The sequence below is a fragment of the Micromys minutus genome (assembly GCF_963924665.1).
Source record: "Micromys minutus genome assembly, chromosome: 2".
Lineage (NCBI taxonomy): Eukaryota > Metazoa > Chordata > Mammalia > Rodentia > Muridae > Micromys > Micromys minutus.
Genome location: NC_137971.1, coordinates 55875215 through 56018298, shown reverse-complemented (window position 1 = coordinate 56018298; position 143084 = coordinate 55875215). Strand labels below are relative to the sequence as shown.

The 143084-nt window shown below is 48.4% G+C and overlaps 3 protein-coding genes across 5 annotated transcripts; all 3 read right to left on the bottom strand.

Annotated features, from left to right (window-relative positions):
- Positions 1-40450: 40450 nt before the first annotated feature.
- Positions 40451-57320, bottom strand: LOC308418240 (tumor necrosis factor receptor superfamily member 23-like). 2 transcript variants are annotated; one of them, XM_080913625.1, is made up of 7 exons: positions 57090-57320; positions 53868-54114; positions 50861-50966; positions 46963-47091; positions 44661-44772; positions 43799-43872; positions 40451-42856 (listed from the first exon to the last, which is right to left on the bottom strand). In XM_080913625.1, the coding sequence occupies exons 2-7, from the start codon at positions 53946-53948 to the stop codon at positions 42768-42770; spliced, it is 591 nt and encodes a 196-aa protein (XP_080769751.1). In that variant the 5' UTR covers positions 53949-54114; positions 57090-57320; the 3' UTR covers positions 40451-42767. The 2 variants fall into 2 exon arrangements, with proteins under 2 accessions (XP_080769751.1, XP_080769752.1); XM_080913626.1 differs by having other exon boundaries at positions 57118-57320.
- Positions 57321-58663: 1343 nt separating this feature from the next.
- Positions 58664-110678, bottom strand: OSBPL5 (oxysterol binding protein like 5). 2 transcript variants are annotated; one of them, XM_080912037.1, is made up of 22 exons: positions 110612-110678; positions 85483-85639; positions 83537-83619; positions 79459-79539; positions 79225-79326; positions 78684-78887; positions 77155-77239; positions 74898-75069; positions 74493-74685; positions 72962-73146; positions 72530-72611; positions 71144-71242; positions 70669-70765; positions 68833-68931; positions 65349-65446; positions 64885-64974; positions 64653-64789; positions 64043-64228; positions 63601-63727; positions 62701-62827; positions 61718-61820; positions 58664-59867 (listed from the first exon to the last, which is right to left on the bottom strand). In XM_080912037.1, exons 2-22 carry the CDS (start codon positions 85616-85618, stop codon positions 59729-59731), a joined length of 2625 nt encoding a protein of 874 aa, XP_080768163.1. In that variant the 5' UTR covers positions 85619-85639; positions 110612-110678; the 3' UTR covers positions 58664-59728. The 2 variants fall into 2 exon arrangements, with proteins under 2 accessions (XP_080768163.1, XP_080768164.1); XM_080912038.1 differs by lacking the exon at positions 79459-79539.
- A 22271-nt stretch (positions 110679-132949) lies between these two features.
- On the bottom strand, positions 132950-135311 carry MRGPRG (MAS related GPR family member G). Its single transcript, XM_080911290.1, has 2 exons — positions 135281-135311; positions 132950-133864 (listed from the first exon to the last, which is right to left on the bottom strand). Exon 2 carries the CDS (start codon positions 133828-133830, stop codon positions 132961-132963), a length of 870 nt encoding a protein of 289 aa, XP_080767416.1. The 5' UTR covers positions 133831-133864; positions 135281-135311; the 3' UTR covers positions 132950-132960.
- Positions 135312-143084: the final 7773 nt, after the last annotated feature.

The window sequence follows — 143084 nt, the reverse complement described above, 5'->3', positions numbered from 1 at the left end:
CTTTAATCCCAGCACTCTGGAGGCAGAGGCAGGCAGTCCCCACGTTTGAGGTCAGCCTGGTCTACAGAAGGAGTTTCAGGACAGCCAGGGCTACACAGAGAAACCCTGTCTCAAAACAAAATCAAACAAACAAAAGACCTGTTGGATATGATGGTGTACATTTTTACTCCCAGCATTCAGGAAGCAGAGGAAAGCAGCTCTCTGTGAGTTCTAGGCCTCCTGTATCTACAGAGTAAGATCCAGTCTCAGGGCAGGGGGAGGAGGGAGACACCTGACAAAAGCAGGGAAGGTGTGTTTTGACTCACAGTTCATCACACCTTAATTAACTGGATCTAGAAATTTCCTGAGAGGTATGCCTGTAGCCACCTCCTGGGTGACTACCTCATGTCGTTCTGAAAACCAGAATTAACCATTATGGGGCTAGAGAGATGACTCATTGGAACCTGGGTTCAATTACTGGTATCCATATAGCTTATAATCAGATATAACTCCAGTTCCAGCATTTCCAAGGCCCTCTTATGGCTTCCATAGGCCCCAGACATAGATGGGGTACACAGACATATGCAGAGAAAAACCCCTTGTCTTGGTTAGATTTGTTTTGTTTTGTTTTGTTTGGTTTGGTTTTGCTTTGTCAACTTGTGAAAAGCTCGAGTTATCTGAATATTTCAGCCATAGTTGAAAACTTGCCTCCATAAGACTGGGCTATAGTCAAGCCTGTGGGGCCTTTTATTTTTTGAGACAGGGTCTCAAATGTCAGCTTGGTTGTCCTGGAGCTTATATGTAGACCAGAATGGCCTGGAGTTCATACAGATCTGCCTGCTTTCCATGTGGGGAATAAAGGTATGTGTCACCATACCTGGCTATATTTTGTTGAAAAACTAACTAATGTGGGAGGGGCCCAGCCCACTGTGAGCAGTGTCACCCCCTGGCAGGTGGTTCTGGGGTATGTAAGAAAGAAGGCTGAAAAAGCCATAAGGAGCAGGCCGGTAGGTAGCCTTCCTCCATGGCCTCTGTTTCAGTTCCAGACTCTAGGTTCCTTCTTGAGTTCCTGCCCTGACTTTACTTCATGGTGGCCTACACGGTGTAAGATGAAACAAACTCGTTTCCCCAAGCTGCTTTTGGTCTTGTCACAGCAATGGAAACCTAACTAAAACACACCCATACATAACAAGCAAAATTTGTTTGTAAAAAAGATTTATTTATTATATACAAGTACACTGTAGCTCTTTTCCCATACACCAGAAGAAGGAATCAGCTCCCATTAAAGATGGTTGTGAGCCACCATGTTGTTGCTGGGAATTGAACTCAGGACCTCTGAAAGAGCAGTCACATTATGTAAAGAAAAAGGAAATGATCAAAGCACATACTTTGATATTGTACAATTTTGGAAGCACCACCTTGGTAGCATTAATATTTCAAAAAACTCTGGAAATTCCTCAGAAAATTGAATATAGTACTACCTGAAGACCCAGTTATTCCACTTCTGTGTATATACCCCAGAAAAGCTCCAACATATAATAAAGACACATGCACACAATGTTCATAGCAGCTCTATTTATAATAGCCAGAAGCTGGAAAAAACCCAGATGTCCTTCAGTATATGAATGGATACAAAAATTGTGGTACATTTACACAATGGAGTACTACTCAGCTATCAGAAACAATAACTTCATGAAATTCTTAAGAAAATGGATGCATCTAGAGAATATCATCCTGAGTGAGATAACCCAGTCACAAAAGAACAGACATAATATGCAGTCACTGATAATTGGATTCTAACCCCAGAAAGCTCTGAACACCGCAGAAACAACTCACAGGCTATATGAAGTTCAAGAAAAGAAAAGAAAAAACCATTATGTTTAATCCTTACACACCAAGAAAACTTTTACTAATTCCAGGTTACATCCTGTTTTACATGTACTTTATGCTCATTGTAACTAGTAAGATCTTAATGCACACTATCAGACCTTAAAAAAAAAAAAAAAAACCCAAGCACTGACAAAAATGTATTCATATACTTTTATGCAAAAATGCTTAAAATTTGTACATTTATCTTTGTTTTTTAAAATAAAGTTGTTCAATAAAAAATATTTCAAAAAGCTCAAAGCATATACCTGGGGCTTGGGAACTGTAACTATTCCTAATCCTGAAGTAGAGGTAAAAACAGCTTTCAAAGAGAATTAGAAATACTGTATTCCAGACCCAAATTTGAGTAACTATGGCCCTAGAAGCATAGACTTAGGTACTCCAATTTCATGGCTCCATGGAGTTATGTAGATCAGAACTAAAAGTTATAAAGTAAGGTGTCTTGCGCCTAATGTCTCGCCAGCAAGAACGACATGCGGCAACAGGATTCTTCTGCGAACAACCTTTATTGTACAGTACTCTTGAGCAGGAAACCATGTGGAAGAAAAGTGCACTGCTTATATATGCCCAGGAGACTCGTGTCACTACCTGATTGGTGCGCCCTCCAGTATCTCATTAGCATGCCTCGAGAGCCGGCTGTGACGTTCGTGGTACATGCGCACTATGTCCCTCGGGCTGGACAACAGCTCTGTTTGCTGAATCATTGGCAGGAAGCTGGTGCCATCTTTGGGTGCAGCACAAACGGCTACCAACATCTCCCCCTTTTTTTCTTAAATAAAACATGGCCGATCAATCATCAGGCTCTTGTTGGACCTTTAGGGTTCGAGACCATGATCAGCAATAATTTTGAGTAAGGCACCTTCCTGCGTACAATGGGAACGAGCCCTGCAGGGTGGAAAGGCTACCTATAGGACACCCGTTCCTGGTGCAATGCCTCAAAGGCTCAGGGTGCAAGGGCTATCCAGACAAAGACCCATTACTTTTCCTTAAGTATACTAAGCCAAACAGAGGGAGAGGTGCCCATTTCGAGTGCAGCAAGAGCTTGCACTATGACCACTTTGTCACGTTGTTGTTGGGTACGGAGTTTGCACACTATCCAGAGCAGAAACACAGTCCCTCTGCACAAAAGCATGCCAAAAACTACCTGATAAGGCAAAAGTTCTATTTTCCCCTAACCCTGCTATCTCAGTGTCTGAGGGCAAGTACAGTACATCAAAGGTTTTATTGGTGCCAAACAAACGAGGAAATAGTTTTGCATTATGGTGAATGGGCATCGGTTTTGGAAACACCAACAGAATCTCCCATCGCGGTTCCGCTTGAATTGTCATGCAGGACAGGCTCATCAGAAGCAGGTGGAATAGCATCTTGTTCTGGTAGCACTCGACGTGTTAGACATTCTGGGATCCAAATTGGGCTTTCTTCTCCCTGTGGAAACACACAAATAGCTCCCCTGGATCGTATTAAAATAGGATCCGGGCCTTTCCAATCAACAGTGAGGACATCTTTCCATTTTACTAACTCTTTAGGTGGAACGGGCCATTGTCCATGGTGCTCGGCAGCTGAATGGCCATGAACATCCAAATTAAAAAAAATTTAAGGTAAGAAGTATAGTAGAAATGGCCATTTTGGGTGTAGGGGGCACCTCTTCAATCCCCCCTTTTTGTTTGTTTAAATAAACCTTTAGGGTGCACTGAGCACGTTCAATAATGCCTTGATCCTGAGGATTATAAGGCAATCCTGTCAAATGTTAAACTCCCATGTGATGGCAAAATTGCTTGAATTTTGCCGAAGTATAGGCAGGACCATTATCTGTTTTTAACACTTTAGGTATGCCCCATGCGTTCCATGCTTTAAGACAATGAGTAATAACATGAGAAGCCTTTTCTCCTGATAAAGGAGAAGCAAAAATGACTCCTGAACAGGTATCAATGGACACATGTAAAAGATACTGAGATAATTGTTTAGAATAATTTGCAGCTTTAGTCAAATTTTCATACTGAATACTGGTCACACATAATCCTGAGAACTTCCATTGGCAGCCCAGCTGGGCAACCTGCCACAATATATCTATCTGTTCTTGAACCAGATGAATTCTCTAAGGTATTATTATAAACAGTTCATATATTAGGAGAAAAGGTAAAGAGGCCCTTAACTGCCCAACGTACTCCCCGAGATTGACAGCTAGTCCAAGGAGGCAGGGCTGAATCTCTTCTTCCTGTACAGAAGGGTGACCACTTAGGTTGGGCTGGAATAGACAAATTACCCTTTGGCTGGGAAATAGGCCAGCGACCGGCAATCCAAGTGGCATTAGCCTCCCCAGGTTTTTCGTATAATTAGCAGTGACTCCATAAGTTCAGACTGACTTTGCCAACTCTTTAACTTACTTGTGCTTGAGGGGGTGATGACCACGGGCACCATTATCATCCTCGAACACGGAAAACATTTGCCCGATGGCATTGCGTGTCTCTAGTAAACAGAAGGAGAACTCGCACTTCCTCTCTGGATAAGGCGGAGGAGCAGAGGCTACTGCGGCGGCTGCTTTAAGAGCTTTCAGTTTCGCCACAGGAGCCCTCCAACCTGGATGATATCGCTCCGCCTCATATTCCACTGCCTCTTCCTCTAGATCTTCCTCTTCAGACTCAAACAACTCATCCTCTAACTCGTTGTTTGCCAGCTCTAAAGCTTTTAGCTCTTTTAGCGAATACAGAGTACCCTCTCCGGGGGACTTATACTTTGTTTCCCGGGGCTTAATTGTTTCCTCTCCCGGCAATCTTTCCGGAGCTCAACTATTTTTATTCTCAGCGGTTCTTCTGCCTTTCGGTTTTCTTTCACTTTTATTTTGTTGCCCTTTTTTTCCTTGCGCACTCCCAAATTTTTACTCCGCTTCGTTTCTGACATGCTCTGGACATGCCTCTTGGAGCTTACCTGTTTTAATTTATTTTGTTGCCTTTTTTTCCCCCTTGCATTCTCCCAACTTTTCACTCTGCTCCGTTTCTGACATGCTCTCTTGGAACTCCGTCTGCTGCCAGAGAGAATCCAAAAAAGGGACATGCCTCTCGGAGCTTACCTGTTTAATTTACCTTTTCGCAGTTCTGAATCCACTTCAGCGGACTGAAGGTTCCCCTCGGCACCAGCAATGTTAAGGCTTCCCGGGTTTCGGCACCACTTGTCCCGCGCCTAACGTCTCGCCAGCAAGAACTATGCGCGGCAACAGGATTCTTCTGCGAACAACCTTTATTGTACAATACTCTTGAGCAGGGGACCACGTGGAAGAAAAGTGCACTGCTTATATATGCCCAGGAGACTCGTGTCACTACCTGTTGCAACTTTCAGCGTGGTGCACAGAAGTTCAAGCAGCGAAGTGTGGGAACAAATCCCAGTAGGGGCGCTGGGGTGTATGGGTGTCCAGTTGGGCCTGTGAGTTCTAGCAGGTCTAGCAGGGTGCTGAGATTGAAGCCTGGCCATGGGGTGTGTTAACCCCGGCCTGGCTCTAAGAAGTGATAGGGCTCCTGAATAGAGAGTTCACTGAGGACAAAAGAAGCCAAGACCGAGGAAGAGATTTCAACGTGTGTGCCTTATTTTCTTGCACTTCTCTCCTTTGTTCTGTCCTTTTTAAACAGAGAGAGAGAGAGAGAGAGAGAGAGAGAGAGAGAGAGAGAGAGACAGACAGACAGAGACAGACAGAGAGAGAGAGAATGTGTGTGTGTGTGTGTGTGTGTGTGTGTGTGTGTGTGCGTGCGTGCAGTGGAGGGACTTAGGGAGTGGCTGATCTGGCTAGAGCCTATGTCACTTTCTCCTATGCAGGCAGGACCTGTGGTGTGGCTAGAGCTTTATACAGCTGCCCCATTGTGATTTGTTAAGGCAGAGTGGGTTCACAATCCAGGAGTTCAGAAAGCACCTACTGTTTCATGATTACTCTCATAATTATTCTTGGGGGCTTTAACTGATCTCAACTGATTTATGTCCCAGCACTGCCCGTCTGCCCTACACTAGCTCAAACTTCTTGAGTCTGACTGAAGCAGTTTACTTTAGCACAGCACAATTTTGGGGAAAAGTTTTTTGATGATAATTAACTCAAATACTTGTGCACAATAAAGCTTAAGACATGTTCACATTGACACACTTTACAAAGTACTTATGGCCTCTTCTGCAAAAACAGGTTCAGTTAGCTGAGTGGTGGTGATGCACACCTTCCGTGCCAGCACTCAGGAGGCAGAGACAGACAGATTCCGCGTGTGATACCTGGTCTACAGAATGAGTTCCAGGACATCCAAGGCTACACCAAGAAAACAAAACACAAGCAAACAAAAGAAGATGGGTTAGACAAAGACAAAGTTCTCACTGACTCAAAAACAGTGCTGAAGACAAAGGTCTAAGGAGAAAGAGCCTGGGATAAACAAACATAAATATCTGTGACAGTCAGTACTGGCTTGGCCTTGCAGATAGCACAGAGGTCCCCTAGGCTATGGTAATGCACCAATGACATCTCCCATAAGAATGGAATTTACTGAGTATCAAGGATCAAGAAAAAGGTCTATGGAGGAAGAGTCTGGGATAAACAAAGCCAATAGTCTGATAGATCCAAATGTGGCCTGGGTCTACAGATAACACAGATCACCAGGATGTTAACTGTATCTATCCCCAGACTTCTGGGTGGAAAACAGGTCTAGAGCTTCCCTGTTGAGGAAACAACCCTGTGCGCTTAACATTTCTGGTTTCTAAAGTGCTTCTCTGTGAGCACACAGACCTTGTACCTTCTACAGGATCTTAGTTCTAACCCAGAGGGAGGCAAGAGATTGCTATGTACTAGGTTGGAACAGCTGAAGGTATACATCATTAATTTTTTTAATTGAACAACTTTATTTTAAAAAACAAAGATAAATGTACAGATTTTAAGCATTTTTGCATAAAAGTATATGAATACATTTTTGTCAGTACTTAATTTTTTTAAAGGTTTGATAGTGTGCACTAAAATCTTACTAATTACATATCATTAAAATTTTAAGCTGGAGGTATACATCATTACCATTTTAAGCTGGGTGGTGATGGCACACCTTTAGTTCCAGCACTCCAGAGGTAGAGACAGGTAGTTTGAGAACAGCTTGGTCAACGAAGGGAGATCCAGTCTCAAAAAAACAAAACAAAACAAAACAAACCCAAAACCAAAATTAACAAAATAATACACTAATCAATTAATTAATAGCTTCTTCTGAGAAATTTTCCTTCACATCAGCACCTGCTCACTGTAGTTTGAGAGGAATAAAGACTAAGGCTAGTACTTAGATGTCTGGAGAATGGAGAACCTAAAAACACAGACACTATTCTCAGTGCCTGGTGTGGCAAAGTCGCCTGCCAGGGGCAAAGCACCTTGTCTGGGCCACACCCTGATGTGGGTTCAAAACAAAATTTTTGGATCCTCACATCCTTGGCTTCTAGGAAGACATTCTGAGCACCATAAGCTCAACTGGCTCTCATATTTTTGAGGCCGGCCATGGCAGACTTCAAGGAGGGAAGCCCTCTGGCTGTACACAGGACTGTGGAGCTTCACAGGAGAGAAAGGCACATCACATATCTGGGGTCCACAGGGTGTGCAGTGGGATGGGTATCAGCTGGGTTATTTGGAATGTCTCAGTCCTGTACCAAAAGGTATTTGATTCTAGCTTGAGGGTGAAGCAAACACAATTTTTAGCAGCTAAATTAGCAAGGTCTGTCTCAAGTTGAGGAATAATGGTGTTGAGCTTGCCATTCATTGCTTCCTCAATGTCCATGCTCCTCAGGCATTTTAATGTTCTTAAATCCGGTGAGCTTCAGAAATGCTATCATAGCCTAGTGGAGGTTGGGAAAAACAACAACAATAACAACTACAACAACAACACCAACAAAACTTGTGCATGCATTTGTTTGTGTGCTCGTGCATGCTCACATACAATCAAGAGTCTATTTACATCTCTCAAATGTTCTGGAGGAAAGCTGCCTTGTTTCTGTGATTTGGCTTCTCAGGATATGAGAGACTCCTTGTGTTCCCAAGTAATCCTCAATGGTCAGGAGACCCAGGTTGGGATAGGACCAATCAGGACTGTCACTATCCATCTATTACTCAGGTGGCAGAAAGCAGCCAAGCCTGACATGGCTTAGGTCTTTCTTCTGAAAAAAACTGATCTCTTCCAGGAAGGCCAGAGGCTCTGCGTGAATAGCTTATGGAGGTTGCCCCTGCCATTCCTTACCAGTATTCAGGGTAGTGCCTGGCAAAATGGTTAGCTCCACCCATGTCACATTGAGATGAGGAGATGCCAAGCATTTGGAGGGCCAGTCAGGGAGACCTACACCATGTGACATCGGGGCCCGACCAGATAGATCCTAGGACAAGCCTACCCTGGGATGATCTATGGCTTCAAAAAGATAAACCCATGTTCTGACCTGTTGCCTATAACTAGGATCTTAGTTGGACAGATTTTTATAGGTGAGGACATACTCCAAGGACTTGGCAGGCAGGGAGACGGCCATCTGAAGATGATGGCACATGAGTTTAAGCAGCCTTCAAGCTGAGGACTGACAGTTCCCAGAAGCTGGAAAGGCAGAAGGGATCCTCATCCACTGAGAGACCTCGGTCTAATCACATTTTAGGTTTAGATGTTGTCTTAGGGTTTTATTGCTGTGAACAGATACCATGACCAAGGCAAATCTTATATATAACAACATTTAATGAGGCTGGCTTACAGGTTCAGAGATGCAGTCCAGTACCATCAAGACAAGAGCATGGCAGCATCCAGGCAGGCATGGTGTAGGAGGAGCTGAGAGTTCTACATCTTCATCCAAAGGAAGCCAGGAACAAACTAAACATTCTCAGAGAGCTAGAAGGAGTGTCCCCAAGCCCAGCCTCAGAGTGACACGCTTCTTCTAACATGGCCACACCTTCTAATGATACCACTTCCTGGGCCCAAATATATGCAAATCATCACATTCCACTCCCTGGCCCCCATAGACTTGTTCAAACACATGAGTCTATGGAGGTCATACCTAAACATAGCAGAATGAAAAAGTACATTTAGTTCATCTTCCAGAGTCCCCATAGTCTATAGTAGTATCAACAGTGTTAGAAGTTCAAAGTTCAAAGTCTCTTCTGAAATCCATCCAATCACTTAACTGTAGTCCTTGAATTAAGTCAGGCAACCAGCTGGGCAAACTCCAAATTCTGCCATCTTCATGCCTGATGTCAAAGTAGTCATTAGATTTTCAACTCCTTTTTCATCTTTGTTGACTGCAACAAATGTTTTTTTCTCCTGGGCTGGTTCCACTCCCTGTTAGTAGCTTTCCTTAGTAGGTATCCTGCTGCTCTGACATCTTTAACATCTTTGGGTCTTCAAGGAAATTTCAATATTACAGCTTCTCGTTTCCAATGTCTGGGATCCACACATGATCTTCTGGGCTCCTCCAAGAGCTGGCTTCTCCAGCTCTGCCCTCTGTAGTACTTCAAGTTCCACTACACCTTTGCTGCTGTTCTTGGTGATCATCTCATGGTACTGGCATCTTTAATATACTGGGGTCTTCCTTTGCAACTAGGCTTCACCAATAGCTTCTCATAGGCTCCCTTCATGGTGCCAACCCTCAAATCCTTTGTATTACCCCTTCAATCCTAGATTGCCAACTACAACTGAGGCTGCACTTTCACCAATGACCTTCCATGGCCTCTCACAGTCCCATGCCTTAGCTGTTCTTCATGATGCCTTCATACCTTCAAAACCAGTACCACCTGATTCTTACATATTACCAAGTACAGCTGCAGCATGAGGTACATCCTTGGCTATCTCTGGAACACAGTTTTTGTCCTTTCAGAAAACACTTCCCAGAAGATTTCACCTCAGTGATGCTGGTCTCTTCTTAATCATCACCAATTTCTTAGCTCCAGTGCCAATAGTCCCAGTAGTCTCCTTTTTCTCTTGAGTAGAAGTCCAGAGCCACATGACCAAAGCTGCCAAGTTCTGCTGCTTGCAGGAGCTAGAATATGCCCCCTTGTTCTATTACATTATCACTAGATTCCTCTTTTCTAACTCCTTCACTACCCAAGCTTGGCTGTCCTGGATCTTTCTCTGTTGACCTTGAATTTCGAGATCAGTGTGTCAATCTCCTGGGATTAGAGGTGTGTACCTCAATACCTGGATTTCTTTGACTCCTGGGATTAAAGGTTTGTACTAAGTTGTCCAGAGCTAATTTAGCTGGGTGGGTTCTTGCCTCAAGGTCCTTACTTCCTTAATTCAATTTAAAATTCTTGAACACAGGATTTAGCTCCATTTCATTTCCTGGTGTCCTTTTAATACTCAAACCATATATTTTGTAGCTTTCCTTTCTCAACTTGCTCCTTTTCATTAAAATGTTCTTTATAAAGATGAGCTTTAGTAACCACACAAAAGAATTTACATCAGGCTATTTTGAGACTTCCTTTTTCAAAGCAATTAATCTAAATCTCTTCATCTTAAACTCAGGCAGACTCTTCGGACAAGGGCAAAAAGCAGCCATGTTCTTCACCAAAATACTACAAAAACAGTCTCTTGGCCACATACTGAAATTCTCCACTGAAACTGCTTGATCCGAGTCAGCACATTTCAAATCACTCTCAGTAACAAAGTCTTCCATATTCTTACTAGGATAGCTCATTAAGCCCCATTTAAAGCCTTTCACAGCTTTCCAAATGCAAAGTCCCAAAATCCACATTCTTCCAAACAAAAGCATGGTCAGGCCTATCACAGCAATACCCCAGTCCCTGGTACCAACTTCTGTCTTAGTTAGGGTTTTATTGCTGTGAACAGACACCATGACCAAGGCAAGTCTTATAAATAATAACATTTAATTGAAGCTAGCTTATGGGTTCAGAGGTTCAGTCCAGTACCATCAAGGTGGGAACATGGCAGCAACCAGGCAGTCATGATGTAGAAGCTGAGAGTTCTATACCTATATTTAAAGGAAGCCAGGAACAGACTAAGTATCCTCAGGCAGCTAGAAGGAATGTCTCCAAGCCCACCCCCACAGTGACACACTTCCTCCAACAAGGCCATACCTTCTAATAGTGCCACTCTCTGGGCCAAGCATGTGCAAACCATCACAGGAGAGAAACCTCATGCTTATACTTAAAAAAAAAAAAAAAACTTTAAATACATTTAAGATCACTAGCTTTATAATATGTCTGAGGCTAGCCTGGACTATATGAGATTCTGACACCCCCTCAAATATACCATATACTATTTAGAGAGCTGAATCTTCCTTCCTAAAATCAGAAAAGAATACACACAGTGACTTTAGACTCACGGGTGTAGTGGCTTTCTCGAGGGAGAGGAAATGTGTTGAATGCATAGCACACTCATACTTGTATTTCCAGGACCTGGTAACATATAGCTGAACCTCTGGTAGGGGTGGGATGCTGGAGCCCCATTAACCCATCCCTCCATCCCCTGCTCCAGGCTGGAGCACCCGAAAGGTGCTCACTGCCATCATGACCTGCTCACCTGAGATGGTGTTGTTGACACTAGTTGGGAGTTCTTCTGTCTGCAAGAGAAAAGCCAGAGCGTTGGCAAACTCTGCCTCTTTTAAGACTGAAGAGATGACTCAACAGTTAAGAGTGAATGGTGCTTTTGCAGATAACCCTAGTTTGGTTCCCAGAACCTCATGTCAGGCAGCTCAAGCCCGTTGCATGTAGTTCTAGCTCCAGGGTATCTGATGCTTTGATTTCTGGGCACCTGTATACATGTGGCATATGTATGCTCGAGTGCACACACACAGGCACATGCAATGTACCACACATGTATGTACAAAAGCATGCACATCTACATGAACACACATGGTTACACATGCATTTTTCTTGTGGATACAGAGTGCTCTAGCCTCCACTCAACCTTTGTTTGTTTGTTGGCTGTTTGTTTGTTTCTTGAGACAGGGTCTCTCTGTGTAGCCCTGGCTGTCTTGGGAACTCATTCTATAGATCAGCCTGGCCTTGAACACAGAAATCTGCCTGCTTCTATCTCCTAGTGCTGTGATTAAAGACATGTGACACCACTGCCAGGCATTCACTCACCTTTTATTACGACAGTAGCAAATGAGTTTTGGAATGATGATGATGACAGTGGCAGTGATGATGATGGTAGCCACAATAGTTATAGGAATAACTATAGTTAAGTGGAGACATTGGTTGCCTGACAGTCCTGGAATGAGATAGAGGACAGCTGAGTCAGAGCAGTATTCACTGAGTAACAACCGCAGAAGCTCCTGCTTCATTTCTAGGCTCAGAGCCCATGGGCTCCTGGTAAGGTCCTTGGAAGGAGCAAAGGGTGTGCCTCACCAGAACAGCAGCAGGTGGCTCCACTCCCCACAGTCTGCTGAGACCATTCAGGAGTCTCCTTGTGAAATCCCAGCCCAAGGAGAGCCCAGGATATAGATACGTGGGGGAGGGAACAGGCTAGAGGGAACTGTGGACCCCATGCTCTGTCAGCTGCTGCATGAGTGGCTGTGGCTCAGTGAAGCCCGTCTCTACCACACAACACTCAACCTAACGGCTTTCTTAGTCTCAGATAAGACCTTACTGTATTTTGTGTGTTTGATTATTGGTTTTGGTATTAACTATCCTTCTAAAACTGTTGCCTTTTTTTTTTTTTTTTTTGCTTTATTTTTAGTGTTTAATATTTCTTTTTGTGTGTATAGGTGTTTTGTCTACAGGTATGTCTGTCCCCTGTGTGCATGCAGTCCCTGTGGAGGCCAGAAGAGGGCTCCAGATCCTTTAGATCAGGAGTTACTTTTGGTTGTGAGCTGCCACGTGGGGGCTAGATTTCCTCTGCAATAGCAGCGAATACCCTTAAACAATGAGTCATCTCTCCAGCTCCTACTTACTTTTGTTTTTTTTTTTTTTTTGTTTTTTTTTTTGTTTTGTTTTTTTTGATACAGGATCTTGCTATGTAGCCCTGACTGCTCTAGAGCGAGGTATACAGCCCAGACGGGCCTTCAGTTCACAGGTCCTCCTGCCTCAATAGCCTACGCAACAGAGCTACAGACTAATGCTGTTACATCTGGGTGTTTATTTTTACTTTATTTTTTATTAAATATCATTTTTGATTACTATTACATGCACTGTGTGCATATGTGCATGTGTGCTCTGGCACACATGTGAGTGCAGAGGTCAGAGGAGGATGTTGGTGGCCCTCCCCTATCACTCTCTGCCTTATTCTCTTGAGACTTGGTGTCTCCCTGAACCTGCAGGCTGACAGCCAGTGAGCCCCAGAGATGGAAGCATACCACACAAAGCTCTGATATTTGAACTCAGGTCCTCATGCTTGGGCAGCAAGTATTCCTATCCATTGAGCTTCCCAGCCCCAGTTTTAAAACAAACATCTTTGTTCAGTTTGTTCTCTCCATTTAACTTTGGTTTCAGGTTTCTCAGGATTGAAATCCACATGGCAAATGCTTTTATCTGTTCCCTGTTTGTGCACCTAGTATACAAAGAGGTCAGAAGACGTTGTTCAAAGTCACAAAACAGGACTAACGGTTGTGAGCCATTATGTTGGCACTGGGATTGAACCCTGATCCCTTGCAAGAGCAAGGGCTCTAGACCCTAGAACCATCACTCCAGCCCCTTTCTGTTTGTAGTTTTTAATAAAAACTTTCTCTGAGTTGGGAGATGGCTCAGTTGGTAAACTAGTCACACACATGAGCATTTGGGTTTGTATCCTGAGCACACACACAGTCTACATCTGTAACCGCAACACTGGGATGGCAGGCCAGAGACAGGCAGATCCATGCAGCTCATTGCCTAAATGACTCTGGCCGAATTGGTGAGCTCCAGGCTCAGTCAGAGACCCTGTCTTAAAAAAATAGTGGAGGGGCTGGAGAGATAGTTATCTCAGTGGTTGACAGCACACGCTATTCTTCCAGAGGACCCAGGATTGGTCAGGTGGCTTACAGCCACTTCTAATTCTAGCCCCAGAGGATCCAAATCCTCTTTTGGCTTTGGTGAGCACCTGCTCACATAGCATACATTTATATACATGCATATTATATATAATATATTATATATGCATATTTATATGTGTAAGCATACATAAAAATGTTTTTTTAAAAAAGGAAGAGCAATGGAGGACTACACCCAATGTTGCCCTCTAGTCTCCTCACACAGATGCACACATGTGCACACACACTCAGACTTACACAAGCACATTCACTACACACCAGCATATATACACAAAAAACTTCTGTGGAAGTGGACAAGCCTCTTTTGAAGGGTAAATGAGCATGTCCCAGGTCTCAGGGGTGTTCATGCTACACTGTAAACAAAGGACAAAGAGATATCAAGACCCTCCCTGAAAACAGAACCAGTGACAGACACACAGACAGAGAAGTTCCAAACTCACAAACACCTTTGTTTGAGGCTGAAGATTGAGGAGGAGAAGCTCTAACTAGACTCTGGGACTCTGTTTGCTGACTAAGATAAGATTTCTGTATTTTGGGTTGTGAGCCTAGCCATTAACCGCTGAGACATCTCTCCAGCCCAGAGATGAGACTCTCGACCTCTAGCCTCAAAGCAAAATCCAGCCCACTGCTTGCTTTTGTAAAGTTTTATTGGCACATGACCAGTTATTTGTTCATAGTCCCTGAGTATTTTTCCTACTGTGGTAGAGTTTAATAGTGACTACAGACATCAGTGTTGCTTCTCAGCTATCTTACTTAAGGTGTCTATTGTTGGGATAAATCACCATGGCCAAAAGCATGAGGAAAAGGTTTATTTCAACTTACAGCTTGAGACTATCATCAGGGAAGTTAGGGTGGGGACACAAACAGGGCAGGAATGTGGAGGCAGGAGCTGGTGCAGAGGCCATAGAGGGGTGCTACTTACTGGCTTGCTCAGCTTGCTTTCCTATAGAACCCAGGAGCACCAACCCAGGGGGTGTACTGCCCACAATTGACTGCATCTTCCTACATCAATCACTAATTAAGAAAATGTCTCATAGGAGTGCCTACAAGTCAGTCTGATGGGTGCTATTTTCTCAGTTGAGGTTCTTTTTTCCTAAATAGCTCTGGTCTGTGTTGAGTTGACATAAAAACTATCCAGTGCAGCAGCAGATATGTTTATTGTGAATTTAGGAGACAGGCCTTTACCTGGCTCTGAACCAGACGTGTTGCACACAGTGTCCATTGTGGCATTGCATTTCCTGATGATTCTGTCGTCAGGACAGCTGGAAGGGAAACAGGGTGTGTTACCTCCTCTCACACAGGCAGCCCAGAAACCATTCTTCACTATCCACAGGGTTAGGAAGGACCAACCCCACTCTGAAGAGATCAGTGTTTAGGGATGTCTGTGATACTTAGGGGAAGGACTCTCCCTCCTCCTGGATAGAGCACCTGGCTATGAAGACCACATAGAGGAAAGTCTGCCTAGAGAACAAAGATGGTGTGAATGAAGAAGAGGCAAACAGGTGCAAACAAGCAAGAGCCTCCATTGCACTAGAGTTTTAGGCAGTCTTTACTCACATCAGGTTCCTGATCTCACAGTTCTGTGATTTCTGAATTATGTTTATGCATGTATAACCTGTCTCACAGGTGTAAGTTATTACCGGGTGTGGCAGTGAACACCTTTCATCAAGACATGTGGAAAAGCAAATACCGGCAGAATATTGTGAGTTCAAAACAGTCTAGTCTACACCGTGACTTTCAGGCTTACCAGTGATGCACACAGTAAGACCCTGTCTTAAATAAAAGAAGGGTGTATGTGTGTAGAGTGTATGTGTGTAGAGAGATAGCTTAGTGGTTAAGAGCATTTTCTGCTCTTCTAGAGACCATAGATTTTATTCTCAGCATCTACATGATGATGACCCGCAAGCAGCTATAACTATAGTTTCAGGGAATACAACATCCTTTTTGGGCCTCCATAGGCATCAGACATGCAGGCAAACCCCTATGCCCATAAAATTTTTTTATTTATTTTATGTTTTTTAACATTATGATTCATAACAGCAGCAAAATTAAAGTTATAAAGTAACAACAAAAGTAACTTTTTGAGCTGGGTAGTGGTGGGGCACCCCTTTAATCTCATAACTCAGAAAGCAAAAGCAGGCACATCTCTGTGAGTTCAAGGCCAGCCTGGTCTACAAAGCAAGTTCTAGGACATCCGGGGCTATACCTAACTCAAAAGAGAAACCCTAACTCAAAAAACCAAAATAGATAGATAGACAGACAGATAGACAGACAGATTGATAGATAGATAGACAGATAGATAGATTGATATATAAATAGACAGATGGATATTTTATGGATGGGGGTCACCACACTGTTTTAAAAAGGACTGCAGCATTAGAAAAGTTGAAAACCACTGCTGCAGAGCCCGCAGAGGGCATGAGGACCAGCGAGTACCTTTGATGTTGGACTTTGGGCTCCAGAACCATACAAGAATAATTTCCTGTTTCTAATTTTGTTACGTGGCCACCAGATTTTTCTTTTATTTTATTTTCTGTTCTTTCTTTCTTTCTTTCTTTCTTTCTTTCTTTCTTTCTTTTTTTTTTTTTTTTTTTTTTTTTTTTTTTTTTTTTTTTTTTTTTTTTTTTGGCAGAATCTTAGGTAGCCCAGGCTTCCCTCAAACTCATTATGCAACCAAAGATACCAAACTTCTGTTCATCCTGCCTCCAGGAATTCTGGGATTAAGGCACACTACCACACTTGGAATATGTGGTGCTAAGAGTTGAATCCAGGTCCACTAAAGCACTCAACCAACTGAGCTATATCCTTGACCCCACAGAATTTCTCTTTTAAAGATTTAAGTTTATGTGTGTGTGTGTGTGTGTGTGTGTGTGTGAGAGAGAGAGAGAGAGAGAGAGAGAGAGAAGAGAGAGAGAGAGAGAGAGAGAGAGAGAGAGAGAGAGAGAGAGAGAAAGAGAGAGAGAGAATGTGAGTGAAGGTGCCCACAGAGGCCAGAAGAGCACATTGGAGTCCTGGGGCTGTATCTATAGGCAATTGTGAGTTTCTTGACGTCAGTGTAGTGAACTCAGTTCAGGTCCTTAAGAAAGCAGAATCCCTGGGCCATCTCCCTATCTCTTTTTCCCCACTCCTATCACTTTTGTTACAATCTCTGCCTAGAGTTCTGTCCCTCTAGAACTTTCTATGGTCCCATCTCTCCCAGATTCATTGAGTCTCTCTACTCAATGGTAATTTTGTCAGAGTGATTCCTCCAACAGAGTGTGTTGTGGCCCCCATGGTCATGAACTCACTCACCAGTATTGTTTTTGAGACACTATCTCTACCCCAAACTGACCTCAAACTTGCTATGTAGTTAACCTTGAACTCCCAATCCTCCTTCCTCTACTTCGCCAGGGCCAGGATCACTACACCTGGTAGGTACAGTTCTGGAGACGGAACCCAGGGCCTTGTACACACTGTGCATGTAAACACTACCGATTTAGCCTCAGCCCCAATCCACCACTAATGGTGGTGGAGAGACACACATAGCATTATGTTTTCTGTTTCTCACTGTTGGGGCTCAATAGCTGTTTGTTGAGTGAGTGAATTAGTGAATGAAAGAGCACGGACTCCAGGCAGCTTCCAGGAGGACACATTCTTTGATTTTTGTATGTGTGGCACTTGCTCCCCTAAGGAGCCCCTCTACAGACAGGGACCCAGAGGCTATGGGGCTATCGGGCAGGAGCAGGGATCTACGCTCATCATCCCTCCCCCAGCTGTACCTGCTGCACGAATGGCACTTCTCCGCACAGTTTCCGGAGTTACAGTAAGTGCCCTCCTTACAGTGGCACTTACGATCAGAGGTACTGGAGCACGTCGCTACTTCCTCTTGGTCTGTGGAAACAGGTCAGTCATCAGGGTGGCAGTTTGTCCTAACATACACCACTCTATGACAAGAAAAGTCACCTTAACAGGCTCTTCACCCTAGACACATAACCCAAGCAGCCTCCCAGGAGAGGAGCGAGGCCCACCTAAGGAGTATTCAGCCCCCAACTTTTTCTTCCAAGTAGGAGGACTGGTGGGGTAGAAGTGAGAAAAAGTCCATTAGGCCTTTGTCTTAGGTAAGGAGTATGAAGAAACCAGAGTTGGCCTTCTTTCTTATCTACTGTGGCCCCTCTCCTTATCAGTCCGCATGCTTTAACCATGGCCAGAGCTGACCACTTACCGTCCCGGCACATAGAGCAGGGAATGCATTCAGGTAGACTGTTATTGTGGGCTAAGAAGTATTTAGGCTCACACGAAGCACATTCACTCTGACCACCATTCTCCTTGCATGGATTAATGAGGTAAGTGCCTATGTGAGAGGAAAAAGAAGTGTTTAGGGGCCTAGAAAAAGCCTATTTCCTGATGCCCTCAGGGGTCAGACCTTTCAGTACCCACTCCTGGGCTCCTAGCCTCATTGGAACTTTCTAGTTGGATACTCAGCTATACTCTTCATACTTTACATGTGGAGGCCTTGCATCACCCCTTGGCTGAGACAGACATCCTTCAGGGTGTCTGTGTGAAAGGTTCTTCCTCTCTACTCCACTGTCCCAGAGAGAGGGCCTACAATCAGCCTATATGTCCATCTCCCCCTCCCATGCCAGGTTCCTCACTGCCCAGGATGGTTTTTCAGAGCTCCAAATTCTAAAGCTGAGGTCCTTGGTCAAGGTCCCCAGCACATTAGCTGCATAGTGGCCGTCTTCTCAGCCTATGGCAGAAGCACAGGAGAGAAACACACTCCTAACTATGAGCTCTGCGCATATGCCAGCTTCTGCACTGTTCAGCCAAATCAGTTCCATCTTGTTTCTGCAACGTGCTTGTGCCCACACATGGCTATGTGTGTGCAGGCGTGTGTACAGACCCAAACAGTGTCCACTGACTCATCTGCATATAAGTGTACATGTAAGTGTGTTTGCAGGTAGGTATGCATACTGATGTGTGTTGATAGTTGTGTGGGATGGGGGCAGGATCCAGGTGTAGACACTCATGTGCTTTTTTTCCAGTAGCCCCTAGTTGCTTCTGCAGAACACACCACACCCACCTCTCTGGATTCTGCCCTCCAAAGACAGGGGCAGTGCTTGGCTAGGGGAAGGGTGGATAGGAGAACAAGTAGCAGCTGGTTGCCAAGGTGACACCCATTTCCCTTCTTTAGTCAGATTCCACCTCTCTCAGCTCAGGCCTAGCTAAAGGCCTGTAGCACCTTTTCCCAGTCAGAAGGCCAGACCTCTGCAAAGCATCCTAGGACTCACCAGCAGAACAACGTTGGCAACAGAGGTCCTCATATTTGAACTCATCCGACTTACACTGGGTTGTACTGTTTACACTGCAGACTGTCACCTAGAATCAAAAAAGGAAAATCTACACTCAAAAACCAACCATGTGACCCTCAGCACAGGGGAGGTGAGTGGCTCCCAGCCTGACCCTGGTTCCCATCTGGAACCTTCCTGCAGAGCATATCCTACAATTTTGTTCATGTCTCCCGGGTCTGGCTGGTAGTAGTGCGTACCATCCTGCAGATATGTTCCTCAGTTTCCAGATTCTGGCAGTTTTGTCTTTGCCATTGGTGTATGACCTGTATGGATGTGAGCCTTTGATGTCAGTAAAATGTTTGTGTTTATTTCCATGACCACACCTATACCTTAAAAATTTTGTGATCCACCATGTAGGTGCTAGGAACCCAATCCAGGTCCTTTGCAAAAGCAGCCATGATTCTACCCACGGAGTCATCTCTCCAGCTAGAACCTATATTTTAAGAACTTATGTGACAGCTGGAGAGATGGCTCAGAGGTTAAGAGCACTGACTGCTCTTCCAGAGGACCTCAGTTCAATTTCCAGAAACCACATGGCAGTTCACAACCATTTGTAATGGGATCTGATGCCCTCTTCTGGTGTGTCTGTTTCATAATATATATATGAAACAAATAAATATCTAAAAAAGAAAACATATGTTAAATCCAGGACTACACAAAGAAACGCTGTCTCAAAAAATAAAACAAAAAAAAAAAGAATGTTTGTAAAGTTGTGTATATCTGTGCACAAATGTTGTACATGTAGGTACATTTGTATACATCAAAGTGTGCTCCTTATGTAGCCTTGGTTTTTTATAACCTTACTGGTTTGTTTGCTTGTTTTGTGAGATGTAGCCCCAGCTGGACTGGAAATTAATATGTGGCTCAAGCTGCTCTCACTCTCAGAGATCTGCCTGCCTCTGCCCCATCAGTGTTAGGATTAAAGGTGTGTGCCACCGACGCTTGGCCTTCTTTTATCTATTATCATAGCACGTGCCTGTGCCATGGTGTGCATTTGGAAATGAGAGGACAGTGTGTGCATTTTCCCCTTCTACTACACATGGTTCTGAGGATTGGACTGAAGCTGGAAGGCTTGCATGACCAGCATGTTTACCCACTGGGCCACCCCTCTGACCCCATGATCTTACTAAGACAAGGATTATCACTGAGCTCAGAGTTCAGTTTTAATTAGAATGGCTACTAGTGAGTTCCCAGAATCCACTCCCCTATCTCCTCCTGTGCTGGAGTTATAGACACACGCTGACATACCTGGTTTTTACAGGAGTCTGGAGGTTGTCTCTCCAGCCTTTTTTTTTTTCTCTTTTGGACACAGTTTCATGTTTACTTATTTAACCAGTATATGCTAACCCCATTATTCACAAATTGCGTGTTTGTCAATACAACTATTCCCTAATATTTATTTCTATACCAAAATCAGTGGTATTTTTCAGTTATTCACTAATATGCACAAAGTGTCAAAAATTGAGCTCCCTAGAACCAGAGAAATGGCTCAGCAGTAAGGAGCAGTTTCTGTTCTTTCAGAAGACTCAGTAAATTAAATTAGTAAATTAAATACACACACACAGCCTTGTATGCATGACTGCACACACTGAGACAGCATCTCACTATGTAGTCTGCATAGGCTGGAACCTGTTGGCCTCCAATTCACAGAGATCCACCTGCTCCCGGCACCTGAGCGTGACGATTAAATGTGACCACAATGGGCTGTTAAGATTTTCTGAGTCATCTGACACACCCTCCCAGCTGAAGGTAAGCAGGACATACCGTGTCTTCTTGCTAGACTTCTCACTGCACAAGTGTGTCTATTTTATCAGTCACCCTTGTTTCTGAACCTTTCGTGGTGTATTGCATGGGTAATCTTGCTGTTTAAAATGGTTCTAGGCATCAAGGTGAGAAACTGTATCCTATTCTAAGTACTAGAATGTCCTAATACCCTTATAGATAAAACTCATGTGTTGGAGAAGCTGCTGGAGGTGTGAATTTCAGGCTGTAGAGCAGGGATTGAATATTAACCCACGTAGATTACATAAAATGCCTTTAAGCAAACACACAAGATAGCCTACTGAGCAGTCTTTGAAGATGGGCAGACACTTGCAAGAACCTTCCTCTGGGGTTTGAGGGCCTGAATTTTTAACAGTTCCATTTGCATAACCTGGACATGGTGAAAACCTTAAACACTAGCCCTGAGGATGGGGACAGGCAGATCCCTGAAGGCCTCTCGTCTGGGCCTACATGTATACATGTGCATTCATCTACACATGGAGAGGGAAGGGGGGGAGCATCTAATCCTGCCTGAGTGGTGGCTAAATACTGGCAAGATTGACAGTTGGGGTTGGTCGGTGGGTCGGAGCTTCTGACTTGCTCCCGAACCCCCTCATCCCCCACCTCTACTTTCCCCATGGAAGGCTTGAATTTGCAATCATCCTGCCCTGTTCCGAGTAGCTAGGATTACAAGACTGGACACAAGGCCCATATTTCGTTTTTGGGGGAGTGGGGGGTGGTTTAAGACAGAATTTCTCTAGGTAGCCCTAGCTGTCCAGGCTGGCCTTGAGCGCACACAAATCCTCTCTTTCCTATAAAACCCTGCCATTATTCCTGACTTAGAAAAACAAAACAAAACGAACCCACCAAACGAACAAACAACAACAAACAAAAATTCTGACATTTCAGCCATTAGGTCTCTTGGCCACTTGGTCCTTGGCTCTGCTCTTGTCCTCTTGCCCTCTCCTCCTCCTCCTTTTCCTCCCTCCTCCTCCCTCCCTCCCTCTCCCTCTCTCTCTCTCTCTTTCTTCTTCCCTTCTTGCTTTCCCCTTCTTTCTTTCCTCTCATGGTCTTATTCAGTTTGCTGACCATGTCCAGTCTACTACTTTCTCTCCCTGTTGTGAACTCTTGCAGATGCCTATGTTTGTTCTCTCTGTCTCTGTCTGTCTGTCTGTCTGTCTCTGTCTGTCTGTCTGTCTCATTTATAATAAAAACTTTTTCCTCAACCATACCCAAGAGTGGTCATGTCCACATTTTCATTCAGTGTTCTTCCTTACTTATTTATGTGTCTATGTGTATGATACATGTACAAGGGTAGGCACATGTGTGTGGATCCTGTGCATTTGTATGCATGTGTATGTAGAGGCCAGAGTTTAATTTTGGGTGTTTCCCTTGATTTCTTTCCACTCTGTTTACTGTGGCTCAGTCTCTCACTGAGTCTAGGGTTTGCCTGAAGAAAGCCCTTCCACTTTTGACTTTCTGAGGGTTAGGGTTATGGATGGGCTACCATACCCAACTGCTTTTGTATAGGTTATAGAGGTTGGAACATCAGTCCTAAAGCTTGTGTAGCAAGAGACTTATCCACTGAACCCTCTCCTGGCTCTCTCTCTCTCTCTCTCTTTAATATATATGTTGACACTATTGTTAGACATGGTCTTTTATAGCCTAGGCTGAGCTCTCACTGTGTGGCTGAGGATGGCCTTGAAGTACCGATCTTCCAGCCTCTGCTTCCTCAAATGCTGAGATTACAGTCTGTGCCATCATATCCAGTCTAAAGCACCAAATAAGGAAGTAAGTAAGTTAATTAAGTGAATTAATTAATGATAAATGAGGGTATGGCTCAGTTGGTAAAACACAAGTTTCACAAGCATCTGGACTCGAGTTTAGATCCTAAGAAGTCAGGTAGAAAGCTGAACATACTGGCACTTTCTAGTAAATCTGACAGAGGTGGCTCAGTGAATATCCTGAGCAGGTTGGGGGGGGGCAGAGTGGTGGTAGGGGTAGGTGGGTGTTGGAGGTGGAGAAATGGAAACTTGAAAAAGAACAGTATCTTCTTTTCCCTGGGCTTCATAAACACTATAGAGTTAGCTGCAGGGACTCACTAAAGCTTACAGTTCTGATGAAAAGGAACCCAAGAAGAGGAAGCTTCAGTATTGGTTTTTCAAATTCCCATGTGATGGAGCAAAAGAAAAGACAAGAAAAAGAAACAACCAAAAAAACCCACCTCTAATTTATACTAGGCATCCATTTCTATACTCACTACTGTTTATCTCTGAATTCAATCCCTGCAGGATAAGTTCCTAGTGACCCTGTGCTCTAGAGTCAGTGGGACCCAGGAGAGTGGAGCTGATACGTGAGGCTGACTAAAGTCTCACGCAGTAGCCAACTTTATTCAGAGCATCAGATAATTTACACTCTGAGGGTTAATAAGAGACACACGAATAAAGTGTACAATTGCAAGGGCAAAATGGCTTGTGGCAAAAACTTATTTACCCACAGAGGTATATAAATAAATAACAATTGTCATCGCAATGAAAAATCTGAAGTAAACTCACTCACTCCTATCTGCTGCACTGGGAGGGCTGTGAAAACACATCCCAAAACCAATTTCCTGTTTTTTTGAAGAAACCGAAACATTTGTCTTATTTTTGGGGGTTTTCTCATAATCACTGAGAGTCTACCACTATTCTTGGATCACATTCCAACAAACCTGACTCAGTGACCACCTCCACAGACATCTACAGTGGCCATGTACTCGGTATGTTCCTACTAACTCCTTTTTGGCCTCTATAACCTGCTCATGCAGACATTAAGATCACCTTGACTACCTAATCTTAGCGCAAAACAGCTCTGGGCTTGCACGAGCAGACACTCCTCTTCTGAGGATTTGCCTTAAAAACCCTTCTTTCCAGGGCTGGAGAAATGGATCAGCAGTTAAGACCACTGGCTGCTTTTCCAGAGGACCCGGGTTCAGTTCACATGGTTCCAGAGGACCACATGGCAGCTCACACCTGTCTGGAACTCCAGTTCCAGTGGCTGTTAATACCCTCACACAGACATACATGCAGACAAAAAAAATTTTAAATAAATAAATATATATATATATATATAATTTCTTCACCACCCAGTTTGCATGGCAATCTCAAGTTTGGCTCAGAGATTATTTTCCTGTTAACATTAATCAATAAATATCTTAATTATGACCAGATTGAGTCTATGCTTTTTCCCCAGAGGTCAGGATACTGAGAAAGTGCCCAGAATCACATGCCCATCCTCGTTAAGTCCCTTAGGTAGAAATCTGAGCACATTCCTTGGCCTGTGGACACTTGACACTTTGGAGGTTCTCAAAAACCCAGAGGTGGTTGAGGTCCGCTGACTGAAGTAGAAAAAAGTCACTATTTTCTACGAGAGATAATTTCACCAGACAGTAGGGAAGAGGGTGTCATTGTTGAGAGCTGACTACTTTCACTCTTGTTTGGTGTTAGGTTAAAGGAGAGTTAGCCTGCTTGTTTCTATCACAAACCAACTGTGTAGCAACACAAAACAATAGCAATTTTGAGGCAGCATTTTATAGTCTGGGCTCCCTATGCAGCTGAAGATGACTTTGAACTACTGGTCCTCCTGAGTACTGGGATTACAGGCCTATGCGATCCATGCCAGATGACAGCACAATTTGGGGGGGGGGGATCACACTTGAAAAATGCCTATGGGTAGTCAAGGCTTGGTGGCTCAGGCTTGGGATTGCAGTAATCAAGAAGCTGAGGTAGGAATACCCGGCTTGGAGCTCGACCTGGGCTATAGAATGTCTGTCTCAAAAGAGGGATGAGGAACAGACTGGCAAGATGGGTTAGAGGGAAAGTTTCTAGCTAGCAAGCCTGACAACATAACATTAATTCCTGGGGACCACAGGGTCGGAGAGAACCAAGTCTTGACAATTGTCCGTAGATCACCACAGGTGAGCCCCCACACAATAAATAAGTAAAGTAATAAAAAATATATTAAAAATAAAACCTAGGGGCTGGAGGGATGACTTGGCAGTCAAGAGCACTTGTTCTTGTAAAGGATAGCCTTCCAGTAATCAGTAACTCTAGCTCTAGGAGAACCTACACCCTCTAGCTTCCACAGACACTCCACATAGGTATACAGACCGATCTCTCTCTCTCTCTCTCTCTCTCTCTCTCTCTCTCTCTCTCTCTCTCTCTCTCTCTTCCACACACACACCATACACATAAGTAAAATAAAAAACAAATGTTTATAAGGTAAGAAGGGACAAGGGACCCTCGGAAAATGATGAAACCATTTTTGTAGAAAAGCTAGCTAGGCATTTTGGCTCATGCATTCAGCACTCAGGAGGCAGAGGTGGATAGGTATTTGTGACTTTGCAGTCAGGCTAGTCTACACAGTGAGTTCTAGGACAGCCAGAACTACTAATGAGACCCTGTCTCCAAAAAAAAAAAACAAAGAAAAACAAAAGAAGGAAGAAAGGAAGGAAAAGAAAAAGGAGAAGAAGTTCAATAGTGGGGGAGGGGAGGTCCCACTGCTTTGTAGCAAGAAAAGATAAAGATATAAAACCAACTCCTTCTCCATTAGATCATCTTACCCCAACCTCCACCATACAGGCCAGGAGCTGGGAAAGGAGACCCAATGTTATCACTGGACAAGGTCCCGTGTGCCGCTGTGACCATGATAGACTGCCGGGAGTCCACTTTGGTCCCCACACAGTTGTGTCTCTACTCACCAACAGAACTGGCACCAGCAGTGGCATCAGCCTGGCCATCACAAAAAGGCAGAACAAGGCAGAGCTGAGAGACGTTAAGTGTGAGGACTAGCCTGTTGCAGCCCAGATTCAGCCCTTGCCAGCTAGGAGGCATTTAAAACCACTCCCTTCCCTTCTTCCGGTCCACACAGACTTGACTTCCTTGCTCACTTGAGCTGTTAGTGTTTTGAAAGTTTCCAGAGAAGTCCTTCAAAATCTCGCAGGGCTCCACTGGCTCCAAGAGACAGCAAAAGGCACTTCAGGGCTAAGATGCTTAAGCCGAGGCAACTTGAGGGACGCACACATGCAACGGCCCACAGTGAGTCCAGCCAGACCTGAAACTGCGGGTCAGCCTTAAAGAGGAAGGAGAGCCTCATGTACGTTAGAAGCCCCTCCAGAGCCCTGGACTACAAGGAGCTGGATGGTCTTAAAAGGACAAACGGCATATACATCTACTTCTGAGGATCCTAGAGTCTCAGGCACACTGAGGCAGAAAGTAGGATGAAACACCTAGACTGGAGAGGGACTGACAGTGAGTAAGTAGCTTATGGGGTTAGAATTTCAGTTCAGTAAAATGGAAAGTTCTGAAGGTGGGTGGGCGGAGTTGGCTTGATTGCACAACACTATGTGTATGTGTTCCTTGAAGCTGGTGGTTAGAGATGCGACTCAGTTGGTAGAATGATTGCCTGGCATACACAAAGCCCTGGGTTCCATCCCTAATGTGGCTACTCAGTCAGAGAGCACACAGCTGGAATCCCAGCACTCAGGAGGTATCAGTAGGAGAATCTAAACCTCAAGGTCATCCTCAGCTACATATTGAGTTTCAGGCCAGCCTGGGCTATGTAAAACCCTGATCAAACAACAAAAACAAAACAACCCCCCCAAATCCTAGCCTACTCAGCAAGCTCCAGACCAGTGAGAGATCATATCTCAAGAAAACAAGATGGAGGAACTCGGTGTTTAAAAATGCTTACTGTTAGGGCTGGAGAGAGATGGTTCAGTAGTTATTTTTACAGAGTGAGTGAAAAAAAAAAAGGAGAAAGAAATGGAAAGGAACTCCTAGGTGTGGTGGAGGAGAAAGTTTATGGCAGATAGGGGGAGCATAGGTAGAGTCAGAGACATCTGTGAGAGTCCAGAGTGGTCAAGACCAGATTGAGCTGGGTCATGTGGGGAGGAGAGGGGGAAGGGAGATAAGAGAGAAGAAAGGGGAGAGGAGAGAGGAGGGAGAAAGGGGAGAGGAGAAGGGGGAAAGGAGGGGGAGTGGGGAGAGGGGAGGAGAAAAGGGAGAGGAGGGAGAGAGAGGAGAGAGGGGAGGAGAGGGGAGAGAGAAGGAGGGGAACCAGACATTACAGACAAGAAGCCAAAAGGGTACAAAAAGAATAGGTACAAAAAGAGAGCTAAGAGCTTCTGGGAGAAGGGCAGGATTTCCTGTAGGCTCTGCCCAACAGTTACCTAGCAACAGCCACATACTGTTTGAGCTTCTCTTCCTCTCCCTCCCTCCTTCTTTCCCCATCTTCCTCCTCTCTCTGGAGGTGTTCCCAGCCAGCCTTTTCTCTTCTTTTTCTCTCCTCTCTCACGTTCTGTCCTTCTCTGCCTCTACTCCCTTTCCCAGGTCCCAAATAAACTTTCTTTTATAATACACCCATTGTATGGCTGATACCTGGAGGGGGGAGGGGGCAGTGTGCCTCAGCATGATTCTGCTATGGCATACCCTCCCATCACATCAAGCCACTGCTTTATAAAGCATATCACACAGCCCATCCCCTGGGCTGCAGAGTTTAGGGTAGAGGGTGATGTATGCCAGCCATATTCAGTAACAGGTAGGGACTGAGGAATGCTGAGAGATTCTGAAGTCCAGGTCTGCTTTGATATGTTAAAGCCATTTGTCAGCCATTTGTCCCAAGTTTGAAACTTAACTCAGAGGACCTGAGTTTGCTATTCAACACTCACTAATCAATACTGCAGTTAGCAGAGGCTCCCACCAATCAATCAATACTTTAGGCATTAGAGACCCCCCCCCATAACCAATCAATACTTCAGGCAGCAGAGTCGACTGCTTTCTGCACACACAGACCTAGAGCTGACCTAGAGTTCTGCACATCCAGACTTTAGGCCCAGCCTTGCAACATCTTCAGACAAACCTGTGAGTGGGTCACACATGTGGTCCTTCCATCAGAGCCTGTGTGTGTGTGTGTGTGTGTGTGTGTGTGTGTGTGTAGAGGGGTAGAGGGTAGAGGGGGAGAGAGAGAGAGAGAGAGAGAGAGAGAGAGAGAGAGAGAAAGAGAGAGAGCAAGAGCGCTGTGTGTGGTGGCCCATACCTTGAATTCAAACACTCAGAGGCAGGAGCATATTCATGAATTCAAAGCCAGCTCAGTCTACATAGTGAGCTCCAAGACAGAACTATCTAGAGAGAACCTGTCATTTAAAAAGAAAAAGAAAGAAAGAAACGAAAAAAGAAAAAAAAAAAAAAAAACGGTTCATTAGAAGCTCAATGAATGAGCAGACTGGCCTAAACAGCAATCATGGGTGCTGGGTGGAGGGGCTACCAGGAAGTCATGAATCACCAAAGTTACTGGAATTGATATTAGCTAGGTTTCAGAAAGCCACATAGATGCATAAAGTGTTTGGAGACAAAAGCTGGTTAGTTCTCAGCCATCCCAGATAAGCTGCTTTTTATTCAGGTTGTGTGAGTACCAGAGTTATGCTTTACGTTTTTACTACTGTGCCTAAGAGATCCAGGAAACAAAAATGCCTCTAACCCGTAAGCCCCATACTGCCCAAGGACAGATAACTCCTAAATTGTTGGAAGATAATATTTATTTTTCTTATTTTTTATTAGATACTCTGTCTTTACATTTGAGATGTTATCCCTTTCCCCCTGCCCTGCTCCATCCCCCCTCAGTGTTTTGACTATTATATGTCAGGAGGAGTTTCTTTTCTGGTCCAATCTATTTGGAGTTCTGTAGGCTTCTTGTATGTTCATGGTCCTCTCGTTCTTAAGGGTAGGGGAGTTTTCTTCTATGATTTTGTTTAAGATATTTATGAAGACTTTTAGTTGGGAGTCTTCGCCCTCTTCTCACCTGGACACAGGCAACATGAGTCACTTGACACGTAGGTTATCCAGTCTTGTCCACTGCGCTTCTCAGTGCTCATCATACCATGATCCAGACAGTCTCTGGGATCCGCGTCTATATCTTCTGGGACCTTGGGGGGTATGATGTTAGGCTTTGGGAGATTCTGTCTGTCATAAACTTAAGTAGATCAATAATTAGCAGACTTCTGACAAGATTGAGAGCTATCCTGATAGGTCATATCTGAGTTTGACAACTTGTGTCTGTTAAATTACTTGTTTGAGAATGTATATAGTAAATAGAGCACGGAGAAAAACACATTTCGCATTAGTACAGAATCACTTGGCTTTGGGTTGGTACGGAGAACCTGAATGTGAAGAACTAAGGGCAGTGGTGGCAGGAGTCTGTGGTCACAGAAAGTGAGTGTGCGCAGTGTGTGCAGGTAGCTTCAGGCCCGTAGCACTGACTGAGAGGTCAGGTAAGCCGTGGAGACGTGGGAATGGGCCTGGGGCGTGCAAGTACTGATCCCTTTTGTTTCTGACCTGGGCCAGTCCGCAGAGCGAGAGACAGGCACACAAGCATGTGCAGTTGAGGCACCGGGCCCAGCCTGAAGGGCACAGATTGCAAGGAGTCACAGCACCAGTGTGTGTGCACCAGGTAGTGCAGGGCAGCAGCACATCTGAGCAGTGGCAGGCGTCACGGCAGTGTTGTGGTGTGCCCAATCAAGGGAGGGCAGTGTGAGCAAGAAAATGGGGCGGGACTTCCTCCTAGCAGCCAGAAAGCCCCAGCCTAGCGTTTCTGGCTATGGGCAGGTGCCAGATGCCTCACCCTATGTGTCAGCATCCGCAGTGGAGGGGAAGGAAGTGCCTGTATCCTAGTAACAAGCACACTATTTCTGTGGTGGATGGTGGGGCTAGCACTCACTTTATGAGCCTTATGTAGAGAGGGAGAGGAAAGAGAGGGAGGGAGAGAGAGCGAGAATACAAGCAGAGGGGTACATGATAGGGCAGGGAAAATGGAGTCTCCTTGAACAGAGTTCCAGACAGAGAGCAGAAAGCCAAGGGGACAGACAGGGTGAAAGCTGTTTTTCTCGAGGTTGTGGCAGAGTTTGAGCAGCCAGGCAGGGGTGGTGGCAGCCTTGGTAGGTAGAGTGTGGGAGTGGAGTCCCGAAAAGACAGAACAGGGACAGAGGCAGATAGGTGGCAGAAGGAAACACAGCACCTCAGCAGACTGAGTCCCTGGCAGGATCAAAGGGACAGGGACAGACCTACCTTTCATGCGGCCAACTGGGAGCAGAGCAAATGGTGAGTGAGGGTGGCTCTCAGCTGGCAAGGCAGCCAGCAGGGTGAGAGGGAGCAAGTGAATGGGGGGGGGGGGGATGGAAGTCTACACTACAGATCACTAGTGAGAGAGTTGTTTTAAAGTGCCATGAAGAGATAGACCAGGACATCCCAGTAAGTAGGGACAAGACGGCAAAGACCAACCCAAGGGTTATTAACTACCCCTACCAGCATCCTAAAGATATTGTTAATAACCAGAGAGACTTCTAACCAGGTCAGACCACTAGGTCTTCGTGTAGTGGTCTGGGAGCTAAGCTCTATGCCATTGGACAGAGAGCAGTTCGCCCAGGCCTGGGATTTCTCAACAGTGAGAAAGAAACCATCTCAGAGGAGAGAGGAAAATCTCACTCAAGGGAAAAAGTCCTAGAACAAGGGCCAGTGAAAAGACTGTCTCCATCCTCAAGGGTAGCACAGGGGTATCTCTGAGCTCAAGAACTCTCCCCTGGACCATGGGGACAGTTACTCTAACCAGTGGGGGGAGCGGGGCTTACCAGTTCTTTGAAGTTTGCTTTAGTTTCTAAATCCAAGTCTTGGCACCAAATGTTGTGTTTATAAAAAAGATAAGTAAGAGAGAATATGTTTTGGTGGATGTATAGTCAGGTGTGGGGGAAGGGGCTATGTTGAAGCATCCCTTCCCCTTGAGGGACCAGCCACACGATGGTGATGGTATAGTATAGAATGGAGTTTATTCAGGGCACGGGGATGGGAGTTGAAAGAATAGTATAGACAGAGAAAGATGGGGGGGAGGAGAAAAGAGAGACAGAGAGAGAGAGAGAGAGAGAGAGAGAGAGAAAGAAGAAGAAGAAGAAGAAGAAGAAAAAGAAGGAGGAGGAAGAGGAGGAGTAGAAGCTGGCCATAAGCTTATGGAGAGAGACAGAGAGGGGAATGGGGAGAGAAGGGAAAGAAGGGGAGAGGACAGGGACAGAGTGGGAGCAGGGAGGCAAGAGCAAGAGAGTGGAGGTAAGCAGCACCTTTTATGGTAAGTCAGGCACACCTAGCTGTTGCCAGGTAACTGTGGGGTGGAGCTTAGACAAAATGCTAACAAAGATAACAAGTCATATGTTTTTGCACCCCTAAACAAGTTTGACTTAACTGCACCGAATGTGCTTGATCACACATGTAGATGGGAGGTATGCAGGGGAAAAATACACAAATAGATAAAAGAGGTACAGTACAGGCAGGAAGTATATCTGATGTATACTTACCCCTGATTGGACATGATGGGAAAGAATGTGGCTTTATGGCTTTGCCTTCTTCTTTCTTTTCTTTTCTTTTTTCTCTTTCTTTCTTCCTTTTTACTTTTTATTGATTCTTTGTGAACTTCACATTGTGCACACCAATCCTACCCCTCCATATCTGCCCTCCTCCCTTGTAACCTTCACCCCAAAATTTAAAAAAACAAAACAAAACAAAAAAAACCCCTCCATCTTGTGTGGAAACTATAATGTGTCACAGTCTATATTCTTTTGCCAAAAATACCCCTCAATGATTGGCTGGTCCAAGACCTCTGGCTTCTGCTTCAATACTGGATCCTCACTGGGACTCCTCTCTGATATCCTGTTGTCTTGTGCCATGGGTATCCTGCAGCTTTGGATCTGCAAGACTGACCCCTTCACACACTCTAGCAGATTATAAATGGGGGTAGATGTTGGGATGGGTCAACTCAGAGCCTTGAATTTGGGTTTGGATGGTAGCCAATTTGGTAGGTCACCAGCTCTCCCATACCCACACTACTAGGCCAAGCTCTCCAGGACTGCCCTAGCTAGGTCACCCAATGCCACAGCCAGCAAGGGGCAAGGCCAGCTCTCCAGCTCCCACTTTACCAGGGCCATCTCTACTGTGCTGCTCAGGTAAGGTACAGGACCTGCTCTCCCAAGTGCTGTAGCTGGTAAGGGGCAGAAATAGCCCTCCTGCACTTAAGACCCCAGAGGCAGCTCTCCTGCCTGCCCTAGGTGGCAAGGGCCAATGGGGGAGGACGTCTCTCCCTCACCCACAATACCATACAGCACATGGGTGGCCTGGGCAGCTTTCTCATGCTCCACCACCAGGGCCAATTGTGCTGCCCAAGCAAGGTACTCTCTTGAGTGTCACAGCTAGTGAAGGGCAGGAAAAGCTCTGCACAGGCCTTGGACATCAATGTGGTTCCAGGTGCCAGCCTAGACTAGGGACATCTGCATGATCTTTGGTGGTAGCATGAGCCACAGACATCTACACAGACCCCTGCTACTGCATGGTCACAGACCAAAGCATGGCCTTCAGCAGCAGCATTTGCCGGGACTTCACCATGGCCTCAGGTGGCAGGGCAGGCTGCTCACACCCAGGCTGTTCCTCTCCACTTCTCTTCATAGTGTATCTCATTCTCTTCTATTCCCCCACCACATACTTACACGTGGTAGTGGCTCCCACTGCAGGGGGGGGGGGGTGTCTTAGAGTTTTACTGCTGTGAACAGACACCATGGCCAAGGCAACTCTTATAAAGAACAACATTTAATCAGGGCTGGCTTACAGGTTCAGAGGTTGTCCATTATCATTAAGGCAGGAACATGGCAGCATCTGGGCAGGCATGGTGCAGAGCTGAGAGTTCAATATCTGAAGGCTGCTAGCAGAATAGTGGCTTCAGGCAGCTAGGATGAAGTTCTTAAAGCCCACACCCACAGTGACACACCTACTCCAACAGGGCCACACCTCCTAATAGTGCTACTCCCTCTGCGGAGCATATACAAACCATCACAGGGTGGGAGGTGCGTATGGCAAAGGACAGCCTTCTGTTCACACACGCCTTCCTTGAGTTTGCTTTTATTAAAGCTTCTGCAAATGTGACTTGTTGATACTTTCTCATAGCCCAGGAATGGACCTGGCCAGTGTTCATTATCCTGGCCAGTATTTAATAAAGCATGATTCAAACTTGGCTGGAAATTTGTGTGAGTAGTCTTATTCTTGCCTGATGGGATTAACACATACATAAAACTTCCATCTGAAAAGCACAAACTCAAACTGTAACTTACCTTGAAACATGCACTTAAATTCATGCTAAAACGTTTTACCTCGGGGCTAGAGAGATGGCTCAGTGGTTAGGGGCACTGACTGCTCTTCCAGAGGTCCTGAGTTCAATTCTCAGTAACCATATGGTGGCTTACAACCATCTGTAATGGGATTTTATGTCCTCTTCAGCTGTGTCTGAAGACAGCTACAGTGTATTCACATACATAAAATAGATAAATCTTAAAAATAAAGTTTTGCCTCCTTATTTGGGTCTATGGAAAACTAATAGAGGATCAAAGCCAGATACCACCTCCTGCATTGGAAGCCAAGCCAGATGACCTGAGTTCAGAATTCCTGGTACCCACATCATAGAAGGAGAGAATTCATTCCCACAGGTTGTCTGTCCTCGGCCATCCTTACCCAGGCATATGACACCACTCAAATAAATACATAAAAGTGAAACAACAAAATGTAGTTACAGTTTTCTTAAGTAGTATCAGTTCCTTGGATGCAGGGATGGCCCTTAAACTTGGAAGTCATATTCTTTCACTGAGGATATCCCAGGGAGGGTCCTCCTGTTTCCATTTTACTTGGTGCTGGAGTTGTAGTCCTGAGAGGGAAGCATGAGCAAGAGCTCTTAATCACTGTGTCGTCTCTTGCTGACTTAGTATTTTACGGTCTAACACTCCTGTGACCTTTATGTTAGTTTGAGTCTGTCTTTTCTTCTTCATTTTCTCTTTTGAGAGTGGGTTCTCTCTACATCCAGGCTGGCCTGGAACTCACTATGTAGCCTAAGTTGAGCTGGAATTCCAGGAACTCACAGGTTTCATCTTCAGGATTGCACAACCAACCAGCTTCTTTTTAGACTTCTATCATAGCCTCTGTAAAAATAATTTGTTATTATTTTAAGCCACCAAGTCTTCCAGTATGGGTGTAATACAGGAAAAAGAGTAAAGCTGGTTTACTGGGGAACCTAGCAGCCCTCAAGAAATAATCCTGCCTGATTCATAAATAAACCAGACTTCACCCTCTCTTTCTCTGTCCCCATGTATTCCCAGCTGGCCTCCTCCTTCCTTCCCTCCCCCTCCTTCCTTCCCTTCCCCACTCCCCCTCCCTCCCTCCCTCCTCCCCCCTCCCTCTCTCTCTGTCCTTCTCTGTACCTTTTCCTTACTTTTCTCTCTCTCCACCCTCTTTCCCGGTCCCTGTTCCCCTCCCCTCCCACAATAAACTTTCTTTTATACTAGGTGTATCTCATGAAATGATTCCTCAGGGGGACACCTCAGCATCGGCCCACCAAGATATTCCTGCAGCTGCTACAATTATACTGCTTTATAAAACATAATAAGGAGGACCAAGAGAGTTGGGGCTAAGAGATCACAGGTGGTGGTGAGGGAACAAGAAAGTGCTTGGCCAAAATGGGTTATATAGGAGTGAGAAGCTGGAGGAAAGAAAGCCCATGAGCCTGAGAAGCTTAGGGTAGGGGTGGGATGAGAAGATCCACAGGTACTGGGTGAGCCTGGGGGCCAGCGTGCTCCTTGGTATGTTAATAGGAACCACAGTTTGCCATTTATCCTGAGTTTCTTCTAAACCCAATATTCCAACTTTTTGTTAATGACAAAGACCTACATAATCTCATCTGTAACTGCTTCTTAGATGAAATTATGATGTAATTATCAGCACACAGAAAGGGTAGAATGCTGCTCAAAGACCAGGAAGAGAAAAAGAAGTGCAGGCTGGAGACATTGGTTCACTCCTAACCAGGTTCTGTAGGACTACCTTGGGCTAGAGCAGGCAGCTTTGGATCAGTCTGGAAATGTTGGTTCAAGCTGAGGGCTCAGGCTGGTTGGAAATTTTGTCAGAAGCATCTAGTTTACATCAGTTTTTTTGACAAGTCTGGGGCTAACTGGTTTTGATTTGGAGCAGTTTTCAGTCTTCAGTTGATTGGGAATCTGGACAGATATAGACTGGGTAAAGTTAAGGACCTTAGGGGAAAAAAATCTAAAATCTTTATCTTGGGTGTACACTTGACATTTCCAGGCTTGTAGTCCTAGAAGTTGGAGGTGTGGAAGTAGTCCCAAGACTAGGGTAGGGAGGGAGGGAGGGAGGGAGGGAGAGAGAGAGAGAGAGAGAGAGAGAGAGAGAGAGAGAGAGAGAGAGAGAGAGAGGAGGGAGGGAGGGAGAGGGAGGGAGAGGGAGAGGGAGAGGGAAAGGAAGAGGGGGGAGGGGGAGAGAGGGGGGGAGAGAAAGCACCTGCCCTCACGAATAGGCAGTAGGTGGCGAAGCATAGACTGTTGGTTGATAGAAGTATTTGTCAGGAACCTGTTTGACCTATGACAGGTGGATTCAAGTTATGACTCGCTGAAGCTTACATGAATTTTTTTAAGTTTACAAAAAGAGATAAAAGTTTTAGATATGCCAGCTTTATCAGTGTTTGTAATCTGTACCGAAATCCATATAGTTAAAAATCAGCAGACTCGTGCTTTTAAAAATTTGAGTCTGTGACTATGATAACAGCGACTGGCTTTCTCCAAGGATAAAATGAGCCAATTCAAGCCAAATTAAAGTATAAAGTAAGGTTTATCAGGGGCGGTTCTCAAGCAGGTACACTGGGCCCAAGTAAGGAGGTCAGGGAAGTTTCCATGCACACAGGGAGACAGACAGAAAAAGAGAGTGAGCACAGGGAGAGAAATGCAGAGAGAGGAAGAGAGACGGCCAAAAATGTATGGATTATATAATGAAGAGCCTCTGGAAGAGAAGCCTGACCTCTAGGCTGGAAAGTTCAGATAGCAACTGAGGGATGCTGGGAGAACCTGGAGGCCGGGTTCACTTTGGTATGTTAAATAGTTGCTCAGCAAATTGTCCTGGGTCTGAAACTCAACAAAAAGTAGTCAATACTTTACCAGGGCTGGACGGTTTATCAGAAATCCATTGATGAATGTTAAAACTCGGGGGGGGGGGGGTTGCGGTGCTGGAGAGATGGCTCAGCAGTTAAGAGCACCAACTGCTCTTCCAGAGGCTCTGAGTTCAATTCCCAGCAACTCACAACCATCTGTAATGGGATGTGATACTCTCTTCTGGTGAGTCTGAAGACAGCTACAGCGGACTCATAAATAAATAAACCAAAAAACTCTGAACTTTTGAAGTCTTGGTATAAAAATAGCATAGCAAGAAGAACTATGAAACATTTCTCAGTTTTCACATACCTTAAATCACTTCCTTAGACCTTTATCACTCACATCCATGTGCCTTAAACCACTTTCATAGACCCTCACCACTTATTTAAGCTTTCACATCCATAGACCTTTGCAAGTTGCATTTACATACCTTAAATTACTTTCTAAGACCCTCACAACTCACATAAACATCAAAGATTTTCTTTTTCCATTCAATAATTTACCATGAGACATAAGTGGTTCATTAATGAGAGCAGTCATTGCAGAACAAGTTCCTTTAAATAAAGGAAAAGCAAAAAGTTACATTGAAACCTGTTTTGTGAGTTTATCTCTTCCAGTGTGAAGTCAGCCAGCAAGGGAAACTGTCTAGTTTTACCTATGGAATGGACTGACCAGGCAGCTGCAGCCTTGGGAGAGGAGCTGGGTGGTTGCAGCTGTTGAAGGGATCAAACGTCAGTTAGCCATCAACAGCATCCATGATCTGAGGATACATTAGAGTAGAAGGTATAATCCAATGGTCTCTGGACAATTACCCTAAGCTCCCCAGTGGCACACAGGACAGCATTAAGTTCTTAGCTGTAAGACTCAGAAGATATGAGAGATTTTCCTGTGGAGGAGGAACTTGGGAAAACTGACCTATCTTGGTGAGACAGAGTAGTCAACCTAGCAGTGGCCACAGTTTAGGCACAGCCCTGAGGGTGGGCAAAGCATGGAACAGTTCTTTGCCCAACAGATAGTGCTCATGATACAGGTGAAGTTGTCTGTGCCCCATCTTCTTTGGAGACCTTAGGATTGATGCTAATATCTGGAATTTCTGTCTATCATGGGAAGCTTTTTCATTAAACACTTTAAATGCCATATTCAGCAGATTTCAGAGGACTTTGAGAACCACCTATTAGGTACATTTAATTTCAAACAAACTTTTAGTTACCTACTTTAGATTTAGCCTTGAAAACATGTAGCCAGCTAAATAAAGCTTGCCTCTGTAAATGAACTACATCTCTTCTTAGCATGACTATGAGAACAGTTCTGAGATCACTAAAAGAATTTGTCTTAATTAACTTTAACAGTTTAACACAAGTTAGTAGCTGATGCACAACCAGGATTTTACAATTTTATCTGTTAAGTTTGGGTTTTAAAATTGAAGAGTTAATTGAAGATCCTTTAGTATTAAAATAAAACTTTAAACCACAAATACAGTTGCAAAGACAAAGGCTAGACATGTTTTTAAGTCAGTTTATGCTAGCCTGAATAGACCTTAGTAAAAGGATGAAGCTTGGTGTGAGTACTGCATTTGAAGCCAGCCAGACACCCATTGGCTGAGGCTTGAACATCATTTAAGGTCAAGCCAAGGGTACAGATATGTTTTCTCTCTCTCCTTCCCCTCTCTCTTGCCCCTCCCTTTCTTTTTTCTTTTTTTCTTCCTTCTTTTCTTTCTTTCTATTTTTTTGTTTTTGTTTTTCATTCTTACCTCAAAACCCATCAGACAGAAACCTGTTTTTAAGAAGCCTGCCTGCCATTGTTCCCTCTTATGTAATCTCAGATGGCCCACTTGCTTATAGCATCTTGTGACACTATCTTGCATGTGTTGCTTGTAGTTTTTAAGCTTAAATCTGCTTACCCAAAAGTGTCAGGGTCTCAGTATCAGCTCCCAAAAGACTTTAAGGGACTTCTTACCTGCTGCTTCATTAGGGTCCAAATCTGGGTGTGCAGATGGAAAAACAGTCCTAATGGCTTTGGTAGAGCCCATATGGGTACACCAGTATCCCATGAGCCCAGAAGCCCAACAAGAAATCAAAATTTATATAAACAGATTGAGATAATTTGGAATCCTAGTATCTTGTAGGTAACCATGGAACAACCCACTACTTCTTATATAGAAATCAGGGACAAAAGATTACCAGCAGGTATAAAATTTAAGGAAAGTCAGCAAAAGGGTAGGGGATATTCACCCCATAGTTCCTAACCTGAATACACTGCTGAGTATGCTATCACCTGAAACACACACACACACACACACACACACACACGGTCTTATACTTAAAAGATGCTTTCTTCAGTATACTTTTGACCTCTAAAAGTCAACTCCTGTTGGCCTTTAAATGGACTGATCTGGGCAATGGTTTAAACAAACAACTAACTTGGATCTGGCTACTGCAGAGTTTCAAAAACTCTCCTGCCATCTTTGATGAGATTTCCCCTGGCGGATCTGAGTGAGTACTGACTGAAGTTTCCCCAGGTAACGTTACTCCAACATGTGGATGATCTGATTGCTCCCAAATAGACTGGTCACTGAAGGGTTCCTAGGAGCTGGGACACAGGATATCTGCCAAGAAGGCCCAACTCTGCACCAGGAAAGCCATGTACCTGGGATGTAACCTCCAGGAAGGTAGGAGGTCCTTGTCCATGTCACATAAACAATCTTAGGAATTCCCATCCCATCAATGAAAAGTCAAGTCAGGGAATTTTGGGGATTAGCAGGATACTATAAGCAAGGCTCTGGATTACTGGATTTGGTGAATTAGCTAGACCTTTTTGTGAACTCACCAAAGAGTGTAAGGGTACCATTCAAAGGCTCTCCAACATCTATGCCAAGGAAGGATATTCCTTTACCACTGATAGGAGACAAATCCTTCCCTAGATCCTGAAAGGATGTTGGTACAATTACATAATTGGACTCATCTAGGTATAACTAAATTGACCAGCTTACTCAACAGGGACTACTATATCCCTGATCTGGACCAGATTCTCAAGATACAGTCTTCAGATATCTCAATTCATGGATAACCAACCCTATTGGGAGTTCCTGTGCCAAGGATAAAAGATAAATGGAAAGTACCTCAGGGGTGTATTGGGAATTGGACTTCACTGAGACCCAAGCTGATATGGATACAGATATTTGCTAGTTTTTGTAAATGGACTTTTGAGAATAGACAGAAGTGTTCCTGATTTTAAAAAAAAGAAAAACTTTACATATAGTAGTAAAGAAACTCTTAGAAGAACTCATCCAGGTATGGTGTTCTTTAGGATTTGACAATGCACCAGTATTTATATTTTAGGTTGTACAAGGTATAACTAGAGCCTTGGGAGTTAATTGGAAATTACACTGTGAATATCACTCTCAGAGTTTAGACAGGTAGAAAGAACGAATCCAAATTAAACACAGGTTTACTGGGAAGTTGCTGTCAGGTGAGTTCACTGACTCCAGGGAAGGAGGCCAGGAAGAGAGAAAGGAGAAGGGGTGCACATGTGTAGAAAGAGGAGAGCAAGGGAGACCAAAACATCTGGATTGTATAGGGAAGAGCCTCTGGGGGCAGGAAAGCCCAGACCCTAGGGTAAAAGTTTAGGATTGGGGGTAGAATATACCAGGTAGGGACTGAGGGATGCTGGGAGAACCTAGAAGCCAGGTCTGCTTTGGTTGGTAAAATATACCTCAGCAACTTGTCCTGGGGTCTGAAACCAAACATTCCAGACTTTTGTTGGTAATAAGGGGTGATGTAATCATCTAGAACTTCTTCCTGCAGACATTGGGGCATCATAATGAGGGGTGGGCCAAAAAGCTGGATTGTTGGCCACATCTGGGAGGAGCTGGTTGTCTCCCCGTGTCTAGAATGTGGGACCAACTGGTGGTAGGAGTGTGCAGACCCAGTTTTGGCAGTCTGTGAGGCTGAGCTGGAGCACTTATAGGTAACTGATTTGGTCCTGCAGCTGCAGGGGTCTCCTGCCAAAGTCCAGGTAGATATCCCTGATCTGGGCTGCTGCTTGGGGACACATTAATGTCAGAGGGCTGTGCAGAACTGTCCCCACTCCTCATCTGGAAATCATAGAAGAGCTGGTTCTGGCATAAGAGCAAGAGGGCTGACCCCACCCCTGTTCCTTCTGACCTATCCTTAGGTGGTTCCACAGACCCTGGACAACAAGGAAACAGCTAACTCAAGACTGGACAAACAGATCCATACCCACTTTTCTAGGTTCCCTAGAGACACATCACCCTTTCAAAGCAAGCATGAAGTAGTCAGAGATCGTGTTGACTCTATTCCTGCTCCACCATCACCTCTAATTTTTCTTTTTCATTAAACCAAAATGGGGGAATGTTAGTATTCTGTCTAAGCTCTACCTCACAGTTACCTGGTGTCTTAGTCAGGGTTTCTATTCCCGCACAAACACGACCAAGAAGGAAGTTGGGAAGAAAAGGGTTTATTCAGCTTACACTTCCACATTGCTGTTCATCACCAAAGAAGTCAGGACTGGAGCTCAAGCAGGTCAGGAAGCAGGAACTGGTGCAGAGGCCATGGAGAGATGTTACTTACTGGCTTGCTTCCCCTGGCTTGCTCAGCTTGCTTTTTTATAGAACCCAGGTCTACCAACCCAGGGATGGCACCAACCACAATAGGCTGGACCCTCCCCCCTTGATCACTAGTTGAGAAAATGCCTTACAGCTGGATCTCATGGAGGCATTTCCTCAACTGTGGCTCCTTTCTCTGTGATAACTCTAGCTTGTGTCAAGTTGACACAAAAACCAGCCTGTGCAATTGACCCATTATCAACTTGACACACAAACACATCATTAGTAAGCCTCAACCCTTACTTTCTTATTCATCCCCAAGATCTAAGTAACCTTAAGAATCCCACAGTTTAAAAAAAAAACCTTACATATTAAAATTTCAACCCCTTAAAAATATCCAATCTCTTTTAAAATTCAAAGTCTTTTTTCAGTTCAAAGTTTCTTAACTGTGGGCTACACTAAAATACTTTCTTCTTTCAAGAGGGAAAAACATTAGGGCACAGTCACAATCAAAAAGCAAAATCAAACTCTAACCATCCGATGTCTGGAATCCACTCACAAACTTCTGGGCTCCTCCAAGGGCTTGAGTCACTTCTCCAGCTTTGCCCTTTGTAGCACACACCTTGTCTTCTAGACTCTAGCTGCCTGTTCTTGGTCATCTCATGGTACTGGCATCTCCAAAACACTGTTGTCTTCTGCTGCAACTAGGCTTCACCAATAGCCTCTCACAGGCTCTCTTCATATTGCCAAGCCTTAACTCCTTTGAGTGACCCCTTCAGTCCTGGGGCATTAATTGCAACTGAGGCTGCACCTTCACCAATGCCCTGCCATGGCCTCTCAGAGTTCTGAGCCTCAGCTGTTCTTCATGACCCTTTCATGTCTTCAAAACCAGTACCAACTGGGTGACTCTTACACATAACCAAGTCCAGCCACAGCATGAGGTACAACCTTGGCTATACAGCCTCTTTGTACTCTCAGAAAACAGTTCCCAGAAGATTTCACCTCAGTGGTGCTGGTCTCTTCTTAATCACCACTAATTTCTTAGTCCAGGTGACCTGCATCAATAGTCCCAGTAATGCAAAGTTCTCAATTTAGTAGTTCTGGTATCTTGTTAATCACAGCTGAGTCTTCAGCTCCAGTGAACCAAAACCACAGAATCTTCATGATCAAACAGCAACAGCCCTGATAAGTCTTTAATATTCCCTCTGAAAATTCACAAGCCAGGCCTCCATCTTCTGCACTGTTCTCAACATTATCTTCCAAGCTCCTACAGAACATCCCACAGAGATCTTAATATTCCAATGGCTCTTTCTAGCTCAGAGTTCCAAAGTCCTTCCACAGTCCTCCCCAAAACATGGTCAGGTTGTCACAAGAATATTGCACTATGCTGGTACCAATTTGTCTTAGTCAGGGTTTCTATTCCTGCACTAACATTATGACCAAGAAGCAAGTTGGGGAGAAAGTATCCAGCTTACACTTCCTCATCGATGTTCATCACCAAATGAAGTCAGAACTGGAACTCAAGCAGGTCAGGAAACAGGAGCTGATGCAGAGGCCATGGAGGGATGTCACTTACTGGCTTGCTTCCCTTGGCTTGATCAGCTTGCTTTCCTATAGAACCCAGGTCTACCAGCCCAAGGATGGCACCACACACAATGAGCTGGACCCTCCCCCTTTGATCACTAGTTGAGAGAATGCCTTACAGCTAGGACTCATGGAGGCATTTCCTCAACTGAGGCTTTTTTTTTTCCTGTGATAACTCTAGCTTGTGTCAATTTAACACAAAACCAGCCAGTACACCTGCAACAGCCAGGTATGTCTGACCCTATAAAAGGGGCTGCTTGCCCCCTCCTCACCTTCATGCTATCTTGTTCTCTTGCTGTCTTGCTTTTCTCTTGCTTTTGACTTTCTGCCCCCACTCTTTCCCGATACCCTCCCCACGTGCTCATGGCTGGCCTCTACTTCTCTCTCTCTGACTGTATTTCTCTGCCTCTTAACTGCCCTCTCCATGCTCTGAATAAACTCTATTCTGTACTATACCATCGTGTGGCTGGTCCCTCGGGGGAAGGGATGCTTCACATGAGCCTGTCAGAGGCACCCCTTCCCCTACACTTCACCACACCTCCACAGAACATATCCCACATCTTTTTTATCTTTTTATAAACACATCAAACCCTGTCTCAAAAACACCACAAAAAAGGTTGTCCCCATCTGTGTCTTCAGCAATAAAATGATAGCTAAGACAACATTCGTAAAACCTTTATCTTCTTAGGTAACAACAGTAGACAACAATGGCAAAATGTAGCACAAACAGAGGCGATAACAGCAGGAGCAGCCGGTTTCTGGGATCTAAAAGTGGGAAAAACAAAAAATATTTTTGTCAACTCAAGAACAGAATGCTGGAATTATAGGCCATGGCCAGTGTGCCCCAGTTGAACTTACTGCTTTTTTGTTTTTGTTTGTTTGGTTTTGTGTGTGTGTGTGTGTGTGTGTGTGTGTGTGTGTGTGTGTATGTGTGTGTGTGTGTGTTTTGGGCAGTACTAGGGATTGAATTTAGGGCTTCATATATGCTGGGAAAATACCTTACCACTGAGATTCAGCCCAAGGCCTCATTTCTGCATACATTGTTAAATACATACGGTTCAGTTTCATTTGTTCACATGAATAGGTTCTTTTGCTATCATTACTTATGGAAGAGGCTGCCCTTTCCCCACTAACTGTTTGATGCCAGGGTCTATGTATTGTAAGAAATTATTAAAAGCCCATTAACACAGGAATGAGACAATGTGGGTTGTACATGATGACTCAGCCACAAAAATGTATGAGGCCCTGATAGAGCTTCAGCCTAGATCAGCCTTAATACATGATGGTTAAGGCGTTCTTGCAGAGGACCCAGGCTCACCTCCCAGAACGCACACGGTAGCTCCTAACCATCTGTGACTCCAGTCCTAGGTAAATTGACACATCCTGCACACACATGGCACAGGCATACATGCAGCGAAACACCCATATGTGTTTTAAAATATTTTTAAAGAAAACATGATACTCAAGGACCCAGACACAAAAGCTACACATGGGGACTCTACCTCTGTGAACCATCAGATAGACCAAGCTATTGAGGCAGGTCATTCTGAGATAGCCAAAATCCTTTTGGGGGACATACTGTAACAGATAGGGGGGCTTGTATTCAGTATCACTTTGATGTCCATTTTGAAACAGTTAATGCTATGATACATGAACTTTCATTCAGTAAGAAGACAGCCATAGTAATTAAAAATAAATCTGTCTTACTTGAAGCAGACCAACTGCACACTGTGTTAGCCGTAGAGTTACATTCCTGGAGGACAGGACTTCCTTGGGGACACCTGCAGAGAGACACCCTCAGTTCTTCCTGCTAGAACCCTCCTGCCATCAGCAGCAGATGTCCAGCAAGGCATGATGCCACTCTATACCACATCAAGCAGCATCATGATCTAAGATCTGAAACAGTGTTCTGGCCACACGGCTGTCACCAGACACACGGGCATCTCAGACAGTATCATGTGATTACCACTTAACACAGGACATTTACTACAGTTTCCTCCTCTGTTGATGTCCCTAGTTTCTTTGGTGACCTTGGAATGAGGAAAAGGAGAGGCCTACCCAGCCTATGTCAAGAGAATCAGATTCCCCAGATTCCCCAGAGCAATGAACACTCCTTTGCGTGTGGCTTATGCTGGCACCCCTAGTGGTCAGAAGGTTCAACAACTCATCTAACTGGAGTGACACAGTCTCTCTTATTGAGGGGCAAAACCACAGGAGTCCCCCAAACTTTGCCCAGCAGTTTTTCACCACACAGTTTAACCCGGTCCTACCTTCCTGAGAATGAATGAGGCATTACCCAGCCCTTCCAAAGCCAAATACACTGAAGAACCCTCTGGAATAAATCACTCAGGAAAACCTAGTCCCTTTCTAGGTGCTGTCTACTTTCTCTCAAGTGACATTAGCCATGGAGATCTCCAGCAAGAAGTCCTGTACCACCCAGATCACAAAGTCTCCATCACACAATGTCACTTGCAAAAGTATGATACAGACTGTCCCTCTCCCTGGACATTTACAGGCTATTCAGGCAACATACAAAGCCATCACCTACCCAGGCCACAGTGGTACTTACTTGGTACATGGGAGGCATAACTCTGGAAGTTCTGGGTTATAGTAGTAATGACCTCTTTGGCACTGACAAATTCGGTCACTGGTGGCAGAGCAGTCAGCTACCATTTCCTGTTCTGCAATCCAGGGAAGAACAGGTTCAGGTTGAGGTGAGAACCCTCACATATGTACACAGACCCCACTCTCACCCAAAAGGAACACAGTGTGTCCTGGTAAAAGCTTCACATCCTCATCACAGATGTATTGAGTGCTAAACAGTACTGCTGTGAGCATCCTCATCCTTGGGCCTCCAGAGTGGTAACCAGATCTGAGATGTCGACTTGGGAGGTCCATTGTTTGGTTTCCTGTGCAACAGCATCAAACTGCCCGGATGACTCCATCACTGGTGGTCCTGATCTGTAGGCCCACTGCTGCCCGGCAAAGTTCCCCACCAGAGGCCACCATCTCCAATAGACATCTCTGAAGGTGCCTTATTTAAAAACCTTATTAATTGCTGAAGAGCACCTAGTGACCATATACCCAGAACCCTGGTGGGTCCTTAGGCTCTGGGCGTACACCTCTCTTCACTGAGCCTTACTCAATGGGTTAAAAAGAATATGGTTTTCCCACTGGGGTGTTCCATTTTAACCTTGTGCTTATAATTTAGTGCACCATAAATACTCAAGCTACAAATGTCACCTCTCACCATTCTCTGAAACTAGGCAGTGTTCTTTCTCAGAGTACAACAGGGAGCATAGGCAGGAAGGACTCTCAGTCCAGCTCTCTGCAGGTGTCTTATAGCATCAGGAGATCTGTGATCATGGGATATGGTTCTGTCCTTTCGTTCAAGACAATATTTTTCTGGATGTCCTAGAACTCACAACATGGATCAGGCTGTGTAGAGAGACTATCTTATGGACATATATGGATGTGGCACCTGTAACAAGTCTGATGGCCCATGGCTTAGGCAGGAAATAGGAGGTGGAACAACCAGGAGAGAGAAAGAATTCCGGGATAGAACCAGGCAGAAGATTGGTCCAGAAAGATGTGAGGAGACAGACACATGGTATCTGAGCACAGGTAGCCAGCCATGTGGCAGAATGTAGATTAAGACAAATGGGTTATTCTAAGTTATGATCTAACCAGAAAAGAGCCTAGCTATATGAAAACATATTTTGAGTACGAGTCTTGTTTCTGGGAGCACGGAACTGGGAGGAAGAACCGGAACCCAATTTCTACAATTAACCTCCACACTGAAGTGACTTTTTAATATCTGCCTCCCTGAGCTCTGGGACCAGAGCTATGTGCTGCTGAACTCAGCCTGCTTCCATCTCTATGCTCAGTAGATGCAAATGACAGGGCTGAAGCATGAGATATTGTAGTTTTTGCCACCTAGTTTAACATGATTCGGTGACATGGCAATGTGTACATAGACACACATGTACACACCCACAAAACAGAACTCCCCCTAAAAATGCCAGAGAACAAACCCAGGTCTTTTGCATACTAGGCAAGCACTGTATCACTGAGCGGCGCTCACTTCTCTAGCAATTGCTTATAGTTTGTTTGTTTGTGTTTTATTTCGTTTGGGGCAGAGTCTCACTATGTAGCTCTGGCTGTCTTTAAACTCACTATATTGGTCAGGCTGGCCTTGAACTCACAGAGATCTGCCTCCAGAGTCTTGGGAGTCAACGCCTATGGCACCATGCTCAGCCTGCTTAAAGTTTCTGAAAAAGGTTTTATTATCTTTCTGTATCCTGTCAAGATTTCTGCAGGCATAGGCCTCTTCTCTCCACTGCTTCCCCAGATTGGTGTGCCCTCTGTACTCTTTAAGCTCTTCTCTGTGTCTGGGAACTTGCACACATGATTGCTTATCCACAAAGAGGTGATTTTCCTAGGTACCTGCATGTGTCTTGCTAGGTTCTGCATTCAACTGACAATTAGGAGAACAATTATCTTAAAAAATAAATGGCAGAAGGCTGTGGTTATGATTTTTCTGCCATTGTTTTAACAGAGTCCCTCTTACTCATAATGAATTATTTTTGACTTGGTTTTATTTTGAGACAGGGTCTCACTGTGTAGCCTTTAGAACTGCCCTAGAACTCACTGTATAAACAGAGACCAGCTGCTTCTGCCTCCTGTGTGCTGGGATTAAACGTTGCATAACCATCCCACCTGTAAGAAAAAAGTTTTATGCCAGTGGGGACTCTGGCTGCATCCTGGCGTCAATCACTCATAACTATCCATTCCCAGTACTGGACTCACGTACTTCTGATTCTATTGCTGGTTTTCACAGCTAGTCCAGCCTCTACTCAGTCCATACTCACCTTTATCACAGGTAGAACAAACTATACAAGAGCGCAAGCCATTAGCACTCTCCGTGAACGATCCCGAGTGACATTTCTCACACTGCCCCTGGGTATTGGGGATCCTGCAGGGTTCCAGCACAAACGTACCTGGGGATAAAGGCAGATGGAATCAGACTTGCCCCAGGTACACAGGGGGTAAGGGGCTATGGTGCTCTAGGTAGGCTTAACGTTTAGCACAAGCTCAAAATAATCTCTGGCTGCCACAAACTGCTTGAGGATCTGTAAGAGCTGCTGGCTCCCTGAGCTGCACTTAGTCCTGTGGTTATCTGACCCTCAGGGGACCAAGGTAGCCTGGGGTGAGTAGAATGAGCTCCTGACTCCCTGCTGGGCTCAGTGGCTGTCACAAGTAACTGACTTGGGACCACAAGCCCCTTGTCTTCCCTTTCAGTGGCAGTCCCAGTGTTCCCAGAGGTAGTTGAGACCTGAGTAAAATCAGGTCCCTTCCATTTACTGCCCCATAAACTTGTCACTTACCAAGAACCATCTTTCTCAGGCCTCTTTTTGTTGGTGGTAGCATTAATCATTAATACTGGCTTTCATAGTATGGCTCAAGTTGGCCAGAGCTCACAGCAATCCTCCTGCATTAGCCTCCTGAGTGCTGGGATAATGGGCCTGTGCTGCCATGCTTAGCTTCTTTTTTTCTCCTTTTTTGTTTTTGTTTTTGAGACAAAGGCTCAGTTAATAGTCCTGGCTGGCCTAGAACACCATTGCCTCAGTTTCTCATGCCTTAAGGCAGGATAGTTTTTCGTTGTTGTTGTTGTTGTTGTTGTCCTAGCAGGTTCTCCTAGGACCATGTTGTATGTCTTGGTTCAGGTTCTGCTGCAAAGCTAGAAGTGTTCAGATGAAGCCAGGCATGGTGGCACACACCTTTAATCCAAGCACTCGGTAGGCAGAGGCAGGCAGATATCTGTGAGTTATAGGGTAGCCTGGTCTACAAAGCCAGGACAGCCAAGACTACACAAAAAAAAAAAAAAAAAAAAAAAAAAACATTTCTCTAAAAACCAAAGAAGGCGGAGGAAGAGGATGAAGAGAAATAGAAGGAGGAGAGAATGAGGAGGAAGAAGAGGAAGAGGAGGAGGGAGAGGAAGAGGAGGAAGAGAAGGTGATGGTGGTGCTAGTCTCGTTTAGGTGACTCTGGAATTTCTTTCCTATTAATTATAAAGAAAACTATAAACTATGGGGGAAATGATATGGTCCAGCAAAAACATGTGACTCTCATGTGTTCCCTGAAGTAGTAGTCCCAGACACTAGCACAAGGTAAGAGACATGCAGAATCCAGTGGAGAGGAGACTTAGATATGATAGGGTCAGAGTTGGCAGCAGGGTCAGTCCAGGTCTTCATCTAGGCCTGCAGTGAGTCAAGCCACATGGACATCTGGCTGAGTCTTGATGTTTGACTCTATCTATTTGGTCATCAGTAATTTTTCATTTACAGAAGTTGATTGCAGTTGTAAAGACTTGTTTTCATTGTTTGTGTTAATGTGTGTTAACTGTCTGCACATACATGTGTAGGCACCATAGAGAGCAAAGAGAGCATTAGAGCCTCTGGAGCTGGAGTCACAGGTGGTTGTAAGACACCTGATGTGTGTACTGGAGCAATCTTGGGTCCCCAGCCAGAACAACCAGCTCTCTTGACTGCTGAGCCATCCCTCTAGCCCTGCTTTCTTTTAGAAACAAACCAACTTGAAACAAGAACATGAGTGGCCATAAAAGAATGTTAAAAATCAAACACCAAATTTTAGGATTGAGGCTGACGTGAGTGGCCAGTTTTGGGAACAGAGTACAGTACCCCTGTAGTGCCTGCCACTGTCTGCAGCACTGGTTTCAAACGTACTTGTCTTCTGGTGTCAGGAAATGGCCTTCTGAAGGAATGTCAGGAAGTAGCAGGGAACAGGCTGACTCTGCCTGGCAAGGTTAGCCATAGTGTGCCTGCATAGAATCCAGGCTGATAGACTGAACTTGGCAAAATTAATGTGCATCTTTATTTAGCACTCTGTGCTCTGTCTCCAGAGGAACCCCTCTGATCTGCTTCAGGGAGGGGGAAGGAGGGGAAAAACTGAGGCTCTCACTCTGGCCTATACTGGATCCAGATTCACTTGACTCTCCCAACAGCTGGAAACTAGACTTTGCAAGGAGAGCTCTGCTATGCACAGGAGCCTAAGAAACAATAAGATAAGTGATTTATCTGGGGTGACAGAGCAGGAGATAGGGTGTGGGTCCAGGAGAGCTTCCCTTCAGTGGGCTTAGGTGTCCCATGGCAATCTGGGGCATGTCACGATTTCTGGTACATTTGTATTAACAGATGACAGATTTGGCTACTTTGTGGGTTCTTCTTTCTCCCACCCTTCTCTACCCCTTTTCTTCCACCCTTTCAACCCCCTAACACTAGATACAAGATAAAAAGTGACAGAGAAAAAGAAAGAGATCCCTGAATAAAGTCAGGGGTTGGAAAGGGGGCAACATTATCATTAGAATACTTCATTGGGATTAGGGATGTCAAGTTCATTGGGGCAAGTTTGATCTTTGCCGTCAGGAAATCTAATTTCTTCTTTATTGTGGTGGTGATTTTAACCTTTTGTTGTAATGAGTTCTAACTAGGAAGGTGGCAGCTTGTATGCACGTTCTGGGTCCTTGGAGAAAGTTCCAGGGAGTTACTGACTCTTGTGGAGTTCCTCCTCTGAATGGGGCTCCTGAAGGGAGGACTCAGGAAGCCACTCAAGCTTACGGGCTCTGAAGCTCAGGAAGTTACCAGGTTGGTGGTTTGCATAAGAATGGCTCCCATGGGCTCATATATTTGAATCCTTTGTCACCAGGGAGTGACACTATTTGAAAGGGTTAAGAGGTGTGGCTTTGGAGGAAGTATGTGTCACTGGGGCTGGGCTTTGCAGTTTCAAGGATCCAAGCCACCAGGCTCAGTGTTTGTCTTTTTCTGCTACCTTTGTATACAGATGTAGAACTCTCAGCTCCTTCTCCAACACCACTTTTATCTATTTCAAGCCTAACTGCAGTCAGGCTTCCTGCCACTGTGATAACGGACCAAACCTTTCAAACTCTAATCCAGCCCCAGTTACATGCATCCCTATATAAAAGTTGTCATGGTGTCTTTTCACAGCAACAGAAGACCTTAAACAATCTCTAGAAAAGAGACTCTGGCTCCCTGTAAGCTGTGCAGAGAGCTTTGGGCATACAACTCTAGTAAGTTGTCACCCATGCTGGGGTATGATTACAATATGCAGTTACCTTAGTCACCTATGGGCCTGAAAGCGACCCCCATAAACTCAATGGTTCACTAAACCACACTTTGGTTTGTTCTCAGTGACTCTTACCACTTCCTGTTATCTGGAGTGAACAGTTGGTGTTCACATCTCCCCAGAAAAAAAAAAAAAATTACATAACCAGGGTTCCTGATACAGAGCACATGCTCTGTTGGCTGGGATCACAAGGACAGACACTGCCACCAAGATAGAGTGTGACCACAGCAGGGCTACTTAAGATGTTCCAGCTCCACTTTCTCCATTGAAGTGGTGGCAGTGGGGGTTGGAGGTATCCTGGTGCCCATGGCAAGAACAGGTAGATGCAATTCACCCTCCCAGCTCCTTTTCATCTGGGTGCCTTTGGCTATGGACCATGCCTTGCAGGGTGGACAGTTGGGTGACCCTACATTTGTGAGACCTTGCTATGACTACTCACACCAATGCTTAGTGCGGCTCTGTGTACTTGGCTTAGGAGGAATTTCCTAGAATTTGAAAGAGTAGGCTGAGTTGAGCTCCCTGGTTCACATCCTCCTCATCTTGTACAGTCTCTGGTGTGTTCAAAGGCCACCTATGTCTAGCACTGGGTCCCAGTGAAGAACTCACCTGCAGGACAGAACTCGCAGCAGAGGCCATTAGACAAGTATTCACTAGCATTACAGTCGAAGAGATTCTGGCTCTGTCTGGAGTGTGATTCTAGCATAGCAATTACCTGTGGGTGGAAAAGGACAAGGGGCAGCTTATATTTATTGGTAACCTCAGAGGATGGTTTAGATGATGGTGGAGAAGGAGGTACCAAGGTAGGGCCTCCTTGCGCAGAGCTGATGCTATGCTGTAGAACTCTGAAGCCTGCAGTTGCCCAGAGAAGGTTGCAGAATCCATCACTGCCAAGTCTGGCAGCTCTTGGCTGTTTGTTTGCACAACAGCACCATGTCCCGCATCCCACCCCTAGTTCACTTCCAGCAGCCAGCAGTGCATGTTCTAGCACAACTTGTAACCTACTAGGATCCTGTCACTCAAACCTCAAACTTTGACGCCTGCTTCCCTATGGTGGGACTACAGATGGAGGCAGCAGGCAGGACAACTTGCAAAGAGACAAAGGAGTGAGAACTCTGTTTTTTTTTTCTTTCTCCTTAAAGAATTGTTTATTATTTTATGTATACTAGTACACTGTAGCTGTCTTTAAAGAGTTATTTATTTATATGAGTTGACTGTAGCTGTCTTTGGTCACACCAGAAGAGGGCATAAGTTCCCATTACAGATGGTTGTGAGCCACCATGTGGTTGCTGGGATTTGAACTCAGGACCTCTGGAAGAGCTGTCAGTGCTCTAACCACTGAGCAACCTCTCCAGCCCTTGTGCTTTCACTTAGGAAGGATGTGACCACAGGTCAGATGGTGGGTTTGTTAGGATATCTTTATAGCCCATGTCTTTAATTCCAGCAGGTAGATCTCTGTGTTCAAGGCCAGCCTGGTCTATAGCGTAAGCTTCAGGACAGTCAGGGCTACACAGAGAAATCCTGTCTCAAAAGACCAAAAAACAAAACAAAACATAACAAAACTGCACTTACCCCATATATATTTTTAATTTCAATATTCTTTGAGGATAGTCTGTTTTTTTAATTCTTTAAAGAGATGTTATCTCCAGTCTTTTATTTTTATTTTTGACTTTTACAGACAGTGTCTCAAACGCAGTTCTGACTGTTCTTGAAACCACTATGAAGACCAGGCTAGCCCCAAATTCACAACCATCTGTCTACCTCATCTCTCAGTTGGTAGAATTAAGGGCATGCATTACCATGCCCAGCTCATCCTCAGTCTTTCTTTGGAGTACCTTCTTTTTGCGATATTGAGTCAGTCATCACTTTACCACAACCTTAAAAAAAAAGACCCTCATATTGTTTATCTAGATTGTTTCTGGGGATTTCTGGAGGATAAAATGCAGGACCAAGACTTCTGAGGCGGTGCTTGGGCAGGCATGGAGCTCCAGAGCCCTAGTAGGCAGGAGCAGAGATTTCAGGATCAAGGGCTATCCAGTGTGAAGTCTGGGTACTGCCCTGGAACTTATGAAATCTATTTGCAGTCCGCAAAAGTGCTGTGAACTTTGAACTCTGAAGGTAAGCTACCTCTGAGTTGTGTATCTGCTGGTGGCTTGCCCAGGAAATCTCCACGGAAGCTGGATCCTCTGAGTTCATTTCTGCTAAAGCGGCTGGCAACAGCCAGCAAGGAAGTACTGTTAACCAGCCCCTAGGTGGTTTTAAAAATAGCCTACTTTAAAAAACAGTAGATGCTCTCTGACTGCTCAGATATTATCTTAGAACAACCTAAGGATTATTTTGTTTTTGTTGTTGTAGCTAAAGATCTAAATGTGTTGCACAAATGTATATCCTTACAGGTTTTTGAGGTAACCCAGTCGCAAAAGAACAGACATAATATGCAGTCACTGATAATTGGATACTAGCTCCAGAAAGCTCTGAATACCCCAGACAACTCACAGATCATATGAAGCTCAAAAAAAAAAAAAAAAAGGAAGGCCAAAAAAGGCCAAAAAGTGGAAGCCTCAGTCCTCCTTAGGAGAAAAACAACCCCCCCAAAACAATTAGTGTATAGCATCCTCTCAGAGTGGGGTACACCTAGACCTTAAATCATTAATAACTCAAGAGCTAAGAAGATACCCTTGTGGCAAATTTTGGAGGTTAAAAATCATTATGTTTAATCTTTACACACCAAGAAAACTTTGACTATTTCCATGTTACATTTTGTTTTACATATACTTTATGATCATTTTAAATAGTAAGATTTCAATGCATACTATCAAACCTTTAAAAATAAATCAAGTACTGACAAAAATATATTCATATAGTTTTATGCTAAAATGCTTTTAATAATCTGTACATGTATCTCTTTTTTTTAATAAAGTTGTAAGGGAAAAACACCAAATCTTTTTCTGCTTGTTTTTGGTTTTTAAGAGTCTTATGAGAAAATTGTCATAAAATGAAGTTGGCTGTAACCAAAATGTCATTTACAGGATTACAGTTTTGCTTGTTTGTTTGTTTTTTCCAGCCTTTCTATGTGTAGAGCAGGCTGCCCACTAACTTAGGTTTAACTGCAGTTTACTATTAAAGAGACAAGGAGCAATCTCGGGATGAACTTGACAGAGATCAGAAAGGCCCAGGAAAGGCACAGTCATCCATTCCACACAGGTCCTATACCCCAAGACCAGCCGGGCTGGATCCACCCGAGGTGCACGTCTGAGAGCGTGCGCTGGCCCATACCAGTGAGCTACCGGCGAAGCTTTGGGAGAAAGTCGTGCGCTTTCGGTGACTTTCCGAGAAAGAGAGAGTCCTGTCCATCTTGTCCCAACGCGCCTTTCTCCTGGCTGCGCGCTTGCCCATCCCTGCCTCTGCTCCATCCCCACCCCCCACCCCGAAACCTCCAACTCATTCCTGACCACTTAAGAGTAGGCGAGGTTCCAAGGTGTTGGTTGGCTGGCGGGTCACCGCAAAGCCCGCGACCAGTTCAGGCCAGTTCGCCGCTGCCTGTCGCTTTCCTCTGTAGCCCGGGGATCCGGTGCCCAGACAGGAATCTCAGCTTCCCAGGGCTGTATCTACTCACCTGCAGGGACATATTCAGCAACAGCAATAGCGAAGGGAACCAGGGTCTCAGACTGGAGATCGACACGGGGAATCCAATCATGGCTTGCTCCAATCCTCACTCGCTGCAAGCACGCGGGCGCCTGCCAGTTTTGACTGAATGAATGTTCAAGCTGATGTAGCCACGCCTCTCTTTCCAGACTCGTTTCCTGTTCGCCTTGTAATATCTAGTTTTTTTTTTTTATAAATTCAGATGTAATTTTAAATACCTGTGAAGTTATTAACAGAATCATATTTGTTGTAAGCAGCTAGCTAAAGTCGGATTCTCTGCCTTCGTTTTTTTTTTTCATTACTCTATACTGCTCTTTATTATAAATTAATGAAAAAATTTCCCGCAATCTAAGTGGAGGGAGAGGCATGAGCTAGAGTTGGGATCGTTATAAAAGACAGACTGCGGCGGATTCTAAACCTCAAAAGTAACAGAAAGAGAGGGAGAAAAGCCACAACAGCACACCGTTGTCTTAGCGCAACACCAGGAAGTTCGGAGTAATTCTGTCCCTTTCGCATTCCTGTGAGTGATCACTGGTCAGTGTTCTGGAGCAGCTGAAGGCTTCTCTGTCAGGGTCTGAGGGGCTGTGTGGGACCTGCTGACTCTCAAAGTACCCAGGACTGATTGACACTCTCCCAGTGCTGGGGTCCGGGGGAAGTCCTGTATGAACTTCCCGGGGCGTGAGTCAACCCCTTATCTCTTCCTTTCACTGTGCTTAGCTCCTTGTGTGCCAATCCGAGCTCGGGGGACACAGGGCATTTAAGGCAAGTCTCCTAGCCTGACACAGTAAGTAGGACTCCCATTTCTCTTGGGAACTTGCACCTAAGATGGTTGGCTCGTCTGTTCCACCTTCTTCCTCCAGGTATTCGAAAAGGTGGCCCACTACCAGCCCCATCTGTCCCCCTTCCAAATGTCACTTCCTCTTTAACATGGACTCATGTTAAAGGAGGAGGACTCAGAGAGCTGGATTTCGTTGGCTGCCCCCAAAGAAGAGGAGCCTGCCGGGACCTCGCACTCTTTAAGTCATCTTGCCTCGCTCCTTAGGGCCAAGGGTTGGAGCTTGTGCGCATCTGCCCTCACCTAAGCTGGGCAGTGTGGGAGGAGCCAACTCTTTGGCCAGTCTGAATTGTCTTCCATCAGCCTGGTGTTTGCTCAGGAGTACACCGAATCAAAACACGAACAAGCGTCCTTGGAAAGTTTGACCATTCCCTTGAGGTACTCATTAGTTCGACACTGAACTGTCCCCCACCCTTGGGAAGCAAAGGAAAAGAGGAGGAAGGGGAGTGTCCACTTGTGGATGCTGTTGTCCCACCAGCCTCTGGTAACTTGGGAGCAGGGGGAGGCTAGTGGCCTTCGTTTGCTGCACACACATTCCCCATCTGCCTTGTCCCACTCTGCGGGGGGAGGGGAAAGAAAGAGGCCTGTCGAACTTGGCCTAGATATTTGCCCAGGTCCTTCTTGAACCCCTGCCCTTTGCTACTTTAAAACATTTTATTAATGTTTTATATGTGTGTGTGTTTATTAATGTTTAGTGTGTGTGTGTGTGTGTGTGTGTGTGTGTGCCTCCATCCCCAATAGCTGGAGATACACGTGGTTGTGAGCTGCCTGATGTGAGTCTGGGAATCAACGTGGGGGTCCTCTGCAAGGGCAGCATATTCTCTGAATGGCCCTGTCATCTCTCCAGCCATCTCTACCCATGCTCTTTAAAGTGAGATGGTGGGACACCATGCTGTTCCAGGAACTCCTTAACCGGTCAAGGCAGTTGGGTGACCTTCTCATGAGCCCAGTGACCCTTGATGGTCTTTCTGAAGGGAAGGGCACCCACAATGGAAGAATGGAGTTGTTCAATACCAGGAGAGTCTTCTCACCCCTAAAATAGATGCATTATCCATTGTAATATGTATATATAATATCCCTTCTTGGGATACTTCCGGGTTGCTGTTGGGCAGCTTGCTGCTTAGGAATATGTGAGGATTCTGTTTTTGCTCTGCTATTTTTACAGTGCTGATCTAGTAATGTTCAATCACAACACACAGTAATTCAAGGCTACAAGGCAAAGGGAAGGCCTGGGGAGGGGAGGGTGGCTTTTGAGCAAGGATAAAACCTCAAGGGATAGTACGCAGAGTCCAGGTGGTTAGTGTGGCCTGTGGGTCCAGCTTGGAACTTTTCTGTGCTCATTTTTATGTAGCGGCACATTAAACGGGAAACATTGTTAGGGTGAAGGTAGTGTAGTATCTTGTCTATTTCTGGGCAGATAATATACACACGTTTTCACAAGTCAGCCAATCTCTTACAGATACAATTTGGTGAGAGTCATTGGAAACCTTTCAAAGTTTTTCAACATCTTCAAATATGTTTATATACAAATTATATGCCAATGCCCACAGCTCCACATGACAGAGACTCTGTTCTAGTTTGCCAATTGCTGTGATAAAAGCCACAACCAAAAGCACCCTGGGGAGAAAGAATTTATTAGACTTAGAGGTCATACTCCTTCGTGGAGGAAGACCAGGGCAGGAACTTGAGCAGGGCAGGAACTGGGAGGCAGGAACTCAAGCAGAGGTCTTGAAGGAACGCTGTTTACTGGCTTGTTCCTCATGGCTTGCTCAGTCTGCATTCTTATACAACCCAGACCACCAGCCCAGGGGTAGCACCACCCACAGTTGTCTGGGCCATCCTATATTAGTCAAGAAAATGCCTCATGCAACATGTGCACAGGCTAATACGATGGGGACAATTCCTCAGTCAAAGCTCCCTCTTCCCAGATGACTAGTGTGTGTGTAATGAACGATGGAAACTAACTATGACAACCTCTCAACACCACTGTAAAAAAAAATTAAGAAAGAGAGACCTTCAGAGCTGGAGAGAGGCTCCTAAGGTGTCTCTTTAGGAGAGTCTGTAAGATTCTGGAGTCAAGAACAGTTATTGCTCTTGCTTCGCAGATAAAAGCACTTGCTGTCCAAGCCTTAAGACCAGAGTTCAATCACCAGAACCCACATAAAGGCAAAACCACACACCAGACAGTGGTGGCTGGTGGTGCACAGCTTTAGTCCCAGCACTACTGGGGTGGCAGAGGATCTCTGAGTTCCAGGCCAGCCTGGTCTATAAATTATGCTCAACCTGCCTCTACCTCCTGACCCAAGTGCGAGGAATAAAGGCATGTGCTACCACACCCAAAGCCACAAGTATTCTTACCTACTTCTCAAGTCCCCAGCACTCCCACCTGGATCTCAGCCCAGCCTGAAATGAGACCAGCCACACAGGAGCTCTCAGGAAGACCACCATGCTTCATCTCCTCTTGCCCCAGACTCTTTCTCCTCTTCATGAATGCTTGGGCATTCTGCCTCAGCCACTACTAGTGTCCAGGGTCTCAGGCTCAGCTCACAGGTCCTCCAGGAGCTCCGGCCCTGACCTTCCCTGTCTGTTAGCTCCAGCCTCATAGGTTGCCTTCCTGCAGTAGCAGCAAACAGCAAATTGACATGCCCTAGGCATGTCAAAAGGTGTTGGACTCTGCTCTCAGGCCTTTAAAACTTGGCTGGATGCCCTGCCTGGACTCAGCCCTCAGGACTGGGGATGCCATCACTCTGCCAGGGGAATTGCTGCCTCAACACCAACACCAACTTGTTTACTGGAGTGTTTTAAAAATGGACTCAGAGAGACATTTCACAACCACTTTATGAAGGTCTGTGAGAAAAACAATAGAGCAGGTAAGCCATAAGTCTAGGCAGCTGCCAGAGGAAGGCAATGAAAAACAGCTATAGCCACGCCCTTTAGGCAATGAAAAATAGATATAGCCACGCCCTTTAGGCAATGAAAAATAGACATAGCCACGCCCTTTAGGCAATGAAAAACAGCTATAGCCATGCCCTTTAGGTTAGTGTGCAAGAAAGTCATGGAGGCCTGCAAGGGACCGTGGAACTGGAAAAAAGAGGATTCAGGAGAGCATTCTAAATGTCCAGATGTATGTATGATGTTGTGAGAGACAGGACCTAGTTCTGCATGGGCCCAAGGTGCAGGAGAGGTCAGGGGTTCAGAGCTTCTTGTCTACACTGGAGACAGAGATGTTTGAGGTATAAAATGGCCACTTGCAGGCATCCATGATCCAGGGTGACTGTCTGCTTCATGAAGGCTCCAGGAACAGGATCCTCAAGAGAGCTGGGGTATCTACCCTGGGGTGAGTAGATACATAGCCTCTTGGCTCTTCTTCGTTTTACCCTCTCTTGGCACCTGAGGTGGGGAGGCATCCTTGGGGTTCCCTCTCATGGGTGTTGTTTGGCCACCTTCATTCCCTCTGCTCTCTGTTATCTCCCATGTGTTCTTAAGGGGGCTACAGCTTCCCTTCGAGGTGGTGTGGGGTGTATTGTCAGATGCCAAGGGCTACTCTGGATGTCTCAGAGCTATCTCAGAATACAGAAGCTTAAGCATTATAGTAAGGCCATGTTGGCTACAGGAGACTGCCCAGTCTGAATGTCTCCCTTACTTAAGAAATGGGCCTCATCCTTTCCCTCCCTTCCCCAGTCCTAGTAGCTCCCTGGAATGCCCTGGCAGGCCACATCCCTCCCATGCCCACAGTTGCTCACTGGCTGGCTGGAAGCACTCCAGCTCCCAAGGGCTCCAGGTGGGCTATCTTCTCACTCAACATTGTGAACCTGCATCCACCTTCTGGATCCCTCACTTGGCACCTCCAGCTCAAGACAGCCCTGTAGCACTGCTTTTCCATCTCCCCAGAAGTTCTTCCTTGCTTCCAAGGATCCCCACAAAAGAAAATATACACGAATTACCATTTATTTCAAGGCATGGAGCAGACATACCCCCAGGATGGAGAAGGAGAGAGACAAATGGATACAAAACTTGGGAAATGAAAGAATCAGATACAGTGTAGATGGCACCAACTAGGTATTAAGGCTCCAAATGTGAGTACGCATAGGTGCACACACACACACACACACACACACACACACACACACACACACACACACACGAGTATCATCCACATAGGGTCAGGGGCTTGATGCAGAGGCTGCTCACTGCATACAGCTGCCTCAAATATTGCAATTATATGTAGTCAGAATGTCAACAGAATGGGAAGACTGTATTGGTCAGGGAAAGTGGCAAGCTTGAGTCTCCCTGGCCTTTGGGTTTGGCCCCTGGGCACTTCTCTTGCTCACAAGCTCACACTACAGTTGGCCAGGGCACTCCTCCAGCACAGGTGGGCTCCTCTGGCTGTAGGGAAGATGTGGGTGAAGTAACTACCTGAACAGGTTTCTGTGGAAACAACTTAGTAACAGGATAAAAGTCACAGTGTCCTTACCAGAGTAGCTACAGCCTATCCATGCTTGTGTGAGCACAAGTGGGCAGACTGTCCAGAAGTCAACATTATCACCCAAAGAGCCCTGGGGAATCCTGGAGCCATCCTTCCTGCTGCCCCTGGAAACCTCACTCTCTCCTGTGCTGTGGCAAGTGGCTGTCCAAAGCCTGCACAGGCCCCTCTGATCCCCAGATCTGATGCCATATGGCGAGTGGGCTGGCTTGGGAGAGGCAACTCGAGATTACCAGGGGCACATTGCAGGGCAGACACTGCATTTGGCTTTAGCGTTAAGGCCAGTGGAGGAATAGGTGGAGGGCTCTGTAGGAGAGGCCAGTGCTTCCTGGAGGGTCCTACAGCTGGAGTCACAGCACCCTCATAGCCCCAGGCCCCATCTGCCCTCTTGTACAAGGACCCTTCTGTCCCAGTGGCCATGCCTTTGGGCCCCACTGCCTCTGCAGGCCGCTGTAAAGTGCTGGGTGCCTAGGAGGGAGTTCTGCAGGCGTCACCTTGCTGACCCCAAGGGCTCTTATTTGAGAATATAGTTAATGAATAGTTGACATGTCAGGAAGATGCAGAGCAGGAACCAGGAGCGGGGGTTCTGTAGGAGGCTGGGGGCCGGTGCCTGCCCAGCACGCACTGTGGAGCTCAACATGGCCGAAAGGTGCCTGCAAATTGAAGGGGCAGAGACTGTATTAACACCAGCATGATCACCCTCCCAGTTGATAGGATCATCTGGGACAAGATGGCCTGTCTGCCAGCTGGGAATGTGGCTACAAGTATGTGTGGTGGGGGAGCTCCTTAGGGAGAGGGGTTCCAGGGCTGCACTTCTTGGGTGTCAATTGTGAGTCAGGGGAATCTGGGCTTGGGGCTAGGCTTCTAGATAGCATCCTTCCTGCCATCCCTGGGGTGGTGGTGAATGGTGTCCACTTCCTCAAACCTGTGATGAAGTCCTGACCACTAGATTATTTGGAGATAACATCTCTGAAGAGGTGACTCACTATGGCGGGCCCTTAACCTAGACTGGAATCCTAACAAAAGAGGATCAAGACAGGCACACAGAGGATATTCTTGTCTGCAAGCCAAGGACAGGGCACTGAAAAGAGCCAGGCCTGAAGTCTCTATCTTAGACTCACAGCTTCCAGAATGTGATACACTCAGGGTCTTGTTGGCATCCCAGGCCGTGTGTTGACCAGGGACATAGGAACAAGCCCATCAAGCCTGGACTATGATGTCTGCTTCCTCTGTTTCCTGGATGCAGAAGTCCTTCTGGGGAGGGGTACCAGGTTTCCCTTTCTTTGCCCCATAGCTTGGGAAAGGAGCAGTTTGAAAGACACATGACTGTATTGTTGAGACATTGACTAGAGGAGTCAACCTGGATTGACTTAAGGATCCCTAGAAACCTGGGCTAGCCTCCGGGGAGCTCCATCCCCAGCAGGCATAGCCCACTTCACACTTCCTTATCCCTGGGTCAGCCTTCTGGGTCTGAGGCTCCCCACTGTGGCATTTGAAGAACTCCAGAGATCTCAGAATCCCCATTCTCATTAGCTGGTATATATTTATGTGACTACAGTAGGGAAAGCAAACAGAGCCAGCAAGTGCTGAGACTCAAAGCTTCACTGATGGTTGTTTGCAGGCAACCCACAAGACAAGTACAGTCTACAGAAAACGAGACGTCATGTTCAGCTCATCTCCCACACCCCTTGCCCCACACACTTTCCTGTGAATGAATGAGGCTATTTTTAGACTGATCTGGGAAAACAGGAAAAGCTGCCACTTGGCATGGGGTTGCTGCAAAGTTGGCAGAGTCATCATCACCTTTCCTGGGGCCAGAGTACCATCTCTGGTCTCATACACTGACTCCATGCTCTTTTGTCTTCCACCTCCTCCCTTCAGGCCATTGCACAGACAAACATCCTTTAGCCAGAAGACTCCCCAATGTCCAAACCTACAGCAGTTAACTTCAGCCAACACAGATATCTAAACCTCTGCCCTCCTAGAGCTCATATGACTCAGAAGGTACACAACTCCACCCTTCTGTGGTGCGGCTGACTCATTTTCCTAGCAGTTAATCCTCTAGCTAAAAAGGAAAGGAATCTCAGCCAAGTACTATGACAGTCATGGGGTGTCTGGAGAATGGGCACTAATCTTGGTCTCCACATTCTCCCCTTGTGCTCCCCCCCATCTCTTGTTGGCTCTGCTATTAACCTGTTCATCAGAGAAGAAAGTGGGTTGGCATCTGAATCCCTCACATGATACCGTGTGCTGATAGGAAATCCAATGAGGTCACATAGTGTAACTTCCTAGATACTCCCTTTGCTTTGAGGAACCTCTATGCAGGGTGTTGGGGGAGCTACAGAGAGCCTGAGGTGTCTGGAAGGGCTGCTACCTGCTTTTACACACCTCAGAGGCTTCCTTGGCCCTGCACACTCTAAGCTCCTTGCCTGTGCTCAATGGCAGCTTCATGAGGGCTGTGCTCTCCTACACTGGCAGCCCCCTCCACCTCCCGTGTTCTTACCTATGCAGCTCTTGCTGAGCTTCCTGAATGGACAGCACTGCCTCTTGTAGCATCCTTAGCCGGTGTACCTCTCGCCTGCACCGAGGACATGGGCTCTCACTGCCTAAACGTCCGGGATGAAGACAGCAGGGTAAAAACAGATAGATCAGGGTCAGCTGGGATGTCCTGGCTGAGGGCTGATTTACCCACCCTCAGGAGCCAGACTCAGACATAAGAGAAACCAGAAAAGGTTAGGAGGGGATGCAGGGTCAGCTAGCTTGTAAGCACGAGGTGAGTCAACAAGACATGGATGATTCTCTGCTGATATGGGGACAATGTTGGGAGACACAGTTGCTCGGTAAGAGCAAAGAAGCAAAGAGTCTCACAAGGGCAGAGGTAGAGGTAGGGTCAGGGGCTGGACATTGGACAGTGCCCAACCAAGCTCTCCAGTATCCTTGCAGTTCAGAAAAATCCTAGCCTTGGACCACCTCCTCCCCATTCCATTTTTGAGAGTAGGTTTCAAGTGTGTGAGGCTGGCCTTGAACTTACTGTACCAGGAGATGACCTTAACTCTTGATCTCTCATGTGACCTCTGGATTGCTGGGTGCTAGGTGTGTACTAACATGCTGGGTTTATGTTGTGCTGGAACTGAACCCAGGACTTCATATGTGCTAGACAGGCATTTTACCACTGAGCAACATGCCTAGCAGTCTCCTTTCTTCCCCAAGTCCTGGCTACAGCTCTCATCGGGCCTGATGGTCTGCTCTGAGAAGGCAGATCTCTTAGAAAGAGGGCAGGGTAGGATGAGCAAAGATCTACTATGGAAATACCTGCCCCTGTGTGTTCATCTCTGAAAGGTGCTTCCTGGCCCTTTCTATCCTGCAGAGGGGCTGCAGGTAGGGACCAGCTCTCTCCGCTACCCTCCCTGGTGGTCAAGGTCCAAGGTGTTCACTAGCCAGGGCCAGGACTTATCTAGCATGTAGAAAACTCAAGGAGCCACTTACCAGGAACAAAGTCCTCATCAGAGAGGTCTGGGCAGGACTCAGGTGTGGAGCCACTGCTTTCAGTGACCTGGCTATGGCCAGAGGGCTGGTCACTGGCTTTGCGGAGCCGCCGGTCAGAGCTGGGCCTCTGTAAAGAGATGACATTATTAGACTTAGTGTTTTCTCCCATGGGCACTTTGAGGGTATGGTGTCTCCATTAATATCAGGAAGCACTAGAGTAGGGCAGTGTGCAGAAGACAGAGCTGAGGCTTTGCAGTTGGACACAGGTGGTTTGAACCTCCACCTGGCCTGAACTGCAGCCATTCCATCTCCGTGGCCTCATTTCCTAACAGAAACATAAAACCGTTGACTTCCTCCGGAGGAATGAAGGCCAGGCAGTTCTGCCACCATGTTGGCAAATGGCCAGTGATATTCACACCTGGAACCCTGAGCATGTGGCTAAGCCCACCTGGTGGCAGTCCCATCTCATGTAAGGGCATCTCCTTCCCTCTATTTCCTGGGGCTCCCCTAACCCTTTGACATCCTTCCTGCTTTTCCCAGGCCCTACACAGGTATAGATGTTGGCTTTTCCTCCTCTTCCCTGGGATAGCCTAAGCCTGGGTTTCTTTAAATATAGAATGGGACAAAGTGACTTCAAAAGGTGACAGGCTGGCACAGAGTCTTGAACTGTGAGGCCCAGGGTTCCCATGAACCAAGTATTCTGCTGGGTCCCCCACTGGAAAGGAAAAAGGAACAATGAGAAACCAGGTGACAGTGAAGGCCCACTGCCAGGTAGGGTTTGAGCTATCACAGAGATGGGCACTAAGGGAGGAGGGCCAGGTGGAGGACATGAGGCCACAGGGTCGGCCACACCTACAGTTGAGATCAAGCCAGTGCTGGAGCCTTGTGAGAGGTACTGACCTTGTGCCTGGACTCTGGACTCCCCAGGAAGGTTGTCTGGCCAGACATAGTCTCTCTCTGTAGAGTGTGAAGAATCCCATCTTGCTCATATTGGGCAATGTCCTTCAGCGGGTCCCAGGGTCTGAGGCTGGAGGGTTCAGATGGTGTCCATCAGTAGAGGTGATGACCCTTACAGGAGAGGGTTCTGTCCTAGCCTAGACCTCAGCTTCTCATGGTGACCCAGAAGATGACCACAATTCAGGGGTTACAAGGTTACAAGGAAGGCTTAGGGGGTCTGTCTATCTGACCATCCCTCCTTATCCCTCATTCCTAAGGTACTATTGAAGGCAGGCAGGGAGAGGAGATTAGAGATTCCATGGCCTCTCCAAATAAGACATGCGTGGTAGACTCGGTCTTCAGGCTCCCGCCCCACTGCACAGGCCCCAGACCACCTGCTACTCACTCCTCATATCGGTAGCGCCATTCCTCAGTGAGTGGGTCCAGGGTGAACAACTGTGGCTTCCATGGAGTGAGGCTCTGCTGGTGCTCACGGGCACGCTGCCGCTGTGCCTCTTCCAACACAGACTTCTCCTGTGTGGCTTTGTGCTGGTCACCCTCACGAATGGCCCTGGTGACATGCTGCCAGAGCCTACACGTCAGAGGACCAATGAGCTCAGAGTAGGGCAGTTCCATTCATTGGCATCTCAGAATCAATCCCCTCAACACTGGAAGGGGGCTCAGAGTGTTCCCTGCCCGGTTGCCTTCAGTGACAAGGGGCTGGCTATTTTGCAGAAAGCCTGTGTCTTCCAGGTTTTGATTCTACAGTGTGAGCTGTATTTTTCCTAAACTGGGCTCCTGCCTGCTACCTGCAGGGATCTTCTTGTTGCCAATGATAGGGCCCTCTCCCACCAGCTGTCCCCAGCAGGACAGATGATCTGGCATGAGGGAATCTATTCTGGGGCTGCCCTTGCCAAAGACATCCTGGAATGTGCTCCCAGCATCATGACCCTGACACCCCTCCATCTGGCCATCACAGCCTGTGGTCAGCAGGGCTCCTGGGTACAGGGCCTCACCTCTCAGACTCCAGCTCACTCTGCTCTTCCAGCAGCACCGTGTGCCGCTTCAGCCGCTGCCTGCGGACCTCCTCACTCGGAGTCCAGAAGAGCTCGGTGCCTCCACTGCCCTCTTCCTTGATAAAGACATCTCTGTCCTGCCCCAGATGGTATAGCGGCAGTCAGAGCTGCTGACCTGGTTGGTGATCGCCCTGGGGCCCAGCCAGGCTTTCCCTAAGGGATGCTGTCTTACCCAGTGTCCAGTGAGGCGTGCGAGGACTTCCTCCCCTGACATGATCTTCCCAGAAATTTGGTTGATGCTGGTGCTGCTCCCAAAGAAAGGCTGCAAGAGCAGATGGATACCCAATGCATGGGGAGGAGGGGGCTCTACGCACAGGCACATGCTCAGAGGTACAGAGTAGCCTGTGGCCTAGACGAGGCTCACTACTAGAGAAAGATGCCCTCACTCCAGTGCTTTGGTCTGGACTCATATCTATAGATTCTGCCACCATTAGGATAGGACAATGGGACTCAGGCCTGCAGACTGTGCTGTGTGGCCTGTGGGCAAACCCTTTCTCTCTCTGGCCCTTGTCTGTCCTGTGGGGATGTGAAGTATTCAACTCCAGTTGTACTTGTTCTGGGTGCTTCGCCTGCTGTGGGAGGAGGGGGTCCCCACCTGAGCGCCATGCACTCTCTCCCACAAGCTGCACACAGTACCTTGAGCTTGAAGTCCAGTTCAGCTTGGAGGTTGTTCTTCTCACACTCGATGGTCACTTTACCTCCCAGCTCCATGGTCATGGTGCCATACAGGATCCCTGAAATGCAACTGGTGTTGGGATCCAACCCCGAGAGCCTGTGTCACCAGGCAGGCAAGGAAGGTGGGTGAAGGGGTTTGTTAAGACGCAGTCAGGACCCCGCCTGTTCCTCAGTACTGTGTCCCAGGAAGAGGCCTGTGCTCTGGTCTGGAGATGCCATACCCTTCGCTGGGTCAGTTCCTTCAGGAGCCCTGATCCCAGGGTCTGACCAATCATATCTGTGGCTGGGTTCTGCACCAGCCCTGGAACTAAAAAAAGAAATGTGTCTGCTCCCTACTGCCCCTCAGGACTGTGCAGGGTGCATCTGAAAACCCAGTATGTCTTTTTCCTCAGTTCTCTTGTGTGGTCATATGGAAAATACAATCCAATATTGAAAATAACCATATCTGTGGTTTGAATAGAAATGGCCCCAGTAGGCTCATATATTTGGACACTTATTCATTAGGGAGTAGTACTACATGACAGGGATTAGGAGGTGTGGCCCTATTGAAATAGGTGCAACTTTGGAGGAAGAGTGTTACTAGGGGTGGGCTTTGGGGTTTCAAATGTCTAAGCTAGGCCCCGTGTCACTCTTTCTGCCTGAAGATCCAGATGTAGAACTCTCAGCTATTACTCCAACACTATATCTGCCTGCATGCTGCCATGCTTCCTGCCATGATGACAATGGACTAAACCTCTCAACTGGAGAGTTGGCTGCTCTTCCAGAGGACTGGAGACAGAGTCTCAGCACTCATGTGGCAGCCCACATCTATCTAAGTTCTGATGATCTGGTGCCCTCTTCTGGCCTTTGTAGATACTGCAAGCATATGATACATATACAGGCAGACAAAACACACAGACAAATAAAAGTAAAAAAGACAGCCAGGAGGTAGAGGCATATACCTTTAATTCCAGCACTTGGGAGGCAGAGAATGGTGGATCTCTGTGAGTTTGAGGCCAGTGTGGTCTAAAGAGTGAATTGCAAGACAGTCAGGGCTACACAAAGACACCCTGACTAAGAAAACAAATAAAAAGGCTAATGAGATGGTAAAGAAGAGGGCTGAAGAGATGAGATGGAGGAAGAGGCAGACCTAAGGATCTAAGACCTTGGCAGGGCTTGGCCATGATAGCTCTAGTCTGTCCCCAGAGATTTCCACACCACAGGGACTCTTATAAACTGTCCCCTGTTATAAGAGATTGCTGCAGAAGGCCTTCCATGGCCAAGGAAGCATCAAGAACCAACAGTGTCAGCCTGGCTTTGGGAAGTTCAGTGGAAACTTCCTATGTGGTCCCAAACATAGAGCTAGTGGACTCCCAGCAAAATCACATCTTATCCGGGGCCACAGGCAGCCATTGTTGGCTCCTGAGTTTTGTCTGCCCTTTAGATCTCTGTGTGTTTCCTTCGGTGGGACTATGACACACCTATTCTGTTTTCTAGACCTTAGACCCTAGAATCATCCATTGAACAACATTAACAGATTTTTTAAAAAATTATTTTTTTGTTTTATTTCTTGAGGCAGAGTTTCTCTATATAGCCCTGGCTGTTGTGAAACTCACTCTGTAGACCAGGCTGGCCTCAAACTCACAGAGATTCACCCGCCTCTTTCCCTAGAGTCGTTAAAGGCGTGGCTCATGGAACAAGTTTACTGAGTATCTTTTAAGATACTGCTGTTGGCTCTGGAGAGACATGTAACTCATGCGCAGAGCGTGAGGCTCCCAGACATGGAAGACAAAACAACCACATTTGAAACTGTAGTGGGGATACGTCTCCGGATCCTACCAGAGTAACTACGTCACGGCAAGATGATGCTTAGCTCTTGAGAGTGCCAGACTGCAGAAGAACACATGGCCAGACTCCTGGCAGACCGGGGAAGCAGCACACACACAGCAGTGTGCTTTTCTGGAGTCTGGCATTTCTGAGCTGGTTTCTCTGAGTGCACATCACCCTGCTGCTTTAACTTGCTTGTCTCTCTCAGGCCATCTCTTCATCAGCTCTGCCACAGGCTTAGAGACACTCAAGATGAGAACTTGGCAGGCAGGGTGTGGAGACAAGGGCACAAGCCAGTCTCTGCTCCCCAAATCAAGCTGCACTTGGCCGGGTCATCCTTTGGGTTGTCAGAGCTGTGCCCAGTCAAAGTTGTTTATTTATTTTATCTTTTAAGATATGGTTTCATGATGTAGCTCTGGTCTTGAACTCACAGAGAGCTGCCTGCCTCTGCCTCCCAAGTGTGGGGATGGATTAAAATGTATGAGGCATCAGGTTTTCTTTCTTTCTTTCTTTCTTTCTTTCTTTCTTTCTTTCTTTCTTTCTTTCTTTCTTTCTTTCTTTCCTTTCTTTCCTTCCTTCCTTCCTTCCTTTCTTTCAAATTCTGGGGGTTGAACGCTAGCCTCAGCATGCTCATTAAGTGCTCTACTGATGAGCCTCAGCCCCCACAGAGAGATTTTTAGGGTGGGAAAGCTCTTCCTTTTGACATGACAGTGGTAACTCTATGCCACTATTCTTTAAACCTACAGAATCTACACAAAGAGTTGGCCTTAGCGGAAACTGTGGACTTTAGCTAAAAAATAAATCTTAATCTGGGTTTGCCATGGAAGATGCCTGTGATGAAGGTGGGGGGCGTCCACAGGCATCATACTGTGGCATGACTGGTTTGGTGTGTCTGTGTGTGCGGTGCTGGGATTGTGTCCAGTGCTTCATACATGCTAGGCAAATGTTCTACCACTGACCCACGGCCCCAGTTCCTTTCCTATCTTTTAATTTCAAGACATTGTCTGACTTAGTTATCTAACTGGCCTTGAACTCACTTTGCAGCCCAGGCAGGCCCTGAAGTTTCAATCCTCCTGCCTCAGCCTCCTCAATAGCTGGGATTGATCACTAATACAAGAAGAACCAGATGCAAAATCAAAGAAGAGAAACTGGCAATCCACCTGGCAATCCACACACTCAGCTCTGAAAAGTCACCCACGAGGTTGGGACATCTTCAAATAAGCAGACAGTGTTTAGCATCTGCTTGGGTTGGTCTTGATTATCAGCCCCACCTGAATTTGGAATCACCTAGGAGACACACCTTGGGGTGTACCTATGTGAGTGCTTCCAAGGAGGTTTAACAGAGGAAGGAAGGCACACCCTGGATGTGGGTGGCATGTCCTGGCATCCTTGGCTGAATAAAGAGAAGTGAGCCAAGCCCCAGCATTCATTTCTCTGCTTCCGGTCTGGACTGATGGAGTCATCTACGCCTACTGTGGTGGTTTGTACCCTCTAACTGTGATCCAAAATAAACTCCGTTCTTCCTTCTTTAGTTGTTTTCCACACGTTACAGTAACCAGAAAAGTAACTAATACCATAACTGAGGGCTAGCCTGGGCTATTGGTGGGGGCACATGGGAATGGCACAGGGAGTTGCTCACCTCGGCAGTGGGCATAGGGCATGGTGAGGGTGTACTCCTCCTTGCGGTTCAGGAAGGTGAGCTTAGCCTTGCCATCCAGAAGTGCTGACAGAGAGTTCCCTGCAAAGACAGGACAGGGGCCTGTTTAGGGCACAGACTCTTAGCATCAGGCTGCTACGGCACCCCAAGGTCTGAATGTCCTTACAACATATCTCAGAGTTCCTAGCACCTTCAGCTGGGGCACCGAGGGAGAGGCACACAACCTCTGGACCTTGGGCATCATAAAAACTCTGTCTAGTTTGCACCCATTATGCATCCTGAGAAGTCATCTGACTTGCAGCACATTAATGGTCTATCTCACTTCACCATGGAGTTTCAGGGAGGAGCCTAGGAACCTTTTAGAGCCAGCCTGAGGCCAGAGCATAGGTGGTAAAGGTGAATGGAACCTCGGTGCAGATGCCACATGCTACCCTTTGCTGCTGCCAGGCATGCAGAGGCCCTGGGCACACACCTGCACACTAGTGATGAGGGTAAATACAGGCCTGCTGGGGAAATGTGATGGTGAGGTTCCTGGACACTGTCATTCACAGGCTCAGAGCAGCACAGGGCAGAACGTGGCTGCTCCGGCCTGCTTGGGACACTTAAGTGCTTGCCACCAGTCAGATGTGGCTACCAAAACACTTGATGGAAACCATGCAATGGGATTCTGTTTGCGCTTTGATCTCACTTCTATATACCTGCCTTCTATCCATTCATCCATCTATCTCTCTCTATCTCTCTCTATCTATCTATCTAATCTATCTATCTATCTATCTATCTATCTATCTATCTATCTACCTACCTACCTATAACTCATCTATCTGCCTTCTACCCACCCATATCTACCTACATATCTATCTGTCTGTCTACCTGTTTATATATATATATATATATGTCTATCACCCATCTCTCTGCCTTCTACCCATTCCTATCTATCTATCTATCTATCTATCTATCTATCTATCTATCTATCTACCTACCTACCTACCTATAACTCATCTATCTGCCTTCTACCCACCCATATCTACCTACATATCTGTCTGTCTACCTGTTTATATATATATATATATATATATATATATATGTATATATATATATATATATATACACATGTCTATCTATCACCCATCTCTCTGCCTTCTACCCATTCCTATCTATCTATCTATCTATCTATCTATCTATCTATCTATCCATCCATCTATCCATTCTTTACCTTCCACTTTCATTTATATCCACCTACCTTCTATCTGCCATTACCTATCTGTCTACTTTCTGTCCATCTATCTATTATCTATTATCTACTTACCTATTACCTATCTCTCTGTTTTCTACCCACCTACTTATTACCTATATTTCTGTCTATTATCTACCTACCAACCTACCCACCTTCTATCTATCTACCAACTTTCTGACTTTTTAATCTATCACTTTATCCACCTTCCTACCTACCTTCTGTCTGTCTATCCGTCATATACCCACTGTCACCCATTTGTGGTACTAGGGAAGGAGCACAGCGTGTGCACACTAGCTGTTCACGTCCCGCTGCTCTGCAGTCCCACCCCTTTAACCGGCACAGACAACCACACGTGGCTGACGGCTATGGAGCCAGGCAGCTCTGTAGGAGCGACTCCTTTCCCATCAGCGTCTCCTTTGTTTCCTGACTTTCCTACAGGTGTTTGCTTTCAACAGAGTTAGGGACACCCACATGGTCTCACCCCATGGTTTTGAGGTCCACTACTTCTGGAGTGAAGTCCTCCCCCCACTTCCACAGGCCCATCCCCCACCCTGTTCTGGCCCCATCCCCAGGAGCCTCCTCACCGTAGAACTTAGACTTTGCGGTGATGCTGCCACTCAGGCAGAAGCCATCTTTCCTGTTGCTGACATAGAAGGCAGACACGGGAGGGTGGTGAGACACCTGTGTGGAGAGAGATGGCTCCAGAAATGACAACCCCAGAAAGGACATCTGGGTCCCATGGGCAACTGGGAGGTGAGGGGCACACTTATACAAGTACCAGGGCAGGGCTGGGATCCCTGTGTCTGGGAACCTGTTCAAGTTTCGGAGTCATCTAAAGGTCCCCCGCATGGGGAAGTCAGGCTGCTCGCCCTCCTTCAGGTGATTCTCTGTCACACCATCATGTCTGCTCTTCTGAGAGAATCCCCATGGATGGTGACTGGGTGTGAAACCAGTCCTATGGCAGGGTATGGCCACCGAAAACTCTCAGTCCCACAAGCCCCTGCCCACCACCCACTGCACACACTGAGCGAGAAGGCAAGCGGGGCGGCGGGGTCTTGCCTGTTCTGCTATGTAGAAGGTGTGACTGTTGGTCTGAGGATGCAGCCAGCAGCAGCGAAAAGTCTCCCCCAGAATGGGATTATAGGGTTTCTTGATGCCCTGTTGGGAGCACAAAGACATGCTGGAGGAAACAAGAAGATAGAGCTGTTTCTGGGGGCTTGGATGGGGTCGTTTCTGTCTCTAGAAGAGGTTTTGGCACCCTTATTCTGCTTTAGGGAGACTACTTTTTGCTGGTAGCTTGTGTGTGTGTGTGTGTGTGTGTGTGTGTGTGTGTGTGTGTACTGCCTCAGGAATTCCTATTTCCTATTCAGCTTGGAGGGGCCACAAGACCACAGCTAGATCTGACTGTCCCTGGACTGGGGTACAGACCATACATAAGTGGGACAAAGCTTAGCTCGGGAGATAACATGCTTCCAGGAGACCTTGGTCTAGTCTAGTTTACTGTATGACTTTGGCTTAGTTTCTTCTCTCTGGGCGTCACGCTCACATGTATACAATGAGACACAGATCTGGAGTCAAACTCCCTGTACCCTTTCTTGCCCCTGCCTCCTAAATGCTAGCATTATACATGTGAGTTGTCCCCCACCCACATGTGTGTGCGCAGTGCGAATGTGTGTGTGTGTGTGTGTGTGTGTGTGTGTGTGAGTGTATGCTTGTGGAGGCTAGCAGTCAACCATGAATATTGAGATAGGGGCTCTTACTAGCCTAGAAGTTGCTAAGCAGGCCGGTGAGCCCTAGGGATCCTCCTGTCTCTGCCTCCTCAGCACTAGGGTCACAGAACCCACGAGTACGCTGCCACACCCAGCCCTTGTGAGTTTTGTAATGAAATTCAGGTCTTTGCACTGCATGGAAAGTACTTTACAACTGACTCAGCTCTTCCCAATTCCCCCTCTCCTTTCTCACTTATGTAGCCCAGGCTAGCCTTGAACCTCAGACGATCTTCCTGTTGGTGCTTCCCTGGTGCTGGAATTGCAGGTGTGCACCACCCTGTCTGGCCAGAACCTTGGTGGCCATGTTTATGGACTATGGAACCCCAGTTCCAGCTGGCCCTGCAGGCCACTCCATAACTCGGGCGGCTCTGTTACCAGCAGATCGACAAATCCCATAGGTGCGTTTTAACTAGGGTCAAATGCTCCTTTCTTGACACTGTTGTGTGCGGTGGTGCTTAGGCTGTTTCCTCAAACACTGAGCAAGGGTTGAGCTAACGGGGACCAGCATTGGGTGCCGTGCTTAAGGAGTCCAGAGGACTGCTCTTCACCTCTGTGCATCTGGGGCCTTGGTGGAGACAACTGGCTTTCTCCCATGTCATGGAGGAGTTGGTCCCACCCATGGTAGGCTGACAAACCCCTTGGCTGAGACCCTGCCCTTCCCGCAGGCCCCTCTCACCTTGGGCTTCTTGTAGAAGCCAGACAGGTACCACCGTAGCACAAGCTTGATGCGGCAGTAGGGGTCGTCCTCTGCTGCTGCCCTGTGGTGGGGTAGAGAGCTATAACTCAAGCTGGGCTCCCCAGCTATCCTCCTCAGCCCTCAGCCCTTTCTCCAATAGCCATCCACTTCACCCCAGATGACCTGGGCACCCTAATCTTCCCAGGTAGGCTAGAAAAGTAGGCAAGTGGGTTTACCACATAGCGAGAATAGTGCTGATGCCAACTCCACACCAGGGCAGAGGGGGCTCTGCACGCTTCAGGCTGTTTGGTGCCCTCACCTCTAGGAAGAACCCTGGATGCTCACACCATTATTTTCCTCCCCCTGGCTCCACCCCATCTCCTGCCTCTGCAGTCCATAGGAGTGTGGGGCCCCCTCCTGCTGGAGGTGCACCTGGAGAGCAGGTCTCCGTGGTAGTAGTAATCAGAGAGCTTGCTGAGGAAAGACCGAGGCTCCAACACGAAAGTCGGCAGCACCACACGTGACAGGTCCATGCCAGGCCGCAGCTGCCGCAGCAGCGCCCACATCAGGTTCTTGCTCTCCTCTGACACTGTCTCCACCTGGGATGTCTTGTCCAGCTACAGCAAAGGGACATGATCAGGCCCCATGAGCTGGGCTGTGAAGCCCCTGCTCTGAGCTGCCTAAGGGAACTGAGGGACAGGGATCCAGGATCTCACATCTGACCCTCACCCATTGGATGCCATTGGATACATGAACACTCTGTGTGAACAGGCAGCACTGCCCACCCGACCTTGGGAGTAAGCGGGTTCCTTAGTGGAGTGGGTACCAGCACCCACCCACACTGGGATTAGGAGTGAGCAGGTTCCTCAGCAGGTCTGGGAATAAGACCAGCTTTTCTAACCTAGCATCCTGGTTCTCCCTCTCACATGTACAACTGCCACGGTACCATTCACAAGACCCTCACCAGAGGCCAAATTCCAAGGGCTGCCTGATCTTGTATGTCTGGCCTCCAAAACCCGGAGTTAATAGCCCTCTTTTGTCTAGAACTTCCAGCTGCGGGGATCCGTTTTCCCCAGTCCTCTGTGTTTGTAGCTGTGCTAGACAGCTGTTACTATAAGAAATACCCGAGGTGGTCAAGTTACAAAGAGGAAAGGTTTGGGCTAATCTCAGCACTAAGGAGGCTGATAAAGGAGGGCTGGTATCTGTGGCCAGCCTTGACTACAGAGTGAGTTTTAGGCCAATCAGGGCTACACAGTCCAGTCTCAAATGGAAGGAAAGTTTTATCTTCTGTGAAGGAGGATTGCACCTTATTGCTTTGTCCTCTGGAGAGGCTGGACATCTGGAGAGGCTGTACTTGTACTTGGCCGCACAAGTGCTCATGGTCAGAACACTACAGTGGAAAATCTGTCTATCAGAGGCCACAGCCCTAGGGACTTAATGTCTTCCTGCTAGGCCCCACCTCCCCAAGGGTTTTGTTTTTTTTAAGATTTATTTATTTATTATATATAAGTACACTGTACTGCCTTCAGACACACCAGAAGAGGGCATCAGATCCCATTACAGATGGTTGTGAGCCACCATGTGGTTGCTGGGATTTGAACTCAGGACCTCTGGAAGAACAGTCAGTGCTCTTGACCACTGAGCCATCTCTCCAGCCCCTTACCAGCCGTGCTAAGCTGAAGACCAGAGGTCCACACTCATCATGCAGGTGACAACTCACATGACAGTACAGGGTCTGCCTGGGGCGAGGGGCTCCCAGGGGCCTCGTCATGCTAGGCGTATGTAGGTCCCCAGCGTGTAGAGGGCCGGGTGGGGATTATTTCCTGAGCTGCCTGTCCACTCTCCACCCCAGCCCAGGGAGGCTGTTTATTTGGGGCTGGACCCTCACAGCACCCCTGCATCTCATGCTAGATGGGCAGGGGAGAGTTAAGCGGGCATCACTTGCAGTCGACAGGGCTCTCACCTCTCCCAGCTCCTCCTGAACCTGCTCCACATAGGTAGTTCCCCTCCTTGGCCCACCAGGACTGTCCAGCAGGTCACTCCCACTCTCGTTGGTCTTGCGGCTGTGATCCTGGGTCTCGGCATCTGAGTCTTCAGCATTCTCTCGCTCTGACTTGTCCGAGAAGGCATCGTTCTCCAAGGCAGACCCATTCAGCCTGGAGAGTGGAAATGCCTGTGGGCCTCTCTCACCACAGGGACGTCACACACTGCCTTATACCGAGTATTTGTTCTACAGCTCCCATTTTATCGGTAAGGATGCAAAGACTGGTACCCGCCCGCAGGACAGAAGAAGTTCGTCACCCCAGCTGACTCATCTCCTGCTGCTTAGGGGACACCATGCGGATCACCTCTCACCCAGTTCACTCACGGGAACAGGTCTTGGTCTGGGATGGTGGCAGAGGTGGGCAGTCCGTAGAGAGAAGAGGGCGAGGCATCGGGCGAGGACCCCTGCTCCCCATCTCGGCCCTGCTTACACGTGCTCAGTCGCAGCAGGCTGGAGCAGCGGAGGGCCAGTTCCAGGGCATCCAGCCAGCAGCGGCCTAAGGGACACAGAGGACATCTGGTAGGTGGCTTCCCCTACTTCCCCCCCAAGGAACCTTAACCTGCCTGTGGTCTGAAACAGCCTTCAGAAACTAACCTCCAGCCAAGGAATCCTGTCTTTTACCTCGTGAAACTTCCAGTCCCACACCTTACTTCACCTCAGTGGGGTCTAGCTAAAAATATGTCTCCTCCACAGACCCCAGCCTTGCTTGTAGCCATCCTGAATATAAACTGAAGACACAGGTGTGTCTTCTCTTTGGCCATTAGACCACTGAAACAGCGAACACCTAGGAATTGGAATCTCCCAGGAGTCTCATGCTAAGGAAGAAAAAGGCTGAATTCTGGAGACAGAGGGAGCTTGTCTCCCAGAGCCCTCACACAGGTCTGAGAACTTGTCAGAACCACCTTGCAGGAGAGACTAGAGCTGAGACAGTGATGGGTCAGTGACAGGCAGGACCACACCCTGACCAGGACTCTCAGCTCTGCTCCTCCTCTGTTGAAGCCTAAATTTCACATCAGGATCCCAAGATGACTTGAGAGTCTTGAGTGAGTATATCTTGGGGTTGCCAGGCCTCAGGCTGAGCCAATAGCTCTAGGAACATGTACACACATGGATTCTGTGTGAGTGACAGCAGAGGCTAGGCAGGGGTCTTACACGCTAGTGAGGAGTCACTGACCTCAACTTCAAGAGGTAACAAAAGACAGGGCTGAGGGACAGCGTGGGAGCAGGGGCAGGCAGGGCAGGACCTCTGTTTTGGCCCTGAGGTCTTGCTTTCTTCATGACCGTGTGTGTGCATGAGTGGAGAACTTGGGTTAGACCTGAGAACACCCGCTGTTCTCAGGGGTGAGGCGGGGTGATAGGAGGGTGCTTTTAAGAACTATGGGGAGAGGGACCCATGCAGGTGACAACAATGTCTCAGTGTGATGACTAACAGCAGCAGCTCCATCCATGCCTCAGAGTCATCTATAAATGATACCACGTGTACCCAAGGGAGGCACCAGTGAAGGTCTCAGTGCAAGGCAATATGAAGTTCTTGATTCCTGAGCTTGCATGCTGGGTGTCCCTGGGGAGTGTGGACTTCTTTCCCTGACTTAAAGATACAGAGCCTTTTGTTTTGGGGCTACACTGGGATGCTCAGGGCACCTGGTACCCTGGAGCTGCCTCTCTTGCTGAGGGATATCGGAGATCCTGTTGGGCTTACTGTAGGCTTGGTCTGAGCACAGTGCTATCTCCTGTGATGCACATTTGTAAGCACAAGGGGGGGGGGGGATCACAGGAGGTTATACAACCCAGGATGAAAGCTGGTTGTAGAGTTTAATGTGCATTTTCCTGGCTGCCACAAAAGACTTGACATCCTAACTTTTGTACGGCCTTTGGAACCCATTTGAAAGCCTCTGCCACTTCTTGCAGGAAGCCCATCTTGATATACATGGGATTGCAGATAACATTCTTCCTTGACTGTGGCCCCTGACAATCAGGGTTTCAGCTCTGGTGGCTGGCTAACTGGTCACAGACCCTAAAGATGTGCAGGCTCTGTGAGGGCATAGGTTGCCTGTTTACCCAAGAGCCCCGCAGCTGCTCTTGAAAAAGTGAACAATATCGTCAAAATAGCCTGGGAGGGAGCGGGGATACAACTTTTGACCACCAGGGGGCACCATAGCACCATCAGTTAAGCTATCTACTGGATTCCAAGCCTGGACAGCTGGGCCCTAGTTGTCAGGGTCTTGGACCTCCAGCAGGGGAGCAGCCCTGTGGCTTTGTTAAGGAGCCACAGCCTGACTAGAGGCTGTCACTTGAAGGACTTCTGATAATGGGGCTGCTGCTTGGAATCTGTTACCTAGTTCTGAGAATCTGGGGCTTGGGGAAGCCCACATTAATATCTGTAACCTATTTTTTTGCCAGAATACCTCTAGGCTGCCTGTGACTTAATTTACCCATCAAATTTACAACTGTCACTTGATTACTTGCATACTGCCCTGGGATTCTCTTAGCATTGGGCTGACAAGGACACCTGGTGCCATTTAATCTGTGGGAAATCTGAGGCTTGGCTGAGAGAGGGGTAACACCGGAAGGTGGCACTCACCGTCTGATTCAGAAGCGGCCCTGAAGATCAGGTAGCTGCTGGGGAGGGGCTGTGTGATGGAACCCACACTCTCACCTTTGGGGCCCTGGAGAGACAGACCTGCAGGGTCAGGTACTGGGCCAGGAAGGCTGTGAGAAGGGGGTGGTCCACTCCTCACCCCCCCCCCCCTTCTAGTCAGATGTCTTTCCTTCTACTTAGCTTCCTCATTGTGGCTGCCAGAACCAGCTAAGGCAAATCCTGGACTCACAGTTGAATTTGAACTTCAAAGAGACAGCAAAGGGCTGCTTAGTATAAGTAAATCTCTCTGGTATCTGGAATAAATGTGTTTTGTTTTGTTTTGTTTTTTTGAGACAAGGTCTTACTGCATGGTTGTGGCTGGCCTGTAACTCGTCATGTAGAACAGGCTAGACCTTAAACTCATAGAGATCTGCCTGACTCTGACTCTGCCAGGATTAAAGGTGTAACCTATTGGGCCAGGCTGCAATAAATTTGAACAGTCAGAATGTTCATATAAAACAGTTCTATTTTTTTCCCCTGTCTGGCTTTTCAGACAGTTTTTGTTGTTTGTTTAGAGACAGGGCTATGATCACTCTGCAGCCTAGGCTGGTCTGGAAGTTTCTATGTAGCTGAAGATGGTTTTAAACCTCTGATCCTACAGCCTCTATTCCCCCACCCCACAAGTACTGCCCACCCTCGGGTGATGTGAGTACCCTCAGAGTGCTGAAGGGGGCCCACTGTGCTAGGTCAGACATGTTCATGCATTTTTTTGAGGTGGAATATGTTTAATCCACAATGGGTTTGTTCAGCTGTAATTTGTAAAGTAGGAAGAATATTAATTTTTAAACTAACAGAAGCTAGGCACGGTGTTTATAGTTGTAAACTGAAAGGATGAGGAAAGAGGGCTACCCCAAGTTCTAGGTTAGTCTGAGTCTCAGAATGAGCTATGAGTCAGCATGGGCCTTAGAGTAAGATAAACCCTGTCTCAAAAACCAAACCAACAGCAACTAACTACCACCACCGCCAACACCAAAATACCAAGCTAGGCAAGGTGAAACCCTCCTTTAATCCCAGGCTCAGGAGCCAGAGGCAGGTGGCTCTCTGTGAGGGACGCCAGCCTGGTCTATGTAAGTTTTTAGGCCTGCCCAAGCTACAAAGTGAGACCTTCTTTCACCCCATCCACAAATCCAAAACAACCTTTAACGCTGTCATTTCTTTGAAACCCATGTATAACCAAGTTTTCCCTGGTGACTCATTCCTATTCTGATTAGTTCTTCCTGAGCAGTCCTGGTGATAGCAGATGAGGTCTGAGCCTGGGACAGTACCCCCCCCCCCCCGTCCTCTCCAGACAGCACTGGATGAGGGGTCTCATGTATAACCCACTCTGCCTTCTCCCTACTTCCCGCAGCCTGTCAGAGGACAGCCCCCCCCTCCAGGGATCCCATGCTAGGGCTCCCATTTGGAACTGTGGCCTCTGGAGGACCCTCCAATGTCCCCGAATCTTCACCCAGGTGCCCTGTTGATCATCTCACCTTCACAGCCCACACAGACTGGTCCAGCGGGTGGAAGAGTTTGAAGCAGAAGCCGTCCTTCTTGGAGGGGCGTTCGATGAGCTCACAGCAGTGTAGCAGCACTGTGCCCACCCACTGGCCCACCTTGGGCGTCTTGTAGATGAGCAGCACCCCTGGCTTCAGCACACACCACAGCTTTGTCCAGCTCTTCAGGGTCCCTCGGATCTGCAGAGGAATTCACAGTCAGGGCCATCCAGGGAAGCTGCTCCCTGGGCCATCTGTGCAGCTTAGTGGCAGATGATCAGAGGCAGGAATGATTCCTGGAGGCCCCAGGAACTGGGAAGGGTATCCCAGAGTTCGGAGGGTAGAATGGTCCTCATGGCACCTTGACTTTAGACTCTGGCCTGCAGACCTACGAGGAACCAGCTCCATTGTGGGGCCATTTGTTACAGTAGTCAGGGGCCGTCTGGACAACTTTGTAGTGACAAACACTTAGACTTGTCTCCCAAGTATCATGGATGTCCCCAGTCAATAGGAGTCTCTGGGAGTGGCGCCAGCCTACCTTCAGGCTGTCAGCCATGATGACCACACTGGGGTCAGTCAGGGCACTGAACAGCTGCTTCGTGGCCCGCTTCTTCTCCTGTCGGTAGTTCTCCTTCTGTGCCTGTGAGCAGAGCAGACATGGGTCATAGAATGCATGGGCTTCTCCAGCTTCCCCACTGCCAGCAGGGCACAGGGAAAGTAGAATGCAGAGGGTGTACGTGTCCCCTCTGTCCTTGCCCTGGGCCAGGCCCACCTTGAGAGTGTCCTTCTTGGAGACCCTGGTTGTTGGAGAAGTACATTCCTTGTCAGATCCATTGCATAGCCTATACTCGGCCTGCAAGAGAGAGAACATTGTGCTGGGAGTGGCAGGGTATAGGCTGCCAGGACAAGGGCAGCAGAAATCAGGGGTCCCAGAATGACTAAGAACGAGACAGTTCTTAGAAGGTATTTCTAGAGGGCCAGCGTGTAGCCCTTGCTTGAAGTTACAGATGCGAGCCAAGCTTGTGTACTTGGGCCCACAGCTTACTTCCTGGACCCCAAACAGTAATCTATGAATCATGGAGCTGGAAGGAGCCACAACCTCACAAATGAAGAAACTGAGGTCCAGGGTGTGGAGCCAGAACATGGTCTATGGCAAACTGTACCCTGAACCCCACATGCCACCACCTGTTGATATATCCTTGTGTTCTACAGATGTGATCCAGGCAAGCTGTCACTTGCTATTTGAACTCACTGAGAAGCTAGCCCTGGGAATAAGGCTGCACACTACTCCTGTTTTAGACCATGTGTGTTTGCCTCGGTGTTCCCCAAGGCCTCTGATCTGCAAATGGCTGCCCCTCTCCGACTCTGTGACAGGGTGGGAAGACATCAGCCCTAAAGAATCAAGGTACTGTGCCCTTGAGAACAGCTGGAAGGTGGCCATTTCTAATGGAGGAGGGTTACCATTGTTTAGTGGAATAAGTGTCTACAGTGGGAACAAGGAACCGGAACTCAGCTACGGACAGGGCCCAGCTGGGAACTGCAATTGTCTGCCTCAGCTTCTCCAGGTGGTTACTCTGGGCATTGTGAGCCCCGTCGGTCCCTTTATCACTCTCTCTATCCGGCTACTCCATCACTTCTGCTGAGCGCTGAAAATTCCTCATTTGACCATATTTTGCTGCCTGCTGCTTCTGTCTATTGGCTACCTCCGTGTGTCCTTGGACATTGGCTTGCTAAATACTCAATAGACACCCTCACTTAAAACCCAAACAATGGCCACTGGCTCACGCAACCCATTCTCGTACACAGAATAAAAAATCAAGTGACTGTTCAGTGATCTGAAAATTATAGCTTGAGAGTCGGTCTTAATCGTCAACCTGACAGAATTGTAGAAGTGCCTGGGAAGAGTCTCAGCAAGGGACTCTCCAGATTGGGCCAGATTGGGCCAGATTGGGCCGGCCCTTGATTTTTTTAGTTGGCTTAATGGAAGTGGGAAGACCCACCCTGAATATGGACGGTGCCGTTTGATGGGCAGGGCTCCGGACTGATCGGAATGGACAGAGTAAGCTGAGCTTGAGCCCATGGATTCCTCGGTTGCTCTCTGTCCTTGACTGTGGGTAGACTAGTGTTTTAGGTTTCTGGTGCCTCGTCTTCCCCAGGGATGAGCTGTGACCTAAGGAAGGGAGGGTGATGTACTTGGCTCTGAGGGCTGGCTGAGAATCCGTAGGTTCATGGAGGCTATAAAGGTGAGGGGTAGAAGTATTGTGTGTTGGCTCATACTTTTGCACTCCTGTTATTATTTTTTTTCAAAAATTGTGTGTGTGTGTAGGTCAAAGACAACTTGCAGGAGTAAGTTCTTTCTTACAGTGCAGATTCATTGGGCATGGTGGCAAGTGCCTTACCTGTTGAGCCATCTCATTGGCTTATACAAGCATATTAAACCGAACAGATCAGCTGGGTGTGGTCTCACACGCCTCTAATCCTAGCACTCTAGGAGGCAAAGAGAGGCTGACCTTTGTGAGCTGGAGGCCAGCCTGGTCTGCATAAAGAATTCCAGATAGCCAAGGCTACCCAGTAGGACCCTGTCTTGAAGTCAAACAAACCAATCACCAGTTCAGGTCACTAGTATCACCCGTGTTTCTGGCAATCCTACAGCGAGCAACACTGTAGCAAATAAGAAGCCAAGCTGGGATGGAACCTGGCACCCCCCCTCTTAGCCACAGCAGAACATTGCTGCAGATGGCCAAAGCGAGTGCCAGGGCGCTCTGCTCAGAAGCCATCTTTGATCTGAGGAGGACCATGGTGCTTGTGCCATGTAGCAGGCCTCTAGGGACAGGCCTTGTTGGGACTCTTTGGACTGCTCCCCAGCCTGGCCTCTCCTTTCCACATTTCTCTTCCTCAGACCCTGAGTGGCCGGCCCAGAACAAGGACAGCTCTGACCACAAGGGGTGGTGACATGCGCCCTTGGCTTGCACAGGGCTTAGACAGTTCCAGCTTGCAGCCAGTTCTGTGGTGAGCTGTTTGTCAGAGCACCCTTGTGAGGCAGCTAACTCAGACCCTGCTCAGACTAGCAGCTGGTGTTTGTCAAGAACTAAGAAGAGATGGATGAATAACACAATGGCTTAACTTAAAACACTAGTCTGATTGTGAGCCTAGCCTTTAATGGCTGAGCCATGTCTCCAGCCCAATAATGCTATTCACAGGAAGATATGGCTCAGTGGTTAAAAGCCCTTTAGAGGACCCAGGGTTCGATTCTCAGCATCTAGATTGTGGCAAACAACCACCTGTAACTCCAGTTCCAGGGGATCTGACACTCTCTCTGGCTTCCTAGGATACACACATGCATGCAGGCAAAACATTCACATATGAAATAAAAAAAGAAAATAAATAAATAAATAAATACATAAAATAAAATAATAAAATAAAAGTAAGTCGATCTAAAACCCCAAAATACCCACTATTTACAGCTGTGAGAATGACCTTTGTCACCAGCTTTTCACCAGACTGTGCTGAACAAGCTGTGTTTGTTTTAGGCCAGAGGAAGAAGGAAGGCAAGCCGGGGGGCCAGGGGCAGAGCAGCTACAGCATCTTGGGAGAAAAGGCGGAGGCCACTCTGAGGGAGTGGTCAAGTCAGCATAGAGCTGCTGGGCACTGCAGAAGGGATTCTCCCAGCAGGTCATGCTTGGCATGCTCCTGCCTCACTCTTGTGTCTGGCAACCTAGGAAATGGGAAGGTCCCTGAGACCTGGGGACTTTGAAGTCTTCCTGGAACTCTGAGCTGGAACTGAAGACTCAGTGAGTAAAGCACTAGCCACACACACATGCAGGCTAGAGTTTGGTCCCCAGAAACAAGCCACGTCAAAGTAGGACAGATGTTGTGACCACTTATAGTCCCAACAATTGAGTGGTATAGTTGGGATTCTGGAGCAGGCTGGCTAGCAAGACTAGCCAGAATTGTTATCAGGGAGACCCTGCCTCCATAATAAGTGGAAAACAACTGATATCAGTTTCAGGTCTCCACATGCATGCATACACACTACCTATACCATGTGAACCACACATACTACACACATGTACACATGTAATAAGATAAGATAAACTGTAATCGGAATGACCTCCAAATGAGAGAAAGAATTTACAAACCACGCATCTGAGGAGGGCTGAGGACTCAGACTGTATAAAGAAGGCTTGCAACGCAACAAGAAAAAGGCAGACAACTCGATCAGGAGATAGGTGAAAGACTCGAAGATGCACATGATGCCACGCTGATCTGAGTCAACACGGAAGCTGAACCATACTGAGATGCCAATCAGGGAGGCTAGAGTCAGAAACAGAATAGAAACCACAGGGTGCTGGCTGGGGAGGATGGAGGAGGGCAACCATGGTGTGACGGTGCTCACCAAGTGCACGGGAGTTTGGCGGTTCTTCAAACATTAGAAGTTCACGGTTGCCTTAGCACTTGGCAAGCTCACAGAGGACTGGAGCCCAGATACATATGCACATGGGTACCCACGGCAGCTTTTTACTACCTATGAAGAATGAAAACCACCAGGAAGTGGCTGCAGAGGGAACAGCACAGTGTGGAAGGAAGAACAGAGCCCAATAGCTTGGAAGGTCTCCCTAAGCAGAGGTGCTTCCTACTCCCAAATAGTCCTGGCTGGCAGGAATCCTGTCCTCAGGGTCACCGGGCTATGCTAAGCACCTAATAAAAGAAGAGACACAGCTGACTGAACCCCACGCAGATAGCTGAGGCTTTTCCTTGTGTAAGGATGGAGGCCTCAGGTTCAGCCAGCACCCCTTTGTCCCTTGACCTAGGCTCCCTGCCTCCCGGTCCTCCCTCAGCCAGGCTCTTACCAGTGGCACCTTCGTGACGGAGCTTGGGGTCAGGGGCTCTTCATCTCTGGGTTGTGACAGGCCATTGGACTCCATGTCCCTTCCTGGAAGACAGCGGGTAGGCAGGACTCCTTAGAGAGGAGAGAGTGCCCGAAAAGCTGCCTGGGAGGGGCAGGAAACCACTAAAGTGGTGTGGCCCTGAGAGGTGGAGTGAGCTTCAGTAAAGGGTCCCAGGGGCTCTGGTCAGCCCTCACAACCACAGAAAGGAAACAGGGGAGGAGCTAGAGGAAACAAGGGCAGATGGGCCAGGGTGTGTGTGTGTGTGTGTGTGTGTGTGTGTGTGTGTGTGTGTGTGTGTGTGTGTGAGACTTAGGCCCTTGGATCACCAAGGAAGCATGGTACCCAGGTTCAGTGACACAAAATACAGAACTCTGGCAGTTCATAGTCTTGCTCCAGATTAGCTGAAGAGGTGGGAGGGAGGCTTGGCACCTGGACCCCTTCCCTACCTTCCTGTTCTCTGCAGCCTGAAGGAGAGAGATATTGATGGGGTGACCTGAAGCAAACCATGGGTGTGCTTTAACTACTCTCACTGGCTGCCTGTGGTAGGATGGCCTGTGTTTTAGAACAGAGTCCATGAATCTGTGGTGGGGTGAAACTCTCCCTGTTGAAGCCACAGGCCAGGGATGGGTACGAGGGGAAGGAACAGCTGGGAATCTGGGGGCTCTGCAGATCACCTCCCAAGAGCTCTGGGAATGGCTAGGCAGAGATAAGCAAGAGATACTCTCTCTGGAAAAGCCAGGGTAGTGACCGACTCTCCCCATACAGCCCCCTGACTTAGGCCTTGGGGCCAGGCTGGGGGATGGGCAGCTGTCCACTCTCAGAGGCCACATGTGGGAAGTTGTACTCTGGGTAGCAGCAGAGGTGCCACGTCAGGGGAGACAGGCCAGCACTAGCTCTGCTCTTTGCCGCCGTACATATCCTGTCTACACCCCTGCTCCTGGAACTGCTCATCTCTTCCATTCCCTGAAAAGGGACTGGAGCCTCCCGGTCCCTACATGGCCCAGCCAGTTGTTCCACGGCTCAAGGTTTCCAGAAACTGATCACTAACTGAGGTTTGCCACCACCACCTTTCCTTCCCACCTCTCCTACTGGGACCAGTCGACCCTCTCCTCTCCTTGCCTGTTCCTGCAGCCCAGGTGGATGAGGCTATGGGCCACAGGCAACAGTCTTCCTTGTATCCCAGTGACTGTCCAGAGTAACCTCCCCATCTGGCCTCAGTCTCCCCTTCTGGTAGTTGAGATTGTTGATGACATGACTTCTAGTTCTCCTTCCCTGGTATGGCCTACTGCCTGTCCTCAGGAAGGCTGGTGATTTCTCTGCGCTCTGTATCCAGCAATGGGAGGTGGAAGAGGGGAGAGGGGAGAGGGAATAGACCCCTGAAAGGAAGGACTAAATTTTCTGATGCCAGTTGCCACCCACAGGTAAGAGAGACCATTGGTTTAGCAACCACGTGAACATTCTTGTGGTGGGGCACAGATTCCAGGTCCCAGAACTTTATCCACAAATGACCGGGAGGTAGTAGCATGGACTGAAATGTTCCCTCCTAGGAGTCAGAACCACTTGGAAGTGGGACATAGATGCTGATGTTGTCTCCATTTTATTTACAAGTAAGCTGAACCCCAGTACATGGTCTACAGGCACTCAGCCAGGTCAGCAGGGCTGGGGTCAGGTGCCTGTCCCTACAGGCAGTGTTTGGGATAACTGCTCTTTATCATCCCTAAGCTAGCACCTCACCAGCAAACATGGTACTTCACTATGCTGTGAGCCCTTTGCCCACAACAACCATAGTCCCTTTTGTGTGGGAGTCTCTCTCACTGGCCATGAAGGTACTGGATGGGGTGGGACGCTGGCTGAGCTCTCAAACTGCAGAGTCAGAAGGACCCCAGCTCCCCATGGCCTCTACCAACCTGGGGTGATGGGACCAAGCTCATTTTCACAGCCCAGAAGCAGGTTCCGTGGGAGTTTCCGGGGGTCAGTCTTCTGTGGAGTAGAAGCTGGTGGACACAGTGAGAAACGGCGCCGGAGAAAGGCCTCCTCCTTCATGGTGTGGGTGCTCGGGGGCTTCTGAAAGGAAGAAGCAGAGGCATGTGATCAGGCCTCATCTAAGGCTAGGGAGAATGTTCTGGTATATCCACAGAGAGACCAAGGGAGGGCAAACCAGGTGACCCCAAAGTGTGAGGTAAGCTAACAAGAGGCTGGGGTGTCCCTGGGTCTGCTTGTTCTATTTTAGGACATATGAAGTCCCTGGCCCTGCCTGAGTGTCCCTGGTACTGAACAGTGAAAAGGTACAGGTGTACTCTCACGAGTTCAAACTAGCCCGTGATGTCAACTACCTGCTGGAAGCAGTCCTGGGACCAGGAGAGGCCACAGAGGAGGAGCTACAGGCAGCCTCACCAAACTCTCGGCACTGGCAATGTCCTCGGCAGGTCACAGGTCCTCACAGTCTCATCCTAAACACAGCCTGCTAGCTGGGGACAGCTGCTCAGCCACCTCCCAAGCCTTTCCCTGTCAGCTGAGCAGAAGCCATCCAATCTCAGCTACTCTTATAAACAATAAAATCACAAACTCTGCTCTGGAGTCTCCTGGCAGGTGCTGGCAACAGAGACTTTTTGTCCTGATTTGTCTGTCTGCTTTCAAGGACAGGTTCTTCAATAGTCCGCTGACCGGCTTCCCCTCTTGCCTAGCTTTCTAGGGACACGGTCTGAGCCTCCTTAGTTGGCCAATGGCCCGTCCAGTTCCAATGGCCTAATCCCAAATGCACAAGGCCTTTTCTGCTGGACTTGGGGACCAGGTGGGATTCAGGAATGGGCAGGTACCTGGGGTGTCAATGGTTCCAGGGGTTTCTGTCCACAGCCCAAAGTCCATCTTTGTCCCCTGCACATTTCATTTCTCAGCTAAGATTTTCAGATATCTTGGTAGTTCCAGGCCCAGGGCAAGTAAGGCAAGCCAGGACCTTAGGGACCTATAAGGGGTAAGGGGCCATGCCTGGTAGTATGACAAGGGGTGTTGACATAATTGGTCTGTCCTACTGGAAGCTTCACTTTCTTTAGGGATTGAGTGACACGGAGCTGGGGAAGGTTCACAGCTTACTGTCAGCTGTCCCATCATGCCCACATGTAGTAAGGGCAGTCAGGGGAAGGTGTGTATACGTATCTAGAAGGACTCTTCAGAAAGTGCACCCCATCAGTCACTAGCGTACATACTATCCTGTCTTCCTCCTTCCCTCCATCTAACCGTTCACTTGCCCATCTGTCTGTACACTCCTCTCTCCCTCTGTACATCCATCACTCACCTACCTATCCATGTATCCAGGCATCATTTCTCAACTGATTAGTGTCTATGAACCATCCACCACACATTCATCCATCTATCCATCCATCCATCCATCCATCCATCCATCCATCATCCCTCCATCCGTCCATCCGTCCATCCATCCATCCTTCCATCTGTCCACTTATTCATCCATCCACCCACCCACCCACTCATCCATCCATCCATCTATCATCCATCTTCCCATCCATCCATTCATCCATCCATCTATCATGTATCCATTCATCCACCCTCTCATTCTCTATTCTTTCCTTAAATCTTTCCATCCATTCATCCATTCATTCATTCAGTCAGTCAGTCAGTCAGTCAGTCAGTCAGTCAACTGACCAGCCTGGTTCCCACTTCCTTCTCATTCACCTACACTCAGACACGTGAGGTAGGAGGGGCAGTGACTACTCTGTAAACATGGACAGACACCACAGCCTCCAGCCCTAATGTAACTCAGGTGTGCACCAGGAGCCCACAGCTCTATAGCTGACAGCCACCAGCCAGTGGTGGCCCAGCAGCTTCCTTCAACCTGCTCAGCAGGAGACTTCAGCTCTGCACAGTTATCCTAAAGCTCTAACTCCACCATCCTTCTTTGTGCCCTATCCTGCCCTTTAGAGATGCCTGCTTTCTGAAGGCCACTGTCACACACTCGGTGTGGTGGAGGTGCATCTCACAGGCCAGCCAGGTCTCCTAGTCCCAAGCTGTGTCCACCCTGTGCTACTGGCCCTTTTACCTCCTAGGTTCCGCCACCGTGGGCCTCTTCACAGTCCTGGCAAATGCTGATCCCAAGCCTGCTGAAGGACCTCTGTGTGGCTCTGCTCTGCTCTCTTCCTGCATCCCCACCCCTGCTGCGCAGGCTGGGTTTTGTCACATTCCACTCAGAAGTGTCCTCTGGGTGACCACTCTTTGGCTGCAACTCTACACATTCTCTGCATAGCACCAGAGGCTCCTAGAAACCCTCCCTGGCAGTGCTTTACTCTTTGTTAAAACTCTTGGGCAGGAGAGATGGCTCATTCGGTAAAATGCCGTGTTCAGTGTGAGGGCCAGAGGCTAGAATCCCAGTGCTGAGGAAGCAGTGGACCCTGGGGTTTGCTGGCCAGCCATCTAGTCAAATCTATAAGGCCCTAAGCTAAGGAGAGCCCCTGACTCAAAATTAAGGTGGATGGCTCCTGAGAGGGCATGAGGTTGGCCTCTGGCTTCCCTGTGCATGAAGACACATATGCATATACACACATGCATACCCTGTGCTCAACTGTGCATTCTTGATGGGTCTATCTTGCCCACCATCTGATCCCACACTAACCCTAACCCTCCCAATAGAAGATTTAGGTTGACAGATCTTAGGAGCTCAGCCCCCATGTATGCTCACCCATGAGAGCTTCAGGAAAGGAGAGGGACTAGGAGATGAGAGAAAGGAAGTACATGGAAGGGAAGGAAGAAAGAATGTATGAGAAAATGCAGTGCTGGTGGCAGCAGCATTGCTCTGGGTCTGCTGGATAATTTAGGAGGGTTGTGCTACCCACCTCTGGCCTGTGTGGCCCACTGGGAGGTCTCTGGGACTTTGACTCTAAATACCAGGGGCTTCAGCCAGTATCTATGGCTCTTAAATTCTGCTTACCCAAAGCCACAAGAGGCCAAAGTATGTTTGTCCCTTCTTTCCTCACTGATCAAAGTCAGCAATGCCACCTTTCAGACCTTACAGTCACTCAGAGCCATCTGAGCACAGCTGGTCCTTGCTCGTAGTTGCTAAATGTCCCTTTTTGCTGCAGACAATGACATTTCTATGTTCAGTTGTGTCTTCCTCTTGCCCTCAAGATCCTAAGGTCCAAGTGCAAAGGGGGCCCTGTGGGACCCAAGAGCAAGAAGTCCAAGGCAAACACACAAAATACCTGCACAGTCATGGGGTCATGGGCAGAGGGAGCCCTGTGGGACTCAAGACGAAGGAGCCCAAGGCAAGCAGACAACATACACATGCATGCATGGGTTTGTGAGGTGGAAGTCTAGAGTGGTGTCCACTTCTGCCCAGAAGGGACCGAACCTAGAGACCTTGATTGCCTCAAGATGGGATCACACAGAAGGCCAGGCATGAGGCAGAGGACTGGGCAGTGGCTAGGGAATGAGGTGTTAGGCATATATGGCCAGCATCTCCCAGTTCTGGCCCAGGACTGAGAAGACTTCAAGCCAGGAACACAAGGAAAGACCAGCAGTTCAAGGGCAGGACTTCTCCTTGCATAGTCTAAGACATTCACCTCCAGAGTTAAGGCCATAAACCTTCACTATACAGTAAGGTGTGGCTGGAAGGTCTGTCTGGCAGACAGCTGTGGAATCTGCTACCCAGCACCTCTGCTTTGGGAATGAAAGCTTTAACTCAGCTTGGGGTAGACTCCGTGCCTACAACAGATGGCCTTCCTGTTCAGTGTCAGCCAGACCTGCTCCTTAGCTTACAAAGGCTGCAGGTGAAGCAGCCATATCTCTTCCTCCTGCCAGTGCTGGCAGAGTGGCTTTGATGGGCGATACTCACATGGCCACCTGACCTGGCCACCCAGCTAACCTTCTGTCTTTCCTCTCTCTATAGTCAGAGTCCACAGAAGACAGGGACATACACACTCAGAACACTAAGAGTCTCTGTTCTGAGTGGAGGATGGGTTGGGTGTGCCTGGAACCCTGATGTTTGATGGGAGAAGTAGGGGGATAGGGGTGAACTTCTGATCCACAGAAAATCAAAGCTGAGTGTCAAGTCAGAGAAAGTGTAGATGCCATGAGGCCCAGGCAGGGTCTGTTCATTGGCCGAGCCCATGGAAATGGGGGTGAGTATGGGCTTTCAGGCTCTTCGTCTTGCTAGGGGAGGAAGAGAAAGGGGGGTTCATCATACCCATCCCCCTTTGGCCATTCTTTCTGCCTAGGTAGCTGAAGTGTGCCTTTGCCTTCATGTGACCCTCTATGGGACTCTTCTTTAGAGAATTAGTTCTTCCACAGAACATGTCCTCAGGTATCTGTGTTTTCCTGATCTGTGCTATGGCACCTTGGGCTTGTCTGAGGGGCACATCTTGTGCTGATTTGACTACTTAACCCTTCTGTGCTCCATGAGCTGGGTACACACATGGATGTTTAATATTGCAGAGAATTAACCCATGGATGGAAAGTGGACTCAGGAGAAGCTGGAGTTGCTTCTATAAGGTTCCTGAAGGTCTGTCTCTAGCAGGTGGGCAGACCCATCCCTGAGGCTGTGGGAAGTGACCCTTCTTGTAGCTCCCAGTAAATCAGTATTCTCTCCTCCCAACAAGGATAGACACACCCTTCCGAGAGCCTGACATGCCCTTCTAGATCCTCTCTGGATCCTTCCCTATGTGCACCTTGGTACTCATTGGCCTGGGGCTCTTGGGACCCTTGGTGTTGTGACAGTGTCTGTAGCTTCCACTGTGCTGCTACAGCCATGGCTAAGGTACATCCATGTGTCTGAGCGTGGGAGCAGCAGGGGCTTGGCCAGAAGATTTATAGCTCCCAGCGTGCGGCCATCTTTCCTTGACCCCAGGCACCTCCTGGTCCCTTTTCACAGGCCACCGTGGACTCAGGAGGGTGGCAGGTCAAGAGCAAGGAAAGAAGGCAGTTCCAGCTCCATGGCTCTGCCTTCCACATGGGGCCAGGGAGACTCCTCAGACTGAGTTTCTCAGACTGAGTATCTAGAGCATAGAAGCCTGATTGGTACCAGGGATGATGCTGCCTCCCAGAGCAGACAAGGTAGAGCCAGCACTGTCTCTTCTCCGTTAATTCCATGTTCCTGTGGACAAAGGTCTGGAATTTAGGCAAGGACCCCTGCCAGCTGGGACACCTCACACAGAATGGAGACATTTTCACCCAAGTTATCTACTTAATGAGAATACTCCTCCATCTGGGCCACTTACTCCCCAAGGAGGATACCCCTCCCAGCTGGGTCACCCCACCAAGAAAGAGCTAGCTCACTGCCCTCCGGCTGGCTTCCAAACAGGGTTCTGGCCTCTGATGCACCACTCCCTCCATTGCTGACAGACGCCCACCTTTGGCCGAAACAATGGAATCTTTGTGGAGAAAGGTCAAGGCCACACAGAAGGAGGCAGAGATCTAAAATCTGGGCCCAGGCTTGTCTGAGCCTCGGAGAAGGAACTGATGAAGTCGTTCATTCCCACACTCCCTTCCCATTCCATTTGCAAGCACACAAGCAGATGGGGTGGTTCTGACCTGAGTCCTTTCTGTCATCCTGCAGAGGACTGGACACCATGAGAAGATCTACATGCATTCTGCAGCTATGTGTAGAGGGTCTTTCTCTGAGTGGGGCCACGAAGTACCTGCAGCAGCCAAGTGCGCCCACGGCTGGCACATTGGTCTCTGGGTAACTTTCTCAGTCACAAGCCATGAGAAGAGAGGTGAGCTGCTGGAACTCTCATTGGTAGAGGCCCCCTCTCTGTGCATGCACTGACGGTTTTTGTCTGAGCTCATTAAAAGCTGTTGCAGTGCTAACCCTTGAAACCAATGCAGAAATGAAGAAATGTGGCCTACAAGCCCAGCTTTACTGCAGATCCACTGGAGAACAGGCAGACGCTATAGAACGACAGCAGCTATCACTGAAAAGCCCCATCCACACCACGCCCTGCGCAGTCTCTTCTGACCCCATCCAGCTGAGAGGAGTCTTTGATTTTGGATGCAAACTGCAATCGGGATGATGCTCTTGGTGGTTATGGAAGCTGGCACAGGGCACTATGGAAGATTAGAGGAAGGATAGGGGAAAGTACAGCCAGGAAGAAGGGCCAGCCAGGGGTCAAGAACTCTGCCCCACTTTTATCCCAGACTTGCTATGAGCCTCCACACAGAGATGGGGGGAAGACCTGTTTTTGGGGGAAAGCTCCACTGCAGGCAAGGCCAGTCCTGTACTAAATGAGCATGCTGGGGGGCTCTCACGGGGGCCTGGTGTTGCATAGATACTCCAAGTTCCACTCTCCCACGCTAATGCTCAGCACGCCTCCCCCAGTGGGATTGCTCTGCACTTCACTTCTACCCTGGGTGGGGACTTGATTGAGGGATATGAAGCTGTCACTGGGTCACCCAGTAGGAAAGCTGGGTGCTGCCCAGAGCTACCTGCTTATCTGGTCTAGCCCCTCACTTTTCCCATGTAAGTTGTACTACCTGGATAGACCACAAGAAGACTGGAGGAGACAAGATAGCCATAGTTTCTCTTGCTTCCTCCCTAATAGCACCAGGGACCCAACGTCCAAAGGGCAGTGACTGTCACTGCTTGTTCTGAGAGGCTCCATTGGGAACTTCTGCCCCGGAGAGGCTCATGCTTCCTGGATATGGTTGGTCTTCCTGGACTCTGGACATGGCTTCTACCTCTCAATCAGAAAGAAGGATGGATACTAAAGATCCAGCAAGCCATGATCTCTAAGATGGCAGGCAGGCTGGCTGTGTGAATCTAAAGTCTGAGACCAGAGAGGTCATTAGAGGGATCTCTGCTGCCTGCTGCCTCCATATCAGCTTCGCCACATGATCTAAGGCTGTTTGGCTGCCCCTCATGGCCAGGAGCTACCCACATGGCCAGGAGCTAACCCACATGGCCAGGAGCTACCCACCAGTGAGATGTAACAAAGCCAGACTGTCCTGATGTCAGGGAAAATGGTGAGATGAGGGTCTCTTCACCGCCCCATGCATGGCTGTAGCTGGTCCTGTGGCAGGTCTATAAATTGTACTGACCTTGGCATGTAGCCCCTGCCAGGAGACCCTAAATCAAGTAACTACTGAAGACAGACACCCCACAGTTACTTCTTCAACTCTACCTGCTGAGTGACAAGGGACACAGATGTGGGAGCCAGGAAGTGTTGTGGGGAGACTAGCCCAATGTCAAACACTGAACAACACCCTCTTCAGATGTGCCCACCCTAGTGGAACTTGGTGGACAGCACTGATAGATACCAAATACTAACTAAGTTCTAGTCTAATGCCAGGCCCAGCTCTGGACCAGGAGAAGAAGGCTTGCACCATATACCACAGCATAAAACCAAGGTTACCTCCCACCCTCCCTTGTCCTCTGGTGCCAAGAGGCATCCCAGATTAAGAGGGCTGAGGAAAGACTTGTGTAGTTGTGTGTCTGGGCTGCAGTGGAACTTAAAGCCAACTATCCAAAGGCATTAGAGGACCTCCCGAGGACAAGGACATGCCACTCTAGGGTTCGGCCACACAGCTCCCCCACTTGGCTTGTCCACCTGGCTTCAAGTACTTCATAACAGCTTGTTGGCCTGGTCCTAGTTTTTGACAAACTGTTCCCTCCACCTCCCCAAGACTTCCTCCTCATCAGGAAATAAGGTTCTAGATCTGGAAATCGAGGAGCTCTTCCCTCAGATGGAATGAACAATGGCTTTCTCTCTTGCTGGAATGGTAAACTAAGTCCCCTACTCCCATGAGCTATAACCTTGAATATAACCTGAGCCAGGCTGGAGAGTAACTCTCTACCTGAGAGGCCCCTCCACACCTGGGCTCTCTCTCATCTGGGGATGGCCAGAGTTCAGACCCTTCATGTCCTTCTACTCTAGTTTGTGTGGTCAACCACACAAGCCCCCTCTGCCATCCATACCAAAGGGCCCCAGTCATTCTTACCAGTGGACACAGGACCAGGGAGTTTCACCGCAACTTGGGTTGGCAAGGGGAGAGAGTGACGCTGTGAAAAGTGAGCTGCCTGTGAGGCAAAGCTATCTCTGGGTATCTAGGTTTGGCAAGTTTAGTCTCATCAACAGCTCTCTTGGGAGCCACCCCTGAGTTCCTGCCCCTGCTTGCTGAATATGGCAGATGCCAGGCCTTATAGCAGGTCCTCCCTTTTTCTCTGCCTCCCCACTGCCTAGGGTCAGCAGTATCCTGGGTGCTTGAAGCAATAAAGACCCCGAGGATTAATAGATGGTTCAGGAGTTAAAGTATTCACCATGCAAATGTGAGGACTAGAGTTTGGGTCCCCAGAAACCTATTGAAAACCCAGATGGGTGTGGTGTCCACCTATAATCCCAGTCTCACAAGACAGAGGCTGGGGAACCACATGACAAGCTGGACACTAGCCATACCCATGAACTCTGGGTTTGATTGAGACCCTTCCTCCAAAAAGCAGGTAGAAAAGCAATCAAGGGTGATTCCAGACATCAACCTCAGGTATCCAAATGTAAATGCATATGTGCACATAGTCACATGTACCCACACATATGAAAGATCACATATGTATGTGTGTACAACACACATGAAATGGGGATGGGGGTGAGAAGAAGAAAGGGGTCCAAAAGGCTAGCACTCTCTTCTGACTTCTCTCACTTAACATATATAGTATCTGAGGCACAAGCCACCACTGAATCACACAGGATCATGTGGCTGGTCTGTTCAAGGCAGGCCTTACTGGACTCAGCCACACCCTACAGTGACTGCCTGTGTCTGTGAGGAGCATCAGAACGGAATAGCCCAAGAAAAGAGCTTTGGGTGCAGACACCCGGGGCCCACTGCTCTCCTTGTCCTGATTTGCCCCAGGATGCCTCCCCATTCACTGCTTAGGGGACCTCACCTACATCCCTCCCTCAGGTGTCACCCTAGGCTGTTAGCTCCTTTTTATTTTATAGACATGAAACTGAAGTACAGGGGGAAACGCCGACTGGTTCCTAGTTTGATTCAGAGCTAGGAGCACCCTGCCCTGCCAGCCCTACTGCCTGTATTCACCTGAGGCCAGGGTCTCACAAGGCTGTGGCCTTGGTCCTCAGCTCTTCTTATTGTCCAAGTTACTAACTGTCAGCCTCATGGGGATTGTGAGTACAGGAAGGTAGCAACTGGAGGGTGACTCCTTCGGGGGCCCTTGTGGATAAGTAGCTGTAACAATTCTTATTGTCACATACCTTGTGCCACCGTACCTTATGCTGTGGGTTACTACCTTAGCTGGCCCTTCCCTGCGCTTTGTGGAGAAACTGGTTCTGTCAGTCAGGTGAGAGCTACAGTGAGAGCTACAGGCAGTTCTGACAGGTGGGTGGGGCCCATCACTACCAGGTGCCATTTCTCCACCACACCCTACCAAGGCAGGAATGGTGTTTGTGTGAGAAACGACTAGCCAGTGGGCCTTGGTTCCGGTTTCTCTATTCATAGGCCCCTGATCCCACTCCCAGGCACCAAAGGTCCACAGGGAGGTACATGGCTTTTCAGGTGGAAGAGTGATTGACCAGACAATCTGTCCACTCTGGACTATCTCCCTGGAGGGCTTGGCATGCTTCCTGGCAGGGGTTTCAGAGACCATTGTGTAGCAGTTCCTCCTCCATCTTCTTAGCCCAGTCTTCTCCTCTTCTTCTACCAGAAGGCAACCCCTCCTGAGAAACCCCTCCCCTATTCCCATTACGCAGATGGATCAGAGCAAAGATTGCTCCCTTCTGATCACAAGTACACACTGCTGGTCACCCTCCCACCCATCCCTGGAACACAGGAAACCACAAGGGACACCCAGTCCCCTGCCATGGCTGCTTGGCCAGTTCACTAGTACTGAGACACAGATGGGTCCAGAGACCTCCCCTTGTGGTCCCAAGTCCCAGAGCCATCAGGGCTAAGAAACAATTCCAGAGGAGAGGTGAGAAAGCTTGGCTTGCTTGTCCTTAACGTTCCCAGGCCTAAATTTGGATCTGTACACTGACAAGCTGGTCACACTCTGAAATGACAAGTTCTAAACCAGAAACACAGCCCCGTGGGCAGCAGGTGACAGGTGAAAAGAAGAAGAGATGCAGTAAGCATGTGGAGACTGTGTCGTAGAGACCGGGATGGGTCCCTGCTCACACCACCCGCTCAAGCCCCCAACCCTAGATGTAGATGAAGTCAGATGCTGATAGCCCACTATTCCTCCCTTTCCCTGTCTTTTGGGATCTCCTCCTCAGGAGCTGAAGCCTTCCAGGCACACTGCACACAGGACCCCAGCGTACTACTGATGGAAATAAATAGTTGGGGTGTGGTGCTTCCTTGGTCTTGACATCAGTTTCCCCCAAAAGGAGATGCATTCTTCCCCAGGATAGCTCTGACAGAGAAACACAGACAATGACCTAAAGGTTTATTTGCTCATGAGTATAGAGGCCCCAAGTCCAAAATCAAGGTGCTGGCTGAATCACAGTGTCCCCAAGGACTACAGGAGAGAGACCTGCTTTCCCTCTGTACCTTTTGGGCACTCCAGGCACCTCCTGGCATATGGCTGTATCTTCTATATGATTCATTGGTTTTCCATGGCAGATTTCTTAGTAAGACCCTCATTTACACATGGAAAGGCCCTTTCCAAGTGAGAGCACCTTCACAGGCACCAGGAATGAGGGATTATGTATATTTGGGGGATAATACCCCATGCCGTACAAGGAACATCTGGGGCATGTTGGAGATCTTGGGGTGTGGGGTCAGCTCATTATTCAGCACCCACCCCTGGAAGAGAACACTGGCTGAAAGGAGCCCAGCTAGAAGCTAAGCCTGGAAAAATACTTTGTAGGGTCAGCACTAGGTCCACTGAGGAGGAGCAAGGGTGTGGGAACTGTGGAAGAACAGGGTAAAAGGAGCTCATGGCCAGAGGGTGCAGGAGAAGACACAGCCTGGGTCCCTACTGCCAAGGTCCCTATTTTCTTTGCTGCCACTATTATGCCAACTTCATTTTACCCAGACCAGGCCTGGGCTATGCCCTGAAAATGCTCCCGAGGCCTAAATGTAGCAGAGTTAGGGTCCTGGGGCACCTATGCCCAAGGTCCATCTTCCTATGTATACCCTGAAATGACACCACCAATAGCTCTACTCTTCCAGCCTCCACAGACTCTCAGATACAGGCTTTTCAGGGCTTGGGACCAGCCCAGAGAAGAAATAGCAAGCAACCATGGTGACAGGCACAGCAGCAGCCTCAGCAGTCTCTACAGCCACAGCAGCAGCAGCATGGGACTTGCTCATTAAAGGTGCATGGCTAACCTAGGCTCCTAGGCCCTCCTGTGTTTCTAGGATCACAAATAGCAGGCTCTGACAGGATGCCCACTGTATAAACATAAAGGGATAAAGCCTTTCTCTGGCTCTGGAGGCCCCACCCAGGAATAAAGATATGCTCCAGGAGGGATAGCCTCTTATGCCTGGTCTAGCGACCTCTTGATCATCAAACAATCTGTCTCCCAACGACTATCAAGAGATAGCCACAACCTCTCTTTGGTGCCAGGCAACTGGGAGCCTAAAGGCCAGATATGGTCATTACTGCTTAGCTTTGTATAGTAGCCCAAGGTCCTTGCTTCTTGCTTTCTCTCTTCTACTCTCTCTCCCAGTCATGTCTACAAACACACACACATACACACACACACACACACACACACACCTACAAACACACAAGCATACACACACATACCCCACACATACTTCTCTCCCCCCTCTCACACACACACACTCACACACATACCTCTCTCTCACACACACATGCACACATACACGCACACACACACCCCAAACATATACCCCTCTCTCTCTCTCTCTCTCTCTCTCTCTCACACACACACACACACACACACATGAATGCACACACACACACACACACACATACACACACACATACCATGCATATACATTTCTCTTTCTTTCTCTCTCTCTCCCCTTCCTCTCTCTCTCACACACACATACACACACACACACCACATATTCTCTCTCCCTCTCTCACACACACACATGCACACACACACATATTTCTCTCTCACACACACATATACACACTCACACACATGCACACACCCCCCACACACAGACCTCTCTCTCTCTCTCACACACACACACACACATACACACACACACACACACACACACACACACACACACACACACACACACACACAGACACACAAGCCGACATATGTGCATCAGGTCAGAGGTGTCTGAGCACCTGAGCCATGAGCTTCTGCTTTTTTCTCAGGGTGGTGGTCCCCTGCTGGAGGGCTCTGCTGCTGTGGCAGGGCGGGGAGCGCTGCAATGGCTCTGAGAGGCAATTGAGGCAGCTTCTCTCAGAGGAAGCCAGTGAAGACCTGGTCTCAGGAGTAGAGTCCTGGGTCCTCAGGGAGCAGACAGTGCTGTTTGAGTTTCCTTGTTTGGACAAGGGCTTTCCGAAGACTGTTTTTCTGTCCCCAAGTAAACATGCTGACGCAATGGCTGCTGTTCCCTTCCAGGTTGTCCTCTGGGGCAGAGGACTAGACTAAGTATTCCCGATCTCAAGAGCGGCCCAAGAGGCCCTTGATGGGCAAGCAGTGATCCAGGCACCTATAGCACGCGCAACATGTGTTTAACACTTAACACATGAGTGGGTCAGGAGGAACTTGTGAGCTCAGGTGTCCAAGGCAAGACAGTGTGAGATGCTGAGGCTCGGGGCCTGTGCCCAGCAAGATGAAGTACACGATCCTGCAGGCTCGCTCCCTTTCAAGAGCATCTCCCCATCAGTCACACCAGCCCTCCTTCCCAACTCCTTACCCACTGCCTGGGCAGTCTTGCTCCTTTGAGCCTCCATTCCCTCCTAGTCCCCAGCCTAAGGGACAGCAGGACTAATTGCAGTTTTGAGCAGTTTCTGTAGCATTGTCCTGAAGCCCACTCCTTTCTCCACCGATTTCCTCAACTGGGCAGGCCCAACTGGCTCTTAGTTCCTTTTCCCCAGAGTCTCAGGAGCTCCTGACTGCCTAAGGATATAGAAAGTGACCATTGTCTCTCAATAACATACCTTTACATCCTAACCAAGAGTAAGGTTCAGGCAGTGGTAGCACATACCTTTAATCCCAGCACTTAGGATACAAAGGCAGGTAGATCCCTGAGTTCAAGGCCAGCCTGGTCTACATAGTGAGTTTCAGGACAGCCAGAGCTACACAGAGAAATCCTGTCTCGAAAAACCAAAAAATAAAATAAGCTAAAATAAGAGTATGGTGTCCTTGGCATAGCAGGTTACTAGAAGGCCTGGGGTCCCATTAGGACAGGACAGAAATACAGACACGTATGTATTGTAGAGTGATGTAACAATGTGGAAGAGTGTGTAGGGTTGCGGCCACCAAGTGGGCCTGGGTCTCCAGAAGCTCCAGATCATGAATGTGACGATTAGTCTTGACCCCAGGAAGGACAAGGTTTGGAAGCAGCCAAGGCTGCTTTGGGGTCTCACTCCACTCTGAGAAGTTCCAGAGCTTCCTGCTGACATCTGTTAGAACATGATTATGTTTCTTCATTTTTAAACATTTCATGTGTTGACTGTTTTGCCTGCATGCATGTATACCATATGCATGCCTGGTGCCCATGGACGTCAGAAAGGGTGTCAGAATCCCTCGAACTGGAGTTATGGAAGGTTGTGAGCAGCTAAACAGGTATTGGGAATGGAACCCAAGTCTTACTCAAGAGCAATTAATTCTCTTGATGACCAAACCACCTTTTCAACAGCTGTCACCCCATTGATTGCCAGGGTTCAGGTGATCTGGCCAGCTAGACAGATGTTCCAGATGTCCCCTTCCTCTCTCATGGCTCTAAGTGTGTCCCTCAGGAAGCTGCAGTGCTCAGTCCAAGAGCACGACCTTCCCTGATTAGAGAAGGTTGGGTCTTAGGCTGAGGCTCCCTTGTTAGAACCTCCAAACAAGCTCTTAATTTAAGTCTTGCTCACATTTCTAACGCCACCACTTATCTGTTTTCCAGGCAACAGTGGACAGAGGCCCTCCCATCAGGAAGTTTAAGGAGTCTGGAGCTTAGCAGCAGCAAAGGCTCAATCCTAGAACACTGTGCCATTCCTCTAGACCTTGGGTTTATGGCATGAGTATCATTTTGTGTGCTGGTTCTAACCCCAGTAGTGGTGATCTGGGGAAGCTCTTGTCACCTCTAAACCTCATCTATAAAGAGCAGAGGTTAGTCATTAAAAAGGCCTTCAGGGCTTGAGATGTGACTACTGGAAGAGTGCTTACCTGGCATGCATGAAGCTCTGGGTTCCATCACTAGCACCTCATAACGCAAGTGAGGTGGTACCTGTCTGCAATCCCAGAACTCAGTTAGTGGCTATCTTTAGTTATATAGTAAGTTTGAGACCAATCTGGGACCCTATCTCAGGAAAAAAAAAGGAAATACTTTAAAAAAAAAAAAGGGGGCCAATGGCCTATAAAATGACCCTAGTCACAGGAAATAGATTATTTCTTTATTTCTTTTCTTTTTGAGGCAGGTTTCATTATGTCGCTAGCCCAGACTGGCTTTGAACTGGATATGTAGACCAAGCTGGCCATAAACTCACCTGCCTGCCTTTGTCTCTTGAGTGCTAGGACCAAAGGCATGTGCCACCACATCTGGAGGAAGAGGATTATTCCTCATGTGAACCTTAAGGTTTCAAGGAGCTGAGTCCACGGTGCCTTTATATCTACTTCCACTGAGCATGGAACAGAACTTGGATCAAAGCTTGGGCCCCAGTAAGATGGGTGTGGTCTGGGCAAAAGCCCCAGTGGCCTGCAGAAGCTCCTAAGGTCCACTATGGCTGATGACAAACAGCAGCATCCTCAGTGAGATGAGGCCCCAGGGACGATGAATGGCGGCTGTCAGTGGGCATAGGCGCCTGCTGGAAATACACAGCTTGTTCCCCAAATAGGCGAGGTTTGCAAATAAATGGGAAAACAGACACAGGTTAAAAATAACACAGGGGGTGGTATTTGTGTGCGTTCATTACACTGTAGTTTACACCAATGGGAAGCTCGGGCTGCTGGGTCACACAGACCCAAGTTGGGAAAATTCCCGGGTGATCCACGTGTCCAGGCCACAAGGGATGGGCCATCGTCCACCAAGGCTGCCTGGGAGGAGCTTCCAGCTCCCCCCTTACACTGCACTGGAGCTCTCCGTTGAGCTTCTGAGGGCCCAGGCTCTGGCAGCAGGGAACCCTGGGGTGTCTCCCTCCTTTTCCAAATGCAGCATCCGCAGAAATGTCAGGGACTGAGGCAGCCTCAAATGCCCAAGGGTGCTGAGGGTACTCTACCAGGGTCTATAGATAGATAAGGAAAACACAGAGGACCCAGGGGAGACCCCAGACTTCTCATTGCCAGTAGGCAGGAGGATGGGCCTTAGAGGTGTGTGATCTCCTCACATAGTGGAGGCAGAAAGTACTCAGGAGAGACACAGCATTAATCGCCCTCTAGCTTGTAAATTCTGGCCTGGGGATCTATGACTGACAGGAGGCAGGCAGCCCTCAAGTGGAAATGGCCAGTGACTAGCAGGACATGAGTTTGCTGGCTCTGTACACAGGATGACCTGTCCATCAGACTTCATGCTCTCTCTTTCGGTTTGAGCCCTGAGTGGTTCGTGCTTGGGTCCCCATGTTCATTTAAAGCCTGACCTATGGCCAGCTGAGCCCGGGCTTTCTGGGTAAATAGCCACAGTGTGAACAGGTAAATGCTGACACTGTTTATGGTTACAGAAGGCCATGATCACATCACAGACACAACACGCAAGGTGATCTGGCACCGCAGGTAACAGTGGGCCCTGAGTGAGCCATCTCTGGTGCCAAGCACACCCTGCAGTCCATCAGCCAGACCCCATCTTTCTGGATTCTCCGGGCCTCAGGGAAGGTCAGGCCAATTTTTTGGTTTTTTTAATTAGCAAATTGTATTGGGCTGGAAGACCTGGCAAGCATCTGTGGAAACAAGCCTTTTTTTCTGCAAGCTGGGGGTTCGGGGGAACCACACTCCCTCTAATATCCTCCCTCTAAATGGATAAGAGGAATTGGAGTTTCCTCCAACAATAGCTGAATGCATGTGGTAGATAGAGCCCCCAAGGCCAGGACAGTCAGGGACGACTCCAGCTGGAGTGTAACCACTTCCCAATTCAATGGCAATGGGCACCCTTTAGCCACCCACCTCTTAGAAGATCTTTGCAGATGCACCCAGGGATACCTGGACACAGTATTCCAGCCAGAGAGAATGGAAGCAAACTAGACATTTCCAAAGAGAACAAGGAAAACAGGAAGCTCTGTAACCACAGAGCAGAGGCCAGCTGCCCAGGCTGGGCACCATTTTCGGCAGCATCTGAGACATGAGCAGAAGGAAGGGGTGAGCAGAATGAAACCACAGCACCCTGGAGGCTGAGGCAGGAGGACTGCAGTGACTTCCAAGCCACCCTGGGCTCCAGAGTGAGACCCTGTCTCCAAAAACCAAGACAAACAAAACAACAGATTGAGACTGGATCACGCGTAACTGGAGCGGGAGAACAGTGCTCACCCGTGAAGGTCCATCACCCACCAGCGAAGGCACTAACGGGATGGAGAATGACAAGGTCCACCTGAAGCTGCAGTCCTGGGGAAGGCACTGCAGCTTAGGGACTGCACCAGGACCTTTCTTCCTCCCTCAGCAGCAGGACCGATCTTTCAGAACCAACCGGAAGCAAAACAGACAAACAAGGATGCCTTGAAACACTGGCACACTGACTCTCGAGGCTGGCATGGCTTCAATTAGCTTATGTGGTTTCTGTGTTTAAAGCTTTTCACGATGTTTAATTATTAATCGGTGTTTTTATTAATAAAAGGAAGTGCTTCTCGCCATTCTGAGAACCTATGTCATCTCTAAATAAAGCCGTGTCCTGGCTGGACCCTGCATTCACAGTAGACCTAGTTCATGCTCTTGCCAAATCTACTCAGCATCCTTACGAGCCTGGCAACTTGACAGCCCATTTCATAGATGAACAAGAGAAACTGAGATCGAGACACTTAGGGTCACTCGGGATGGGAGCTTCCTGGCTAACAATCCAGAATCTATACACCTTGGTGCTCAGCAAGACACCTAAACCACACAGACATGTCACACAGCAACCATGGGACATTTGCTGGCGAGGAATGGGCTCCTCTAAGCTTGGATAGAAGGAAATTGGGACCAGCAGCAGGGACATCCTAGCCCACTAAGTAGGTGTGTCTAACTTTTGACATTAGGATAGGACATTGTCGTTGATAGACAAAGTTCACCCTGGAGAACTACACAATTGAATTATAAGAACCAAACAAACAGCAACAACAACAGAAGACAAGCTCATGCCCCACTCCAAACACAATACTGTAGTGAACCTTATGCTTTTGTGTTGGGCTATATTCATTACAACCCTCAGCCTAATGAGGCGCACAGGCCACAGGTTAGACACATCCGAAAGAAGGATAAGGGAGGCTATGAGTTGGCTCACTTGGTAAAGAAAGGCACATGCCAGGAAGCCTCCTGACCTGAATTAAACCCCAGGAATTTACATGGTAGAAGGAAAAAACCAGCTCCTACAAACTATCCTCAGACACTGTAGCACGTTTCCTCCCCCAAAACTTTGTTTTTTCCTTTTTTTTTTTTTTTTTAAGAAGGAAAGGGCTGGGTGTGGTGGCACACATTGTTAATCCCAGAAACCAAACGGCTGAGGCAAGCATCGCTCTGATACTTTAGGATCAGCCTGGTCTAGACAGGGAGTTCCAGGCTAGCCAGGACATGTAGTAATAAGACCCTGTCTCAACAAAACAAAATAAAAGAAAGAAAGGAATGGGATATTGAGTTATACTAACAACAAGTCACCCTGAAGAAACAGGCTAGCCTCCACTAATGTGGGTGCCCAGAAGATATGGGTGATATGAGCAGGATTTGGGCCACCTCAAATATCTTCATCCTGTTGGGGATACTGGGTCAATGTCCCAGACAGAGACAGGGACAAACTTTTTATCCAGGGCAGGACCTCTGAGAGGACAGAGAAATGCAGGCAGCAGGGGGCCTAGCTAAGCCAGTGCCATGTTCCGGGCAGGTCCACAGGGCTAGGCCCATGCTCAGGCTGGTTAAATAGCCACATGGCCACCAGCACTAGCTGCCCTGAGCCAAGGAAGTGGGGTGAGGATAACTGGCTCCTGGTCACCAGGGACCGCACACCTCGATTCTCTACCTTCAGTTGAGACTACAGGAGGAGTGGCTAAGGCTGCCCGGGTCAAGTTCTTCAGGGAAGATGGGCAGTGGTTGTGGTGGATGCCATCAGGGAGAGCTTGTATTGGGAAAGAGTCCACTGGGATACAGGGAAGAAAGGGCATCAAGAATGTGCTCCTGACTACCTAGATTCATGGAGCCTTGGCTAGTTGACAGACACTCTTAAGCAGCCCACCCAAGCCGTGCACACCAATATGTCCCCTCGGGTGTCAGTCATTGGAAGTCCTCTATCCCCTTTCCCCCAAGACCCTTTGCAATACCTTACCTGCCTGGCTATTGGTAACAACTAACCAGTGGTTACTGAAATGAAACCAGCAACCAAGCCCTGCCCAAGCAGCCTCACCCTTGGGTGAACATGCTGGGGTTGATTGAATTTCTGGGTCAAAGCAACAGCCTCTTTACATCCCAAACTCCCTATCAATATGTAGCCAAATGCTCTCCTCTTCCTAGCAGCCTTGCCTGCCCTTTGGGGACCTGCTTTCCAGGGACTCGTCATTCTGTTGCTATTCAGAGGCAGAATCTAGGCCTCTCAGCAGCTGGAGCCCACGCTTTCCTGCAGGTGCCAGGCCCAAAGTGGAAACCCAGCATAGCGCCACAGTGGGTGAGGGCTCCCTTCAAAGCTGGCTGCTCTGTCCCTCTGCCCACAGAGGTCAAAGGATTCCACAGGGTGTCAGGTAAAGGTTTGTTGCTCATGCCGATACCTGCTTTTCACAGCGGCTTCTGTCCTGGTCCAGTAAGTAAGGCGGGGCTATGGGAAAGTGGGCTTTGTCTCCAGTAGCAGGCACAGCAGCCATGGAGAAGACACCCAAGGCTGCAGAAGCTAGACGTGAGTGCTGAGTGACGCTGAAGATGTATCACCTGTGCAAGTGTGTGAGAGCCAGTGGAAGGATGGAGTAAGGAGCAGCTTTCAAACTCTTTAGAATAAACAGAATCTTCTGTGCATAAAACATCATGTGACTCTAATGATAGAAAATGGCTTAAGGAGCAGTGTGGGGGCGAGGGGTGTTGCTCTGTGGGGAACCTCTGCTCGGAGAAATTCTTGCTTGGACATCATGTGCTTACAGGAGTCCCTGAATCTGCTGGTAAGGAGGCAGAGTCAGGTAAAGGAGTCTTAAGAATAGAGAACTTGATGCTGGGTGAAGGTAACCTTGCATTCCTATTAAATGAGAGCTGGGGCATCTGCAGCCCAAAATTTCCCAAGAAAGTGTGGAAAGAGCTAGAGAAACAGGGCTCTGGATAAGGCATGTAGAACTCTGGAACAAGCGGGTGGTATCTAAGGACGCAGAGCTGACAAGCCCTTCCCACAACCAAGTCTTCCCAGGGGACAGGGCATGTTCCAGAGGCCAGAATAGCCTGGGAAATGCCACCATCCCTGTCTGTCATCTTGGACACTGAATACCAGCCCTGGTGCCCAGGCCTGAGTTAATGAAAGGTCTGGTTCCTAAGCAAAGGACTGATTGGTAGGCAAATGGGGGTCAGAGATAGAGATATCCCTGTTTTCTAAGCCTTGGATCAGGGGGTCTCTCTGGACCTGCTCCATGTGAGGACTCTGTGTTCTGGGATCCCAGTTCTGTAGGTGATGGCAGGCAAACTCTAGACACTGGGGTCCAAACAAGCTCCTCCCATGGAATCACTGCCTTTCACAGGTTGGGTGTCCACCACCCACACGGACAGCTCAGGACAGCTTGGGGCTGAGGCTAAGGTCATAAGGTCAAGGGAGGGCTGGGCAGACCCTGAGCAGGGTCCACTTGGGATTCCTGCAGAAGGCTCATGGTGACAGCAGCGGGGAGTGCCAGGGCATGAAGGCTGGAGAGTGGACACCTTTGAATGGGATTTTAAGGAATATGCAAGTTAGTCAGCACGTAATGGCTGGTGTCACCCAATACTGGGGACTTCACTTGAATCCAGTGATACACACAAGGACAGGCAACTTGAAGACAAAGGAGCAGCATGGCAGAACTCTGGAGGCACACCATTTCTGTAAGGCTTTCATGGCCAGGCCTTCCCATCTGCTCATCTCACCCAGACCCCTGTGAGACCCCTGCTGAGAGCCCAGGAGTGGTACCAGGAATCTCACTGGCTTGGGTGGTTCTGGCATTTGGGATTGTGGCTGGTTGAAGGAGCCAGGGGTGGTCCAGAGCTGAGCAGCTCCTCCCTGTCCTGGGTCATCCTTCCAGAACAAGGAACAGAAATGCTACACCAGTCCCCGTGCCACAGGCTGAACCCCTGAACAAAGGTGACTTTCCGATACAGCTGAGCACAAAGTTTGTCCTGTAAACTGGAAACCCAGTCTGCCTTCCCCTACCCTGTGCTGAGTGATCAGCCCCAGGCTCCTCTACCTCTGTACTTAGGGATGCAGCACTGGTTATAATCTGTGGACCAGAATCTGGGAGGTGGCTTCCTTCCTACCCTGAAAAAGAAGGCAGAAGGCAGGGGTGAGACAGGAGCCACCTCAGCCTGTGAGTGGAGAACACTTTCCAGGCCTGATCCTCTCTTAAGGGCCCTGAACTCTCTACACTGAACTCACCCAGAGAGTGCAGGATCCCCACCCCCAGCTCCTCACCATCACCGCCCATGTGACACTGCCTGTATTCATATTCATGTTCTCCCAGGATAGGTGTGAGGTATAGGCCACCAAACACTCTTCATTGTCCCTACCAGGTCCTATGCAGGCACTTTGTGTGCCCACCAATCCCTGGAGAGATGGTTCTGTGACTTTACAGGTTTCCAAACTCCCCAAGCCTTTGTCCAGAAAGGTGACGCCACACAAGGCCAGCAGGCTGTGGACAGGAGATCTCTTATGTCTCTATTTAAGTTAGGACCCCTGATGAGTTAACTCTTTCTTCTGTCTGGCTTTGAGGGAGGGGCAACAGCCACCTGCACACATCACATAAAGATACAGGTGTCTTCTGCTTCAAGGCTGATCTGCAGGACTCATTCCTAATCCAAAGGCAGGAAGCTGAGAGGCAAGAGTCACACACAGTACCATAGTAGGTCTTCTACCTCCTGATGCTGGGAAGGCAGGGGAGGAAAAGGCAAGATAAGCAGCTGGCTTTAGACCTGCCACTTGTGGAAATTCCCCTTCCAACCTCATACAAATACTGAAGGCTGACTGTGTGCCAGGCCCTGGGGATTGAGCCTAGAGTTCACATTCAGACAACAGACAATGATGCTATCCTCTCACAGGTGACAGTATCCTCTCGTAGGCTGCCTCTGGCCCAAATGTTCTCTGAATATTTAGACATCCAATTAAATAAATCAGGATAATTTCAGATATAGTTCCAAACTGTTAAGAAGAAAAAATGAGAACAACTGAATTTAAAACAGACACTTTAGGACAGGGACAAAGGTTGTCTGGGGAGATGTGACACCTTTGGTGGAACCTGGATCAGATGGAGCTTGCCATGGTCAGATCTGGGGGAAAGCTGACCACAGGGATTTTGGCCAGTGCAAGGCCTCAGGGTAAGAAAACCAGGTGTGAAGATCAGTCCCTGGAAGTGAGGAATAGGCCAAGGTGAAAACAGAAGACAGGGACCCTTATAACCATGAGCTTACCCAGAGGCCCGTGGTGAAAAGAAGGGCTCTGAAAGGGCTCGCTCACGTGCACGCACACACATACACACACACACACACACACACACACACACACACACACACTCTCTCTCTCTCCCTTGGCAGTGCTGGGAATGGTTGCCAGAGCATCACAGGCTTGAAGTAAGTGTTCTCTAAGTCCAGGTGTAAAAGGCACATTGTCTGCTGGCTGGAGGACTAGGTAGGTGTGATGGAAGGGAAAGCCTGTGAGCTGGGGAACAGTGATGCCCCATCAGGAGCTGGGGAGGCTGGGAAAGTCCTGTAAAGCTTGAGCTTAGAGTCTGAATGGCTCTGAGCCTTTATTCTACCATTGGATATTCTAGGCTCTTCTATACTGGCCAGCCAGGCTCCTGCCTTGCACTATAAAGGCTTTCTCTTATGTCTCAATGGCCTGGATAATCTTGGTAGGGCTACACTGACTAGGGTGACCCTAGGGGTCTGACTAGGTGGCTTCCGGACCTTTCTCAATGGTTTTCAGGCCCCTCCCATCTCACAGGTCTGTCATCGTCCTTGTAAGAATCCCTCTGTGAGCCAGTCCTCTGCACAACTGTCTCAAATCATTCTTTCTGTATAGGATATGAAGAATGAAGATTCCCCAGCTAGATCTGTGGACAAAGAACTCCAAGCTGGAGCCTCTGTTTTGCCCTAATGGCATTCCAACCCCTGTCCTGATGCCATGACTGTCCTCTCAGCTTAGACACCAGAACAAGGCAATCCCCTGCCCCTGTGCACATGCTCCTGAGCCCAAGTTTGGAAACTGCAATGCAAAGACGATCCCAATTCGATGCCAAATCCAAGGCCTTGACCCCAACACAAAATTCCCTATCAATGCACACTTCTCAAATGAGTGATCAGTAAATCCTTAGGGATCTGGGCAGGTTATAAATTCTTTATCTTTGAGCTGAAGGCTCAGTAAGTCATAGGAGGATTCACAAGGAACAGTAGTTTTCCTATGGGATAGCCTTTAATAGTGACAGGACCTCCCAGGACAGACAGTATGGCTTTTCGTGGGCAGCCCGTGGAAAGGCCAGCTTTATTGCCCTGGTCCATTCAACGCTAAAGGTGCTCACCTGAGCTGCACAGCCATCTCTGCAAACCATCTGCAGTGCCTCCAGAGAGGCATCTGAACTCAAAAGTCCACCGTGCTTTTGAGTCATATACGTGTAAGTATATCAGAGTCAGAATTCAAGTTCCCAGGCCTCACTGAGAGACCCACATTTCCAAGAAGCAGCCCCACGCTCTGACTCATCCTTTTCTTGAACAATGAATGGGAATGAAGGTGAGACACACCCCTACTACCTTGAGCAAGCTCAGCACCTGTGTGCCAGGAGTAACGTGTGTCTACTTGCATGTGGCTGAACCACAGATGGCTCAAGGCCATCTGTACACCAGTACAGCTCCTAGACACAACACTCCCCAGCACGTGCCATTTTTGTCCCCACCCCCAACCCCTTGTGCCATGCTGGATCTCTATTGTAGCTCAGAGAGCCTCTTGGAAAAAACCTGGGTGACAAGGGAAACTGACCCTGAACATCTTCAGCATGGCAGACACAATCAGGGTGTGGGGGAAGGGCATCGGCAAAGAGCCCAGAGCCAAGCTTGGAAGCACTCACACCCCTTGGCTGGGAAGGAGAACCCCTCTGACATCCAGGATGTGCTGCTGCTGGGGTTGGGCCTCAGCATAGCAGTCTCCCTGAGACAAGGCACAGCACTGTGAGGAGTAGCCTCACCCAGATGCTTCACCCTTCTCCAAACACTGCCTGGCCAGGCAAACCAGACAGACGCAAACACTTGGTTCCTTGGCATCCAGGCCTGGTGTTAAAAGGCCCCACTCTGCTGCCCCATACACGTGCAGGCAGACAATAGATCTGCAGTCGGGAGTCTGAAAGGGACAGCCAGATGTCACCGCTTGCCATCCAGATCACCCTGATTTGTCTGACACCTGCAAAGCACTCTGTGCTCCTCTGGGACCCCACCAAGTTCAAAATCTCAGCAAGCACCCCCACCTCCATCCATGCCTCTACGTGAGCAAAGATACTGGGGCAAAAATGTAGTAAGGACAGCCAGCCACTTGGCTGTTATTGCAGCGAAGAGGGGGACAACAGACAGACAGACAGATGACGGGTGCACAGAAAACAAACTCAAAAGTGCAATATCCACCCCAAGGGTCTTTCCCACTTCTCCAGGCCCTGACACCCCCACTTCTGCTTCTGTGACCTGACAAAGGTGTCTTGAGACTGGAGCCAAAGGTGGAAACACACAGTAGGAAACTTTAAGTATAGACAAGTGGGTGACAAGTCCAGGGAGAGAGCCAAAGACAAGAAATTTAAATCAGGGGTTCTAGTAAGCCAGGCCCAGCTTGGCACAAGGTGGGTGAGGGGTGAAAACACCCCTCTTGGCCCTGGTTGGGGTGTCTACCCATACCCCTAGGAGCCACTCAAGGAGCCACTCACACCTGGGATCAAGGATTTAGACCTAAGAAGCCAGGATGTCTGAGGTGGGAGGTAAAGTCAGCTGGACCTGTGGCTGGGAGGGGTTCAGGTCCTATCCCACCCCAGTCCCAGAAATCCTCAAGAGCAGCTCAAGTCATCAGGACAATGCCAAGCTTCCCCCCCCCGCTTTCTTTAGGGGCCCAGTTCTATGTGAGGCCATGTGTGGACAGAGTCCAAGGACAAGGTGGGTCAGCAGCCACTTGCTCTGCGGACCCTGACGAACCATCCTGGGAATCAAGCCAGGGAACTGAGATCTCAGACCCAAGATCTTACAAGACCTCTTAGACACTTCTTTCCTGCTATTGCTGGGCTGGGGTACAGACGACCCCCCCCCATTCACAGGGTCGGAGGCTGCCAGACCCTCCCACTCCTTCCCCTAGTCCTGACTCCTTTTAGCCTCACCAAGTGGGAAGCGGGGCTGGGTATGCCGCACCCACGCGGGCCCCACCCGCCACCCAGACGTCCCTACACACTCCGGCTCCCCAGCCAGGCGCTGTTTCCCATAGGGATTGCTGTCAGGTTCTACTCAGATGCATCCAGGGGCTCCGCCAGACCAGCCCCTGAGGGCTCCCCGACCCCCACGCCGGCTCCGTGGCCCTGCAGCCTCTTAGGCCTGCTGAGTTCCCCCTCCTGGCCTTCCCTGGCCTTCCCCCAACCCTATCCTTCCCGGTCCCCAGCAACGGAGCTCCTACCGTGCTGGCTGTACTCAGTGCTGGGGCCGGGCCGGGCCGCGCTGGGCCCGCGAGGGGCTCAGCTGTCGCTGAGTAGCAGGAAATACCAGAGGGCTGATCCAGGCGAGGCGGAGCGAGGGAGCGGAGGGCGGAGGAGGGAGGAGAGCTCGGCGGACGCAAAACCCCGGGTGGACAAGGGCGGATCGGCTGTTGGCTGTTGGGGAGGCGCACTGGGACCCAGTACCTGCCCAGAGCCTGAACCTCCTTCCCAGTGCACACTGGGGGCATAGGAATCCTTAAGTATAGACAAGTCAGTGGCACCTGCGCGCCAGGGCTGGGGACACCGCCCCACAAAAAGCCAAAGGAGGGGAGGATGGCGATAAGCAGAGCTAATCTTGGAAGGGGTCTTCTATTTGAGTATATCTGATTGTAGTGCCCCCTTCCCTTTCCAAAACACAAGAAGACCCCGGAAATCAAACCCCAATGATCTTATCCTACACAGGGGCTCAAGGGGACCTCTTGGTCGCCATCCACAATTCCCACTAGATTTCTTTCAGGATGCCTTCCTTGGCTGAGAATCTGACGCTTGGGGCTGGAGAGATGACTCAGAGTTTAAGAGCATATGCTGGTCTTCCAGAGGATCAGGGGTCCATTCTCAGCCCCCAGGCCAGGCTGCTGACAGCCACCTGTAAGTCCAGCTCCAGGCCACTTGACAACCTCTTTGGTGGCTGGCACCCATACCCATGTGACATCACACACACACACGAATAGAAATAATAATAATTTTAAAAACTGATTATTGTGAGAACCAAGTCCTCCTATGTGTCTACCATTCTATACCACCCCCCAAGAACTTTCAAGACTCCCCAATCCTCTTGTATTTAGAAGACACTTTTCTAATTTCATACTACCCATAGATAGAGGCTGATCTTAGGGGTCTCCAGCCACCACCCTCAGCATGAACGTTTTTGGAAATGTATGAAAGGATCCTTCCTGTACAGTTCCCAAGGGCCACCCAAGCAGGTGGCCCGCCTCCTCCAGATCCCTGGAATCAGGTAGGACACAGAAGAGTGGAGAGGCTTTCCCAACAGAGCCTTCAACCTTAGGAATAACAGGCAGAGCCCCGGCTGATTCCCACGTTGTTAGTGGGTGCTGCGGCCAGCAGAAGTGCTTCTAGGCTATGGAAAAACAGTGATGCTAAAGGCCACTGGGCAGGGCTGTGGTGTGCAAGCCTGGGACAGCCAACTTTCAGTGTCTATTGACCCCTTGTGCACTCAGCCTCAGCCAGGCCTAATCTGCTAGATGGCGGCTAGGGTTCCACCTGGTGGGAAAGTACAAGCCTCTTGTGCACAGGCAAGGTCAGGTGGGCTCGTTCTATTCATCCTGGGACCATCCCTGCCCAAACCCAGTCACCTGGCGAGGCCTTCGGATGCAGAACTGCTCAGACAAGATGCTTAGGGCCATGGTGGAACTGCCTTCCTGAGATCTGAGCGATGGCTCTGCCCTTCCAGCAGGACTGTCTGTGTAGTGTGGGCCGCCTCACAGATGGGAGAGCTGCCCGCCTGCTAGGTCTGCCCCAAGCTCAAACAAAAAGCCGGGTGTGGCTGCTAGAACCCAGGAAACCAGCAGTTGCTAGTGCCAGTCCTTGGGGGGACTCAAAGAAGAAAACAAGCCCCATTCCCTAGGGCAAGGTCTAAGCAAAGTTTCCTTCACACGACTTTGAATGTGGATTATAGGAGCCAGATTACTGGCCAAATGGGGAAGGGTTGTGCGTGACAGCAGGAAGGGAGGGCTGAGAAGCACAGTCTGAACGAGATCGCCCCAGTGCCAGATGGTCAAGTGAGGGCTGAGGAAAGTGCCACCTGTGTGGCTCAGGTACAGGTGCATAGCTGCAGCTAGGCTTCCCAGAAGTCCCCATCCTGCTGCTCCTCGCAGGGCTGGGAAAAGCCATCGTGTGAAAAAGGACAGGCTCTAATCTCGCTGCTGCTGAGCAAGGGCTCTGGCATGCAGAACCTCGTTCCTTCAGGGTCTTAGTCTGTCTGCTTTGTTCTAGACAGAGTCTCACGTGGCCCATGCTGGCCTCAAATGCACCATGTAGTTGAGGATGAGCCTGAACTCCCTATCTTCCTGCCTCTTCTTCCCGAGTGCTGGGACTGCAGGTATGTGCCACTACACCTGGTTTCCTGTGGTGCTGGGCATAGAACCCAGGGCTTTCTACATTCCAGGCATAAACTCTACCAACTTGAGCCACATCCGAGTTGTTCTTCTGAGTGGACCTCCTTTTCCTTGATGATCAAATGGGCAGCATGTGTGTGGCAGAAGGTGGAGGAGACAAGGGCAAAGAGTCCTGGAGCCGAGCTGTGCAGGGGTCATGTGGGCAGGGGCACACTGATGAGCTCCAATGCCTAAGAGCCTTGAGCGAGTTTGTCCAACGCTTCATGCCCCTGCTTCCTCACGTATATATAAATCACGACAAGGAGAGCAGCTCCCGCCTCCAGCTGTGCAGGGAGGGAGAGCTTGGGGCATCCAGAAGTCAGCGAAGCTCAGGCAGTGGAAGCAGCAGGTGCCAGGAGTGGGGAGGCTACACCCTTGGTATTCATGGGATGGCCAGGGCAGCCAAGTCGGGAGAAGGGCATGAGGTGAGGTCAAGGAGGCTGGGAGGTTTATCTCGCCTGGGTAATATGTGGGTTTTGGTTTTATTTTGACTAAAGTGAACTAGATAGGGATTCTGGGAAGAGCAAGAATGGGCTTATTTGTGTGTGTGTGCACATGGGGATACAGGTTGACCCCAGGGTGAGTCCTCAGTGTGCTGTCTACTTGGATTTCTGAGGCAGAGTCTCTTATTGGGACTTGAGCTTGCCAGTGAGGCTAGGCTGGGGACTGGTTGGCCAGCAAGCACCAGAGAGTCCTCTGCTTTAACCTTTCCAATGCAGGGACTACCAGTGTGTGCCACCATGCCTGGGTTTTTTTTTTTTTTTTTTTTTTAAACTTGAGTTCTGGGGATCAAATTTAGGTCCTCCTGCTTGTCTGGCATTGGTGACCAATAGTCCCATGAAAGAATGGAACTCTAATCAGTCTTGTATACGTAGGTCAATAGATAGAGAGATGCCTCATTGGTTAAAAGTACCTGTTGTTCTTTCAGAGAATCCAAATTCATGAGTTCAGTTCACACTGGGTCGCTCAAAGCCTCCTGTAACTTCAGCTCCAGGGTATCTGATTCCATCTTCTGGTCTCCTCATGCAACTGTACTCATGAACACACACACACACACACACACACACACACACACACACACACACACGTACACATGAGCGTGCACACATGCACACATACATGCATACACACACTTATGTACACATGCACACACTACTAACAGCAAAATAAAAATCTTGGCACTCAGGAGGCAGAGGCAGTTAGATCTCTGTAAGTTCAAAACTAACCTGGTCTATATAGTGAGCTCCAGGGCAGCCAGGGCTACACAGTGAAACCCTGTTTGAAACAACAACTACAAAACAAACAAAGCAAAATAAATATTCAAAAAGGAGAGACTAGGTTGACAGAGACCCAGCAGGTGGCCTTTGGGATAGGGAGGGAGGTTCCCAGTCTAAGGCGTGTGTGGGTGGGTGGAGCTACAGTGTTTAGGATGAAGTTAAGGTTCCAGGTGGCTCCCCACCCTAGCCAGCTAGCTTTGACCGGTTTGTGCCTCAGTTTTCCCGTTGTCCTTTGAAGGTAATACAAATATGAACTTCAAGAAGTGCTGGTCTTCATTGGAGTAACTGAAGGGCACGTGCTTTCTACGTCAGAGCACCTTATCAAAAGATTTGGGGCTTGAGGCTCAAGGGTGACATTGAGGTAGACTGTTCTTTTGGTAAGAGATTTATTCAAAACACCAAAAACTGACAGACAGACAGACAGACTGACTGACTGACTGACTGACTGACTGACTGCAGCATGTGAGGCTCCAAGGAGGATTCAGGTCCCAGTGCCACAGATAAACAGCATTGTGGGGGATGGGGTTTTCAGGACCACAAGGAAGAGCCATTTCTCTTTTTCAGGTCTCAGGGAAGGGCAATTTTTCATGGAGTAGGGCTGTCTTTGGTTTCTGGTGGGCCAGCACAGGAGAGGAAGGGAGTCTTTCACTGCCAGGAATGAGGAAAGGGGGTGATGAGGAGGCGGGGCACATCCGTCTGCAGTGCACCCTCTGTCTGAGTGGGGATGTGGTACTCCATAGCCCTATGAAGGCCTGGGGTCTATCAATCTGAGCTCTTAAATGCCCCTGGGGCCTTGTGCCTGCCTTTCTCTCCTGGAATCCAGCATCCTAGGTAGGGGTGCGGAGTCACAGACAGGCTCTGGGTAAGGGCTTGCCATTTTCCTCACAAAAGAGAAAGGCTGCTGCAGGGGTGTGGACTGAGTAAGAGTCAGGTCTGGGTTCTTTCTTGTTGTAATTATTTTTTTGTGAATAGCACACATAAGGACTGTATTTACACCATCTCCACTGCTTGGGTTCTCACATTTGTCTTCTGCAACACGCACTGCGTGTGACCTTATCCACTAACCACATTATCCTCTCCTCTCCTCTCCTCTCCTCTCCTCAGAGCTGCTTCCTTCTCTCCAGGACTCCCCTTCCCTGGAGTGTATTCACAGCCATGCTCAGAGTGACCGAGAGCTTCATGACAAAGAGGTGTAAAAAAGAAAGAAAAGGAAGGGCCACACCCAGTGCCTGCCAGGCCTGCTGGTGCTCACATGTACTCCCACCGCTGGACAGGCCAACCTGGGCTACAGAAGGATACCGTTCCTAAAACAATAAGAGGGAAAATAGAAACAAGCATAAAAAGCCAACCAAATCCAACCATGTGTGAATACCGTGCCCATGTGTGATTTTACACACACACACACACACACACACACACACACACACACGTGCGTGTGCATAGGCATGCCCACACCCCACACAGGCTCCAACTGCCAATGTCCAGCACCATCACAGCACAATGAGGAAGAAAAGTCACATGGTCCTCACAGTCCTCCTGATGGGAGCAGAGTTAGTGCTCAGCAGAACTCGGGGGTTGGAGAAAGGGCTCAGTGATTAAGGCTGCATACTGACTCTTAGACCTCAGCAGCAGACGCAGGGTGATGGGATCAGCGTCATCCTTTGGAGAGCATGGAAACAAGGCACATGCATCCCATCGTGCTGCTGCCAAGGCTCGGAGTAGACCTACGGCTGCCTCACCAAGCACCAGAGAAAGCAGAATGCATAACTGGAGTGTAGAGGCTGAAACACTACCAGGACTGGTTGAATGAGGGACCTAAAATTGTCTATCACAGATTAAGACATGCAAGGAACAACACCTAAGCCAAAGGTACATCATTCAGTTCATCTTGAGAATTTCAACAATCAGTCATAAAATAAGTGTTCTGGTTTCAAAAGACAGTTTAAAACAAACAAACAAACAAAAAAAAAAAAAAAAAAAAAAAAAAAAAAAGCCAGGCGGTGGTGGCACATTTAATTGCACTTGGGCTCAGGAGGCAGAGGCAGGCAGATCTCTGTGAGTTCAAGGCCAGCCTGGTCTACAGAGTTAGTTCTAGGTCAGCCAAGACTACACTTTGAAATCCTGTCTTGAAAAACTAAACTACACTCTGGAAATCAGTCTGGGGGTTCCTCAGAAAATTGGACACAGTTCTACCTGAATACCCAGTTATTCCACTTCTGGGCATATACCCCAGAGATGCTCCAACATAAAATAAGGGCACATGCACCACAATGTTCATAGCAGCCCTATTTATAATAGACAGAAGCTGGAAAGAAGAACCCAGATGTCCTTCAGTAGATGAATGGATACAAAAATTGTGGTATATTTACACAATGGAGTACTACTCAGCTATTAGAAACAATGGCTTTATGAAATTCCTAGGAAAATGGATGCATCTAGAGAATATCATCCTGAGTGAGGTAATCCAGTCACAAAAGAACAGACATAATATGCAGTCACTGATAATGGGATACTAACCCCAGAAAACTCTGAATACCCCAGAAACAACTCACAGGCCATATGAAGCCCAAGAAAAACAAAGGCCAAAAAATGAAAGCCTCAGTCCTTCTTAGGAAAAAATAAATGTATAGCACCCTCTCAGAGTGTGGTACACCTGGACCTTAAATCATTAATAATCCAAGAGCTAAGAATATAGCTTTGTGGCAATTTTGGTATTCCAAGATCATTACGCTTAATCTATACACACCAAGAAATCTGTTTCCATGATACGTTCTGTCCTACATGTACTTTATGCTTATGGTAACTAGTGAGATTTCAATGCATGCTTATCAAACCTCTGAAAGAATTAAGTACTGACAAAAAATATTCATACAGTGTTATGCCAAAATGCCTTTAAAAATCTGTATATGTACTCCTCTTTTTTTAAAATAAAGTTGTAAGAGAGATAAAAAGAAAACCCAAAGGCCTTTAAAAAAAAAAAGAAAACTAAGCTAACTAACTACATAAACAAACAAATAAAGAGATGAATAAACAAGCAAACAGACAGTGTAGGCTGTTCTCACAAAGGACCCAGATTCAGTTCCCAGCGTCCACATCAGGCTCCGTTCCACCTGTAACTCCAGGCATGTGAGAGAACCCACACCCAATACCACAGGGGCAGAGGAACACCACGGCTTTCTCTTTGAGCCAGGACCAGATCTAGGCTGCCCACAGTCTCACTGCTCTTCTGCAGCACATGGGGGTCCTGGTCAACTCATCAGGACAAGAAAAGGGTGCAACCCGTGCACGTTACCAGCACTGTAAAACCAAGCACAACACCCAAAACTTCATGGTACAAAGACGGGTGCTCAGTGGCAGAACCCTTGCCCAGCATACAGAAGACCTGGTGTCTTGCTTTATTTTCCTGTTGCTGTGCTAAACACCATGACCACAACAATTTAGGGAAGGAAAGGGTTTGTTTGGCTTAAGGAAGTCAGAGCAGGGCCTCAAGGCAGGAATTCAGAGGCAGGAACTAAAGAGCAGACACCATCGAGCAATGCAATTACTGGCTTGCTCATCACAGCTTGCTCAGCCTGCATAACAGCCCAGGATCACCTGATAGAACTGCACACAGCAGGCTGGACCCTCCCACACCAGTCATTAGTCAGAATAATGCCCCCACAGCCGTGCCCACAGCCAATATGATGGAAGCAACTCCTCAGTTGAGATTCCCCTTTCCCAAGTGACAGTAGCTTGTATTCATTTGACAAAAACTCTAACCAGCACATCTGTCCTTCATCCTAGCACAGAGAGATGATGTGGTAGTTAAGATGAAGCACCGCTTTGCAGAGGATCTGAATTTGGTCCCCTGCACCGTCACTGGGCAGCTCTTAACAGCCTGTAACTGCGCTTCCAGCGCATCCAATGCCTCTGGCCTCTACAGGTGCCTGCATTCAAGTGCACACACCTCTACCCAGACACACACTCATACACATGATTAAAACTAAAATTAAATATTGTCTTAAAAGTAGAGTGCTAATACAGTTTTGAGAGAGTATAGTGGAAGGGCTCTTGCCACTTGATTTAAGGACTCACCGAAAACATGCGAGAATCAATTCTCTGCGGCATTAGTGTTGGCAAAAGAAAAGACACAGATTAACAGAATGGAGCTGAGGCCAGGAGTCCATGGGCCATTGGTTTTGGACACCGACACAAAGACAGAAAAGGCATCTCAGTGGAGAAAAGGCAGGCTGCCAAACAAAAGGTGCTGTGACAAATAACTGGCCTTCTTTTCTGCAGACAGACAACCTGGATCCATGCTGCCTTTGTTTAGAAAAATGTCAGCCAAAACCATGTAAGGAAAATTTGTGTTCAACCTGTGGCACTATTGGGAGGTGGTGAGACCCGCTCGGAGGTGGAGCTAGGATGTGCCCTTGAAGGGGCTCTTGGGACCTGCAGCCCATTAATTCCTGGCAAACTGGATCACAACAGTACATGTGGCCAGACGGCGGAGCAACAGCGCCCCCACGTGTCGCTGAAAGGAACCCCAAGTACACCAAGTGGCTCTGGCCTTTGGAAGGCAGATTAGCAGTTTTATTTCAAGCAATGCACCCACCCAAACAAATTGACATCTGCACAGAAAAATGTGTGTGTTCTCTATGGTTTCGTTCACAGACACCCAAGGCAGAAGCAAGCTGCCAATGTTTCAGTGTGACAGAAAAGTCCCAGGGCATCGGTCAGAGCAGACATCCCCCTTCCTCTCCCCCAAATGCCTTCCTCCGCTCAACAGCAAGCAGGAATCTCACGAGCTCTCTGTAGCTCAGAAGAAGCACAAAGGAATGTCTACCTACTAATAGTTACAACCAATTTTTGGAAAAGGCAAAAGTGTGGGGAGAGAAAGGGGGGAAAGGCAGGGACAAGGTGGACCCTTCAAGACCCCAGGGTTGGTCTTAGTGTCCAGAGTGTTTTGCAGTCGGACTTCGGTGGCAGTTACACCACTGTGGACACACAGCCACACACTGTCAAAATGATGTGTGTGAACAACCATCGTACCCCCATGGGGCAGTTAGCTTTAAGTGTTAGCTTATCACAACCTAGACTCCCCTGGGAAAAAGAGAATCTCAAGGATGGAATTGTCTACATGACAGCTGCAGGGTGGGGGTGGGGGCATTTCTGTGGGAATTGTCTTAGTAAAGCCAGTCGATGGCACACTGTAGGTGGGAGCTCCGGGACGATGTGAGACGAGAGAAGTGGAGCTGAGCACAAGCAAGCTGCCTGCCTTCATTTCCCTGTGCCCTTGACTGAGGCCGTGACGGCTGTGACTGGCTGTTTAGTTGCTGCCTTGGCCTTCCTGGTATCTAGGAATATAAACTGGAATTGTAAGCCGAACTTAACCTCTCTCTCCTACATTGCTTCTGCCAGGGTGTTTCATCATCACAACAGAAATGACACTAGGACAGCACAGAAAGCCACACCGAGGAAACGATGGAAAGGAATGTTAGTGACAGGAAGCTGTCTTCCAAAGGAACATGCACGGAGGGGCTGCGGGAATGGATACAAGCTATACAGTTGGCAGTGGAAAAGCCCTGGAGGCCATACTGCTCCATGTCAGACCTGGCCCTGTCCAGAGCCAGTTCCATCCCAGTAGATCTTGTGTCTGTCTAATCATCAGGGCCCGGCTCTCTGGAAGTGGGAAGGGACCACAGACATTGGGACACTAGCAGGCAGATCTGTGGTGGCTGTCTTAGGGTCTCACAAAACAGGGGATGGGCAGGAGAGAATAGATGTGGCTACTTGGCATTTTCAGTCTCTGACACCGAGCCTCAAGCAAGCATCCAGCAAGACCATGAGTGTAGACTGACATGGCTGGGTGAAGGACCTGTCAGCATAGGGGTAGCTGGGCACTAGGTGTCAGGGGTCCTCTCCCCTAGGCAGAGAAATCCAAACCTCAGGTATACAGAAAGGGGGATGGGTGGCATCCTGACCTATTGGAGGCCGTACAAACCCCAAGACAGGCTGGTAGTCCAAGTTCAGCCCTTGATGTCTCATCCTGCTAACCAGAGAGGAAGGGATGTAAGATGGCCCAGAACGATGCGGGTGAGACTGTAAGGCTCAGAAGCAGGACAGGGAATGGTAGAGGCCCTTCCTGAGCCTTTGTGAGTCCATAACTCTGGCCTCAGGAGGGAGGGTCCACTTCATTCCTGAGGTAGAGGGGGCACGTGGGTACATGCGAGAAGAACATTTATGAGGCAGAGAACAGAGAAGAGATGGGGTAAGCATATCTGCCCTGGCTGTATGGAGGGCTGCGATAGGAGCCCCAACTTCCATGCCCACGTGTTATGTGTTTCCAACAGGATGTTCTTTCTCAATCTACCCTCCTGCAGTGTGTGTGTGTGTGTGTGTGTGTGTTTGCACACGCAGGCCCCAGATCAACCTCAAGTATTGTTCCTCAGGCACTGTCTTACTGGTAGAACTTTCCAGTTAGGCTTGGTTAGGCTGTCTCACTACTAAGTCCCAAGGATCCTCTTGTCTCTGCCTCCCAATCGATGGGGTTGCAATGTATGCCTCCACAAACAGCTTAACGACAGGTTCTGTGATTCCTCATACTTTCACAGCAAGGATTTTGCAAACTGAGCTCCCTCCCCAGCCCAGAATTTGGGATTCTTATCCCTCCCACCTCCTACAAATCCAGCCAAAAACATAGCAGAATCATCTAGAGTGATGAAAATAGGCTATGAGCAAAGTGGCCTGGGGTGGCTGCCACCAGCCACACTCCAGTGCATGCTGAGGGTATGGTAGGCAATCCAAGAACTCACTTTAGCACATTTAAATGTCAGTTTGAACAGCCTCAGGTGGCCTGTGGTCACCAAGGCACACTTTGCTTTGTGACTGGGACCTTGGGCTCAGTTGGGGCACTAGTTGTAGGTGGCAGTGATCCAGAGTTGTACTGAAGTTGTCCCATTACCCAAAAGTACATGCAAATTTGACGGATCCCCATCAAGATGCATGAATTTACCCAGAACTAGAAAAAGCCACCCTGATATGCAGGTAGAATCTGCCGGCATAGAGATGCACGGAAAACCAGTCTTGGTAAGCGTGGTCAGCTGACTTTTGATAGTGGTGGCAGAACGTGTCTGTAAGTTAGGCAGTCTTTTACTAGAGAGGAACAATGTCTGGCCACACCCTGAGGGATGTCCCACCCCCCATTCTACCTGTCACACATAAATAAAACTAAAACAATTTAAATGAACTCTCCCTGGGGCTGAGTGGGGTGGGGCAGGGTGGGGTGGCTCACAGCCACCCTGCAATTGACAGGGTTTCTTTGACCACTCATTCCACTTGTGCTGTGTCTGTCACTGAGCAATGCTGCTGGCTTGCAGGCCCTCTGGACTTTGAGATCCACATGGACCACAGACATAGGTATCTGGGCTCCAGTCAGGGACCCATCATGCCTGGTGAGGGGTAAGAGCATCCTGACCCTGCATGCAGGGCTTCATTAACATGTTGGGGATTGTCCTGCTTTGGACCTCTCAAAGGTGGCATGAGCTATAACTTAAGCTGGATGGACAGGCCTGGCCTACGTTGGAGGCCTGTGTGTCCTTGCTCTTTTTCCACACACTTGACAAGGACAGCTGAGGTGAGATAGGGTGCTGAGAGCTACAGGGTGCCTGTGACAAGGGCAAGTCCTAGAGAAATGCAGGGTTTACCTGCCATAAGCCTTTGGCTCATAAGCCTAGGGAAGCAAGATCAGTGTCCAGAAGGGTATGAGCATCATGCCTTACAGCTGGTCAATGCCCAGGTGTCATGAATTTGACGAGGGTCAGGCACTGTACATGCCTGGGGATCACACCTGGTAGTGAGAGAGGCTGAGTCCTATCTTCCAGACTGCTGTCCGGGGGAGCACAGAAAGATGGATGGGTAGTCCACCTGGAGAGCCCTCCCTGCCTGCTGTCTCTCCAACAGCTGCAGCTCCTGTGTTTCCCGCCTCTTTTGGTACCAGGGAGCCCAATCCTGAGATGGTACTGAACAGTCCCTGGGTCCAGAGACGGGGCCAAAAAGATGTGGCCATCACTTACTCCTAGGAGAAACAGATGCTGCTGTGACAAGGACAAACAATGGGCCAGCCAGGACGGCTGTCCTCAAAAGGACAGCTCCTGACTCAGCCAAGATGTGACTCTCACCAGATGGAGGTGAAAGACAGACACAGTCGCAGGTCACCCTGGCACTGGGTGGCCTGCAGGTTTCCGGCTGGCAGGCCTCGGATGTCCTTGTCCCTGCTCCAGCTTCACCCTGGAGAATGTGAGGAAGAGATGGGCTGGGGTGATCTGTCTTGCCTGACTCATGGGATGTCAAGGTATGGATGCAGTGAGGCTCCAAACGGACTGTGTAAGCTTGTGCTGCATGAGGTCTCCGATGGAGCTCTGGGGGTGGAGCTCTGGGAGGTGGAGCTCTGGGGGTGGAGCTCTGGGGGTGGAGCTCTGGGAGGTGGAGCTCTGGGGGTGGCGCTCTGGGGGTGGAGCTCTGGGGGTGGAGCTCTGAGGGTGGAGCTCTGGCTGAAGAACAAGCTTGGTACTGGGAGGTTGGAATTGCCAAGCCTTCCCTATCCCCCATCCAGGTAAGATCTGTTCCTTCCCAGAAGCCACCAGCTCAGCTGCACCCCCACAGTCACACCTGCTCCTGGCTTCTGTGGCTCATAGATCCTCTACCTCAGGCACTGGCCCTCATTAGCCAGAGGCTCCCAGGGGCAGCAGGTGGGTTTTCCATTATCTTGCGTGGCTGCTAGCCTCGATTCTCACCCTGCTGTGTCCCTTTCCTACTTGGCTGGAAGCACAGGAGTTTTCCTCAGCCCAATTGTTATTCTGGTCCTCATCTTCTCCTGCCCGCCAAGGCCAGGAGCTGGCCAGAGACAAAGGATGTCAAGGAACTGGGAGCCCAGGTCTCCGAGGGACAGTACATGGAGCCTAGCCTCCCAGGCACCAACAAGTGTCTGGATGGGTCCAACCTGGGATTAGAGGCTCAGACCCAGGACTCACGTCTGTGGGGCACAGCAGGTCTCACTTCTCAGAGACAGAGCACACAAGTGCTAGCCGGAAGATGTAGCCCTTGTTTGTGAGGCATCTTCTCGTGGGGAGATTGGCTCTACTGAGGCCAGATGCTCAAGGACATTTTGCTAGTGTGTCCTGTGGAGACTGTGCCTGGGGTATATATTTCCATTTTAAAAACACCAAAACTCTGAGTCCTCAGCTGGATGAATGTTGATGATCATTATGGTGATGAATGCTCATAGTCCCAGAAACTGGGAGGCAGAGAAAAGAAGATCCAGAGTTCAAAGTCAGCCTAGGCTATACACAGGGATTTTGAGACTAGCCTAGGCTACACAAGACTCTCCCTGCCCCAGAAAAAGACAACAACAAAAACAACAACCACAAAAAATGAACAACAAAAATCTGCACTTCCAATTCGTCCATATGCATTGTCGTGTCTCTAGTGACCTGACCATCACCCTGACCAACACATAAAACACTGTCTCCACACCCCCAGCAAACCGCACATACCTGCAAGCATTCTGTTTTCATGACCACAGTGGTGGCCAGATTACTATTATTTACAGATGGAAAAGGCAAAGCAGAGAAGGTTACACATGCTCGCTCCAGCTGAGAAGCATCAAGCCTGTCATCTGAGTCTAGGTCCCAAGAACAATGCCCCACCCACATGCTGCCGAGAGTCGGCTGTCACCTACACCTTGCCTTGCTCTCTACCATGGGGGGTGGGGTGGGGATTCATGCAGGGCCAGTGACAAGGGTCAGAATAGCATCTATGGCAAACTTGAGACCCTCCATGTCTTAGTCTTCATTTCCCTGGGCTGACCCAGCTCCATCCCAGCTACTGCTCTCAGGGCGAGTTCAACTCATAAAATGGACTGGTTCAGCCACGGGGCTCTCCCTATGGCTTTTTTGGGTCCTTGGCTGGTCACCAGGTGTCAGGCTAGCACTGGAACTGCCAGCTTGTCACCTGAGAATATGCTCGGCTACCTAGGGCACCCCATGGCTCACTAGAGGGGCAATGAGGGCCATAGCACCCCAAATCCTCCTAAGACCTTCAGAGCAGTGAACAGCCAGGACTCACGAGACCTCATGGCCTCAACTTTAGATTCTTGACCACACCTAACTCACCTAGGCCCGTCAGTTTATCTATCTTCCCAGAACGCATGGCAGCTCTGGGCTCTGGACGACCTCATGGGATTTGGCCTGCAGTTTTAGTAACTTGGTGCTGCCTGTTCCCTTAGGCATGGCACTTCGATCTTTACAGAGAGCCTGCCGTCCTCCTTCCTGTCCAGGTCCTGTGCAGCTGCTTCTCTCAGATGGAGAAACTGAGGCACAGAGTCAGGATTGTCTTCAGCTTCAGGGTCCCCACCTCAGGTGCTCGGCTGCCATAATTGTCTAAAAACAGGGCTGGGGTGGGAGTGGTGGGCTACTCCGGCATGGTGCTCCAAAGACTCCAGGACCCAGTGATCTCTAGTAGTCAGGATCCTTGGCTGGCACAGGGAAATGATGCAGGAGCAGAAAGCCCAGTGAATCTGAATAGCCTCCAGGAACCAGAGCTCCCTGGTAGACAGGCAAACAGTTTGTGTGGCTGCCTCCTGCAAGGTGTGTTACATAAAGGCTGGCATAGATTGAGCAACAGCCATCACCCTTGCTCCTCCTGGGCTTTGGCCATGGAAAGTGACAACCATGGCTTTCCTAGCACAGGGGAGCAAGAGACCCTGATGGCTCCATCCCTGCCTCAGTCCTCATTACCCAGTACCACCACCCAGAGCCTGGAGTCCCTTTACGTCTAGAACTGCAAAGAAGGCCCGTTTCTGTGCAGCTGCAGCAGGGGGCAAGAGCCATTGGCACCTGCCCCTCCCTTAGTAGCTCTCGTGTGACCCTGGCCTCCCTTCACTGGCCAGCACTGAAGGCCTTGGGCCAGTCTTACTCTACACAATGTGCTCTTAGAAACCTCTAGAGCCAGGGCAGAGCCCCTTCTCTCTCAGGAGTCATCTCAAAAGGTGATACTGCCTCTCCCCACACATGGGCACTGAGACATCAGCCCAACTGACAATGGGAGGCAGTGTGTCCTTTCATATCAGGTGCAAGGCTGACCTCCCTTTAAGGCTTCTCAACCTTCCTGAAACTGCTACCCTTTAACAAAGTTCCTCATGTTTCAGTGACCCTCCCAAATATAACATTTCGTTGCTACTTAATAGCCAATCATGCTACTGTTAGGAATATCTTCCTCAAAGGGTCATGACCCACGGGTTGAAAACGGCTTCCTAGGGAGCCTGCACCAGCCACTGACCTAGAAGCTCAGCACCCTACATTGCCTCAACTAGGGAAAATCAGCTTGCTGACTCCCAGTTGGACCCAAGATCCTGTCTATACCTAGCATGTGTCTAGCCAAGTTCTTGACCAGTTCCTGTCATAAGGAGATATGTCTAAAGAGCACCTCAATATCATTCCAAATCTCACCAATACAATACTAAGTTAATGATTTAGAAACAGCCCCTTTCTTCTTAGAGTGAGCTAAGCTGGAAGTCTCAGTCTGGGAGAGGGCTCCACAGGAGGAGGCATAGGGTGTGAGGTCTTCGAACACACTTCTGACCAGCCTGTTGGGCTTCCCTGCTCAGGAAGTGTATGCAGTCCCCTCACCTCTCTGGCAGAAGTGCTGGCAGAGAGTGGTAGCAGGAGTCATCCAGACGAGGGAGCAGGGCACTGTTTGTGGGTGCAATGCAGCATCCTGTCCAAGGCACCTCAGGGCTGCTGGAACTATCTGCCTGCTCCCATCATGACTGCTATCAGCCTTTGAGGCTGAGAATTGCTGGGGGACAGCAGACCTGAGGTGCCCCTCCAACTTCCGGGCCAGTTGACCAGGTGCAACTCCAGGGAAACTTCGAAGTCAGCAGAAACCCCTACAGGGTCCCCAGACTCCTCCCTACGTGGCTCCAGACCCTCGGATTCCCAGTATATCTCAGCAGTGTAGCCACAGGGGTGGGACAAGGCTGCGCGGGGTGGGTTTTGAGGGGAGGGGTGATGCACACTCACCGTGCAGCACGGCATGAGGGCAGAGGGCAGAAATCTCCTCCAAGCTGGTCCTCAGTTCGCCACACAGCTCTGCTAGCTCCAGTGGGTTGGGTCGCCAAGTGGGCTGGCCCCGCCTCTAACTAGCCTCTCAGAGCCAATGGCAAGCAGGACTTGACTGCCCCGCCTCCAGTGGAGGCTTTTCCTGGCGGGATGGCAGCTACCGGCAAGTGTGGGGCTGCGCAGAGGGCGCGTGGGGCACCGGACCCAGGGCTGAGCAGCTCACTGCAGGGATGCAACCTAGAGACTTACAGCAAGAGACCCACAACGGCCACGTGTGTGGTGTCTGGGAACACGTGTCCCCTCCGGCAGGATTCCCTGCAACCTTCCTCTGGGCACCCAGCCCGACCAGGCTGCAGCAGGAACTGCCTTGGTAACATCTGCTCTTACCTAACGCCAGGGTTGACTCTGCTGCGGCTGATTTGGGTAGGGGGCTGCAGAAGAAGACATGACTCCTTAACTAACACCAAAGGCCCCACTGACAGGCCCCCCAATTCCTCTGTGGCCTTTCTGCTCCAGGGACAAAAAGCCTGAGGCACAGAGAGGGTGGGTCATCTGTATTGTTGTGGGGTTTGCACTGTGTGGGCTCCTCCCACCAGCAAGCCCAACCTTTCTCCGCCCCTTTCCTCTTTTCCCTTCTGTCTGCTGTCCTTTCTCTCCTGTAGCTGCCCAGGAGGTCTCTTGAAAGAAGCACCATGCCTGCTCCAGAAAGGCTCCTCAGGAGTGGTTGTTGGGTTGGGGGCAGTTGGACAATCTCAGTGTTTCTCTGTTGTACCTACAACATCAGCAAAACCGTCCCCGGTCCTCCAGTGTGGAGATCTGCCTTTGTGCGTCTGTGTGTGGTAAGGACTGGCTTGCTTACTTTTAGTTCTGCCCCTGGAACAGACTCCTGGGCAGCGAACCCCAGGGCACAGGGAAGAGTGGTCAGGCAGCAGGATCTTGGCAGCAGAGGTTGTTCAGTATGGCAGCCTGGAAACAGGAAACCTTAGAGGCCACCTGCCGACAAGACTCAGACTCTCTCTGTGCCTCAGTTTGCCCGTCTTGTAAGGGTCAAGAGGAGTGACCTTTGGAAAGAGATGAGTGAAGTTTATAGTACAAAAAGCCTTAGTAAACATGTGGATGCGCTTCTCTCTCACCTGACTCTCAGATGCTCCTCCTGGACATTGTCCTGTTACCTAGAGCATATGTGTGGTCACTGACTTTCCCAGAGGATTGTTCTGGCCATTGAAGGAGGACTTCTGGAGATGGGGACTTCCTATCTATCCACAGTTCTTGGGGGCACTGTGGCAGAAGGAGGCAGGACATAGGAAGCACTGTGAAATGTTCACTTTGTCCGTCCTTGGTGTTCTTGGGTTTCCAGGGCATCCTGAGTCCAGTAGCTGTGGCTGGAGTCCTAGTATCTATCAAGAGGACACCTGCATGTCCCTGCCTGTCCTCTGCTTTGTCTGACAGCAGCCTGTGCTCCTTCCTTCCCTCCCTCCCTCCTTCTCCCTGAATCCCTCTCTGTTTTCCCACTTACTTCTTCCTTGCTGATCTTCTCTGTCCCTTCCTCTTCCCACTACTTCCTGCCCTTTCCTTTCCTCTATTTGGCATTGCCTGGACGCCTAGCAGGCTTGTTGGGCAATCATGACAGTATCAAGTTAGAGGCATGGCTCCTGACTCCATGATCACTTGAGCTCACATTTGTCCTTGGCAGGCAACGGGCATACCTTAGTCAAGTAGTGATGGTGGTGATGGTGAGAATTGGCAATGGTGGTGATGAGGAAAGCAAGATGATTGTCGTGGTGTTGATGGTGGTGAGAGTTTTGATGATGGTGCTATGGTAATGGTGCTGATGGTGCCCATGGTAGCAATGGTGCTGATGGTGAGGACTCTGGTGATGGTGTGATTATGACAGGGTGAAGGCTGTGTAGTGGCAGCGTGTGGCCCTGGCTAGTCCCGTCCTTACCTGAGAAAAGACCTATCTCCTGGGTCATCTTCCTGTTTTGTCAGGTCAGTTTATCCAGCTTTACCCCAACAAAGTGTGGCCCCAAATAGAAATTTGTAGCCTCTTAGAGCAAGGAGGAATTATTTGGAATGGGAAATAACAGCCCTCCCCCCAACTCTACTCCAGAGTGGCTGTTCTGTGTTAGGTGAGAATTTGGCCCCCTTCCCTGTGCATAGTCTAAGCAGCCCCATAGTATAATAAGGCAGTAATGAAGATGGTGTCCTGCCAGACCATGCTAGCTCCACAGGGAGGCCCCATCTGTCTCTTTGGCTCTCCTGCCTTTGGTGAGAATGGGTCTACCTACCTCCCCACAGAAAGCTGCCAAACATCCTTACTCAGCGTCTCCTAGGTACCTCCTGCAGACAGCCTCTTCCAGGCCATTAACTCTGCCTAGCCACCTGCTAACCATTTGGAGATAGGGCTGGGGCTATCTCTACCAGGCCTGGGTCTCTGGGTAGCTTAGATTCTCGGGCTCACATAGGGTACTCTGTAGAGCCAAGGCTCTGAGTATCACAGAAGCGGAAGGATGGGCCCTGACCCTATCGCTGCTGAGAATTAGATACATTAGGTACATCCCTGGCTGTGCCTCTAAGTTTCTTTCCCTATTGGAGCTATGAGGCTAACATGAGTAGGTTTCTAACCTGCTGGGAATTCTGTGTGGACAGTTTGTTACCCGTTAATCATAAAGGACAGGATGTGGTGGGACACATCTGTAATCCCAGCACTTTGGAGGCTGAGGCAGGAGGAATACTACAAACTGGAGGTCAGACTGATCTACACAGGGAACTGAGGGCCAACCAGGGCTACATATTTGTTGCTATACAGATGGGCTGTAAATCTTTCACCAAGAGCCAACCTAAATTCAAGGGCAACCTGTGACCCAGTTTATCTCCTTGGCATTCACATGTCTCTCCTGAATCACAGGGCAATCTGATAGCCAGGAGGAAAGTGCCTTCTGATGTGCCTTGGGGAAGTTTGTTCACAGGTAGCTCTGAGCCCTTATGACCTCCAGCACTCTAGTGAGGTCTGACACTCCCAGTAACCGCCCACTCAGCCCTTTAGACACACTGTAAAACGATGTTGTTCTCTTTTCCTCTTAAAGGAGCCCAGATAGTCCGTGGATCTCTGTCATCGATCCTCCCTTCTAGGAACCCCAAGCTTTAGCATTTGCTACATTTACTGACTGTGGCATATATATATATATTCTTATAGTAAAGTGCTAGTTATACAAGCATGAAGACCGGAGTTCCCATCCTCAGCACCCACGTAAGAAGCTGAGTGTGCTACCGCTGTAATTCAAGTACTGGGTGAGCAAGACAGAAGGATCCCTGAAGCTCACTGGCCAGCTATTTCAGCCAAACCAGTGAGCTCCAGGGTTAAGAAATAAGATGGAAGGGCTGGAGAGATGGCTCAGTGGTTAAGAGCACTGGTTGCTCTTCCAGAGATCCTGAGTTCAATTTCCAGCAATCACATGGTGACTCACAACCCTCTGTAATAGAAGTTGATGCCCTTGTCTGGTGTGTCTGAAGACATTGACAGTGTATTTTATACATATAAAGTAAACAAATAAATATTTTTAAAAAGTAAAAAGAAAGAGGATGGAAAGTAATAGAGAAAAAAACTCCTTGGCGCAGTAGCTGTGGTGGCAGGTCCACACCCCTAACACCACACCAGGCCCAGTATAGAGTTGCTGGAATCAGGGAGGCCTGAGAACATGGTTACACAGAGAGCAAACCTGAGTTCTGCAGTCTGTGTCAGTTACCAGCTTCTGACTGAGAAGCTCCCAGACCTCATGGCCAGCACAGTCCATTTCTACCAGTCCTATTATTTCTTCACTCGACAGTATTCTCCACTGAGTATGTACCCACCCACCCACCTGTCCATCCATCCATCCATCCACCCACCCACTCATCCATTTATCCTTCCACCTACCCATCCATCTACCTATCATTTATTCATCTACCCATCTACCTACCCATCTACCCACCCACCTACTCACCCACCTACCCACATATCCATCCATCTACCTACCTACCCATCCATCCATCCACCCACCCACCCACCCATCCATCTATCCATCTATCATTTATCCATCTACTCACCCACCTACCCACATATCCATCCATCTACCTACCTACCTACCCATCCATCCATCCATCCACCCACCCACCCACCCATCCATCTATCCATCTATTGTTTATCCATCTATTCACCCACCTATCCACATATCCATCCATCTACCTACCTACCTACCTATCCGTCCATCTATCCATCCATCCATCCATCCATCTATTCATCCATCCACCCACTTATCCATCCATCCATCCATCCATCCATCCATCCATCCATCCATCCATCCATCCATCTATCATCCACTCATCCACTGGATGTGTGCTTCCTGGCTCCTCCCCATCCAGGGACAACATGACTGCTGCTTGTTGGCTCTGAGCCCTCAGAAACAGACCTGATAGTGGAAAATGCAGAATCAAGCAGGCAAACATGCTAGCTATAGAGGAAGGAACCCACATCAGGCTTCCTGTAGTGGTGTGTGTGGGGTTCAGGGGGGAAGGGTCTAGACAGGTAAAAAGAACTGAGAACAGATTGGACACCAGGAACCGCAGAGTCACAGAGCCAACAGACAGCACCCTAGGTAGGGGCAGAGACAAGCAACAAGGTGGAGGTGCCAGGTCAAGTGGGGCATGATGCACAGGGCATCTCTGCCTGGCTTTGGTCTCGAAGGTTAGGGTAGGCTACCTGTTGCTAAAGCCTGGCTCAGCTGTCCTGGCAAACTTCTGTGTCAACTGTAGATCTGGCTGAGAGCTGCTAGGTGACACTCTAGAGGTCATCCAGCTACAGAGGTGCCAAAAGACAGGAGCCTAGCCACCCCGTGATGGAGTTAGGTCTGTCTTGCATCTGTTTCAACATAGGCCAGACCAAGAGCAGCCTTGACACTAAAGGATAGACATGGCTGCTGTCTCTGGACTTTGCCAGCATCCTCATACCCAGCAGTGGCCCAGGAAACACCAGTCCTGTGCCCCACATCTGTCTAGACGAAGCCATTTACCATATTCCCCAAGGCTGTCAGCTGCTGAGATAATTCACCTGTCACCTCTGTCTGGCTCACAGATCAACAGCCCTACAGGGCTGAAGGTCTGTGACCTTGGGCAAGAAGGATGCAGCTGACTTCAGGCTTGTTCTCTCTCCTTATCCCAGGAGCAAGCCTTCCAGGAATGGACCACTCTGTTCCTTAGTCTAGTGTGAAGGGCACAAAGAGTAGGCAGCTTTTCCCCACCCTGCCTCCCCAAAGCAGCTTCCTCCACTGGGTCCTCTACCCACCCCTCTTGAATCCATGTTGACCTTTACTCCCAGATTCCCTGTTAGAGCCACTCAAGTCCGGAGGGCTCCATCTCTAGCTTCATCAGCAAGCTGCAGGGCCTAGTGAGAAACTCTGCCCCCCAAAATGTGAATGGCTCCTAAGGGATAACGATTTGAGGTTGGTCCCTGGTCTCCATTTACATGTGTGTGCACCTACATGCACATCCACACGAGCATCTGCACACGCACACACACACAAGGGAGGAGTTTTCTGAGGGTGTCTATCAGAAAGGTACATGACCGAAACATTTTTTATGCCAGAGGTTTCCATGCCCCTGGACAGCATGTTGGTGGCTTATTTTCCTGATGTTTTGGGGGAAGATTTGAATGTTGTCCTTTTCATTTTTATGTTATATGTCTGGGTGTTATGTCTGTGTGCATGAAGTAACTACAGAGACCATCAGAGGATGACAGATCCCCAAGAACAGGTGGTTGTGAGCTGCCATGTGGATCTTGGGAATTGAACCCAGGTCCTCTGGAGATACAGCCAGTGCTCTTAACAGCTGAGCTATCTCTCCAGGCCCAGAGCTTGACTGTTTTAAGAACGACGATGGAGGTAGGTTGTTTTCTGATTTTTTAAAATTTTAATTATTAGAGAACCATCATAAAATGTACAAAATGATGGGTATTTTGGAAGCTTGGCTCTCTTTTCTCGAACTATAGGTTAAGCTGACTGGCAAGTCAGGTGGAGTCTGCAGAAAAAGCTTGAGTGAGCACAGTCCTAGAGGAGCTCAGAACTGGGGATGGAATGGCACTGTAGTGTCTCTTGGGGACGCCTGAGAAGCAGAAGTACCCAGGAGGCAACAAGTTGAAGTGACTCTGGGTTCAGGACAGACTGGGTCTATTTAGTGATGAAACAGCACCACCTTGTGGCCCCTGTGAGTAGTAACACCAGGCTGGAAAATTGGGGAGGCAGCAAGGCCAGTGTCATTATCTGGATAGTGAGGTTTAGCAGGGAATGTTGGGGTGAGGAATGAGACCCATTAGTCGATGCATCCGACATAAGGCCTCAGTGCCCCCCAAGATCAGAGAATGCTCCCTAGGAGCTGATGCTGTAGTTCCAGTCACCTGACCAGTCTACGACAGGAGGAAGCAAAGCTCCTGGTCCACTGGAGTTGAGGGTGAGTTTTTTGTTTTTGTTTTTGGTAGAATGCTGTAGGGGAGGAAGGATGTAGGACCCACACCCTCACTGTAGCTCTGGGATCTTCCTTCATGCATCTGCCCCACTGTCTGTTCCTGTCCTCTTTGCTGTCTCAGGTACATGTTCAATATGCAGCCTGGCCCCTTTCCCTTCTCCCCTGCTTACAAGAGGAAGCCACAAAATCCTCAGGACCAGAGCTGGACCATGGCAAGGGTTTGAGCAAGACTGGGATGCCCTGGCAGCTATGAGGGCAGGGCAGGTGGGCGTGTGACAGCCACTTGCTACACGCGGCTCATGGGCAGGGAAACCCTCCCAAGACTTGACTGGGGCTCTTCCCCTAGAGCCCTGTTTAGGGCTACCTGCAGTGGCTCCCTCCTGAGCTGCCTGCCCTTCATATAGTACAAGAGGGGCTTTGCGCTGCTGTCTATGCAGGCCAGGAGGATGGCCAGTGGGAAGAAGAAGGGGAGCAGGAATTTTATGACTGGCCGTAGGCACCAGTAGACAACCAGGGGGAGGCGACAGAAGAACAGAAGGATCCCGGAGCACTGGGCCAACTTGCAGAACTTGGGGGGCGGCTGTGAAGAGCAGCAGTTCCCGAAGATTAAGAGAAATGTGCTTGCCCCGCACGCCGTGCCAGCCAGCACCGCTAGCCAGACGATGCTGGCCCAGTGGTACTTGAGGCAGACCAGCAGACTCATTCCGTTGTACAGCAGGCCACAGGCGTTGGCCGGTAGCAGCACGGCTGGCATGGTTAGTGCCCAGATCGCCAGGCAGAGGATGACTGAAGTGTACCGGGGACGGCAGTTGGGGTTGCAAAAGGAGGGGAGCATGTAGGTGAGGCAGCAGTCCGCACTGTAGGCAGCCAGCAGCCAGAGCCCCACAGCGAACCACAGGAAGGTGACTGCGAAGTACAGTGTGTCCTCTTGGCCTGACACCATCTGGGCAACAGAGAAGCCAACTTGGCAGGAGAGGAAGAGGAAATCAGCAGCAGCCAGGTGCAGCAGGTAGGTGTTGAAGGGGCCCTTCTTCATGTGGAGGCCGAGGTGCCAGAGCAGCAGGCTGTTGCCCACCAGCCCTGCGAGGCTGACTGTGAGGCTGAGGAAGAAGAGCACTCTGTTGAACGTGCCCCAGATGTTGAATATGGAGAACATTCTGGCTGGCTTCCGTGGGTGCGCTGGGAGGCCCCTGCAAAGGGTGACAGCGTTCACTCTCCAGCTACTGTGCCCTGATGTGCAAGAAAGATCATGAGCCTGTAGCTTCCAGAGTCCCAGTTGTCTCAGACCCCTTCCTGGCTTCGTGTGATTTTGGCCAGGGCACCCCCTAACAGCTGCTATGCAATTCTCTGCCCTCATCCTGATTAGGAAACCCTTTCTGAGTTAGGAGCCCCCTTGTAGAGGCCCACCACATTCAGGCAAAGGGGCCACAGGTGGAGGGACTCCCTTTTCTTTTTAATTGTGGTACTGGTGTGAGGGCTCTTCCTCCAAGATTCTAATCATACCCACCCCAGGGTGCCTGGTATAACCCCAGCACCCTCTTTCTGTGCTAGGTGAGGCTTTGAGAGATTTTCCCTGTGCTGTCCTGTGGGACTCTGGCTAACTCTGAAGGCTCTTATCAGTCTGGAACTTTGACAATGGGTCTCATGGCCCCAAGTCTTCTTGGGGAGCAAGCAGCAAAGTTCCTGGTGCCCTCATGAAAGTGTCTCAGAGCAGTACCTCTTTTCACAGGGCCTATGGTGGACCTTGTCCAAGGTCCAGGGATGTACCGGTAGTGTGGACCCAGGCTCTGGGGCCAGGGACTTCCAGGGAGGAACAGCAATAGGAAAGGATAGACAGAGGGAGGGGTAAGGGGGTGGAGAAGAGAGAAGGACAGACAACAGATATGAGAAATGGAGAATAAAGGCAGAGATAAAGAGGTAGGGACAGACATGGGAAGACATAGAGATGGAAAAAAAATGGAAAACTGAACACTATGTGCACTTTGTGTATGACCCTCAATCTTGACCTGGGCTGTGTCCCCTACCCAGGAGATTACCCTAGCTACCTCTGCGCTGAGACCCCTATCAGACCCCGCTTCCTCCCACAGGACCAAACCTTCTGCAGTGTCCTGAGAAATATCACCTACCATCTCATTAGCAAGCATCCTTCCTGGCACCTCCAGAAGATGGTGGCTCAACTTACCAGGCCAGCTGTCAGAGTGCAGGTCCTCAGGACCTTAAAATTAAGGACTGGAACTTCACTCATCATAGTGGTGACAGAGGCAAGACCCTTCCCTCTGTGATCCCAGGGGTGTTAATCCAGACATCTACTATTGTGTGGATTCTGGCTGGTGGAGGCAAAGCTAGATCTGAAAGGGGGTGCAGTAGGTGGGTTGGGGCATCTTCCTCATCCTTGTTCTCCAATGGACCCGGAGCTATGAGTTCCAAGCCTGAGCCTCAGCTTCCAAGGCTCCTTTAACTGCCTTCCCTATAAGGTCCCTTTTGGAGAACATCCTCAGAGCCACCCGCATCCCCTTGAGAGCCAGGCAGGCAGGTGTTGTAGAGGGTAAGAGGAGGGGTGCTCCTTGCTTGGGGGAGCAGGTAGAGGGACAGATTAACCTTCTTACCTGCTGACCGCCTGCTGACAGTGACTGTCTCCAGCTCGCTCAGCCCACACTTGTTGTCTTGAACTCCTCCTGGTCCCTAAATCCCCTCCTGTCCTCTGAGGCTGGCTCCTGCCAGTTCCCTAGAAGTGGGTGGGCGTGTCACCTTTTCATGGGAATCAAAGGAATGAGTTCAAACAGAGCTGTCAGTGCGAGAGGCTCCTCCTCTTCATCTGGGAGATGAAACCAGAGAGCCTTGCACACCACCCATTCTAGAATGATCCTTGGCCTTAGGTGCTTAGGACCAAAGAAAGAGGTGGCATCTGTATAGACGGATCAGTCGGTAAAATGCTTGTTATGCCAGCACAAGAACTTGAGTTTGAATCCCCAGCACCCATAATAAAAGATAGGCATGATGGTGCATGTGACCCCAGTACTGGGAGACGGAGACCCGAGGACTCATGGGACGACTTGGTATTCAGCTTGCTGTGCCAGTCAGTATGTTTGGTGCAAAGTCTTATCTTTAAAAAATAAGGGCTCAGTGGGTATAGGTGCTTGCCACCAAGCATGACAATCTGAGTTCAATTCCAGGGATCTATTTAGAAGAAGAAAATTGCTTCCTAAAAGTTTCCCTCTGATCTGGACACACGTGGTGGCACATTTGTGTGCGAGCGCACACACAGAGATAAACTTAAAATGTATTTAAGCTGAGTATGGTGGCCCACACCTTTAATCCCAGCACTTGGGAGGCAACGACTGACAGATTTCTACAAGTCTACAGGGTTCCAGGTCAGCCAGGGCAGGACAGTGAGATGTTGTCTCACAACAAAAACAGCATGGGATTTAAACAATTTTTTAAGTGGAGAGTAATTTAGAAGACACACACCCAGTGTTGACCCCTGGGCAGCACCTGCACCTGCACAGATGTGCACATAAACTCACGTGGCAGTTGGAGAGGGACAGGGAGAGACAGACAGAGCTAGGGCTGCACAGTGAGATATTTTGGAGAACTTACTGGCAGAGGAAGGTTCTGGGGAGCTGGGCAGCCAAGCATTGAGTGGATTAAGACAAAAGCATGCTCTCAGGCCAGATAAATCAGTCTCTAGTTTATCTTCAGATTTCATCAAAAGCCAGGCACGTCCTCCAAGTCATCCAGCACATGTGCTTTCGAGGCGCTGTGTTATGGTTTGTTAAGAAAATATGCAGGAAAACCCAGGCAGCTGTGGCTCAAGATGACTGCTATCATGTCAAACAGGACTCATATTCTGTCCTCTGTGGGATGGACCCTTAAAATACACACAGGCACTGTACAGCCCCAGATCTCCCCAACTTATTGCTCTGGTGGGGCTTTGTTGTTCTTCGGGGCTTTGCTGTAGTGTGCTGGTACTGTGACGTGATCTTCTGGCGTTTTAGAGGAGGCTACAGCAGCAGAAAAGCCTGTGTACCTCTGAAGCAGGCAGCAGGGAGACAACAAAGGACTTGGTACATCTCCTGTGACAGTGACCGCTTAGGGCTTTGATCTTGGTTTTCTCATGTGACACAGAACTGATGCTCCGTTTTGATGAAGTACGGCCTGTGGCTGTCACTAACAGCTGCTGTGTGACTATGACCAAAAGTGCACATGTGATTTAACACCTCAAGCCCTGGGCTAGACAGATGGCTTAGGAGCTGAAGGTCTCATGGCTTCTGGAAGACCTAGATCCAGTTCCTACCATGAGGTTTCATGATTGAACCAACTAAAGGGAGAACAGACTCATCCTGGGTATCAGAATGGGAATGGACTTCCTTTGTACCCATGTAAACCCCAATGTATCCTATCTCAAGCATTCTGAGGTCACCAGCCTACCTGTTTGTTCTATGAGTCCATTGGATCCTGCTTGGCATGAGTGACAAACTGCCAAGCTTCTGAGACTATCTGGGAGGTCCCCAAGGGCCTTTAGGTCCAGAGACAGCTAAGGTCAGTATCCTTATGTGATTAAACCTTAACCCCCACCTCCCAGCCCTATCTCAGTGCTGCCTGCTGACCAGGGTACTCAAACCTGGAATCATCCATGAGTCATAGGACCCAGACTCTATTTCTTCCCCTTCCCCTCTCCCCAATTTTAAATTGTGTGTGTGTGTGTGTGTGTGTGTGTGTGTGTGTGTATGTGTGTGTGTGTGTGTGTGTGTGAGTACTGAGGTCCAAAGACGACTTGTGGGAGTCAGTTCTCTCCTTCCACCATATGGGTTCTGGAGATTAGACTCAGGTTGTCAGGCTTGGTGGTAATACCCACTGAACCATGTTACCATTTCTGTTGAATAGCACTATCCTCCCATTCTTTGAGCCAAATGGCTGCCATCTTTATGAGGCCAGATGTATTTGTTTGACAAAGATCATTTCGGATGCACTTGTTAAGTTAGAAGTTCCCTCATAGAAAGAGGGACTGGGGAGGGTCATGGGAACCTTACCTCAGTATCCAGCCACCACCCCCAGCCATTTGTATGCATTTCTTCCCAAACTGCACGTCTTTGGGGGTCTAGAGTAGGGTGTATAATCAGGAAGGCTGTGGGGAGGGTTTCTGTCTGCAAGGCTATTATCCATACTGGGTGCAGGCTGGGGGAAGGGGTGGTGGAAAGGGATCAGCCTGGCCTATGCTCTGTACATAAGCCAAATGAACTCATTGGTTCCCCATTGAACTTGGTTGTTGTTGGGACATTGGGGGTGGGGGGAGATGCTTCTTAGATCCCTTCTACAAGCAGAAAATTCTTGAGACTGCCCCCAGATCTTTCCAACTTCTCCATTGTCCCAGTTAGTCCTGGTAGGACTTGGGTTTGTTTATTTTGGTTCAGTATAACTCATATGACTTAGGTGTCTTAGGTGATTGGTGGTCTGAGGCTGGCCTTGTCATTGTCATTGGGTAATACTGTGGGAAATGTAAACAAACTGTACTGTGTTTTTTTTTTTTTAATCCAAGGATTACATGAGACAACATTTTTCTTTTATTTGTAAAAAAAAATCACGTGGCAGAAATTGGGACTCCTCCAGGCTCAGCACTGTACTTTTTTGTACTCTGCTCAAAACCTCTTTCTACTTCTCTACTCAGTTGCTCTAGTCAGTCAGTCACGGAAGAATGGTAGGCTGGGTGCTGACCGTGGACAGTGAGGCCCAGAACTCTTTATCAGAAGTAAAAACGCAGGGGCACCCAACTGGGTGCACTTGCCCCCTTGAGCAGGAGTAAAGCTTGCCGAATGCTTCAGATTGGATTGTGTGGTAATTCCTTGGGACCCAGGAACTATTTCTAACAATATTGATGTTAGATTTCTGAGGCAGCTTAAGGAGAAAGGGTGGGGGTGGGCAGAAAAGAGATCAATTAGCCTGGCAGAGAGGAGTGTTTCCTTTCAAACATAAGGGCAGTCACAATGGGAAAGGGGTGTTTGCCAAATGGGAAGGGGGTACATCAGGTTTACATAGGAGGTTTGGGGGATACACCTGCTAGGGCTACATGCAAGCCTGCAGTTTCTCTCTCCTGGAGTTGTTTGTCCAGATAAAGTTGTTTGTCTTTAGAAACTGCCTTGTCCTGGCTATGGGGACGAGGGTCATAGAAAGCAACTGAGTTTGGCAATGGGAATGAAGGGGAAGGGGTTGGAGTTTCAACACAGGGCCTTGGTCAGGGTCTGGCAGATTTTGTTCAAGGTTTATTCCAACATACCCCAACTCTTAAGAAAGAAAGAATGAGTCAGAGAGGATCAGGTTTCCAGATACAGAGCTGGAGTTTGTGGGAAAATGCCTTCCTGCTGAATGTGAGCAGAGGTCTAGGGGTGAGGAAGTTCTGTAGGCACAGTCTAGTTCAGAGTCCATGAAAGAGGGGGTCCTCTGGTCACTTAGCAGGAGAGTTTTAACTAGATTGATTGTAATGGATCATATCATGGTTGCCATGATTTCCTGGAGAGACTTTTGAGAAATAATCAATAAGAGAGCCAAAACATGATTCGGTTATAGAGTGAAACAGAGATTGCTCAGGAAAGTAGAAAGAGTGTGTGTGTGGGGGGAGGGAGAGTTGGATAAACTGGTGAGAGGAAGTGGGTATAGCATCACAGTGACTAGTCCTGCTGCCAAGAGTGCTGCCCCAGAGTGGGCCAGTACAAGCAGTAGGAGGCCAGGGAACATTAAAGGAAGGGAACAGGACTATGTAAAGAATTGTATCTGGCGGGAGTCAAAAGTCTCTGCAGCCAGTTTCTCCATGGTGTCCAAAAGGTTCTTTTGCAGCTATATGAGAATCAAATGGAGCTCTTGTAGGGTAAGACACATGAAGAGAGGTGGGATATCTGTTTGGGTACAGGGTGGAGTTTAGTAAATAAACATTTAAAGGGAAAACCATAAGGGTACAGATAAAGAGCAAAGCTGTGATCAAGGGGAAGAGCCAGAGTGGGAGGAAACCAAAAGCCCATACACAGGAGGAGACTTGTGGTTGATATTTTTTGGTCTGGACCCTGTTGAGCAAAGCCTCAGATCAGAAGGAATTGAGTCAGGCTGTACTGGGCAATAGTCCCCAGCCATAAATAATACCTTTGTCCTAGCCTGACCATTCCATTCCACCTGCAGGGACCAATGTAACCCGGCTCCCAGTCAAACTACAAAACAAAACAAAACAAAACCAAAAAACCAAAAACCAAAAACCAAAAAACAAACCCCAACACACACACACACACACACACACACACACACACACTCACACACAAACAAATCTCTAACTTCCTAGTGGCCACCTGTATATGTGTGTAGGTATATATACATGTCCCCAGCCTCTCGATTGTACCCAATCTTCAACAGTTGTAAAGGTTGGAGCCCCATGATATTCAATAGAGCAGTCTCAGTCTGTTGAAGTCAAGTCTGTTGGCTTCTCTGCCGATATTTGGTATCCAAACTGGGGACACACTTAGGGTCTTCTGGGCAGAAAGTCCCCCTTCTTTCCTTCACAGGGTCATTCCTCTGTGAGCACGGTCACCTTGTAAGCTTACTATATAGGCTAAACAGTCACCAATCTGACCTCAGACCTCAGTCTTTGTAGTTTCTGCCTCTGGAGTTAGTGCAAATCTGCTGGACAGACCCTCAGTTCTTGGGTTCGTATTAGTGTGCCCTGTATAGACGCAACTTAACCCCAGTATTCTGCCCTCCTCTGAATCATCTCCATCCATCTTCCTCTGATCACTTCCTCCTAGACTCTCTGATCTCCAGGCTCAGAGGCCTTTTACCATTTGACCACTTTACACAAATTCTACAGGACAAAGTAACTGCCTGCATCTGACTCAGAGACGCACTGACCAGACCCAAATTCCAGGAGCTTCTCCCTCCTCCAGATCTCTCCCATGTTTATCTGACTTCGTGACTCCCTCAAGACTTATGAGTGTGAGGATGCCCTGTGCCTAACACTCAGGTTCCTTTCATCTTTCCCTAACAGTGGGGACACCCAAGTGGGACAAGAGTCTCCACTAGTTCCAACTATCATTTCTAGTTCAAACCAGATTTTTAAAATGGGCTCTAAAATCTCCATATTAGTAAGTTGTAGCCCACTAACCTCATTCAATTATCTGTTCAATATGGCCACAATACTGTCTGAATGATGGCCCCACACAACGCGAAACTTTCAGTTTTGATGTTCTTATAGACCTAGACAACTTTCTCAAACAAAATAGCAAAAGGTCCAGGTCTCTATCCCACTACATGCCCTCATCTCCCACCCCAATCATCTTAACTATTCTCATCCCTCTCACCCAGATCCTGCTTTCAACCTTGACCAGAGCTGGAACTTAATTCAGCTCAGGAGACTGGGGATAGAAGCTACACTGGATCCCAGTGCTAGTGTTTCCACTAGGTCTCCAAGCCTGCCTCCTTAAACTGAGTTAGGACAGTCTTTTTGTTCTTTGGACTTCTTTATGCCTCTGGTCTGCATTTGTTTCTGCCCACCAAGCCTGAATACTCCAGCTCTTATTTCTACTTTCTAGTTACTTGTAAGGCTTTTCAGGTTATCTGTCCCTATGCTGGATTGAATAAGAATGACCCTGCCATGGGCTATTATGTCTGAATGGTTAGTTAGTCATTAGGGACTGGCACTATTGGGAAGAATCAGACCAATTAGGAGGTGTGGCCGAGTTGGAGTAGGCGTGGCCTTGTAGGGGAGTGTGTCACTTCATTACTGAGGGTGGGTTTTAAGGTTTTAAAAGCCTGTGTCCCCCACCCGCTTGTGGATCAGGGTGTAGCTCTCAGCTACTGATCCAGCACTGTGTGCTTCCTTGTGCTCTGCCATGATGATAATGGACTAACTCTGAAACTGAAAGCAAGCCCCCAATTAAATGATTTCTTTTCGAAGAACTGTGTAGATCACTGGGTTCAGTTTTATGGAGATTCAAATGCCTTTTGGATATGAATAATATTTTTTTTTGAAAAATTGTCACTGGCTGTTTTACTTTACTGAAAAAAAATGGCTCTGGAATTTGACCTGCCACTTCAGACCCACGAATATTTATCTCAAAGTTCCTGTCCGGGGTCGGGCTGGACCCTGACTCCGTGTCAGGGAGGAGAACAACAAAGTGGCTGTGGAAAAGTGGTGCTACGTGCTTGAGAACAGTGAAGAGGTAAACTCAGCCAATAGAGGCTACTATTGTTTATCTCAAGGGATAAAGATATCTATATAAAAAAAGCAGCTAGCAGGGTGCTCATACTTGGAAAGGATAAAAGGGACTGTCTGTCCATCTAAAATATCACAACACCTCGACAACATAATTTACCATGGCTGCTTCAGCTAAATTCTGTTAGATGATGTAAACCTAAACTTAATGATGATTATAATAAACAGCTCTACATGCTACACAAACTTTAAAGTCTGTCTTATGTTTTTTAATAAGGCATACCTGGAAGATACAATTACATTAATAATATGTACATGTGTAATATTGCATTGCTTTATGAGTATCGTTTGGATTTAACCTTCTTTGGTTAAGGTGATGTTGTACTGTCTTCTTCTTCTTCTTCTTCTTCTTCTTCTTCTTCTTCTTCTTCTTCTTCTTCTTCTTCTTCTTCTTCTTCTTCTTCCTCCTCCTCCTCCTCCTCCTCCTCCTCCTTCTCCTCCTTCTCCTCCTTCTCCTCCTTCTCCTCCTTCTCCTCCTTCTCCTCCTCCTCCTCCTCCTCCTTCTTTTTGTACTGTATCTTCTAAACTGAGCAATTGGCATGTCCAGAACTACAGCTGTGCCTGTTTAAAATGATTAAAGCCAACTTATTAAATGTTCACATTTCTTCCAGAAAGGAGCTAGGCAAGGTCCTTGGACATTCATCTGAGTACCCAGTCACTGCTCCCAGCTGGCTGTATGCAGTTAGGCCCTAATTGCATACAAACTGAGTTTTTCTGAATGCACAGGCTAAAAACTAAAAACAGGGAGGAGATCCCCTAATGCAATAATAAAAAGTTATTTTACATACTGAGTAGAGGCCCAAAATATTACCTAACATCTCCCTTAGAAAAATTCCTTAGAACAAAATTACACAAAAAATTATTTATGTCTGTCTATTCTGTTATGCCTCACAGTATGTTAACATAGATAAAAGTTACAATGACTAATGTAAATATAAAAAATGTAAAATGGTTAGATGTAAAATTATAAAACCCTAATCTTATGAGTGTTATTTATTGTAATCTGTTAAAGATTATTAATACATACAAGATCAGTCATCTTATAAATGGTTACATTCTTTAATGTGCTCAGAATTGTGTTAATTTTAGTCATGCTAAATGTAATTCAGTTACAGGAGAAAGCTGGGAGGCAGAGATAGTCTTCTGTACATGCTATCAAAGTC

Bases quoted from the DNA above. Each gene is read 5' to 3' on its own strand.
- LOC308418240 (XM_080913625.1), bottom strand. From the start codon at position 53,948: ATGATTGGATTCCCCGTGTCGATCTCCAGTCTGAGACCCTGGTTCCCT. The intron at 50,967-53,867 runs GTGAGTAGATAC...TTCCACCCACAG, and splicing joins TGCTGAATATGTCCCTGCAG to GTAATTGCTATGCTAGAATC. The intron at 44,773-46,962 runs GTGAGTATGGAC...CCTGGATTGCAG, and splicing joins TTGTTCTACCTGTGATAAAG to AACAGGAAATGGTAGCTGAC.
- OSBPL5 (XM_080912037.1), bottom strand. From the start codon at position 85,618: ATGAAGGAGGAGGCCTTTCTCCGGCGCCGTTTCTCACTGTGTCCACCA. The intron at 75,070-77,154 runs GTGAGTGCCACC...TGTGTCCCTTAG, and splicing joins GGCCGCTTCTGAATCAGACG to GCCGCTGCTGGCTGGATGCC. The intron at 61,821-62,700 runs GTAAGTGGCTCC...CCGGACGTTTAG, and splicing joins TGATGAGGACTTTGTTCCTG to GCAGTGAGAGCCCATGTCCT.
- MRGPRG (XM_080911290.1), bottom strand. From the start codon at position 133,830: ATGTTCTCCATATTCAACATCTGGGGCACGTTCAACAGAGTGCTCTTC.